Below are 121896 nucleotides of genomic sequence, written 5' to 3' on the forward strand. Positions count from 1 at the left end.
ATGGCAACCATTTAGATCAGAAAAAAATGGGGGAATGAGGAGAGAGAGAAAGCATTCTGTTAGAATATTTGCAGCCCATCTTTGACTATTTCTTTTTTAAACAACAACAAAGTTTGTTTGAACTCCAACGAAGAAAAATGTGCTTTGACATCTAGAACCATAGGACTCTCTCCACAGTCTGGCTCACAAAGGCAGACTGTCCAATCTGAGTGTTTAATTTGGAAGCCCACAGCCAAGCTATCTTATGGGCTCAGAGGAAAGACTCCAATTGGCATGCTTGCGGTTCACATGACAGTCAGAGTATCTCATCTGGCCCTGCATGCTTTATTTATTTTTTACTTGGAAACAGCATCTGAGGGAAGGGCAGGGGAAGGGGAGAAGGATGACCAGGATCAAGTCCACAGAAAGGAGGAGGAGTAATTTCACCTCTGTGATGAAATCCTGGCAACGCCCTTCCCCAAAAAAGTTGAAATTTTTGTTGGAATAGAAACTCTCATTGACGTCAACATCACACAAATAATTGGTCAATTTATCAAGCATGTCACTTGGCAAACTGGTAAAAAAACAGGCATTCAAGCTAGGCTGATCTAAGAGATTCTGGTGCTCAAGGTAGAAAAACCAAATGGTACCATTCTCCTGCAACTAAGATGGACATAAGTATATCCCAGCTGAACCAGGCCAAAGGCTATCTAGTCTAGCATCTTACATTCCACACTGGCCAGCCTAATGTCTTCAGGAAGCCCACAAGCAAGCCATGAATGCAGTAGCCTCCTCTTGCTGTTCTTCCTCAGAGATTGGTTTTCAGAAGCATCCAGGGGCAGAGGCAGCTGGTGCCCCTTGGAAAGGCAGGGACACCAACAATTGGTGGCACTGAAGCCAATGATAGGCAGATAAATCCTCTTAAAACTAAAAGGCAACTCTGAGAACCACCCCATGAACCTGAATGCAGTGGAAGCTGAATCTCCACTAACAGAAGGTAAATCTCGACCTGCTGGTAGATTCTTGGTGATTGGCGACAGATCCGGAAGAGTTTTTGAAGGTGAATGTTGGAAGAGTCAGAATAAAACAAAGCCCTGCATAGATTAACAGTGGACCTTCCTCCCAAAGGAGGCAGCGATGGCCACCAACTTGGATGGCTTTAAGAGAGGATTAGAGAAATCCACGGTGAAGGAGCAGGCTATTGAGGGCAACTAGCCACAAGGACTATGTTCTGCTTCCGTGGTCAGAGGCAATAATACTTCTGAATACCAGCTGGAGGAAACCACAGGCAAAAGCTTGTGGAGAACTAAAAGAATGGAATCATCTGTTGAAAGGTCTCTGTGCTCAGTTCTAATACTGAAAACAAATTCTTGGGCTGAGCATGCGTCCAAAAACACGCTGAGCACTAAGTTTGTCTGTCCCCCATTGCCTGGAGTCACTATGTTGCTCCTGTTGGTGGCTCTCAGAATTTCTACTGAAAACAAAGTCAATTCCACAAGCCTGAAGTAATGCTAACACTAAAGATCAATGTGGAGCGTGATCCCATGTGTGTTATCCTGCCAAGATTCATTGAAATAAACAGGAGCGACCCAAGATTCATTTCACTGGGGCATTCATTTTAGTAGAGGTTTCAATGCAATGCCTTTGCTATCTTGGAGGAAGCCTCTTGGGTCGGCACTAGTGTCATTGTGATGTCGGGTGATTGACATCCACCCACCTGCCGAAGTTGACCCATGATGGGTAGGGCTGACACAGATCTAGCCCACTGGCAGTCAGGGTGGGGGGAAGTTTGCTACCCCTGTTCTGCACTGAGTAGGGTCTGCACTGTACATTTACAGCAGTGCCATTCCTCTTTAAAAAAAACAAAACCCATTGCTCCCCACAGATAATCCTGGGAACTGTAGTATATTTAAGGTGCTGAACATTCTTAGGAGACCTCCTATTCCCCTCACAGAGCTACAGTTCCCAGAGTCCCCTAGAAAGAAGGATTGATTGTTAACATAATCTGGGAATTGTAGCTCTGCGGAGGGAACAGAAGTCTCCTAATCAAATATTACGTTAAATAGATTATTCATAATCCTGTTTGGAGGAATGTAATCTGAATCCTGAAATACTGTTCATCGGGGAGGAGGTTAATTTGTATTTATATTTTAATCAATATTACTTTCGCAATACAGTTTGGTGTTGGAAAAATAAAAATCAGTAAAATTTGAAAGGGTTGAAGGGATAACAGTATTAGAAACATAAGAAACTCCTTACTGGAATAAGTTGATGGTCTATCTAAGCCTGTTTCCCACACTGGCCAATCGGATGCTTCCAGGAAAGGTAGTATGATGTAGTGGTTAGAGTGCTAGGACTGGAACTGGGAGGCCTGGTTTAAAATCCCCATTTGGCCATATAGCTCACTGGGGGCCCTCAGGCCAATCACTCACCCTCAGCCCAACAGCCTACCTCACAGGGGTGTTGTGAGGATAAAATCAGGAGAAGTATTTGTGCCGCCTTGCACTCCTTGGAGGAAAGGTAGGAAATATATATGTCATAAATAAATAATGAAGGGTGCAAAGTTGCCAGGCCTTTCGTGCTGGGTGTGTTTTAGGACAGTGGAGGAATTCAAATTGGTTTGCATTTTTTAAAAAATAGTAACTAGCTTTCCAGATAGAAATGCAAACCAAAACACAGATATCTATCAAGATTTGTACTTCTCTGAATTTTGCAGTGCTGTTTTCCAACAAAACAAAAGGTACAGAAACAAATTTGCTACAGGAAAATGTGGATTAGAATGCCTATATTGGTGAGTTTAATGGTATTAAGAGCAGTATAATAGAGAAAATTGCTTGCACAGATGTGCATGTTACTCGAAACAGCACCTGAATGTGTTTATTAGAATAAATTTGTACTAAAACATTTCACAAAGATTTTATTTTATTTTGAAAACATTTGCAAATTGCTTCAGAAATGTGGAGATCTGAGAGAAACTGAAACTGACAGTTTTGCCCTTTCCTTATGGCAAGCTACACCTCCCGAAATCTCCCCTGTACAACCATAGGAAGGGCTATAGCAGCTGCCTTAAACTGAAATCAGACCTCTGGTCGGTCTAGCTCAACACGGTCTACAACAAGAGGGCACTACCCCCCCACACACACACAGGTGCTGCTACTGAGCAAAAGGGTATCAAAGATCCAGGCGCACAGGGTTCCTCCCAACTTGTGGGTGCCTGGCACGTGTGCATGATGTCACACAGCAAGAGGAGGCCTGACAGGGCCCACTGCACCCTCCAAAAGGCCCAAAGGGGCCTGCCACAGCTGTGAGGGGCTCCGTCAGGTCATCCTGCAGCAGCAACAGGCTCCATAGGGCCTTTCGGGGGACACAAAGGGTCCCTTTGGCCCTGCTCCCACCATGTGGGCTGCAGAATATTGAGGGGGGCTGACCCCCTTATAGAAAATTGGTGGGGCTTGTCCCCCACAGCCCCACAGAGATGGTGTCCCTTAATAAGAGAGCAAGGATGGAACCCATGCTGTAGAAGACCTTAATATACTGTGAATGAAAGCTAGGGATCACATTATAGCAGGCAAAGCTCTATGCAGTAATGTCTACATTGGGAGAACTGTGCAGTAAGATGTTGGTTAATTTTCATAAGTGCTTAACATTTGCAAAGTGATCTGGAAACTTGGAGAACCGAACTTAAAAATGGAAAAGTGAGAAACAGAGAGAAACTGAAATGGACATATTCACTCGTTCCTCCTCAGAGGTCCCCTGTAAGGGGGTGAACAAAAATATAGGGAGGGCAAAACTGTTGCCTTCATACAAGCAATGCTAGAAGCAAAATTTAGGCAGAATCAATTGCAAGCTTCAAAAAATTGTGCAGAGTTACTGACTGGAAAGCTTGGCAGAATATTTGAATTCAAGGATAGCAACAACCGCAGCAATCTTAGTTGCCTTAACCCATTATTATTTTTAATATACTGTTACTTTAGCTATACTTCATTTCAAGTGCATTGATTCACCAAAGAGAAAAAAACAAGAATGCAAATATCACTATTAAACAGAAGTGCAAACTTTTTCTTTACTGGTAAGGCAAGCATTGAATAATCGCCCTCTTGTCACTTTTCAGAATATTATTGCCATAATCTCTAAAGTCTGCCTTTTTATTTTTAATGGTCCAAGCTTATTTACTAATCTTCAAAGGACCTTTATTTTACCTAGCGTAGCAATGCAATCCATTAGAGGTCGCAACCCCACAGGAAATATGGGTTGCCACGGTAACACAAAATGGCCGCTCCAAAGCGGAAAGTCTGTCATTCTCTCCTACTGAGTAATGAAAACAACAACAACAGGAGATCCTATATTTTGTAAACAATTTTGTGCTTGCTATTTGAAGCCCCCATATTGATCTGGTTTTGTAGAAAAGAATATTACATCAAGGTGGAGTTTGGGGGGGGTTGGAGGGAGGGCATTTCTTAGATCATAAAAGCAGGATTAAAAAACATTGCCAGACATTTCACAAGTCTCTTCATATCACCAAACAGTAAACATTTCAAGACTCCCAGAATGTTACATTTCCAAAACCAGCATCCAAAGAACCGTGTGATTAGTTCTGCACATTCAACAGAGTTTTTGAAGTCTTGGACAGGAGTTCCATGTGGGGTCATGGTAGACCCTCACAGCTAAATCCAGCCTATGGTCACTTCTGAAAAAACTTGCTTATTGCACATTCATCTTGAATTGTTTGCACCAGGGGCCCCAACCTGCACTATTCATTTAAAGCCATATCATACCACTTTAAACACTCATGGCTCTTATTTAGATCAATTCTGATCTTGGCTGGTTAAGACTCGATACATCAAATTTAAAGAGCGGCTGGCTGAAACTGTAAATCAACTCACTTCCTTTTGTTGAAAGCAGGCAGTTAGCAGCTCACTCATGAAGAAAACTACATGTATCTTTAGATGGGGCTGATTCAGCTACTCTGAGGGCTGTTTCAAATCTTAAACTATAAAATTAACTCTCGCAAGGTGTTGTGATGGCTTCCAACTTGGCTGGCTTTAAAAGAGGACTAAACAAATTCCTGGAGGAAGATAAGGCTACCAGTAGCTACTAGTCACGATGACTGCGTTCTACCTTCACCATTGGAGGCTGTGAATACCAGCCCAGGGGAACACAGGTTGGGAGAACATTGCAGTTGGGCTCAGGTTCTGCTTGTTGACAGGGTATTACCACATTCTCACCACAACTCAGACACCTTAGGAAATGGGGACAGGGAAGTCACGATACTCTCCTCGCCAATATCCAGAGATGTGATTTGCTCTCTTCTCTAGCCAGGGCCAACCCAAGATAAATGGCAACTCCAAGCAAAACTGGAAGTGCCACCCCCTTGCTACTGCCAGGCAAAATGCAGTCCCTCCAACAGCCAGGAGGGGTGGTGCCATTCCCTGCCCGCTGCTCACTGCCAGGCACAATGCACCAAGCCTCCGCACACATGCCAGTACCTCCTCCTCCACAGTACCCTCCCTTCTAGCTGTCTGGAGGCTGCCACCCTGAGGCCACTGCCTCACCACGGACGGGCAGTCCCTGACTGTAGCTGAAACTGCCATATGGGACACTTTTTAAGGAGGGTGCACACCAAATGGTTTTTGTAAGTCCTTCCTAAGTAAGACAGTTCCAGGATGATGGTGAAAGGAAAGTATGAGCATTACTGCCTTAAGTCCAACCATTGGCACACTCCAAGATTTCTGACAGGAGTATCTCCCAGTTTTGTCTGGAGATATTGGGGACTGAAGGTCCAGCCTTCTGCACTGCACAGCATGTGCCTTCCCATGACACTACAGCTTGGCAAACCCTTTACATTCAAACACAAGTATGTATTCTAAATACCAGTTGCAGGAAATGTCAGGAGTGCAGGAAACGCTCAGGGTTTCTCAGAAGCATCCAGTTGGCCACTGTGAGAACAGGATGCTGAACCAGATGGGTCATTGGCCTGATCCTGCAGTGCTCTTCTTACATTCTTAAGTGCATACAAACCATGAAAATGTTCCAAAATGTACACTCCAATTTCTTTCCAAGAAACAAACAAGAAAGAGGGATTTATAGCAAGGGATGGATCCCAGAAAATAGGAATTGATAAAGAAGTACAGGTTACTGTATTTTTTGCTCTATGAGATGCACCAGACCATAAGACGCACCTAGTTTTTGGAGGAGGAAAACAAGAAGAAAAAAAATCTGAATCTCAGAAGCCAGAACAACAAGAGGGACTGCTGCGCAGTGAAAGCAGTGGTCCCTCTTGCTGTTCTGGCTTCTGGGATACCTGCACAGCCTGCATTCACTCCATAATACGCACACACATTCCCCCTTACTTTTTAGGAGGGAAAAAGTGAGTCTTATAGAGCAAAAAATACGGTAAGTTGCTGAATGTGTAAGAACTGCAGTCATTTCTCTGTAAAGTGCCCAGAGTGTGCCCAGATTCCATGATTATGGAAGCTAAGCAGGTTTGCTTCTGGTCCATCCCTGAATTGCAGACCATCTCAGGACCTGCATGTCCACTCCCTTAGTGCCCATTAGGGAAGTAAGATAGAATGTGCATGTAAAAAAAGAAATAAAGGCACATAAGAAGCACAATATGCCCCATTGCATTTCCAAAATCGCATTTAAAAAAGAAACAGCTGTGCTACCGTCCATTCATGAACAAGCCGTTGCCTCAGAAACCAGGACAGGGCAGGTTGTTGGAGGGGAAAATCAGTGCAGTATAAAAGATAAAGAAGGAGACGGGCTGTAGCTCAATGGCAGAGCATCTGTTTTGCATGCAGAATGTCCCCAGTCCCTGGTATCTCCAGATATGGCTGCCTGGCTGAAACCCTAGAAGGCCACTGCCAGTCGGTGTAGACATTACTGAGCTAGATGGAACAATGGTCTTGCTTAGTATAAGTCAGCTTCCTGCGTCCCGAAGGCAGGGAGCAACCCAGTCAATTATCCTTGGTGGGGCTATAGAGGTATCCCCCCCCCACAACCATACTACAGTGTCTCTATTTTCACCTATGATGTGTTGCAGGGTGTGGCCGTGTTGTAACAATCAGAGAGGCTTGGACACTGCTCCTTGGGGATAAGGATGGAGGGGCCAGAAGGTTGTCCGAGTGTTTTATCTGCAAAATGTTGGTGGTTCTGCATTTGTCAATGGATGAACTGAGTTTGCACACCATAAAATAGTTCTAAATCTTATTTTTGACACTTTTGTGTGAGGTTGCTCTCTGGTGATGTATAGGTTTTGATTCTTGAAAAAAAAAGCCGGCAGGGGAAGGGTGTGTGGAAATGTGGTTTTAATTTATTGGCAGAGGTGCCACCTTTTAAGAAGGGTGTTTTTAAATGTAAGGTGAGTGTTTCGTCATACTGAGCTTTGAAGACAGAAAGACAGAAAGACAGAAAGGCAGAAAGGCAGAAAGGCAGAAAGAAAGAAAGAAAGAAAGAAAGAAAGAAAGAAAGAAAGAAAGAAAGAAAGAAAGAAAGAGGAATCTGATTTAAATTGTAGATCCTGGCATGAAGATACATCAAGCTCATGTATCAAATCAATTCTTCAAGTTGAAAAAGAAGGGCAATTTTTGTGTCAAAATGTGGCGAGTGCAACAATATTTGGGTATATTGGAGTGTTGGTTCTTCTTCTGCAAAGTAAAGGAATTCTTATGATTTGACTGATGGGTGCTGTGAGTCAGTAAAAGGTGAGAGATTTGTTCGATCTGAAGACAAACCAGAATATGAGGATACTGCAAATTAGGTCTAGTTTACATGCTGCCCTTTCGTCTAGATTTTGTGAATCACTCTGAGGTTGCAATCAAGCAGTATATAAATTTTACAAAATAAATAGACAAATTTTAATGCTATAAAGGAAAAAGTTGCAGGAAACTCCATATTGCCTGTCTTATTTTAATGCAAGTGAATGCAAGCCTAGAGCAACCCATTTCCTGTCCCTTTTTTGGGTGGGGGAAGAATTCCCATTTGTCTCCATTGTAAATTATCTCCTTTTGGTGTTCTTTTTAGAGTAGGGAAAAGGAATCACTCTGCAGTTTGATAGCTAAATCAAGACCATAAAATGACAACTATTGTAAAAGACAACTGAAAGTGGTTTCTAAGCAGCCTCCAGAATGTTCATTAAAGAAAATAATAACCTTTGTGGAACGTAAATATAAAGATCTGTTTTGGCTATCTGAGAAACCAGAAAATATTCTCTCTCCTGTATGACTAGGTGGTGTATTTTTCCCACCCTAACTCTGCTGCAATTTCCCTCTGCTGTTTGCGGCTTGATAAAAATTCATAGGGTAAGGTAAATATCTTTTGCTATGGCTAGCAGGGTCACAGAATCACCTGTAAAGAATTAGGTCACAAGAAGGATCAGGAAATGCGACTTGCTGGACTTAATTAGAGGCTGCAACTGAAAACCCTTAAAAACAAAAACAAAAAAAGCTTCTGTTCTGATTCAAAACTGCAAACTCCATGTTCTGTCATTTTTGGGGTATTAAAAAACAAATGCATTGGTTCATTTTTATCTTTCCCCCCAACAAATTGTTACTTAGAAAACCAGCAATTTGTGTCAGGATCTATATAATGTATTTCATGGTATCAATGCAAAGATATCACAGGTCCAATCCTGCCCTAGATGACGGATGTGTTGAAGCTAACTTCTAACTTCATTAATGTGGGGCCAAACCATTCTGTGCATTATTTCAAATTGCACATGATGGATGAATGAGTTTTCTTTCCTTTTCCTCACCGACCCACTCACGCCCTGCCATATATGCACATTAAACACCAAACAACTGAAAACAACATGCAAAGTTAACAGTGTTTCCGCAGATTGTTATCCCCTTTAAGGGAGAATAAAATGACATTATTTATTTACTATTATCATTGTGCAAATATTTTTAAACATCTCTGCAGAGGCCCCCAATGGTTATTCATTAGAGGCCATAATCATTTTTAGCAACTCCCTGGGAGCACTAATATCCATATTAAATTAGGAAGTGTTCAGCATCCTGAAGATACAGGAAGTATTTGATCCTCCATTTATGTCAAACTGCATTAAACCTCTCCCCCTAAAATAGTTTATACATATTCCCCCACAATAGCTGTTTAGGTTTTTCTCTTTTAAAATGAAGACTTTCACTTCTAGCAGCATTGCCGGTAGATGATGGAATATCTGCATTTTATTACTACAGTTTATTTACAAACCCAAGGCCTGCCAAAGTGCTGATCTGCACATTAAAACAAAATATACAGTAAGGTACAATAAAATGCCATGAATCAATCATTAAAAAAAGAAAACACCACAGGACATCAAAATCACAACACAGAAGGAGAAAGCCTTTCCAAACAAGTGGCTTAAAGCATGCTCTCACCTGCCCTACTACCCCCCACAAATGTAAGGGACAGAACCCCAAACAAAGAGAAATACTTTTTTTAAAAAAGGCTTACCCCTACTAGAAGAATCAAGGGTGCTCTGAGTATAATTTACTGTTACACATATCTGCGTTTCTGTACATCTTAGCCCCCAATTTTAAGTCTCCTCAAACAATATATGCACATAAGCTTTAGAAAAAGAAAGAGAGAGATTTAGTTAAGTGATCATGCATCTAATCAGACTTTTTAACAGCAAGGCGCTCACGGCGGAGACCAATGTGGTGCTTTTTAGCTGGGCAAGGCATCAACTGCAAGCATAGCAGCCCGTTCCAAATTTCTGGCCTTTAACTCAGAGCCATATTGCATTTCAGAAACAGCAGCGGGATCACTTCCAGGTTTCTCCTCTGCTGCCTGCACTCGCATTTGAGAAGGACACAATGTGTAACCAGATATATTTACAGCCAGAATTGTGAGAGAATTCTTTAAACCCTGATCATAAACACATTGGTCAGAGGAGGATTTCCCAGTGTTTTGTGATCTCAACCACTGAGGGAGTCCGACTTTGAAGCAGAATGTTTAAGGGTAAGGTGCCAGCAAGTGGGGACTTTGCCCTAAATTACGGAAAATGTAAAAGTGCAAAAGTGGTGCGGATGAGAAAAGAGCACTGCTGGATCTCACCACGAAAGGTCCATTTCACTCAGTGTCGTGCTTCCCACAGAGGTCAATCCTGTAGGAAGTTCTCCCCCAAGCGAAGCAAATGGGGGCAGTCTTCTTGCATCTTTCCCTATCAGTGGGGCTGCAGAAGGAGAACTTCCCCCTGGATAGTCTCAAAATCCATTTGTGAAGGATGTTTAGAAAGGGAGGGGGAAAGAAAGAAAATGCACCAGCTGTACATAATATTTTCAAAATAGTCTCAGGAAAGCAAAACATGTCCCTGTTTTTCCCCACCACAGAGAATCTGGGAAATGTGAATCCTTGCTTTGCTACACCTGAGGCTAAGCAGTGCATAAGGGGTCTCTTCTCACTGTGGCTGAACACAGCAGCCAAGCAGCAACATCAGGTGTCACAACCAGCACGAAAAACGATCAAGGAGCCTTACACAATGCAGAGGTTTTATATTCTCTTGTTAAGCCCAAGTGCAAAAGGATCTTGACTTGAAATTAAAATCTTATTTAGAGTTCTTCTTGAGTTATTTTAGTTTGTTTCTATTACTTTGCTATCCTTTGGGGCTAAGCAAAATCAAGCTGGCTCCATGTATCTGTCCCGAACTCTCAAACCTGGACAGTATACCAGTTCTTATTCAAGGAACTAGCCCAGAAAGGTTAACCAGTCAATGCAAGCCCCATAAGAGCTGTGCAAGAACACTTTTTGTATATTTTATTGTGGCTCGTGAGAAGAGGAACTACTGGCATATCATGCCCCAAAGCAGAATTGCTATCCTATATGATAATGGCATGGGTCAGAGTGTGGAATTTTGCCCAATAACTGTTGTGATCTAGCTGCTACAAATTTCAGAGGTGTTTGTACTGAGCAGTGAATACTGCCCAAAATGAACAAATAAATATGTAACACAGAGGCAGGAAGGTGGAAACTCATCCTTAAAATGCATCGTGAATATACAGTAGGTTCTGATTTTTATTAACCAGCAGTATATGTAACTGATAGAGGGAAAGGGATTTAGACAAATTGGGTTGGATTTAAATTGCAGGTTGCACCCAACACAACATCCATTAATTTCAAGCAGTTTTTCAAGAGGGATACAGTTCAGGATGCAAAGTGTAGGAAGCAGAATCAGCACAAACCTGTAGACTATCCCAAAATGAAAAGAATTTAAAAAAAATATCCTTAGCCTTTCTCTTATGAAATAAAGACAATTCAATATATTTCCACCTGACTCCCAAACCCCGCGCACACACACACTGAGGGGAAGAAATGTTCACAGAAAAGTATTTCCTTTTTTCACCTTTTTTAGGGAAGCTAGGCCAAATTTCACCCCAAATGTTTTTGATATGAAATGCCTTTGTATATTCTATGACTGGGGAGTTTTGCATTTGGGCAGCAAATGTTTAATGGCCTTTCCAGCACGTTATTTAATCTGAATTTTCATGCAATTGATTTCTGTGGCCTTTGTTGTCAATCCTTTTGTATCAAAAGGACCCGGAAGTACTTAACATGAAAGTATAAGTCGTGTTTTCCCGGGACTGGCAGATATTTTAGCTAATATTTAGAACAACAATTTATAATTGTTACTACAGAGGAAATTCATGTTGGTTCAGCTGATCAACAGTCAATACAATTACAAACCTAAAAGTAATTTGAATAAACCTCAAATTGACAATTTAGGACCTAAGAGGCAATCTGCTTATGAAAGAAAACACAGAATAATCTGTCTTTTTACCAGCTGCACTGTGGTCTGAAAGAAATCAGGAAATATCCCTGTGCTCATTATAAGTGTACTATATCCATTTCATAAACTTGATATAGTTGACTCAGCGAAAGAACAAAGCTAATCATTTTACAAATGTAGCAACATGTTCATTTTTTAAAAAACACCTAAATAAAACTTATTTATTGGCTTTATATTTTGATAACAAATCAAAATTCATTCTATGTAATCATCCCTCACCGATAATAACCACATCTTAAACACTACATTGCTGATGAATTATATGCATTTGGAATAATCAGAATTTTAGGTTTCAGAAACCAGTTTCTCCAATTTAAACAAAGAAATTAGCTATATTAATTTCAATTGTTAATGTAAAGCTGTTTAGCCTTTCTTCATATATTAAAATAGGTAAGGATGTAATGGGGGGGGCAGGAAATACAAGAAATAAGCATTGGCTTAGGATGCAATATTAAATGGTAACATTTAAATGAGAACCGCTTTATGTATCTCAGGTCATCAAACACATTTCAGAACTCAAAATGCAGGGTTCTTGTTCTCCCCCCAACATACAACCACATATGCATACCTATGTAAAAGATACTGAGAGTAATGAAATTTTTATCATTTTAGCTTCATCTGGCATAATGAAAAGTGAAAATACAGGGGCACATTTTAAAAGATTCCTATTTCGACTAAATAGAACAAGCAAGAACAAAGTATTGCCTCTATGAAGGAAGATAGATCCCAGTACCAAACCTTGGAGATTTCCTATTAATTCACACAAAGACAATGTTATAACAAAAAACCTTAAGTGTAGCTACTCAGAATGGAGGCAGGGTACAAAATGGTTGCTGTGTTCGACTGTTAACTAGGAATAACACACTTTCAACTTTGGATTGTCACAACTGTTCAGTTCTAATTAGCACAATTTAAAAAGTAAAAAAGAGAAAGAAAGAGATTTTCCTCATAGTCAGTATGATTTCCTTTCAAATGTTCCACAGTAAATCATTCCCGTTTGAGACATCATCACATTGATAATGACATCTGCCACTACACTGAAGAAGCAGTTAACACATATTTGAAACAGAAAGAACAAGAACATATTAAGACAGAGAGAAAATGGGTCCCAACTCTAAGCAATTAATTGCAAGCTAATGAAACTTTATTTTAAAGTGCCTTTAAAACAACAGCCCATTCTCATGTTCATTTCCCCCTCTGAAGCAAAACACACTCAGACTTTGCTGTTTATAAACTTGTAACAACTTAATAAGATAACTTAATAAAACACTTACTTAAGCATACAGCTGCTTTGAATAAAAGAGTTGTTCCCCATATAAAAAACAACAAACCTTTAGAGACTTGTCTCAACTTTTACTGTGATTTCACACACCCACACACCCAAACAATAGCTAGAGAAAATGAGAAGTCAAGTCAAATATTAAACTTTAATTTAATGGCTCAAAGCAACACAACTTTTGCTCTTTTTTTCCTTCAATATTCTGGTGCCCCCTTTTGGCCTAAACTGCTCAAGACATTTTCTATTTTAAAAATTAATAATATACAGTAGTGTTTAACTTGTGAAGTCTTAATTTAGACTATTATTGACTCATCCGTCCATTGTTCTCCAGTCCTATTAGAAGCGACTTATCGACCATACATTAAAACAAAATTCTCCATTTGAAGTTCAAAGGCAATTCTGCCTTCTCTGATTAGGGGGAGGAGGAGGAGGAGAAAGCCTCAATATAGCTTTAAGAGCAACATTCCTTTTTTCCTTGATAGAGTTTACAGCAAACCACATAAAGGACACAAAATTGCCAGTCTTTACCTTGGCTACAGTGCATTCAGGAAGATAAACTGATTCCATGTTGCCAGGTGTTTGGGTTCTACATATACAAAGCGGGAGGAGGAAAAAAAGACTTTTGAAAAGGTGTAAGAAATTCCTAGTGGTTAGATCCGGAGCTTCCCATGAACTCTGACATATTTGCCAAGTGAGCCTTAAAAGAACTATTCATTTAAAAAAATATATATTAAAAAGTCAAGTTTAGAGAGTTAAGGAAAAACAAAACAAAGCCCTAAAAAAAGGTGGGGTGTTGTTGTTGTTTAAAAAAAGAGAATCTCCCATAAACTTGAGGCTGGTTTCTTAAGAGGCAGTAATTATGTTGAAGAAGAGTAACAAGGTCTTTCCACGTTCAACACTGCTGTTCAGAGAGACAGACTCATTTCCTGCCGGGATATTGAGTTCCACTATCTGAAGGCCCAATCAAGTGTGAAGTACAGTATAGTTTTAGGCCAGACTGAAAGGGAAAGGGTTGGCTACTAGCTTAGAGCATGACAACTTTCATGGATTAGTTCAGACCCTATTCTGTTCCTTGAAAGGGTATCACAGCATGAAGAAAGTTCTCAATGCACTACACTTTAATAGCGGAGTAGCTGACCAAAAGCTTCCTTTCGGTATCTATAGAAACAGCCCAGCCAAAATTTGAGGCAAAGTGAAGAATCTTGAGCTCGGGTGCTCTGTTTACTCTTCATTCATAAAGAGATTCCATCTTTGATTTTGGAGAGGAAGGAATTGGGGAGTGAGGATATTGGAGTTACTCCACACACACACCTCACACGCATACATAGACATCCAAAAAATCCTTATTTTGTTGTTTGTTGCCTGCTTCCACAGCTGACTTAACACATGCAAAGTCTGAGCAAATTTATTTATTTATTGTTTTTTTAAAAGAGAGAGCTCGATGTGTACTTGGTGTTTTACCCAAAGTCCTGGCACAAGACCGCAAGTATGGGTGGAGGGGGTGGAGGAAGAATGAGGGGGATGGAATTAATCCTGGGAGAGAAAGAAAAGAATAGAAAAGAAAGAAGAGGGATTTCCTGAGTTTGTCCTTTTTTCTCCTCCAAAACCAGCATCAAAAGAGAACAACGCTCTATCCTGAAAGATTGCAAAACATTCAGTATAGGCAGCATTCACCATCTGACTCTGTAAGCACAGTTATTATAGAGTTCATGGGCTGTACCCAACTACATTGTACTCAGAGTAGAACCCACTGATATTAATGGGTGATGTTCATTCGTTTCAGTGGGTCTACTCTGAGTAGCAACAGCATTGCTTACAACCCCAGGGCTATAACATCCAGTCTAGTTATTATACACCCCCTAACTTGTACTGTATAACATCTTGTCCGGTGAAGAGTTCTGTAGAACTGGAAAGCTGGCCACATTTCTGTGACCATTTTTGGCTGGTCCTAATAAAGGCATTGCTCAGCTATGGACTTTACAGGTGTAATTCTTCCTACTGCCCCCCACTGCCTCCACCTTACAAAAACCCTTTGAAAGTTTCTGTGCTAAAAGGCAAATGGCTGTTTTTGTTTGTATGTTTGTTTTTCTTTTACATTATCTTCCCCTCTCTAAGCATCTAATAGTTAGCCATTAGTTACTAAGAGCACTTCCAGATTGTCGCTATTTTGGGACAGGATTCTGCAACAAAAATGCTCTTCCCTCCGACTTAAAAAAACAGAGCTTTTGCAAAAAGCAAAAGGATGGGGCAATGCTCTGGAAAAGGTAGGATAAGATTTATTTGATGCAACATTATCTAACCTCCTCACAAACAAATTGGAATGGATGTTCAATAAATAGCCGGTGTTGTCTAACCTCCCCATGAGCTTTGTGCAAACAGGACGAACACTCAAAAAACAGGTCATCTGGAAAAAAACTTAAAACTCTCCAACATTTTTCTAAGGGAATCTTTGGGTAGACCTTTGTTTCCATACAGGAGCCGTTTATCATGTCCTGATGCAGAAGCAGTGGCGTAGCGTGGGTTGTCAGCACCCGGGGCAAGGCAAGTAATTTGCGCCCCCTAACCCGTGGATTTGCGCCCCCTAACCCTAACCCCCAGATGTTGCGCCCGGTGCGGCCGGCCCCCCCTGCACCCCCCACGCTACGCCACTGTGCAGAAGGGAAGCATTTATGGATGCTTAATCTGCAAACAGGTTGTTAGCAACAGCGCTGCTGTTGTTTTTCAGCTTATCAGTATCCCACCCCCACATGTATGCACCAGGAAGGGTAAATCCTGAAAAACTGAGGAGGGAAAATAGAGGCTGTCATTTTAAAGTTAGTGATATCATGTAGATTATATATATATATATGCATATATATATATATATATATATATATATATATATATATATATATATATATGCATGCATAAGCAACACCAATCCCACAATAAATCCCCACCTAAAACCATTTGAAGACATCACATCTTTGTCCCCCTTGGCATCCTATGTTCAAAGCGGTATCATATCATTTTAAACAGTCATGGATTTCCCCAAATATTCCAGCTGAGATTGGGAGATCCTTATTCCCCAAAGAAAGCTACAGTTCCCTGGGAAGAGTGATTGGTTGTTAACCAGGGGTGTCCCACCCTGTATAATCCATCACACACCATCTGAATGGCAGTGTCCATCAACTTGTGGGGGGGGGTGCTCAAATATTTTATTGGGGAGACCGAAGGGACCTCAGCCTCTAGGCGCTGGCTCCTGTGTTTTTAACCCACTCTGAGAATTGCAGCTCTGGGAGGGGAATAGCAGCCCTCAGCCCCCTTAACAAGCTTCAGTTCCCATGATTCATTGGGGGAAGCCATGAGTATTTAAAGTGGTGTGATAGTGCTTTAAATGTATAGCATAGATGAGCCTTTGTCTTTGGGGACACCTTCTATACAGGCCCCACTGGAGGACAAAGAGGAAAATATTGTTCAATTATTCTCAGGCATCAGCTCAATAACGTCATAGAATACAGTTCTATGCAAGTACTCAGTTATAGTTGTGATGAGTATGATTGACAGGGCTGGCCCAAGGCATTTTGGTACCTGAGCCAAATCTCAAAATGATGTCTCCCTGCCTGCCAGGGAAGAAGGGGTGAATTAAGATCTACCTCACGAACAAGGGGAAAATAAAGATCTACATCAGAATCTGCTGCCCCTGTGGAACCTGCCACCTGAGACGGTCACCTCACCTTGCCTCATGAGTGTGCTGGCCCTTGTGATCAAGCATTCCTATTCCTTACAGCAGGTCCCCCCCCAAAAAAAAACCAACCCAAAAACAACACCACAGCTCCACCTCCTTTCAGTGCAGCTTGTCTGCACCTTCCCCTTTATAAGATTGCCAATTTATTTTGCTTGATTGCATATTGTTTCAGGGACTTGTGAATCATGTTCCCAACCTGTATCCAAAATGACATACAGAGCAGTTGGATTTGAAAAACTTTGTACTATTAAAATGTTCAGAACTCGAAAGCACCAACTCAATTTGCAGCAGCAATTAAATAAAAGAAACACAAGGGTTCGAAGCTCTGTAAAAAGCTTTGTTCAACTAAGGGCACTTCCAAGCTCACAATAATTTCAGGTGGGATTTGTATAGGGTTTTGATTTTGAGGTCTTTGCACAACAAACCCACTTGGCCTCCTCCAAATTGGACTTTTTTCTGCAAGGAAAGTGAAGGGGAAATGTCCCAGAAAGTGTGAGATAGCAATTGCTTGGCACAACATCCTCTAACCTCCCCCAAAACAAATAATATTGTCAAGAATAATAGACTCAATAAATAATAGCTGGCAGCATCACAACTGTCTACCAGCTTAGCACAAGCAAATCAGGATGAATTCTCTACAAGAACAATCCACATCTGGAAGCAGACCTTGTCCCGAGCCTTCGGCAGCAGGAAGCATTATCTTGATAAAGGATGCTCTCAGAACATGTTGGGAACCAAATCTATCAAGCAACTATCCTTTCTTGTTGATCTTGGATATCTCTCCCCTGCCATGTTCCATCTAGGGTGGCAGAAGACCCCAAACTATCTGTGGCTGCCTGCAGACTTGGGGCACTTTCAGACAGCCTGTTCATCAAGCATTCCTTCTGATTTGTTTGTGAGAAGGTTTGATGATGATGCTTTCAAGCAAGTATTGCCCCACACTTTCCATTGCATTTCCCCCTTCACGTTCCTTATGTCAAAAAGTCTTATCTATAGGAGAAGAAGCAGGTTTGTTGCACAAGACCTCCAGGTCAACAATAATTGCACAACCTGAGTTTGCCATTACAGTACAGGGATTGAATGCTACCTGAAGGTAGCAGCAGTCTGGAAGTGGCCTTAAAGTCCTCCTGGGAAAGTACAGCAAGAGCTCTGCTGCAGGTTTGCAATGGGTTTGTGTGCCCAAATGCGAGAGGCACACTCACAGGCTCACCACACTGGCATAAAGCCATATGAAATATGAAATTGCTGCAGGCGAGGGGCACAACAGTGACATGCAGTCATTGGACTAAGGCAGGGGTCGGCAAACTACAGCCCTCGGGCTGGATCAGGCCCACCTGGGTCCTAAATCTGGCCCACGCTGTGAAGCCAGAACCCGCCACGAAGCCAAGATTCCTGGCAATGGCAACGGGAGGAAGAGGGTGAGTGGTGCGCCAATCAAATGCCACACCTGGTTTACCTCAGTGGCATTTGATTGGTCTGAGGTCAACCAGATGTGGCGTTAGATTGGCAGAGCCGCCATCGCTTGGCCTCTTCCTCCCATCGCTGTTGCCGCCACCCTGGTGCTCCTGTGGGCCAGAGAGCGGAGCAGACAAGCTCCCTCTGCCTACCTGCTTCACCAGAAGCATCAGCATCAGCGGCGGTGGTGGCAGTGGCAGCCCCTGGGAAGGTAAGTGCAGCACCTTCTTTCTCTAGGTGGGGAGGAAGCCTGTTTTGCGCCACCACCGCCAGCCCTTCGGTGAATGAGGAAGGCAGCAAACCAAGAAGGGGGCTGGGGTGGGGGGTGAGGAGGAGGACTATTTGCCCCCCTTGCAGTATACATAGGAATTTGTTTTTAAAAAATATATCGTCCGGCCCTCCACAAGGTCCGGGGGACAGTGGCCCCCTGTGGAAAATGTTTGCTGACCCCTGGACTAAGGGGACTAAGCTAGTCCCTTCAATGTTCCCCTGGTTCCTCCTTCCCATGGCCCGGGAAGCTTCTGCCCGGCTTAGGGACGGAGGCACAACATCACAACGTCACATGCCCCTTGCACCTCTGGCCCCAACTGTTCCCCTATTAAAAATTCCGCCTCATGCCACTGGGGCAGTCAGGGCTGGCCCACCCATTAGGCTTGGTGAGGCAGTCGCCTCAGGCTGCAAAGGGTGGAAGATTTGGGCCCCTGAGGTGCACAATGCTCACCACCTCTTGAGCTTGTTATCCAAAGAAACCATCTGAGAAGAGCAGGGCTGCTGCTGCCACCACCTGTTCCTCTCCATATTTTCTTCTCCCCACCATATTTAGCACACTGAGGGTTTCCCCGGACCATCTCCAGTCACTTCAAATGGCAGCAGCAGAGGAAGAGGCGTGGAGAGGGAGGAGGAGGCTGCAGGAGACAAGGATGGCAGGTGCCATTTTATGTTTTGCCTCAAGTGGCAAAATGTATTGGGGACATTTCAGTGCTTAGAGCACTGGCCTAGAACTGGGGACTTGGTTTCAAATTCTGGCTAAGTCAAGAAGCCTGCTGGATGACTTTGGACCAGTGACTATCTCTCAGTCAAGTCTACCCTGCAGTGTGGCCATGAGGAGAAAAATGAGCCACATAACCCTCCATTAGTTTTTTTAAAGGGTAGTGGGATATTTTTTATTATTATTTGTTGCATTTATATACCCAGCCTTCATTAACTCAGTCCTCGGGGAAGTTCACTAGACACAGATTCATATCTGGTTCTGTTGGGTATTCAGGGTTACATCCCACCAAATCCTTACTCATGTCCATTAATTTCAATTAAATTTTATTCTAAGTGGCATAGCGGATTCAGCAGCCAATTCTCCCCTGCCTCCCTTTTTTTTGGGGGGGGGGATATTGAGTGTGTTTGCCTTGGGGGTTGGGGGGTTGGGGAGGCATTCCCAGGAGACTGCAGGCATTTAGATTTCAATTTGTTGTTTCTGCATGTCTCTTTTATTTGTCAAGCTAAACGGGGGCCAGAATCTCCCACTCTTGCATAGGGGCATATTTAGTGTGGTGGTTCCCCCTCTCCCCCCACTAAAACCAAGCCTTGCACTTTTTATTTTTTTCCCCTTCTGCACACAATCTCTATTCAAAGGGAATATTACACCTGCCTCCTTGCAGCCAGGAGGGTTTTTCTTCTCCTTGCCTTCCCTCCACTGCAACTGCGGGTATCTGGGCTTGGACACAGAGGCCTTTTTCTCCTCTTCATCTGCAGAGATCAGTAGATGCCTCCCACAGCGAGCAGCTCAAGGTCTAGATTGCCCCACAATGCTCTCCTCTGGCCTTTGTAGAAAGCACTAATCCTGAGTCGACTCAGACCCAGAAATTCTTCACAGAGAGAATTGGGAGGGGGTGTATTTCTTCCCCCCTCCCCCTCCCAAACTTAATCCAGCTTGCAGGCATTGATGCCCTTTAATCACAACCCTAGCTAAGATATCTGGGATCAACGATCATAAACTCCTCCAGGAAGGGACTCAGCTCAGTCCAGACCCCCAAACGCCCAGTCCTCGGACAGTAAAGCAGACGCTGACCAGGCCACATGGTAGGACTCCCGGCCCTTATCCTGATGGTGAACCTACTTGATTCACGCTTTCCGAAACAATACTGATCCAATGCACAGCTTGCTTTTGAAATCTGCACTTCCTTGGGGTTTGCATTGCAGTTCTACAGCTGCAGGATGAGGGGAGAAATCAGAGAATCAAAGAATCACAGAGTTGGAAGGACCATCCCCTGCAATGTGGAAATCTTTTGCCCAGCGTGGGGCTCGAACCCACAACTCTGAGATTAAGAGTCTCCTGCTCTACCAGCTGAGCTACATGTCCTAAAGTAAAGTGTGTGTAAAGATGCACCTATTACTGAAAGAAGCGCGCGCGCACACACACACACACACACACGCATTATACTAGTGTGTGGTGGGGAGATTGCTTTGCACACAATTCAAGGCCTCGGCTGCTCTCTCTCCTTTTCTTCTTTTCTTTCTTCATGTGAAATAGTATTACTCTGAGAAAAAGAATGCTAAAAACAAACAAAAAGGTACCTAAGAGTGGCACAAATCACCAGGTGTTCCAGAAAGAATGGCGTAAATTTGTAACATATTTAGAGACTTATTGTGTACATATAAAATCACTAGCAGGACTGAGATAAAACTCACCACGTGAAGGAAATTAACATTCTAATAGGGACCGAAGTGAAAAGTTATGGAGGATGTGAAAAGGATGGAGATGTTATAAATGTGCAAAATAAGTTTAAAACAGAAAGAAGCCAGAAGAGGGATGGAGGAAAGTCGAAGCTCGGCAGAGCAAATGTTATAATGGTGGTTATGTAATGGTAATATATAATGGTTGTATACTTTTGGAAAATCAATAAAAATTATATGGCACAAACCACATATCATGTGTAATGGCAAAAGAAATTTAACTCCAGAGTTCCAGGTCTTGCGGGAAGTCCATGTAAGCTGTTGTAAGTGGTGTTTATTCATGCACAAAACAGAAATTCTGCAAAACAGCACATCATGTGTCTGGTGTAGCTGTGACTTTCAGTATTAGGAGGTGGGGTGTATTTTCCCAATATAGCCTCGGGTTAAGAACTTAATTTGTTCCAGAGGTCCGTTCTTAACCTGAAACTTTTCTTAACCTGAGGTACCACTTTAGCCAATGGGGCCTCCTGCTGCCGCAGCGCCGCCACTGCGCAATTTCTGTTCTCATCCTGGGGCAAAGTTCTTAACCCGAGGTACTATTTCTGGGTTAGCGGAGTCTGTAACCTGAAGCGTCTGTAACCCATGTACCACTGTGTTCCAAAGGTTCTCATCCCAAAGCATAAGGTCCAAGTCCCATAATGTTTAATGTTTTCCATTTCTGTATGATGGGGAAGCATGCAGTGGCCAATATAGAGGTTACTAGATCATTTACTATAGATCTCATGGGCCAGCCAGCACTGGCTGTAACTTACTGGTGAAGCACATGCTTTGCATACAGAAGGCTCCAGGCTCAATCCCAGCATCTCTAGGTAGGCCTGGGCATGTCCCCTGCCAGAAACCCTGGACAGCTGCTACCAGTCAGTGTAGACAATGCTGAACTAGACGGACCAAAGGTCTGTCTCCATATAAGGCAGCTTCCTATGTAGTCAGCTAGATCAGATCAAATATTTATCTAATCCAGCAAAGTGACCTCTCCAGACAGCAGAACAACTCTTCTTATCTCTGCGGTTGCAATCTCCTGGGTGACATGGATGCTGTTGAATGTGCATGTGTACATCCGTTTCCCTCCCACCCACCCTCCCATCTGCACAGCCCCGGGCACTGGCAACAGATGCTACACCACTGCTTGCAGGGACCAAGTGCCAGTGGTGGTCAGGGCTGCAGGCAAAACTGGGCCAAGCAACCAATATAGATTTTACCTTTGCACAGTATGCTAGTTTCCACACACACTCATGCAACCTTCTCTACTCTCCATCTTGTTAAAGATATAAGCTCAATATGCATAAAATGTAATATTTTTATGCATTGAAGTTTGATTTTTATTTTTTTTTGCAAAGGTCTGAAAAATGGGGGTTCACTCTGGCAAAGGCACCAGAAAAGTTTGGATGCTTCAGTTTTAGTATTCAAGCTAACTGATTACTTGTTGCTGAAAAACCACACAGAGTTATATCTCACAGCAGGAAGGTGAAACCTGAGAACTGAGCGTTTGGCCAGCGCTGGAGCCAGTAACAGTAGTAGCTAAGCTCTGTGATATTGAACAAGCAAGTTGCTAAGGATCTTTCTCTGGGACCAGAGAAAGGAAAGTTCATTGAAGTGTATTAAGGACCTAAAGGAAGATGGGACTGCCCTGCTAGTTTGTTAAAGAGCAATGTGTTACTTTGTATCATGTAATGTTTATTTGTAACTATTTCAAGGCTGTTTCCAGCAAAGTTTTGAAACTTGTTTTGTGGTGCAGAGCATCCATTTCTACTCTGCACAAGTCCAGATTAGGGATTCCATTACAGCAACCCTTAACACATCCAGACAAGCAAGAAGCATATCAAAGTTCAAGAAAAAAAGAGTGCCAACTTTAAGAAGATATAGTGTGGGTGCCCAGGTAAGCCCCATAACTGTTCACATGACACAGTGTGCACGCACCATTTGAATGGCAACGTCCATAAACTTTGTGAGGGCCCAGCCCCCTCAAATATTTTATTGTGGGGGCCAAAGCCCCCACAGTACCAGGGAGTTGGCTCATATGCAAGGAAACATTCCCCAGCCAGACAAAAAATAATAAAAGAGAGTAAGAAAGAGGGGTGGTGAGTGCTATGACCTGGTAAGCTGAGGAGGGGGCCAGGCCTGGGGGAGCCAAGGGCTTGGAGGGGCACATGTGGATCCTGTGCCTGAGATTTCCCCCCCATTCCTGCTTTAGGATCAAGGCTTTAAGTAACTGCTGGGTATGGTCTGAAACACAACACAGAGTAGCTAGCACCCAGCACTACATTTCCTCAGCGCTGCCTGCAGGGCTTCCTTGCACATAAAGTCACACCTCGTGCTGTGTTTGCTTCGTGATACGTTTTTTCAGGTTGTGTCCCGCGGCGATCCGGAAGTACTGGAAAGGGTTACTTCCGGGTTTTGCCGCTTGCGCATGCACAGATGCTCAAAATGATGTCACGCGCATGCGCAGACGCAGCAAATCACAACCCATGCACACACAGATGTGGGTTGCGTTCTGCTCATGTTGCGAATGGGACTCCGGAACAGATCCCATTCGCAACCAGAGGTACCACTGTACCTAAGATACACAGAAACAAACAGAATGCAAAAACTGGCTCAAAGGCCGTCTTCAGAGGCAGCAGATGCCTCTGAATACCACTTGCTGAGAATCACAAGAGGGAAGAGAGGGCTGCTGTGCTGCAGTCTTGCCAGCAGGCTTCCCATTAGAGGCGTAGCTGAGCAGTAGAGCAGTTGCTTTGCATGCAGAAGGTCCCAGTTTCAATCCTTGGCATCTCCAGGCAGGGCTGGGAGAGACGCCTGCCTGAAACCCTGGAAAAGCACTGCCAGTCGGTGCAGACAATGCTGAGCTAAGTGGACCAGTGGATTTGACTCAGTATAGAGCAGGTTCCTATCTCCAAGGGCACCTGCTTGGCCACTGTGAAAGCAGGATGCTAGACTAGATGGGCAGGGCTCTTTCTGCATTAATGTTGTCTTGAAACAAACTTTCTGTTGCAGGGTTGTTGTTGTTTTCTACTTCAAGGGCCATGGGTTTCTTAATGAAATCCTTTTTATGCTTTGCATCTGAAATGTCAAATTGAGGCTTTTCAACATTTTGTTCTTCTGGCTTCAGCCATAAAGATACCATCAATCAAAATGTCACAGTTTTGAAAGAGATCTTTTTAAAAACAACAACAACAACAACCCATTCAAAGCCAGTGATCATCCTATTTTGTTTCATTCTGGAGACAAGGAAAGGCGTGTTGCTGTTTTGTTTTGCTTAAGTCACTGTATCTTTAGATCTTTCCCTATATTTTAGGGAAGTCCAGACACGAAATGCTGAATGCTTTTGGGTTGTGGGGGAAGGAAGAAGACTTCTCATTTATAGTACAGAGGGAATTCTTCAAGACCAAGATGAGATGAGATTGTTTTCAAAGCTGCCCAACTCAGTGTTGGTGATAGAGCTTGAAATTAGTTTCACAGGGTTTTTAGTCTCACACAGAGTTGGTGCGGCAGGTACCAGTGCCATTAGGCGCCTCATCACACACACAATCACATAATTCGTTCTCACCATGTGCTGCATCAATGCTTCTTTCTGGCTGAACCTCCCTTCCACTGCAGCTCCAGGGTTTCTGAGAACCCAGAGCTCACTCTCCTGTGGGCACAGCATGGGTTGATACAAGAGGCTGGGACAATGCCAGTGAGAGCTTTTTACTGCCTTGGTGCCACCTGCTTTCCTTCTCAACTCTATCGATCCAAAACCCAGAGCACCATGGTGGCATAGAGACTCCAAAACACAAAAAGGGGTGGGAAAAACCCCACAGGTTGATAATGGACAGGCCCCGGGGGTTCCTCTTTGTTCTCTACCTAGGATGCACATGGTGAAAAGATTCTGTTCACTATTGGAGACAAATATAGGAGCATTCCCATTCTTAGAGGTACCAAGAGATGGTGTCTTCCTAATGACAGTGGAGGAAGGAGATCCTGTTTTCCACCTGTCCCCAAAGCACATTAGTTTCCTCCCTGCTAAAGTTTCACAGGGAGATGTGGCAATTAAGGATATATGCTAATCTGAAAGTTCTTCCTTGGTGTGTTGTGCGACAAGCACACAGAGTGCAATGAGATAGAGTGTTTGTGGGGGGGGGGGAAGGCTCGGTTAATTTCATTGTACACAGGTTGTACATGGACAATAAATGTTGTTGTTGTTGTTGTTGCCGTGGAACTGGGGTGTTCATACCCAGTTTGCCAGCAAACTGTTTAAGGGAAGGCTGTCTCAGGTATGCAGACTGTCAATATTTTGAAGGATGGATTCAAGTACATACTGAGAATTTAGGTTTGTGGAGTTGAAGTGGATTGAAGTACTCTTGTCGCCCTAGCACAACAAATCCACCTTTTCTTTTCTTTAAAAAAGGCTTTTGTGATTTGGAAAAGTCGCAGGGAAATGCACTGAAAAATGTGGGAGAAAGGAATGGATGCAAATCAGGATGAATGCAATAGGATGCTTATTGTCAAATAACCACCCCATAAACTAATGAGAACAAATGCTCAATAGAGAGTGGGTGTAATCTAACCTCAGCATAAGCTTTGTGCTTGCAAATCGATATGAATGCTGAACAAAGGTTGTCTGGGGGAGCCCCATGCAAGCCTACGCATCTACGGTGATACCCAGTGTAGAATTTGGATCCATGACAACAGGTGTAGGGCAGATAGAGACACCGCAGGCAGCAAATCCCCCACCCAAAAAGCAGGGTTGAAATCACTACTCATCAGCTGATGGGCAGAGAGCTCAGCTCTGCTGCACCAGAGCTGTGCCATCCATAGCCAGGTGCAAATGTTGGCTCAGGGGGTGGAGCCAAATATCAGCTGAGCTCCATAATTCACCCCTGGTAAAAACCAGCATAAGTGAGAACAAATCTACAAACTGTGAATTAGAAATCTGAACACTAAACAAAAACCCTCCCGCATAACTGCCCAAAGATCTGGTCAAAGGCACCCAATTGAGAAAATTATTATTTTAAAGGAGATCCTCACAAGGGCAGCCATGGCAGAGAATTTTTCTTCTTCTATTTTTTTTAACCTTGTGTTTTTTTTATTACTCTCGTTAAATTGCTGGGATCCGGAAACCCTTTCTGATCTACTGCAAATCAGCTGGTAGATCCTGGTAGACCTTGAAGCCAGCCCTGCATTACAGTCAACCTGTCAAGATGTTGCAGGCTAAAAAGGGGGGGGGGCTCAATTACTCTAAATGCACCCATTATACCATCACAGTGACCATCTCTGCAGATCAGTCTCATCAACTGCCATTCCAGAGCCTTAGCTCTGTTGACCGTTAGTCCTCCATAGCCAATGAACAACCGGCTGGGAGGATGTAAAGAGTGGCATGGTCCCTTTTTCAAAATATTTTGCAAATAAATAGTGAGCGGTAGGTACTCCTTTAGAACACACATTCCACTTTCTCTCTCTCTCTCACACACACACACACACAGGAAGGAACGCTTCTTATTTCTAAGGTGGCATTCAGCATGCATGCGCTGTTGCAAAACTAACTGAAGGATATTGATTTGAAGTGTAATTTTTGCACGTATGCAAATGTTAATTAATTGATTGATTTGCCCAATTCACACATGAGGATTTATTTATTTGGGTGACAACTTTAGTTGAAGTGCTCCCCCTTCTTTTTTTCTTTCTTTTTTTACTTTCTCTATTCCACGTGTTGATTGAAAACAGGGCAAAGAAAAGAAACAAACCTGATTGCTTTGCATCTGATTCAGCAGAGACAATTAAAAAAAAAAAAGACATTCACACAGAAGTGCTTGAAACACCCCCTTGTAACAAAGTGAGCCCCCATTTGTTTGAATGCAGGACAAATTCACAACAGTTTCCTCCAGCCAAAGCCATGAAGATATTTATATATAATTTATCTTTCCAAGTTGTCATCCTGGCAAAAGACCTCATGCTGTGCAGCAAGATTCTCTTGCTACTTAAGAGAGAATTACGTGATTAAATTGAGACCTGAAAAGTATTGAACAAGTGCGGGGGAAGAAAAGGTTCCCTCTTAAGGCCTTAATGAAGTGGGCTCCGGGCTCCTCCAACATCAACTTAGCCTTGTGTACTTTGTTTTCATTCTGGTTAATCACCGGCCAAAGCTGCAGTGCGGACCACCAGTTCCCAATAAACCATAAAAGGCAGATCAGAAGGCATTGTTCTTTTCTGCAGAGCTTAGCAGACAGCCGCTGAATTAAACCTGTTCAAAGTCAGAACACTCAAGGAGAGGAAAGAGGGGCCATTGACGGCTGTAGGGATGGGGGCGGGGGGGCGGGGGGGAGGTGGGATCTGAAAAGTACATTAATGTCTTAGGACATAATTGATGGTGCCCCGTACAAAAGCACCAAGCTGAAGCCTCATGCCGTCGTCAAAAATTAAAATATTGGACGGCAACCACAATTTGGGAAATCAAGGCAATAGCAGCTAGCCAGCAAACTGTTGCATGAACGTTGCTCAGAGAGGCTGCAATGTGGTTGTTTTGTTTTTGTTTTTTCTGTAGGGCAACAAGACACATCACTCTTTATAAAGAAACAAAGGTGTGTATCGCTTACTCCCCCAAAAAAGATTGAGGAAAGCACATGCTAATCTTGCCAAACACAAGTTTTAAAACCTTTAAAACAGGAGTACAGGAGAAGATGTAACTGAATGAGAGAATCAGCAGGTGGATGAAGGGACTCTAAGCTGCTCCCCTCCTCCCACAACTGGGCTGGTTTTGGATTCCAGTCCACCCTGGGGGGAGTGTTAAAACAACTGGGAAATGGGCATGTGCAGAAAGAATCTGTGTGACAGAAGAATTAAGATGTGCTTCCTACATGCCATGTCTCCCCTCCGAGCGCCCTTACTGCCCCCTGCAAATGTCCTTGCTTTGGAAAGAGATAACTGCTCTTTCAGAATGCAAGATCTATTGCTGCTCATGACACTCGTTCTTTTCTCTGCCCACTACAATCAGTCCCAAATAGTTTGTGCGTGTTCTTTGTAGTGCCACAAACCCTGCAAAATTTTAAGGGGTAGTAACACCAATGGGATAAAAGTGCATGACTGGACAGTCACTGTATGGAGGTGAATGGGGCGAGAGGGTCAAGCCCTCTCTCTTACCATTACAGTCTCAATGCAGGGGCGTAGGAAGGGGGGCAGTGGGGGTGGTCTGCCCTGGGTGTCATCTCAGAGGGGGTGACAAAATGCCCCCTGGGCGGATCACCGCCACACCGATCGCTGCCCCCACCAGGTGGACCGCCGCCACGCTGATCGCCCCCGTGGGTGGATCACCCTGCCCCAGGTGCACAGTATGTGCGCCACTCCAGGTGCCCGAGCGGCTAGCTCCGCTGCTATCTCAATCCAGTCCAGATCTCCAGTGTCTTGTTTCATTTGGCCCAACCCCAGGTTAGAAACAGGAAAGAAATTTAGTTCAGCCCACGTTTTAATGCAACCTGACCTAATTTGCACTCCCCAAAATATGCAAACCAAAGTCCAACTGCTCCTTGAAATTTGTGCTTCCCCAAATTTTGTGAGGCAGTTCTCCAACCAAAAATTGTAGCAATAGCAAAGCCACACAACAGTAGCTTCCTGGCCATGGAGTCACTGCTGCTTACTCAAATGGGAGAGGTGGTGGCCCATTCGGGGCTGTGCTGGCATACTGGCAAAGCCAGTCTGGCACTCCCACCGGTGTCCATGCAGCCCCAACCTTACCACCGCCTCATTCTTCCCAGTACGTGCCAGCAACTCCACAGCCAGGAAGCTGCTGTGACTCCGATCCAGCAAGTGAGCCATTCCTGCTTTGCACTGGGGCTCCCTAAGGGAGCTGTAGCTTCAGCAGTGAGCAGCTCAGTCTGACTCTGGGTGCTTATATGAGAGTGGAAGGCTCCACCCCTTCTGGCTCTCAGCCAGCCCTTGATCCATACAGGTGCTCCTCCTGGGCAGCCTCTTGGGCAGCTGGCCAGGCTCTGAGCTGACATTCAGGCTCTGAGCTGACAGTCTGGTTTACCTGTGGTCCTCAGGGTACTGAGGGGAGCCTGAGGTTTGACCACTCCAGTCTGGGAGTGTCAGGAGCAAGACAGCATTAAATAATGCCATGCAGGTTGCAGCTAACTCTTTATTAGCAAAAACACATTCCCCAAGACCTAATGAGCTCAGCAACCCATCTCCAAGAAGTCTTGCCCCCATGAAGCAGTTGCTGAGGCTGAAGGTCCCCACCTCCCCACAGCTGTTTAAGTCCCTTCCTCGCCAGGGCTTTTCCCAACCAATCAGAAACTGTGTCTACTTGTCATCAATCTCTCCTCTGCCCTTTTCACTTCTGGTTCTGGGACACAAGTGGGGAGGAGATCTTGTTGCAGCAGGAGGGGGAGACACCTGTGGCTCTTCTCCAGTCAGACTCATCTCTGCCTCTTGGTCTTCCTCCTCTCCTGCTTCCAATTCTGAATTTGATGATGGACTCCTCTCTGCCACTGACTCTCCCAGCTCACTAAGCCCTGTTACCTGTTCAGCTTCTGACACCTCCTCCTCCCGATCTTCTCCCTCTGACTACTCATCATCGTCTCACCACCAATTCCCCAGCTCTGAGATATCTTCCCCTGGGAGCCCCCCACCATTCATCTGCGTCCAACCAGTCTATGACATGGACTGGGAAAGGGCACATCCCTTTTCACTACCTGAGGCAAAAGGGGAAGGCACCACCCTGCACTGCTGCAAAAGCCTAGCTTGCCAGGGTCATGCAGCTGCCCCTTGGATTCCTCTGCCTGAGGCAGCTGCCTCAGTCTGCCTTATGGACAGGCTGGCCCTGGGCCTTGGTTCAGTGGTAAAGCACCTGCTTTGCATGTAAATGTCCCAGATTCAATCCCCAGTATCTCCAATAAGACTGGGGAAAACATTGGAAAGCTGCTGCCAGTCAGTGTAGGTAATCCTGAGCTAGAAGGACCAATAAACAGCTTCCTATGTTTTGGATCAAAGGGCTCCTCACAGTTGCTGCCGATGTGGAGGAGAGCCCAGGTTCCAAGTCTGGGCAGGGCTGAACCTGGAAAAAAGAATGTGACCCTTAATTAATCAGGGATGCCTTTTCAGTTGATCAAAAAGCTTTGAATCTAACCGATGCATTGACTAACTGAATCCTGGGAGTAAGCCCCATTGAAATCAATAGGAGTTACTTCTGGACAGACACAGCCAGGGTTGTGCAGTAAGGCTGAGATCCATCTAAGCCAGCAGTTCTCAACCTGTGGGTCCCCAGTTGTTGTTGGACTACAACTCCCATCATCCCTGAACTCTGGCCTTGCTAGCTAGGGGTGATGGGAGTTGTAGTTCAACAACATCTGGGGACCCACAGGTTGAGAAAGGCTGATCTAAGCCATAAGCATGGTAAGCCCATTGACATTTACAGGCATTCTCCATGTATAGCTAACCCTGAATATCATCCTATGCGCCCGTGGTCCTAATTGCTATCAAACCCTTTGTGAAAAGAAGCAAACTCACTTCTCCTTTCTCCTTGAAGTCCCAAATCGGTGCCCTTCCCCATTCCATCTGCCATTCCCACTGGATGTGCTGCCACCTACAGGGCAAGGGTGGATCAACAGCCCAAGCTGACTCCCATCTCCAGAGCTGGCAGGTGTCTCTTCCACGTCCTAAAACAAAACCTGTCCAACACTGGCAAGCAACCGAAGCCATAACATGATTGCATGTCAAGAGCAATTGGACCTGCATCAATGGAGGCTTTGCATCAATGCAGCAATCCCCAGTAGGTGGAGTTGTGAAAGGCCAAAATGCTTCATGAGCAGGCTCACTGCTCTCTGTACGGATTGCCCTTTATAAAGCTGGGGGTTTAAACAGCGCGATAAAACAGGAGTGGGCAGTCTTGGGCCTGGGAACCACATAGGGCCATACACTCTCTTCAGGCACACCAGCCCTGCTTCATACCATCCTTGAGTGTTTTTGCCTGGCTGAACTGTGCCCTTGAACTCTGATCATGCCTCTGAGATCAGAGGGGGTGGGTGGGTGGAAGTTTAGAAACTAGCATCAACAGGCTGCATCAACAAAAGTCTAATGTCCAGATCAAGGGAAGTAATAGTCCCACTCTGTTCTGTCTTAGTCAGGCCACACCTTGAATACTATGTCCAGCTCTGGGCACCACAATTTAGCAAGGATGTTGGCAAGCTGGAAGGTGTGCAGAGGAGGGCAACCAAGATGATCAAGAATCTAGAAACCAAGCTTTATGAGGAACACTTGAAGGAGCTGGGTATGTTTAGCCTGGAAGAGAGGCGACTGAGAGGAGATATGATAGCCATCTTCAAATATCTCAAGGACCGTTACATGGAAGATGGAGCAAGCTTCTTTTCTGGGGGTAGGACTCAAGGCAATGGCTTCAAGTTGCAAGAAAGGAGTTTCCTACTACCGTATTTTTCGCTCTATAACACGCACCCGACCATAACACGCACATAGTTTTTAGAGGAGGAATATCCGTAGGCATGCCACCCGTAGGCATTTCCTCCATAATAAACACAGACATTTCCCCTTACTTTCTAGGAGGAAAAAAGTGAGTGTTATGATGCAAAAAATACGGTAAATATCAGGGAGAACTTTCTGACAGTAAGAGTTGTTCGACAGTGGAATCGTCTCCCTCAAAAGGTGGTGGACTCTCCTTCCTTGGAGGTTTTTAAGCAGAGGTTGGGTGGTCATCTGTCATGGATACTTGATTTGAGATTCCTGCATTGCAGGAGGTTAGACAATTCTATGATTCTATGATTCTATGATTGGCAGCAGCTCTCCGGGATCTCAGTGGGGTCTTTTGCAGGCCTACCTGGGCAGCCAGGGACTGAACCTGAGACCTTTTAGACACAAGGCAGATGCTTTCCCCCTGAGCTGTGGCTCTTTCCCAAGGTCCTCCTTAGCAGAGAAGCTGCTCACAATAATTCCAGCATGGAATGTGCCAAACTCTCCTTGGGGATGTTTTTATGGCTAAAGCTTGAATGCTGCAAAGTCTTAATTTTCTCACTTTCAGAGAGAGAGTTCCCTCTGCCAATCCCCTCATATTATTACAATTAAGAAGACATCTTTTCAAAGGCACCAACACCTCATGTTGAGCAGCCAATATATGCTACACAAAGCACATGGCTTCTCACAAAGAATCCTAGGAACTGTAGTTTGTGCAGGGTGCTGAGAATTATAGCTCAGCAACAGCTCTCTGGATTCCTGGGGCAGGGAGATCTACATGCTTCCCATGTATGTTAACTGTGCTTTAAATGTATGCTGTGGGTTTGACCACTGTTTAAGAATTTTTGCCAGACAGCAAAGTTCAGATTTGTTCGCCCTGTGCCAAAACTATGAGAGCACCGTATGAGATATTCACTCTCCCAGGTCTTTTTGATGCTGCACATATTAAACAAAACCAGCCACTTCCAAACAAAAGGAAGCTAAAGACCGCAGCAGATCACTCCTGCCTACCTTCTGCCATCATATCAGGAGGAACATCGATGGCTGAGTTGAGGGGAACTACAAAAATTCAACAGACCAGCTAAGCTGTGTGGCCATTAAAAAAAAACCCATCTAGCTTCCTTTTAACAAGTTCTTTTCTCTTTAATTGAAGATTATTCCCATCATTTATTCCTCTCTTTCTCGCTCACTCTCTCACCTGCACTGCATCTCCATGGGATGGAGGGGGGGGAGGTCAGGATGGGGGGGTTAAAAAACAAAACAGCACCTCTCCTTGATTACTTTTAACTCTAACATTTGGAGTGGAACTCTTTCACCAAACTCTGCTGGCTGTGCGACTCAAAACGAAGCTTCTCTCTTTTCACTCCGCTCTACCCTTCTCCCCCCCCCCCCAACTTCTTTTTTCCTTTTTTCTTCCCCACCCCCTTTTTTTTTTTTTTTTTTTTTTGTTCTCACAAGAAAATCAATTCCCTTGAAGAGCTCCTTAATCCCACTTTTGCAATCAACAATTGCCACTTGTATATCGCTCTAATAGATTAAGAAGTGGGATGATGCGGTTGTCTGGTCTAATTCAACCCTATTCAGGTAACCGCCAGCCCAAGGCACTTTGTACTGGCCGGCTCAGAACACTACAGGAAGACTTTTGCTATCATAATTTCCTGTGGCGCTCGGCGCTGCCCCTACTGAGTGTCCTGAATTACTTTGAATTAGGCCCGACAACCACAGAGACCAGAAATACAACGAGCGACAATAACCAAGTCTTTGAGCTTGACTCGCGCAGCTTAGAGGGGTTCTTTTTTCCCCTTCCTCTTCTTCTCCTCCTTCTCCTCCTTCTTCATTCGCCCTTCTTCTTTTTGCGTTAGGGGCAGAAAGGAGGGTTTTTAAGACGCACATCTATTTAGAGCGACAGCAACCTGCCATAAATCAAGGGGGGGAGTAGGGGAACCACAATAGAGAAAACAGTTTAAGTGCGTGAGAGAGAAAGTTGAAGTGGAAGGAGAAAAATTAATCAAAACAGTTCAGGGGGTGATTCCCCCCCCCAAAAAAAAAAAACTTCATAGTTAAGGGCCTGTGAAAAATTTCAGGCCTGTAGCTTCACCATGGCAACAAGGGAGCAAGCACATACAAGTGCGGGGCAGGGTGGGGGCCTGTTGATTGCAGCTGAGGAAAAATGCCAAAATCATAAAAGATTTGGGGGGTGGGTTTGCTTTTGTTTTTTAGATGAAAGAAACATGTGGATGGGCATAATTTTGTATTCATATGTGAAAGGTTGACCAGTATCAAGGAGACACAGACTCTATCCAGAGACAGACTCCTCCTGCATTTATTAATTTATAAGAATCCGTTATTGGTTAGAAGTTGCTCTGAAACTGCGAAGCAAAATCGAAATATTCTGACTTGGGAGCATCTTCTTAAACAAACAACTTGATGTCTTGAGGCACACACAGAAATAGGTCTGAGTCATAAAAGAACCACTACAAAGAAGCTACGGAGTCAAAAACCCACACAAAATATTGGCAGGGCTTGTGTCATTTACCTCCCTTCAGAAATCCGCTGATGTGTTTGTTTGTTTGTTTGTTTGTTTGTTTTAAACTGCATATACTCTCTCATGGACTATAAAGTTTTTTAAGTTGATGCAAACTCACCCCCTTCTTCTTCTTCTTCTTCTTCTCCTCCTCCTCCTCCTCTCAATCTCTTTTCTTTTATAATTGCCATGGCCCCTTCATAATTACCAACATGGCAAAAATGAATGAAATCTAAATAACTATCGAAGGTTACTCTTCTTAAGAGTTTCAATCGCTGTTCCTATTCTTTTACCTTTTCTGTGTTCCAAAAATAAAGGGAACAAAGGGGGAGCCCCTGCCGATTCAAAACCAGCAGAACAGAGAAACAAGAGGGGCGCAACTGCTCCCTCATGCATGACTGGGATTAGGATAAAAGCAGCAAAGACTTCTGAGAAAAAGAGAACAACAAAAGAGACAGGAGTACTGACAAAACTACGACTTTCTCCCCCCACCCCCTTGCTTTCCATGGAGAAAAAGTGAGGGGCAGAGAAAGGAAAGGCTTGCAAATTATCATCATCATCGTGATCGTCATTATCCTTGATTCGGATGCTGATGATGAAGAATAACTGGTGCAATAATTATAATTTTTGTAATAATTAGTGGAGCCTAGGGAGATGCTTTATACTGAGTCAGGCTGCCGGTCTGCCTAGCTCAGTACTGTCTACTCTGATTGGCAGCAGGGTTTCAGGCAGGAGATATTCCCAGCTCTACCTGGAGATGTTGGGAATTGACCCCGAGACCTTCTGCATGCAAGGCAGTTACCCTACCACAGAGCTAAGTCCCTTTCCCTTGTCCCTGACTTATTCTTAAGGCATATTGTTTTCCCCTCCAATATCCTGTCATGCATTGAACTTTGTTCTTTCCTATTTTTTAAAAAAATGAATATTCTAGGTTTTGTGATTCTAACGAAAGGGAATGTAAGAAGCTTCCCTAGGTTGAGTCAGATTCTTGATCCATAGAATTGTAGCGTTGGAAGCAGCTACAAGGGTCATCTAAGGAATCCAAACCCCTTGTTATGGAAGAAATATTTTGCCCAAAATGGGGCTCATGCCCACAGCCCTAGTTTAAGAGTCTCATGCTCTCCTGACTGAGCTATCCCAGGGAGAGATCTTGTAGCTCAGTATTGTCTACACTGTGAGAGGCTCTCCAATGTTTCAGGAAGGGGACAATTCACAACTCTACCTGAAGATGCGAAGGATCAGACTTGTGACCTTCTGCACACCCAGCAAATGCTCTGCCACTAAATTACAGAACTGTGGATTAGGAAGTCACAACTCACCTCTGCCATGAATTTACTCAATACCATTAAACAAGGTCTCAGCCCTCCCCATCTGCAATATGGAGGGTGTTAATATTGGGTTGTCATAAAAGTTACAACTACATCAGTTTTCCTTAATCTCAGGTCCCTAGATTAGGGATGGTGCCATCAAGTCCAGCATCCTGTTTTGGACCAGTGGCCAACTAGATGGCAAAAGGGAAGCCTCAAAGCAGTATTGTTTAGATTGGCTGGCAGAGTCTCTCCATGAATTCAGGCAGGAAGCCTCTCCCATCCCTGTCTGGAGATGCTAGGGATTGAACCTGGGACCTTCTGCATGCAAAGCAGATGCTCTACCACCAAGCTACAGCATTTTCCCAACGATGACAGGGATGCACAGTGGTTAGAGTTTCAGGCTAGGACCTTGGAGACCAGATATCAAACGCTCTCTTAGCCATGAAACTCACTGAGTGGCTTTGGGCCATTCTCCTTCTCAAACCTGGCCTAGCTCATAGTGTTGTTGTGAGGGAGAGGGTGGACCGCGTATGCCACCTCAGGCACTTTAGAGAAAAAATGGGAGAGAAATGTAACAGCAACAGTCATCATCTGGGGTTGTTCCTTCCAGGTAAGGTTCCTTTAAGGTTACAGCAGGAATTTATTGAAAGCCATACCATTTATTGTATTTCCGCACCCATCTGCAAAAATGTGTCGTGGGCTTGTTGTGTACTTGGCACTGTCCCTCTGGTTGCCAAATCCTCTGCAGATAAAACTCTCTAGAATCTCATAACGGATCGGCAGCCAGAAAGTCAATATTTCAGCAGCTTCAGGAGATCACTGAAGTCCAGAGAGACTAGGCCAAGAGGAAGCACATTGATTTTCCTTTCGAGGGGAAATTGACCGGCAAAGAAAAGCTTCGTCCCTGCCCATTTAAATCGGGACGGTCTTGGTTTCCTACCAACCTGCAACTCCCAAAGGCTGTTCCTGATGAAAACAACAAAGAGTCCTTATGGCACCTTAAAGACCCACAGATTCATTGTTGCATAAAGCTTTTGTGGGCTGCAGCCCACTTTGTCAGATACATGAAGCTGTTGCCCTCAATTGGCAAAATACAAACATACCCAAAGGGGAGGGGCGGCGGTGTAAAGAGCGGAGTTAAATGGTCATGAATTGCAAGAGACATAATCAGGGACAGTCCTAGCCACAGTTCAGTTGTGTACTGGAGAGATGCAGTCACTATAATAAAACCACTTCCATGTAGACACGGCATAGCATCTGATTTCAAAAACTGCCTAAAGTATTGAGCTAGGACCGGGAAGATCCAGGCACAAATCTTCACCTCGTTCTTTAAGATCAGGGGTGGGGACCTTGTGGGCTCCACAAATAGCTTTTGGACACCAGCTCCCATCAGCCCCTGCCAGCACAGCCAATGGCCAGGGGACACAGGAGTTGTGGGTCCTAGAACATCTAGGGAGCCACATCTCCCACACCTTGACTTCAGTCTCACCAGGTGACCTTGGGCCAGCTGGCCTGTTTCTACTCCTCAGCCTAATCCACCGTGCAGGGCCACTGTGAGGACAAAATTGCTGCACTGAGCAGATCCATGAATGGCACACACAGAGGTTGCTGAACTATAACTCCCGTCATCCAAGAATATTGATAAGGTAGCTGTGGGTGATGGGAGTTGTAGTTCAGCAACCTCTGGAGGCCCAAGGTTGGAGAACACTGCAATAGGTTGCTCCAGGTATCATAAAACATGGAAATTCCTCACTCCTGTGAGACAGTCGTACACTCATAGAAATAAATTGTTCATTGAACTAAAAGGACAAAGATAAGAGAATCTGGTAGCATTTATTTATTTATTTACCGTATTTATTTTTTTAATATAGTAAAGGTAAAGGCAAAGCGACTCCTGACCGTTAGGTCCAGTCACGAACAACTCTGGAGTTGCAGTGCTCATTTCACTTTACTGGCCAAGGGAGCCGGCATTTGTCCGCAGACAGCTTCCGGGTCATGTGGCCAGCATGACTAAGCCGCTTCTGGCGAACCAGAGCAGCGCATGGAAATGCCGTTTACCTTCCCGCCAGAGCAGTACCTATTTATCTACTTGCACTTTGACGTGCTTTCGAACTGCTAGGTTGGCAGGAGCTGGGACCGAACAACGGGAGCTCACTCCATCACGGGGATTCAAACCGCTGACCTTCTGATCAGCAAGCCGAAGGCTCCAGTGGTTTAGACCACAGCGCCACCCGTGTCCCATTCAATATAGTAAGTACAGGCAATGCACACCTTACACTTCACTTATGCAATTGCAGCTTTGCATGGATGGGGGGGGGGGTAAATAAATAAATGGAGGTGGGAGAAACCCACTGTTCCCTGCTCTCCAGTTATTTATTTTCCTATCCCACCTGCACACCCAGCGGGTTTCCTTCCTTGCCAGGCTCTGGAAATATCATAGGAGGGTCCTGCAAAGCCGCCAAAGAATCTTGTGCCTACATATATTCCTGAAGAACATACGCAAAAATGTGTTACATCATGGGACATTGCTTTGCAAAAAATCTGCATTACATTGGGCAAAAAGATGTAAGACAAAATCGCATTAAGAATGTGCATCTTTGGCAAAACTCACACAAAATGCTGGTGAATTTTCATGAGGGTGTTTTTGTTTGTTTTTTTGTTTTTTTGTTTGTTTGTTTGTTTGTTTGTTTAAAAAATACAAACTAATGTGAGGAACTGAACTTCAAATTGGAAAAAGCGAGGAAAATGGGAGTCACTGCAGTTGACAGATTCACCCACCCCACTTCCAGGGGTAAGTATAAGCCTCAGCAAACAGAACCGGTCAGCTGACTGGTGTCTGTAAGCAATGAATATGTATGGCCTGAAACATGGGAATGCACAGCTGTCCCTCACAGAACCTCTCAGCTTTACCAGAGAAAAAGACCAGGGATCCTATGTGAGCCTCGCATCATTTTCCTGCGTGTTTGAAACTGAGTGTGCATTTTAAGTGGCAAGTTCACCTATATTTAAAGAGAGCACTCTTGTTAATTCAACACCCATGTCAAAGAGCGGATGTTATAGGCTCAATACAGGATCTTTTTTTTAAGATCCTCGCTTGCACATCCCTCAGTCTCCTGTGTGTTGCTCAGGAAAGCATCACCTGACCAAGAAGTGATACAGTTGAATGTTTCCAAGACTCTCTCAAGGTTTCTCGCATTACGTCATGTGGAAAACACAGTCTGGAGGGGGGGGGGATATCATGGTATCTTGAACCCCCCGAAGGCAGCTTACTGCATGTTTAATGGTTGGTAAACTGACAGTTTTTTACACACTGTGATTCTGATGTGATTTGAAATTCACAAAATTGTTGATTACAAATCAAGGCCAGCGAAAGGTCAACGGATGCCCCAGATGGCTCCAGAGTGTACCAGCGCCTGCCTCTCTGCTCCAGTGCTTTGAAATAGGCACAGAGGAAAAAGTCAATTGTCCATTTGAATCAAATCCCCACCTGGATTTGCGATGTGGCGTGCGGAGGTCTTGCAGAGTCGGGAGTGCTAAGAAATGGAGTCTTGTCGAGGTCCAAATGTGCCTTCGTGCAAACAAATTTGTGGGGGGCGGGGGGGACACCCACGCAGCAGTGTGTAAGGGGAGCGCTGTGCTGGCAGCGAAGGCCCACGGGTGTGGCAGGGATCCAAGATGGCCAATTTTCTTCTCGCCAAAGGCACAGAGAGCGCATCGCATTTCATCCGGCACACAACTGAACCATGCAAACAGAGGGAGTGACTGACAAGAGAAGGTCGCCAAAAAGTCATACGTGCCATGAGATTCTTGCACCAGGTGGAGGGTACAGCATGGGCAAGTGGTACAGCGGCCACAAACCCAGCTGTGCTCCACATGCCTGCAGAAGACACTTGTCAGAGGCTGTAAGGGGTGACCAGGGGCACTGGCTTTGCTTTCCTTTTATAACAACTGGACAAACTCAGGGAGAAGTAAGTTCATCGCTGGTAGGAATCTGGGGAGAAATTGGTTCATCAGGCAATTTTATGCAGACCCTGCCTCATTTGCATTTCCCAGAACAGTGTGCAAACTGAAGTACACCTGTCCTTCCAAATTCCCAATTCTCCGAATTTGGCAGTGCAGATATCCAGCCAAAAGATGTGTCTAAAAAATGCGTATGTTAGAGGAAAGTTCACATAATAATGCATATTTTATTGAAAATAGCACACTGGATGAATATTGCTTACATGTGGGGGGGGGGCAAAATGTCATACAAATGTGTATGCTAGAAGAAATGTGTACATTTTCATGAGGCTATATTATTATTATTATTATTATTATTATTATTATTATTATTATTCATCAAACTGATGCAAGAAGGTGTCAAACTGCACTCAAGACTGGGGAAATTCAGAAAAGGAAATTGATGTATTTCTTCAGCCTTGTTCACTGTTTCATAGCTTTGTTTCATAGCAACCTTCGCTTACCCTCTAGATGGCTTGGACTACAACTCCTATGGTCCCCAGGCTGCATAGCTAATGGGGAAAGATGATGGGAGCATTGAGATGGGATCTCTGCTGCCGTGTACCAGAGAGTAACGCCCAGATGAAGCAGGCCATACTGGGCATTATTATTATTATTATTATTATTATTATTATTATTATTATATCTCCCCAGATGTCATGGGATCCACAGCTCCCATCAAACCAGATCATTGGCTGTTCTGGCTGGAGCTGATGGGAGCTGGCATCCAATAATAGTATCTGGAGGTTGGGGGAGGCTGGCATACATGACATGAAACTGCCTTGAAGGCCTATCTGTTCCAGGTGGCATCCTGACTCCCAGCCTTTTTCCATCCATGGTTGGCACCTCTGCTTATGAACAGCTCCATCCGGCAGTGACACTGCTAAGATGCCAAATATCTTGGCCTATCATCCCTATTGTGGAAGCCTAGTTTTGGGGCGGTGGAGGTGAGCACTGGTTACATGGTGGCGACTGAAAGGGGTCCTCACCTCATGTTCAGAAACCCTCTTTATTATCACAACTGGCTCCCTGTTCATTTCCGAGCCCAATTCAAGGTGCTCACACTAGTGTCTGAAGCCCTAAGAAATGTCTGAATGACTGCCTACTTTCCTCCAGGCCTTCATGGGTGTTAAGATCAGCAGAGAGAAACCTCTTGCTAGCTCCACCACCCTCAGAAGCTCAGGAGAGGACAACCTCTGCGGCAGCGTCTAAGCTGCAGAATTCCCTCCCCACAGAGGTCTCTGAAAACTTCACTATACAGCTTTCAGCAAATGCTAAGGACACACCCTAGCTCTTGACACTTGAGGTGTATGGGGTTTGGTTTTTTAGCTCCCAACTTATTTTTATGATTCTGAGTTGTTTTGACTGCTTCTAATTTTGAATTTAAAATTGTTGTAACCCACATGCTGGTGACGGTTTGGTATTAAATTTAATAGTTAGTCACAGTAATAATAGTATTTCATTATTGTTATTTCATGTTGTCTTTTAAAGGCAAGTCCCTTTCAGAGATGATATTGGAAGCCGCCTGGAGTGGCTGGGGCAACCTAGTCAGATGGGGGGGTAATTATTATTATTATTATTATTATTATTATTATTATTATTATTATTATTATTAATGAATTGCTTCCCATGAAGCATCTCAAACGGATTTCACAGTGCAATAAAAACTTATGGGATACAATCACTTATTCATTCCCCTCCCCAATATTAGTACTTTGGCTTTTCTTCAAGGGGTTCAGGGCCAGTTGCCTCATGACAGACCTGCAAGGTAGGCTAGGCACAAAGTCATCTGGGGAGCTGTAAGTTCAGAAGGGATTTGAACCCAGCTCCTCCTTCTTTCCCAAGTCCAAGTCTCCATCCACCATGGCAGCTCTCCCCCAGTTTGGCACACAGCACCTGTTTCCCAGTCAGCTGATAAAATGAGATAATGGGTGAAAGATTAACATAATTAGCTGGAAAGATAAAGGTTTTCTCTTTAATAGTGTTTCATTGCCATTTATCTGTCTGAACAATATTCCAAATTAAAATACAAAAAAGAAGCCTACTAAGCGAGCGAGCAATGAAGCTTTCTTCCTGGGAGAAGCTGTCAGAGTTTATGGGTATTCATTAAAATCCTGCCTTAATTGCTCCCTCATCAGCTATGAATTTTAAGAAGCTTAGCTACTAAGTGTTTAAATTCCGTTTATTGACAGAAAATAGAATATTCGCTAATGACTACTGGGTGATGAGTCAGTATTATCGTGCATAGTGCTTGCTTTACATACCCGTACAAAGGATGCTGGTTTCAAGATTTCACCCTTCCTGATGAAAGCCATCGCTGTGGGTAGTCAGTCTGGAGAGCAAAGCGCCCAGACAATTTGAGCTGACTGGAGGAGGCCTCCTGCCTGTTTGCAGAAACTGAAGCGCCCTCAAAATGAAACAGGATGGAATGAAAAAAATGCTGAGTGAGTCCTAGAGAAGGGGCCTCTTCACCTGTTACACAAGCAGGTGTGTGCCTGAGACTTTTTGAGTGTACACCTAAGTGTGACGGTTACAAATTGTGTGCTTGCTATGACGGATGGCTGCTCGGTTAAAGGAATCTGAGCCGACCACTGGGTTAATTAAGAACATAAGAAGAACCTACTGGAGCAGGTCAATGGCCCATCTAGTCCGGCATCCTGTTCTTACAGTGGTCAGCCAGAGGCCTGTGGGAAACCCGAGAGCAGGATCTGAGCACAAACTCTTCCCTCCTGTGGTTTCCAGCAACTGGCATTCAGAATCATTGCTCCAGCTATGGTGGCAGAGCATAGCCATCACGACTGGTAGTCATTGGGAGCCTTCTCTTCCATGAACTTGTCTAATCCTCTTTTCAGGCCATCCACATTGGTGGCCATTACTGCCTCCTGTGGATGTGAGTTCCATAGATCATCTATGCACTGCATTAAGAAGGACTTTTTTTCTTTTTTTTAAGATGATCTTTTTTTAAATGCTGGAAGAAGGAAGGAGGGAAGTCAGCTCTTGAGAGCAAGAATAAATGTAAAATGTAATATAATATGTGTATGTACAGTATAGTATGGAATTATAAGAAGGACTTTCTTTTAGCTTCACTGGATTTCCACAGGTTCTAGTGTTATGAGACTGGGGGGATCTCAATTGAGCCATGCATAATTTTATAAACTTCTATCGTGTTGATTCAGTTTGCATCCAAGTAAAACAATTGTTCTGAAACAAGCTGAATATGATTACTTTCTTTGACCTTAGTTGCTTAGGAAGTTGCCTCATACTATTGCCAGACTCATGCAGAGCTGGCCTGACCATCATAGGTGCCAACTCCAGTGGGAGCCTGGGCGCCCGAGCACCCACAAAATTCCACCTTAAAGGGTCTGGGCACCCACAAATTTCAGTGCCAGGGCCATGTACACTGCATGGCACCCATAGCCCCAGGCACCCACAGTCATGGGGCCAAGTTGGCACTCCTGCGGACCATTGTTCAAAGGGAGGCAGCTGCCAGGTTGCATGGGGAAGCAGTAGCTCCCTCAGTCACCATTCACTCATTCACAGGCTAGGTCCCCATGTTTCTCAACACTTGTGTTAAAGCCAGAGTTCATGAAGATGACGCAGTGTTTGAGAGATGGGGAGGGAGTTGTACTGGTTTAAGCCTGGCTGCAATCCTTTGTTATATGGGTTGTTGATGTTGTTGTGCAAGTGTGGTTTATGTATGAGTAGCTGGTTGATTGTTCAAACCGTCTTTATAAATGACTTGGATGAAGGAATTGAGGGGATGCTCATCCAATTTGCAGGTGACACCAAACTGGGAGGGGGAGCTAATGGCGCAGAAGACAGAATCAGAATTCAAAACGATCTTAACGGATCAGAGAACTGGGCACGAGCTAACAAATTAACTTCAGTAGGGACAAAAGTCAGGTTCTGCGCTTAGGCAGGAAGAACTAACTGAAGAAATTTAAGATGAGGACACCTGGCTGCCAGTAGTACATGTGAAAAGGATTTAGTGGTCTTAATCGACCACAAGCTTCACATGAGTCAACAGTGTGAAGCAGCAGCAAAAAAGGGGGCGGAGCTAATGCTATTCTAGGCTGCATCCACAGAAGCAGATCAAGGGAAGTGGACTCTCCTTCCTTAGAAGCTTTTCAACAAAGGTTGGGTGGCCATCTGTCCTCAATGCTTTAGCTGAGATCCCTGCATTGCAGGGGGTTGGGCTGGATGACCCTTGGAGTCCCTTCCAACCCTAAAATTCTATGATTCCATGAGTGGAGCAGCCTTTTAGTTGATTAAATCTTTATAAGCCAAATCCAATTAATCTGTTAAACCCGAGTTTGGAGAGGCCACTATAATAATATTATTATTACTATTATTACTATTATTACTATTATTACTATTATTATTACTACTACTACTACTACTACTACTACTACTACAAAATGACCTATAATAAATAAATAATGACCTTATCCGAAGAAGAAGAAGAAGAAGAAGAAGAAGAAGAAGAAGAAGAAGAAGAAGAGGTGATACTCTTGCCTTAACTGTTCTATTGCAAAATATATTTAAGTTTGAAAGGGGAGGGGATTTCTAAAAGAAAAGGGGGGAAGCCTTGCTACATTTGTTCACTGTTGTGGGACAAACTTTCTCAGGTTACTTGATGTATTTATGGTCCTCTGACTTCTGAAAATATGACCAGCAACAGGTCATAATTCTCCGGTGTGTGACCCTCCATTTTTCATTAGTGACCCAAACATATGAGCTATTGTGAAGAATTGTGTTGCGGGGGTGGGTTCCCTACCAAGTTCTCCTTTGAGACATATTTATTGAAACATTTTTATGACCTCTCAACGATGGTGTGTAATTTAAAGCTGTGGTTAGGAACTTGACTTTTAAGCAACAGGCATTGATCACTCTGACAGGGTTCCATTGTGAAGGAATCACATTTTCTCAAATGAGTCATCCTCTGACAATATCTTACAAAATCCCCCCAAAAAAAATCTCTCAGAAAAGGGGAGGAAGGGAGCAACCACCAATTTGCAAAGGAAAGGGGGGCGGGGAGCAAGGAGGGTTTTCAATTTAAAGGCTTAGTTTGAAGGTGAATCCAAAGCTTTAACTTTTGCCTTGGGAGCCGTTAGCAAAAAAAGGTAACCACTTCAGATGGGAAAAATGTGTGAATTTAATTAATGTTTTCTAAACAAGAGAAACAGTTTTAAAAGAGGGGGTTCTTTAAGCCATATGAGACCAATGTGTTGACTTATCAATGCAAATTTAATTAGCCCAATGCCAAATGCCCGTCTTCATCTAATTATCACATTTATACAAAGCTATTTTCACATCACTCTGAGCCTCGAAATGTTTTGTCATACAATCCAGCCCATTATTCGGGTGCAAAAGTCCACTTATAATAAGCCCAACATGCTCCTTTACTGGAGCAACTTTCAGGCACCGAAACTTTTTTAATTGAATGCAGGAGAAGTGATTAAATGAAATCTTTTCAGAAGGTCGTTCTGCCGTCATCAGAGCCTCCCAGCGCAAGCGATGTTAACCAAGGCTGAGCTCAAGTTACAAGTGATCAAGGGTCCTGGAATTCTTTTTAAAAACACACACATACACACGCACACCATTTGGAGTTGTCAAAGGCTCAGGATACAAAGTATTTTGGAGAACAGGAGCACCTTCACACACACATACATGTGGAAGTGGGACATAATAGAAATTTATAAAGTTATGCATCATCCAGAAAGCGGATAAAGAAATGTTTTCCTCCCTCTCTTATTACACTAAAATTCTTGCAGAGAATTCCAAGAGATGAGAGTGTTGTTGCACTTGGGTTCTGCTTTTGTATAACCTGTGGGCATCTGGTGAACCACTCTGAGAGCAAGATGCTGGATTAGACGACCCCTTAGCCTGATACAGCAGAATGATGCTCATTGCATCTCCTCTTGATGCCAAAATTCATTGAGGTCATCACCTGAGAGATTTTAAGCAAGTGCTGTGGGTGCCAATCACAAAGTGGCTGCAGAAAGAGCAAGAAAAAAGAAAGTACCACGAAACAGTAAAAGCAGACTCCTCTCTCATCAATGGAACAACGACAACTGCATCGGCCAATGCTGCAGTTGCTCTTTGCCTCTCTCTTCTGTTCAGAACAGAATGGGTGGTGAGTGTTAGGTCCTGTCATCCAATGAAATGTGGGCATGTTTAAAAAAGTGCATCCAACACAGAAGAGGTCTAGCAAGTGTAAAAACAAACCAAGAGCAAGTTCCTCATGTGCCTGGAAATTTTTGATGGGATATTTGCTGAGACCTTTTGTGGGCACCATAAGTAGGTATTGGCAGGCACCCAGGCACCCCTGGCCTGCTGCTGGGGTGGGGTATGGGGAAATGACTTGGAGAGGCTGACCCAGAAGCAAACTTTGAAGTAGAGGGGAAATCTCCAGGTGACAGTACAGCAACCCTCTTCACTGAGGAGGGATTTGAACCCAAGACTCTCCACACAACATTAACCACTGAATCACATGGAAATATCAAGCAAAATGCTAAAGGAGAAAGAGGGTGGATCAGGGATGTACATAAGCCACAAATCTGCTATCTTGTATTAAAAGCTCCAATTTGTCTTGCTTGTTTCCCATTCTGTGCATTCGTGCAGAGACAACTGAAAGAAACCATGAGTCATTCCCTCCAGCAATGGCTTTCTTGTAGTTTCTTGCCCTTTAGTAGGTTTCCAGAGCACCACCTCAGTTTCCTGTGCATCAATGAAGCTATTATCCCCATTTGCAGCTGTTCCCCTGTTGTCTGTAATATTGTCTCCCTTCCCCTCAGAATTTAGTTTAAAGCTTTCCTGATCAGGTTTGCAAAGACTTTTAGCAAACACATTCTTGCCCACCCCCATGAGGTGCAACCCTTCTCACCAGGAGTTCTTCCTCAAGAAAGTGGAGACCATGGTCCAGGAAGCCACACCCTTCCATACAACATCACCTGTGCTGCCAGTGGTTTACTTCCAGTATTATCCTCTCTCTTCCTGGGTCACAACCTTCAACAGGGTGATGGGGGCAGGGAACCCACCAGTGCCCCAAGGTACAAGCTTCCTACCCACTCTCCATTTTTTGGACTCAGAGGGTTGTAGCTGCTGAGTTTTACTCTGAGTAGACCCACTGAAACTGATGAGCATGACTAACTTTGATCTATTAATTTCAATGGATCTACTTTGAATAGAACTTAATTGGTAGGAACCCAGAATTTGGAATACCTGGGTAAAGTGGAATTTGTTTTTATTTTATGTTACTAAGTATGGTGTGTGCATACTACAAAAATAAAGGGCTCTTGCCAGGCCTCTCATGTTTACCCTTATTTAAAGTGGAACATCACTTTTCTGGGTGATTTTTATTTTTGTTACTTTGTATCACCTTTCCTCCATGGAGCAGGAGCTGGAAAAAACACTTCTCTTCATTTTATCCATAATCCTGCGAGGCTGGTTAAGCTGAGAGGCAGTGGCTGGACCCCCAAGGTCACATCCAGTGAGTTTCATGGCCATGTGGCGATTTGAACTCTGCTCTCCCAGGTCTTAGTCCAACACTGTATCATAGTAATACTGTTCATTTCCAAACCTTTTGATTTGCAACATGAAGCCTCCAACTTTCCCTTGGTTTGATATTGTGATCAAGCAAGCCTAACCCTAAGCAAGAAATGTGGAACAGACTGTGACAAAAATGAGGAGGCTATAATATTTTTTAAAAAACAAACAAACAAAACCTGGATTCCCTTTCAGCAAATGGTTGGACAAGGCTTCAAGTTTAAACACAAGGCTTTTCGAAGCAGTTTCGGCTTTAATTACAGAGGAGCGCCCTCTGCTGGGAGAAACAGCCCATCATTTGAGCGCTCTCGCTGTCACAAAAGTCAAGCCTTTCTGCGGGACTCAGGACTCTCATCCTAGATATTTCATATATAATTAGCTAAAGCAAACACTTCTAAGGCAGCGCTTTATTGGTTTGTAAGCTGCAAAGATGGGCCTGCATGAGAAAGGAAACGAAAGTTAGCAGAGGGAGGATGAGGAGACGGCATTCGCCTCATAGCTCCTGTTCCACATCTGCCATTCGGTGTGAAGCTGTGTGGCTGTGGGGACTGTGGAAGGAGCACGACTTGTGTGCACACGCTGTACCTTGAAATCACATTTTAAAGCACATTATTTCCTTCAGAGGATTCTGGGCACTGTAGTTTGTGAAGGGTTGTTGAATTGCAACTCGGTGTGGGTCAACTACAGTTAACGACAGCAATCATTTTTGAACCCTGCAACAACGACTATGTCTGCTTCTGCTAACAGAAATTAAAGAATGTAAAGACTGGAGTCCTTTCTCTCCCCCCCCCACCCGCCCCCAATTCATTTTTACATGTAAAAAAAGGGAGGTATTCATTTCTCCTTAGCCCAGAGAGTTGTAAGGCAATCTGGCCATTTCCCCTAGTTTGCAAATGATTCCAAAAAGCAAACAGGGCTGCAGCTTGGCCTTCCGTGCATCTGCCCCACACAGGCTGAGCTGGAGGCACCAGAGTAGAACACTGGTCTCCCTGGCATTTTCTTCTTCCGTCTGTTAGTTCCAGCTGATGAAGCCACTCCATGAACCAGTCACCTGAAGGATACAGCCCCACCCCTCACCACCTGATCCCATCCCTGTAACTTTGCTTCCTGCAGGGAGGGCACCGCCAGAAGGCCCTCGGAGCTGGACCTCAGTGTCCAGGCAGAACAATGGGGGTGGAGATGCTCCTTCAGGTATTGGGCCCAGAAAAAAGATGTAGGACCACAAAAGGAAGAGAACGTGTCCCCCACCCCATGTAGTGCATTCAGGGTTGGACAGCATGAGGCCATGCAAAGAAGAGCTGACCAGGAAGAATGAACAGTCTCTCAAGTGTTCTGGATTTTTTTAGGGGATATCTTCTGAAATGCCATAGGAGGCCCTGGTCAGCACACCACTGCCCAAGAGCACTGCCTTGGTGGCCTCTGTTTTAAATACTGTTATTAGATTAGCACCCACCATGTCTGTTAAATGGTGGATCTCAGAATGGAGCCAAAATGAGCCCTACTGTTGTGCTCTGCTGAAGGATTTGCAGGTAGGGTTTTTGAAATATACTCGGAGTCGAGAGTGGATTTCATGCTCTTTATTCAGCTCATAGTGGAGAGGAGGAATGGAAGTCCCCTCAAAGTATCTGCTTTATATACATTATTTACACAATGGGCTGCACGTGCTTGGCTAATTCCAGAATTCACCTGTAGGCCAATCAGGTTGTGGATTCACTTGAATCTGGAGCCGGATTGGGTGGCTCCTGCAGACCAATCAGACTGCTGCATTGTTCTAGGACCAATCAGACTGCTGCATTCTGAATCCTATTGTTCTAGGACCAATCAGACTGCTGCATTTTGGATCCTATTCAACTCAGTACATAACAGTTTTTTACTTAAAGAATAACTGGTTCTAGTGCATTGCAGTATCGTGTCTGGGAAGACCCAGGTTCAAATTTCCACTCAGTTGTGAAACTCACATACTTAAGGCGGTCAGTGTTCTCAGCTTTACCTTCCTCACTGGCCTGTTGGGAAGATAAAATGTGGGTGGCAGGAACAGGGAATCAGAAGTCCTGAGCTTCTTGGATGAACAGTAGGGCAGGAATACAAATAAATAAATCTGGCAGGACAGCAGAAGAAGCAAGAAGAATGTGGCAGGTCAGAGGAACCACAGGAGAAGGAACGCAGGTCAGTGGCAAAGCACATGGTTTGCATGCAGACAGTCCCGGGTTCAATCCCCAGCATTGACAGTTGAAAGCATTCTGGGTAGCAGGCCATGGGAAAGATAATCTGCCATGTTCCTGGAGGGCTGCTGTGACTCAGGGAGGACAATGCTGAGCTAGATAGGCAAACAGGCTGCCCTGGTGTAACACAACTTCTTGCATTGCAGACTGGAAGTGGCATGATCCGACCATTGCCAAAAACCCTGTTTGTGCTGCCTCTTTGCAGACAGCCATCTTAGCTATCCGATGGGACAGTTTTTAACATTTGTGGACTGTTAAAATAGTAAGCAATTGGCAAACATATTCATTGCCCTATCAGCTCCTTTGCACAAAGGCACAGTCTTCTCTTTGCCTAACCTTTAGCTCTCCCAAAGTGCAACCTCCTGTGTAAGCAAAAGCAAACGCATGCGCACAGAGAAAGAGAGACTAACCACTTCCACCTTCTTTAATAAGCTGCACCCCACAATATGCCACTTTGAGTGACATACACACTGGTGGAGCTTGCACAGGGCCCTTCATGGCTGAAGGTCAGCTTGCTGCCAAGAGCTCAGGATCATTGTGATTAGGTGGTGATTCTGGGTAATCTTCTTACAGGACCACTCCACCCTATCAAGCTTGCCTGGATTTCTAAGCCACTAATTTCCACAAGGCATCTTACTTCCATATGTGCACCTTCTTAATATCTTCATTTGCCATTTGATACTCCCCAGAAACAGGCTTGGCCTGGCCAAACTTTGAGAGGCCTCTTTCTGTCAGTTCAAAGGAATCTTGGGGCAGATGTTCCAGCAGCACCAGACCCTCCTGACCAGAAAATGTAATTGAAAGAAAACCAGGACCAAATATGCTTGCAACCCATCCTCCCTCTGTGGTTCCTGCATTAGTGCCTGTGCAGTTGACTCCTCTTCCACTGAACTCCCTGCTCTGATGGCACGATTGCTTAATGCCAGGTTGGTTAAGAGCAAGACTTCACTCATTCACAATTGGATCAGGAATTAGGGTGCCAACCTGGCATCCATTGCCAAGATCCCTGTAAGCCAAATCTCGCTCAGATTTCTCTGCCTGAGTAGTCAGTGCAAGGCTAACCAGATTGGGGTCAGGGAGGTGTTGCTGTAGCTCACAGGACATCCATCTTCAACATCAGGAAATGATTCTGCCCTGGAACTGGACTTGAGGGTCTGAATCTGGCAACTGGCCATAGAGACAGACTGACTGGGGGTGCTGCTAGTATAATACTTACCTGACTGAGGTGGAGTAGGAGGAACCCAGGATGGTTGTTTGGGGCAACTTCAAGATTTCCACTGAGGTTGCCTGTTGGTCAGCTCAGGACCTTGTGGCTTCCATGACGAGCATGGAACTGTCTCTGGTTGTCGTCAGCCCAACACACAGATGGGTTGTTGCCCCTAGAGGCACACAACTGGATCCCAAACAATGTGAACTAGGCTACCTCTGGAAATGCCTATCCTTGTCTTTGTGGGGTGTATCCAGCCTCATATAACCAACATGCTTAATTGTGATTAATGCGTGGAAGGGTTAAGACCATAGAGTAAGCTGTCCTGCCAGGCTTAGCTAGGTCACACACCTTGGCAGGAAGGTTACCAACCCTCCCAGAAAGGAGGGGGGCTTCCCCCAAAGGATCCTGGGAACTGAAGTCTGTTAATGGTGCTGAGAGTTGTTAAGAGACCCCAGTTCCATTCACAGAGCAGAGTTTCCAGGGAAGAGGGATTGATGGTTAGACCACTCTGGGAATTGTAGCTTCATGAGAGGGGAATGGGGGTCTCCTAACAACTCTCAGTGCTGTTAGCAAATTACATTTTCAGGGGTTCTTTGGGGAAAGCCATAATGGCTGAAAATGATAGGCTACAGCTTCAAATGTATGATTTGGATGCAGTACTTAATAGTTGGCTCTCCCCATCATTGACTCTGGTTCCACCTGTGCTTGTCCTCAGCCCCAGCCACCTTCTGCCCTCAGCCCCAGCCACCACTGAGAAACTCACACCAAAATAACTCAGAAGCGGGACTTTAGATGGCCGACCCTGTTCTGTGGAGCAGAATCCCCTGTTGAGACACAGCAAGCACCCACTATTTGTCATTTCCAGAGTGAAATGAAAACATTCTTGTTTCAACGAGCTTCTCCAGCCTTATGGATTGTTGTTGTTGTTGTTGTTGTTGTTGTTGTTGTTGTTCTTGTTCTTGTTCTTGTTGTTGTTGTTGTTCTTGTTGTTGTTGTTGTTGCTGCTGCTGCTGCTGCTTTGAAATCTATCTTGGTTGCTTTTGCAGTTGGCCACAGCATCTGGAGACAATCAGTCAGATACCATATCCAGAGCAGTGACCAGAGGAGAAATGACTGCTGGGAGGGGCACAGGAAGAAGAAACGCCACAGTGTACCTACATCAGCACAACCCGGCACCTGCATCTGCCCCAACTGCAACAACACATGTCTCTCCCATATTGGTCTCAACAGCCACAGCAGGAGCAGCAGGAACAACAACAACGTATATTGGATTTGTTTTATGGATATAAACTTAGAGGTATTTTGTTGTTCATTGCTGTGTATTTTTTCCTTAATGATGCAGTATAGACATTTTTGCAAACAAAACAACTAAACGGAACCACCTCACACTGCAGCATTTTGTGCAGGTTTCACAAGATACTGATTGGCTCCTACCTCCCAGTATTCTGGCCAATGAGTTCAAAGGCCCTGGACTTACTAACAGGTACACTGAATTATTATTTCTCCTAATGTTAGTACTTTCATACACATTTGTTGCATCACCAACTTCAGAGAAGTGCTGATTTAAAAATAAATAGCTGTGTTTCAGTTTGCATATTGCATTGGGGAGGGCAAATTAGGTAGATTCATATTCAAATGCAAACCAAACTGAACTCTCCCCCCCCCACCCCATTCTTAATAAATATCTGTTATTTGTGGCTTTCGCTGCGCCGTTTTTCTTGGGGAGGGGCTGTAGCTCTGTACCTAGGTCCCAGGTACAAACTGAGAGCCAGTTTGGTGTAGTGGTTAAGAGCAGTAGTCTTGTAATCTGGGGAACCGGGTTCGAGTCTCCGCTCCTCCACATGCAGCTGCTGGGTGACCTTGGGCCAGTCACACTTCTTTGAAGTCTCTCAGCCCCACTCACCTCACAGAGTGTTTGTTGTGGGGGAGGAAGGGAAAGGAGAATGTGAGCCGCTTTGAGACTCCTTAAAGGGAGTGAAAGGCGGGATATCAAATCCAAACTCTTCTTCTTCTTCTTCTTCTTCTCTGTGGCAGAGCATCTGCTTTGCATACAGAAGGTCCCAGTTTCAATCTCCAGCATCTCAAAGAAGGATTGGGAAAAGATTCCTTGTCCCCATAGGAAACAACCTGGAACCCTGGGGAGCCACTGCCAGTCAGTGTGGGCAATACTGAACTAATGGTCTGACCCAGTGTAATTCATCTTCCTATGTTTCTGCAGATGTGTTGCACCAGAAGTAGCACACATGACCTGCGTTCTGAAGGTCCCAGGTACAATCTCCAGAATCCTCAGGTTCGGGGGGGGGGCGATATCCCCTTGTCTGAACCCCCAGGAAGTTGCTGCCAGTCTGTGTGCACAACACTGAGCTAAATGAACCAATGGCCTGGTTCAGTATCAGGCAGCTTCAGCTCAGTTTGCAGACCCTCTTAATCTCAGGGGTTCAAGCCCCATGTTGGGTGAAAGTTCCCTGCGTTGCAAGGTCTTGGGACTAGAAGATCTTTGTGGCCCCTTCCAACTCTGCAATTCTAGGATTCTCTATTTTTAACTGCCTACTGTGATTTGTGAGCTGCCTTAGAAGACGACGTACTAAAGGCTAAGAGATTCATTTACTAAGGCTGTGTGCACACTTTGCCTTTAATGCACATTCAAAGCACATTCTTCCCCTCAGAGAATTCTGGGCACTGCAGGTGACCCCTTAAAGAGCAAACAGTTCCTGACAACAAACTACAGTGCCCAGAATTCTTTGAGGGGAAAGCTGTGCTTTGAATGTGCGTTAAAGGCAAAGCATGTACATATCCTATAAGAGTAAGGTCAAAACTTGGCTCCCACGACATGAACAAGGCTTCACCCTTCATCAATTCCAGGGTGTGAAAAAAACTAGATGCATTAAACCCCATCTTCATTAAAAGCCAAGCAGGAGTGATTGAGCAGGGAATATGGGCTCGGCGGCTCGCTCCTCGCGTGACGACTTTGCTCTGTCTCCGCCAGCGACCAAATGGCACCTTCTTGGCAAGCAGCCACTTAAATCCAGGAGACCATCTGCCTGCTGCTGAATCACACTGATCCACCCCCCTCCCCACCTCAACCCCACACGCTGCCCTTCCCAGGGTAAACACATGCAGGCAAGATGGTTTGGGAATGGTGTTTTTAACAGAAGCAATTAGTTTAATCCTGGATTAAACTGTTTAAATGCCAGCTTGTTTGGAGCAAATAAATAAATAATGCCCCCTTGCACGCTGCTGCTGCACACACACGCCCCTCTCTCTAACCCTTCCAGCTTTCCTCTGAGCACACTCCACAGAGCAGGCCCATCCAACAAATACTATGACTTCTATGGCTTCTGAGCTTAATAGCAGCAAGTACCACGCAGGCCCCACAGCCAGCATATAGGTTTATGGGGGGGTTGTGATTTGGGGGAGGGGTTGTCTTCTGTGGAAAGAGGGGACAATTGCAGAAAAACCAGAACTCATACACAGATAGCAGCACCATGTTTTGTTTTGTTTTAAAAATTACTGCATTGCATTTGCTTTTCAGCAAACAATTCGGTTAAAGACGCCCTGTCTGTTTTCTCCTCGAGTAAAAGATCTGCTCCCATATATTTAAAGCAAATTAATCCCACCCACCCCTTGCAAAAGAACTCTGGGAACTGTAATTTGTTAATAGACAGTGTGAGGTAATGGTTAGAGTGCTGGGTGAGGGTCTGGGAGACCAGGGTTCGGATTCCCACTCAGCTGTGAAGCTCTCTGTGTGATGCTGGGTCACTTGCTCTCAGCCTAACCTACACCACAGGGCTGTTGTGGTGATAAAATGCAGTGCGGGGGAAGAAGTTGAGCTCTCTGGAGGAAAAGCATATGTGGGAACTATAGCTCAATGAGGGGTGAACTATAGTTCCCAGGATTCTTTGGAGAGTGCTTTAAATGCATGGTGTGTATACAAACATAAAAACTGAATGCCCTGCATTTCCTTCCAATTTGCCAGTCATATTCAAATATCCACGTTCAGCATTTAAGCCTGCGTATGTTTACTTGGGAGTAAGTCTCCCTGTGTTTCATGAGGGGGGGGGTGCCCCTAGCAAGTATGTTTAGGACTGCAGCTATAACTACTGAGCCGTACAGCCACAGGTTATATTTTAGGTAGAAACCCATCCTTGGCTTCCACATGTCCTCTCCAACTAACCAGATCTTGAACTTAAAGGCTCCTCCCTCTCCCCTCCCCCCAATACCTTTCGTACATGTTTTTAAAAAGAGCAGAGTGGGGGGGTGCTAATAAGATTCACCTCAGTGGAAATTCTGCAAAGGGTAATCCATTAATATCCTGGAAGCACTTTAAGAGATTTTATAGGAAAGAGGAACTGAGTTAGCGTACATTAACAATACTAGCTGGTTATTACTTTGATCCCTGCTCCACAAATTATGTTTATTCCCTTGGAGTGTGTGTGTTTAAAGAAATGTTTTATTTCTGCCTCTCCCTCTCTCCAATATTACTTCTAAAGCTTTTACATGGGGGGGGGATGCAGGAGAGTATATGAGAGAGAAAGCTGGATGGGATGCTTATTCACAAATAAAAGAAATTGCCTGTAATTTGTGGTGTTCCTTTTGCTATTACTGGAAAATTTGCATTTGAATAGGGGCTCTTTTTCCTCTGCAATCCAGCTTCACCTTGATCCTGCACTATAATCGCCCTCCCTCGTTTATGAAATCACAGCAGGCCGCCGTAGAAATTATGTCACACATTCAGCTTTATAGATTCTGCTGCAGGTGAAAAAGGGATGCTAAATTGTGCAGGGCGGAGTTGGGGGGGGGGCTTCCCTTTGTCATTCCTATATGAGAATTAACGATTTTTAACAAGCCCCGTTTTAAATATATATTTTTCAGCTTCTTTGTAAAGGCATTGTAAAAGTGGAGATCATCTTCCACCCCTAGGGATTACGCTGTTACACGTCCTAAATATCAGAACAATACTCATTTCTGTAAAATAGGGTTGGGAGGGGGAATGCAGTAAGCTCAGCCGTTCTCTATGCTCTGAATGCGGTCCCATGTGCGCTATCCATTCAAAGCAGGAACATGCTGCTTTAAACAGTCATAGCCCCCTCCCCTGACCCAAAAGAACCCCAAAGCTGTAATTTGCTGCGAGCTGCAAGGAGACCCCCTATTCCCATCACTTGGCTGCAATCCCCAGAGTCTCCTGGGATTGTTGAACCGCTTTAGGCAGCGGGATCTGCAACAAAATATTGCAGTGCGGAGTGTTCCTGTCTGCCAACCGTTCCATTTTCTGCAAGACCTCATTTCATTCCCACTCCTACCAGCACCAGATTTAGGGCAGTGCAAGCGGTTCGCCCACACAGCCAAGGGGGCTAAATAACAACAACAACAACAACAACAATCCTATATTTATACAGGTAGTTACTGAGAAGATCCATAATAGAGCAACTGTACACAATTTTGAAATAAGAAATATTTTGCAGGAACCAAATTTTATCCTTGCTCTGGGTGCCAAAGTCTTCCCCAGTATTCCCCTTCTCCCCTAACCATCTGTCAGGGGAAGCTGCCTTATACAGTGGTACCTCGGGTTACATACGCTTCAGGTTACATGCGCTTCAGGTTACAGACTCCGCTAACCCAGAAATAGTACCTCGAGTTAAGAACTTTGCTTCAGGATGAGAACAGAAATCGGGCTCCGGCGGCACGGCGGCAGCAGGAGGCCCTATTAGCTAAAGTGGTGCTTCAGGTTAAGAACAGTTTCAGGTTAAGAACAGACCTCCGGAACGAATTAAGTACTTAACCCGAGGTACCACTGTACTGAGTCACGTCACTGGTCCATCTGGATCTGTACTGTCTACACTGACCAGCAGCAACCGTCTGGGGTTTCAGGCAGTGGTATCTCGCAGTTCTGCCTGAAGATGCGGGGGATTGAACCTGGGACCGATGCTCTACCACTGACCCATAGGGCTTCCTTCCCTATGGTCAGTGAGCACACACTGTCATTTCTGGGCTGTTTTGGGGGCTCCCTTGTTAGAGCTCCTCCCCACCACCACCCCAGAAAAAAACCCTGTACTTCTGCAAACCTCCAAGATCCTCCATGTCTGTTGATTCCTCCCTCTTCCTGACAGATGACGCCATTTTATTTATATTGACTTCATACACATGGGCACTCAAGCTTGAGACATCAGAAACAGAGGGAATTGCATATATAACAGAGGGAGTCACTGTGGTGTAGTGGTTAGGGCGTTGGACTTAGGACCTGGCAGACCAGGTTTCAAACCTCCACTTGGCCAGGAAGTTCACGGGGTGGCCTTGGGACAGTCATTGTCTCTGGGCTCTAACCAGTCTTGTAGAGTTGTTGCATGAATAAATGAAGGAAGGAAAGAACCATGGGTGTAGCCAGGACTTTTGTTAGTGGGGAGGCCTTTCGTTGTGGGGAGGACAGAACCTCAGTTAGCTATGTATTTCTATTGATTTTTATTGATTGGGGTGGCAACTGCCCAACCCTGTCCCCCCAAGGTACACCCATGGAAAGAACAGTGTATGTCACCTTGAGTTCCCTGCAGAAAAAGTGGGATATAAGTGTAATAAAGTATAACTGTCTATTGTAGCAACTTAAAAGAACTTTCAGAAGGCTGATGATTTGCATTCTGAATGTCTTTTGATCCAAGTTCTGAAGTTACCCACTGCCATGAGATAACTCATTAACAGGGAGAGCAAAGGAAAGCACAAAGTATATGGGGCAGTGGATAAAAAAAGGCCAGCGCTACAGAACCCTAGAAGCAAAAGTCAGAAGCGGGTACTAATTGGTAAGGGACAGTTTTGTTCTCCAAATGGAATTCACATTTCTGAAGCTTAGCCATTGCTGATCCAAACAGATGAACACTTTAATGACGCCGCACACTGGAAGTGAACATGTTCATAGCAATGCAGTCATCTATGAATGGATGCGATCCCCTGGGACTGGTTTTTGGGGAAGCATGCCATCTAATCTAACGGGTGGCGCAGAGTAAGGGAATGCTGAACATTAATTCTACTGCGCTTTCAAATAACACAGAACAAATGAGCCCAGGACTGCAGTCATCAGGTGGTAACTGCAACATCCAGTGAGGATATGACTGTCAACAATTAAATTATATCCAGGTTAAACCCATTTAAATTAATGGACATAAGTTAGTTATGTCTAGTAATTTCAATAGGTCTACTCTCAGTAGGATGAACATTTGGGCAACACCCATGGGACCAGTGATTTCCAAATGTTTACCTCCAGGACACTCTTTTCTCAATAACTTAAGAGAGTTGTGGGGCATCCATCTTTCTGGACAAAGTGGGCACATTTGGAATTTTGAGAAAGTGCCATGGGCTCCAGCCACAAAATGGCAACCCCAGAGATACAGGAGCAAAACAGGCTGCCCCCAACTGCTCCATCAACTTCTCAGCAATGGGAAAGCCATTACTCACAGGGAGTAAGTACTATGCACCTTCCTTGAACAGAAGGAACAGGGATGTCCAGCCATAGCATTCAAGGTAGGTATGATTTGGGGGGGGGGGGTTAACACAGAAATGCTAGGCCAGTGCAAACATAAACTGAGGGCTTTTACTGCAGCCTTTCATGGGTGCCAGATACTGGCAGGTAGGATGGTATCAATGGGTGCTGTGCTGCCGACTCCCTGCTTTATACCCAGTCAGACCACTGATCCATATGGTTCTGTATTGCCTGTGTTGGGGAACCTGTGGGACTCTAGATGTTGTTGGACCCCCAAATCCCAGCAGCCCCAGCCAGTATGACCAAAGGGCAGTGTTGGCGGAAGCAGGAGCCAAGCAATGCCTGGAGGACCACTGGCTCTCCAGCTCTGGTTTAAGGAATGCCTTCTCTTTTATGCAAGTTCCTCTGTTGACTGCTTTCATTGTGTCCCAAAGGAGGGGGGTTGTTGTATTGTCTATATCATTTTCTTTGAAGTAGTTTTGGAGTTTTTGTGAGACTTTCTCTAATTATTTTATTTGTGGTTAGGATGGGACTGAAGGACCATGATGGGGTGGTTCATGTTTCTTCTCCTATTTTAAGGTAGCTTCTACCGGGGCGTGGTCTATGATTTTAATGCTATCTATGTTCATTGATTCAATGCGGGTGGCGCTGTGGTCTACACCACAGAGCCTAGGGCTTGCTGATCAGAAGGTTGGTGGTTCGAATCCCCATGACAGGGTGAGCTCCCATTGCTCAGTCCCTGCTCCTGCCAACCTAGCAGTTCAAAAGCACGTTAAAGTGCAAGTAGATAAATAGGTACCACTCCGGCGGGAAGGTAAACGCCGTTTCCGTGCGCTGCTCTGGTTCGCCAGAAGCAGCTTAGTCATGCTGGCCACATGACCCAGAAGCTGTCTGCGGACAAATGCCAGCTCCCTCAGCTCAAGGCTCAGTGGTTTAGACGACAGCATCACCCGCGTCCCCTTTCCCGTGGGTAGGTAAAAGGTAAAGGGACCCCTGACCATTAGGTCCAGTCGTGACCGACTCTGGGGTTGCGGTGCTCATCTCGCTTTATTGGCCGAGGGAGCCAGCGTACAGCTTCCGGGTCATGTGGCCAGCATGACTAAGCCGCTTCTGGAGAACCAGATCAGCGCACGGAAACGCTGTTTACCTTCCCGCCGGAGCGGTACCTATTTATCTACTTGCACTTTGATGTGCTTTTGAACTGCTAGCTGGGCAGGAGCAGGGACCGAGCAACGGGAGCTCACCCCGTCGCAGGGATTCGAACCGCCGACCCTCTGATTGGCAAGCCCTAGGCTCTGTGGTTTAACCCACAGCACCACCCGTGGGTATAAGGCAGTAAAAAAATTCAATATTTGACATCTAAAAATGTGAATTTGTATAAAGACAACTATGAAAAATGCTGGTCGGAAATTAAAAAAGATCTAGAAATATGGTCAAATCTGAAATTGTCAATGTTAGGCCGAATTGCTGTGATCAAAATGAATGTATTGCCTAGAATGTTATTTTTGTTCCAGACCTTGCAGATCCTGGATAAGATGGAATGTTTTAAGAGGTGGCAGAAAGATATCTCGAAATTTGTCTGGCAGGGCAAAAAGCCCAGAATTAAATTTAAAATATTGACAGATGCTAAAGAAAGAGGGGGTTTTGCCCTGCCGGACTTGAAATTGTACTATGAGGCAGCAGCATTTTGCTGGCTGAAAGAATGGATGCTCCTCGAAAATACAGACATCTTAGATCTGGAAGGTTTTAACAATGCTTTTGGTTGGCATGCATATCTATGGTATGACAAAATTAATAGTGTCTTTAAGAATCACATTGTTAGAAAAGCACTGTTTAATGTTTGGAGAAGATATAAAGATCTGTTGGAAAACAAAACCCCTAGATGGGTCTCACCAGTGGAGGCCAAGGCAGTGAAGAAACTCAATATGGAGGTCGGATGGCCGAAGTATTGGGAAATTTTGGAACAGGATGGAGATAAGTTGAAATTGCAAAGTTATGAGAAACTGAAGCATAAGGTACAAAATTGGTTTCAATACCATCATATAGTGGAATTTTTCAAACAGGACAGGAAAATTGGCTTCCAGATGGAAAAATCAAAACTAGAAACTGAATTGTTAGAACCTAGTACTAAGAATTTATCTAGAATGTATAACTTGTTGCTGAAATGGAATACACAGGAGGAAACAGTCAAATCAGCCATGATTAAGTGGGCACAAGATGTTGGTCATAACATCATGTCAGATGACTGGGAATGGTTATGGAACACCGGTATCAAATTTACGGCATGTAATGCCTTAAAGGAAAACATTATGAAAATGGTATACAGGTGGTACATGACCCCAGTCAAGGTGGCAAAAATTTATCATCTGCCCGATAACAAATGTTGGAAATGCAAAGAGACTGAAGGTACCTTCTACCACCTTTGGTGGACATGCCCGAAGATAAAGGCTTTCTGGGAAATGATCTATAATGAAATGAAAAAGGTACTTAAATGTACCTTTCCTAAAAAACCCGAGGCCTTTCTCTTGGGCATTGTCGGCCAATTGGTGTCAAAGAAGGATAGAGCTTTTTTCATGTACGCTACAACAGCAGCAAGAATACTCATTGCAAAGCATTGGAAGACACAAGATCTACCCACTCTGGAAGAATGGCAGATGAAAGTGATGGACTATATGACATTGGCTGAGATGACAGGCAGAATCCGTGACCAAGGAAAAGAGACAGCGGAAGAAGAATGGAGAAAATTCAAAAGTTACCTTAAGGACTATTATAAACTCAATGAATGTTAGAGTGTTTTGGTTCTTAGGAACAAAGGGATACAGGGACATAAGGTTAGAATATAGAGATGACTAAGATGACTGAGGTTGGAAAGTAACAACTGGGAGTTGCTATAAAATTATAGACATTGGGATGCAGAAAGGGGGGGTATGGGGAAGTCCCAGAAAAGAGGTTTATGAAAATATGTTATGAATTTATACGTGTATGTTTGTTTTCTTAAGTGTTTGTCTGTTTTTTAAAATTTGTAAAACCAATAAAAATCTTTTTTTAAAAAATAAAAAATTCAATATTTATTTATTTTTTAAAAAAATCCACCTTGATACCTACTTGGGACCTTCTGTCCACAACAAATTATCTCTACCACTGAACTGCAGGCCCTCAATCATCTTTCTGTTGACAGATTAGTGTGAGTTGCAGAGGATGCTGGGGGCCTGTTACTGAACAGACATTTGCACTTATATGGAACAGTGGGGGTTTCTGGTTCCAAAACTGTCACTGATCCAGGTTCTGAGCAGACTCAAACCTACTTAGCTTCAGCAAGCTGGTGCCTTTAAGTCATGCACTCAGCCTGGGTAGGCCTCTTGGCTGACCCACATAAAGTGGGACCATGGCTAAACCATGCATTATATGGCAAGGTATCTTTGCAAGGAAACTTATTCTTCATGGCAGGTCTTCTCACTAATAGGGTATCCTAAAAAGCTTTCCAAACCACTAAAACCCAGGCAAGGGCTGTGTGGCTCAGTGGTAGAGCATCTGCTTTGCATACAATAAGTCCCAGGTTCAAACCCTGGCTACTTTGGATAGAAGTGGAAATAGCCATGGTCTGAAATCCATTGTAGAGCTGCTACCAGCTAGTAGACAACACTGAACTACACCAATGGTCTGACTCTATATAAGGCAGCTTCCTGTGTTCACAGGAAATATCTGTCACAGAGCAACTTCCAGAGGGACAACCATTTTAGCATGCTGAAAGAAAAAGAGTCACTTGATGCCTTAAAGACCAACATTAATCGTAGCTGATTCTATAGTAAATCTGTTCATCTTCAAGGGACTGCAAGACGCCACCATCAGAGAACAAGGTACTACAACAAGTGTTTCTATATTCAAATAATACCTTCAGTGAAGTTGGCGGTTCACACATTTGGCTTGAAAGGAAAAGTTGAGCCAGAGAAAGATATATACCTATGTGTAAATTGTTCTAAAAGTTGCATGGTTGCATCAGGACTACCACAAAATCCACCATCCGTGACAAGGTGTTGCTGCCACCACCAGGAGCCCTGAAATTAGGGCTGTTACACGTTCAGAAAAGAAATCACAGCACAATGAGACACACTGGATTATACCCAAATGCAGCCTGAAATTTAACGCAATGTATATTAAGTAGTTGCTGCAAAAATGTAGAATGATTAGATATACTGCGTTTTAGGAGTCGATTACATATGCTATGATTGTAGTAATAGTGCATTCAAACATTTATACATGTTGCATACAATTATACATTTCTCACCAATCCAGACTAAAATTCTAGACATTTCCTTCTTCAAAATAAATGAATACTGTGTTGTTGAGGGTGGGCCTTGTGGACATGCATATATGATGGTGCATTCTACGTTATAAGTGGAAGGGATGGTATGATAGTGATTGGAGGGTATACTACATGTACTGATGAAATTACGACAAACTTGATAGAACAAAGGAAGAAGTACTGATTGCAGAGAAACTTTTAAATGCAAGACTCCAGCCTTCTCCCTACCACCTGTAACACACAGCTCAGAGTTACTGTGTGTTGTTATGGGGAAGAAAAAACCCCGATCCTTAATCTTCGTGGAACCAAATTACTCAAGAGTTCGACCGCCAGCTTTCTTCTTTTTCCTCTTCTTCTTCTTTAGCCCTTTCCAAAGGTAAATTTTCCCTATTTTCCTCCTCTGCAATTGGCACCAAAGGCAGAGTAAGGCGTGTGTTTTACCCATTTGTGCGGGTGCCCTCGAGTGATAACGACACAAATGTTTTCTGAAAAGCAACATTACTAGTAAACTACCAGTTTGGTTCCAGTACTGTCATTTTCTCACAATTTTACGGTTAAGGTGTGCTTCTTCTCCCCTTCACCCCCCCCCCACACTCCCCCAAACCTTCTGGTAAAAGTTGCAATTTCAATGGGAGCCTTGATTCCGTACACGGTTATTTGCCCATTATTCTGTGCCTGAAAAGGAGAATTCCCTGGAGATGTTTTTTTAAAAAAAGGAATATATACAATCTCCAGGCCATATAGTCTAAGGCATTTTGACAACGGCTCCATGGCCTTTCAATATATTAAGATGCCTGTCAACAAACAGCACAGGAGGGGGAAGTAAAGCAAAACACAAAAATATGGCCAACGTGCACAACTGATTAATCTGGCTCTTTATGGAACAACCCAGGGGCGCCCTCTGCTTTGCTGTTGCAATAAATCTGTGTTTTCAATGCAGCGAGTCAGACGTCCAAGTGTTTTTCCTCCAGTTGAAAACAGACAATAAATCACATTGGCTACTACAGATGCTTATGTCAACTATAAATCCCTGGCTCCATCACTGCAGAAGGGCGGACCTTCCTAGCAAGCCAAAACAAAAGGAGGGGAACAGAGGAGAGGGTTGTAGACCTTTGCATGTAAAAGGTTCTGGGGTTTGATTGCTGGTATCTCTAGGTAGGTGTGGAACCAGGGGTGGAGAACCTATGGCCCGTCAGATGTTATTATTTATTATTTGGTTATTAAATTTATATACCGCTCTTCATCAAGAGACCACAGGGTGGTTTACAACATGGAACACATAATAAAAAGGACACCACCACCCACTTTAAAAGGCCATAGGTTGATTAACAGCCAAAGGCCTGGTTGAAGAAGAATGCTTTTGTCTGGCACCTAAAGATATGTTAGAAAGGCGTCTGGCAAGCCTCCCTGCAGAGAGTATTCCACAACAGGGAGCCAACACAGAAAAGGCCCATTCTCATGCTGCCACCCTCCAGAACTCTCATGGAGGAGAAACACAAAGAAGGGACTCAGGTGATGATCTCAGGGTCTGGGTCAATTTCCATGTGAAGAGGTGGTCCTTGAGATATTGGGGTCCTGAGCCATTTAAGGGTTTATAGGTGAGCACCAGCACTTTGAATTGGGCCTGGAAACTAACTGGTAACCAATGCAGCTGGGCCAGGGTTGACATTACTGTATATGCTCAACCCGCCAAGACCACCGGCCATGCTTTTTGGGGCTGATGGGAGCCATAGTTCAGCAACATCTGGAGGGCCAAAGGTTTCCCACGCCTCATGTAGGTAAACACTGCATTAGATGGACGAAGGATCTAACTAGGATAAGGCTGCTCCCTATGCTCCTTTTATTACAATATACAGTATAAACAAATGGTTTTGGGACTTCAGCAAACTAACTAGCTCAAGGTAACTGATGAAGCAGCCACACACAGGTCTGTTGGAACTGTGCAGCTTTATTCAAAACGAAGACAGTGTGGTGTTTCTCCTCCTGCCAAGAGATCTGCACTTGACACTAAATGCTTGTACATTTGTATAAGGTGACCAGCTAACCTGCAAAGGAGATGCAGACTATTATGTACAGTTGTACTTAAATGTTAAGTTTTTAAAAGTCACATTTTTTTTACATAGGATTCTACCGGACGGTCCTATACTGTGAACAGAATAATCAAATAACTGTGTAAAAAGAGAAGTAGCAAAGTCACAAGAAACCCCAGCTTGGGAGAAGCAAAGTGCGCAACACACACGTTGTTAAACTGGATTCGTTCTTTCAGCTGCAAACAATAATAATAATAGTAATAATAAACAACTTGGGATGCAGCACTTGTAAAAAGTGATAGAAGTCAAGTTCTCTGGGATTGTCCAACATTCCTTGGGTCCCGTTCTGCTTTTTGGTGCCAAGATACCAACTCTGCATGTCTATTTTAAAGGTGTCATGTTTATCCCAGTACATGGTTAATATATATATCCATTGACTTGCTGGATATGTTCAAGAGAAACGTGGAAGATCTTCAGTCTACTTTCACAACGCTGTAAATCTTACTAACGAACCAGAAGCACGCAAAAAATCCAATCGTTCCTAAAAAAGAAGAAGAGAAGTTGAGATGTTTACATGCTCCTGGAATGCAAAAGGCACCCTTCCTGAACAGGGTGAAATGTTAGGTAGTTCTTGCTACACCACCTAGCACTTGCTTAGGTTACTTTCTCTTTTCTCAGAGAATGGTAGGCTAGAGGGAGTGTTGGTTTGAGTTTGCAAGGCACATCTTACCTTCTTAAGCAAAACCGCATGCTCAGGATCACTTAACATGCACATCAATTACGCGAAAATTGTTAAAGTGATCCTGAGTGTGAAAAGTTGCCTTGAAAACTTAAGTCACATGCAGGATTTATCTATTTAAAATCATAATAGACCACGTAAGGCTGTAGTTAACTATCCTTGCTCAAGAAGAAACAAAACTCCTGTTAACCTAGCAGCCAAATCCAAGCTGAATGTCCACTGTATTGTTCACCCAACATTTTCTCAGTGGCAATGCCATTGGCCTAACCCTGTGACTCACTACCCAGAGTCACTTCTGGGACGAATGTACAGTACACCACTATGAGAATGGAGACAGAAGGACTCAAGTCAATCATTCTGGACTCATAGTGTTCTGTGAGCCTTTAGAACAGCCCTGCTGGATCAGGCCAGTGGTCCGTGTAATGCAGCATCCTGTTCTCACACTGGTGAACCAGGGGCTTCTGGGAAGCCTCCAAGCAGAGCCTGAGTGCAAAAGCAACTCTCTCCTCCTGCATTTTCACGCAACTGCAATAAAGCGGCTCCCAGAGTCCTGGAAGGCACATGGAATTGCCTGCCTCTTTGTGCACTGACTCTATGTTACAAACGTGCCTGCAAACGTGACATGAAGGCTTGCAACATGAATCCTGCTGTGTGGAAATTCCTTGCAGATGGTCGCAGTGCCTAGAGAGAAAAGAAACGCCATGGTGCATCTGCAGCAACAGAACCAGGCCCCTTCATGTGCCCCACCTGCAACAACACATGTCTCTCTCCTGCGTCAGTCTCTACAGGCGCAGCAGGAGCTATAACTCTCCAACAGTTTGACTTTACCCCTGAAGGTGCACTCTTCCATTGTCTCCCAAGACAAATGGATGCCAATAACAGTATGTGCACTGAGGTCTACCATGGCTGAGCATAAAGCCAGAATTCCAATACTACAAATAACTACAAAGCAATGCTCATGTCATGTGTTCCCTCCAGGTATACACCAAACATGAAGAGGGAGTGGAGACGTGCCCTACTGGACACACCTGAGCTTGATTAGTTATGCCTGCCAAGAGGTGCTTATGTGTGTGCAACAGTCTTCATGCATGCATCTTCCATATGATCAAGGGCTCAAGCACAGCTAGGTGCACACAGGTGTCCCTCTGCAGGTATTCAGCTTAGTACGAATCCATTGGAAAGAGGAGCACAACGACGGAGGTGAGAGGACACCAGACTGGGTCTCAACTCCCTTGCCACCCTGTAAGAGGTGGGTGGCTCTTTGCACCATATGTGGACATGGCAAGAACACAACAACCTACCCCACATTCTTTTCAGGGAAAGGACATAGCTCAAGTGGTGGATGGAGCATCTGTTTTGCACACCAAAGTATCTGGGTTCAACCCCCAACATCTCCTGACAGGGCTGGGAGAGACCAGTAACTGCGATCCTAGAGAGTCACTGCCTGGGTAGACAATACTGAGCTAGGCATGCCAACATTCTGATTCCTGCTACTTAAAATTTACTAATTAAATTTTGCGTCTGTGTCCACTCTTCTGAGCTGCCTTGTTTTTAGGGGTGGGGAAGGGGGGTGTTACTGGTTGGGGGGGGGAAGAAGCATTAAGAAATAAACTCTGGTTGCTGCCTGTTTCCAAGACATTCACATTTCCCACAGAACTCTCTCTATCGCAAATGCATCGCATACGCCCTTCTAGATAGCAAACCATGAGAGAAGCACAATGGCTTTGCGAGCACCTCCTTATGAACTGCATGCAGATTATGCAGGTCAGTAGCTGCTGCTAACCAAAAGAAGGCACCCTTACAAAGGAAAAATAAAAGGGTTCACCCCGACCCTCTCCCCCTGCAAGCACTGCTGCCCTCTTCCCCACCACCACAACACACCTGGCTTGATATTCTAGTCCCCTCATATTGCCACTTCTCTCTTTTCCCCCAGTTAAAGCCTTTTTCCCCACAGCCTGCTATTATGTTCTGCAGATTACCCTCTTCCGCAGGGTTTGCAGCTATCATCCTTTCAAACAGTGGGGGGACGGCAGATTTACTGCGCTTGATAGGAGATCATACACCAGCCACAAAAGGATATTTAATTCCTTTATGGGCTTGACATCTCAAAGTCTTTCCAGTCTGCAGTCGATTCTCACTCCTCCCCACTGTGTGAGGCACTCCTATCTGGCGCTAGTGTGACCTCTGTGGCCTCCCAGATCTCACATTTAAAATTTTTGTTTTCTAGGGATCCTCAGATGGATAGATGGAGAGTTAGACAGACAGAGGGCACATAAACACACACACACACTCCCCATGCACATATAAGCATCTAGGGGTTCAAAAAAAGGATTTCCAGTTACTAGATGTTCCGACAGGCTTTACACATATTGCACTGGTGGTGAAAGATCTCCACTGGCTACCTATTAGCTACAGAGCCAAATTCAAGGTTTTATTGTTGATATTTAAAGTCCTAAACAACTGGGGGAGGGCAGCATAAGAGCATAAGCAGAGCCCTGCTGGATGAGGCCAGTTCCCCCTCAAGTCCAGCATCCTGTTCTCACAGTGACCAACCAGCTGCCAATGGGATGGATATCTAGCACAGCTTTCTTCTAAAATGATAAAATAAATGTATCTTTTTATTTTAGGAAGTAATGGGTGCATTATAACCTTCTGAGCTAAGAACACTCACTGAATCTGGGAGGGGTAGATTCGGGGTGGGAAGTAACCTCTCCTCTCGCCCCTGGTAGTTCCTTGAAGAGCTTTAGATGGAACCCCAGAACTACAGTTCCTCGCAATGAGACAGTTCTAGCCTCCCTTAGGACCAAGGCTCTCCAAACTCCCTTGGGATCCTACCATCTCAAGCAGAATAAAACACAGCCAAGAGCCTATTGGTGTTCCAGTATAAACTCAAGCAGGCATAGGGTGGAGAGAGTGGATAAGAGAAAAGTTTTACTCCTTATAGAATACTGGGAACTCAGTAAAGCTGAGTGCTGCAAGACTCAGAGCAGGCAAAAGAAAGTGCCCCCCCCCCAAACAATACAAGTTAAACTATGAAACTTGCTTCCACAAGAGATAATGATGGCCACCAAAAGAGGATTTGACAAATGCATGGAGGATAACACTATCAACAGCCACTAGTCACGACGGCTACCTGCTCCCTACACTTGGAATATCCGCTGCCGGGAACTGCGGGTGGAGCAAGTGCTCTGGCACTCAGGTTCTGCTTGTGCGCCCCCACAGGCATTTATCTGGGTTGCCACTGTGAGATCAGGATGCTGGACTAGATGGGCCATTGGCTTGATCCGGTAGAATGCGTCTTATGTCATAAACATATTGCATTCCCAACAAAAAAGCTGAAGATTTAGACAAGTTCGAGCAACCAGAGAGCCTTAATACATGAATAATAAAATGGGCATTCCCATATTAATTATTTGGACTCAAAGTCAAAGTGTGGCTTCCAAAGGCTCCATCAAGGTAAAGAGCAAAGGTCAGAATTCCACTACTGCAGAATTACTGCAAACCAAGATCTCCTTTAGCAAAACCACAACGCCAGCGATCAAGCGATACGGTAGTGACTGGAAGGAAACTCAATAAAGCTGTTCAGCTATCCAAGTTCAGCCGTCCTTGCCAACACCAAAACCTGTGATCAATTAGTGCAAGCAAAAGAAATAATTGGAAACACAGGTCAAGAACAAAGCTGCATTCCCCACTCCCCGTGTTTTTGCAAACAGAGACCCTTCAACACACCTCTCTCACTACAGAGGTAGCTGTCCAAATCCAACCTCCCTATAACATCCAACTTAAAAGTGCCTGGCTGACAAGGCTGTTTTGCATTATCAGTAGCTTTCACCAAGCGAAACAGGATGTTTTCCTAAATAAAAGCATTTTATGGAACATAAAATACAATTCTGATAGCTCATAGTAAACTGTCAGAAGGGTTCCTATCTTAAAGGTTACAGAATGATGTGAAGAACAAGGAGGCTACTCTGTGCAGCTTGTCAGGCAACATGAAGGGGGGGGGAGAGGAGATCCATTAAGTTGCTCATGTCCTTCCCCCCCCCCAAAAAAAAATAAGCCTGAAAAAAAGGCCTTATCAGGAGAACACCTATTAAAGGCAGAACACCACATATCTCTTATATGGCATTTTATGGAACACTAGATAGTAGGATTTATCAGAGGTGAATAAACTAGAATAAATGAACCACTTGCTCTCACCAGTAAGGGAATTCTTGTTCTTTATCTGAAGAAAATATGGAATTCCTGAAGATGGAATTTAAGTTTCATGAAGCAACTAAGTCCCCCTCCAGTGGTTGATATCTATTTATTATAATTGTGCATTGCCTTTCAGCAAAAACAAATACAAAATTCATAATGATAAAAACAAACCAGGAAATCCCCCAGGGCTATCTGGGAAACCATTAGATCCATCAAACTCTGAGAGCCGACCATCCTCATAGGTCCCTCACCACTGGGGGGGGGGGGTGCTGAGAGCCTAAATCTCATCAGGAAGTGGTGTGACCATGACAAGGGACTGATGGCAAGAGGTGCAAAAATGCCTGCTTCCTCGAGAGGAGGGGGAATTCCAGTGGCTGTGGAGGTGGGCCAGATGAACAGCTCTCTCCTCCATTGTTGATCTCTGGCTGCTACCCCTGAGAGTGAAGTGTCTTGGGACTAAAATGGCAGAAGGCTGAGAGGCTAACCATGGGTGGGGAAAGAGCCAAGGGCAGTTGGTGCCAGCTATTTCTGGTTTTGTCCCCATCCTCCTCCCTGCTAAATTCCACAAGGAGAAACCTGAGGCTAAGGAAGACAAAACTGACAGCCACACAGACCACCCACACTGCTTGTTGGTGGAGGCTGGTAAAAAGGCAGAAGTTGGTGGGGCAGCGTCCCATTTGCCCTAATGGTCTAGGCTGCACTTCCGCCCTCTGCAAATCTACAGAGGACACTTTTTTCAATGGAACATTAGCTAAACTAGAGGATTCACTGTACCACACTGAACAAGGGGTTCGTGAAATACTCTGGTGATGTGGACGGCAATGCCTTCTAGTTACAGGCCTGAGCGGAGGGAACTGGCTATTTCCAAACCATGTATTTACAGGGACCACTTCTCTAATTAAAACACAACATTGAAAGACAAGCACACATCTGGTAGCAGATTCTCTTCCTCATAATCTTGTCTGGATTAGACCCCTCCCCCTTTATTGCATTATAGACATCACTCTAATAAATGTCTGAAGCAGCCTGTTTGTCCAAAGTGTCCTTTCTTCTAGAAAGGGCACAGCATTCACGTATCTCTTGCCGCAAAATTTTGCAAGCCAGAGCCTCCGTCACTAGCTCTGGAAGCTCTGAGTGCATGAAAAATGCAAAGGGCATGACATTGCACACAAAAACGGAGAGGCTCACCGGGCAGGATGCATCCCTATGAGGTTTGGCTGGAAATCTCATGTGTATGCATACGAATTGTGAATGTCTGCACAGTGTTTATAGCCAAGCTACGAGGTCAGTCAATTCCCTTTTCCGTTACATCTCGGTGTTGTGTGCTCACACATGAGATTATGGGTTGTATCCAGTACAGCAGTAAGTTAAAGTCATCTGGTGGTATACCTGTTTCATCGGAGAAATGCTTTGCGCTAATGAAATGCTGCTGCGCAAGAGAACGGACAAGCTGGTTGCTGGTAACTCTGTTGCACAATATACTGCACAACGAGTTTCCGCTAGCAAAAGAGTTGCATTTTATTCCTCTGTTGCACAACTTTGCAACTCACCCATATGCTAGTGCAAGAGCCTTGGTGGTAGTACGCAGATAGCACTGGATACAGCCCCAAATACACACACACACACACACACACACACGTAGATATGTTAGAACCAGGTGCCTCCCGGGAACCAAGAAAGCACAATGACCCTTTATCCAGAGGTGCCATACAGCTACCATGACTAATAAACCTTGACAGAGCTCTCCTCCTCCACGGAATGATAGGCATGTAGGCCTGTATGGTGGTGTGGTTCGAGAGTAGGAAGAAGACCTGGGAGACAAGGGTTCAAAACCCCACTCAGTCCCAAAGTTCACGACCTCTTAGCCTAGTCCATCACACAGAGTTGTTTCAAGGATGAAATGGGGGGGGGGGACCATGTACCCCACCTTGAGCTTCCTGGAGGAAAGGTGGGACATAAGTGTTAATAATAAAACAAGTAATTCCTTTTTAGAGCTATTCAAGATGGTGGTCATTGCCATAGTCTTGTGGCAGAAAATCCCACAAGTTAACTATATGTGTTTTACTGCCGGTCACTCTGCATTCCCCAATTTTATATACAGATGGAGGAACAGCCTTGCTCACTGAAGTGCTGCCCTGCCATAAAAGTGTTAGATGGGATGTTTCAAACCACCCCCACCCCCACCCAAGCCTAAGCATCCTCTCTAGTCAACATGGAGGCTCATTTTATTATGCTCAGACTAACATCCCAACCTCTTCTCTTTGTTCTTTTGTTCTCCCCCTCCTCTAAACACCATATGTCAGGAATGCAACAGATCAGGAACTACTTCCAGCCTGCATGTGCTCTATAGAAGTACTCTATGCTGACATGGAGAAAAGCTGCATTTTTATATTTAGTGTGTTTCTTGGTTCCCCACCACCAATGACCATAACTCAGTGGTGAAGCAAAGGATCCTAGGTTTCATCCCCAGCATCTCCAGCTACAACTGGGAAAGACTTCCTGTCTGAATTCCTGGAGAGTCACTGCCTGTCAGTGTATACAATACTAAGCTAGAGGAACCAATGGTTCATAAGGCAGCTTGCTATGTTCCTAGGTAATGTCACAATACTTGAAATGAGTCTGTCTATACTATATTGCACCTGACTCTTTGCAAACGTGCATTTAATGGAGAGAGAGAGAGAGAAGAACTCAAAGCTCTGGCCAACTGCAAGAAAGCAAAAAAACAGAATATACCTTGCACTCTGGCAACGTGTGTGTGTGTGTGTTTGTGTGTGTACGCACATTGGTTTTCTGCAACCAAGAACACTCTACATCATACTGCTTTCAATCGCCACACAGTGGGGGCTGCTTTCGGAATCTGGAATTCTAAACACAATTTACCCAGGAGATCAAAACTCAATTTTGAAAATGGCATGAACTCACAAGTGAAAATGATGATCACAAAACAGAGGGTGTAGAGTAGCCACCTGCTTCCAACTAAATGCAGCATTTTCTTCTGTGTCCAAGCACGTAAGAAGGACAGTAATCATAAAGCTATCCCTGCACAAAATATACCCATTCACTTACCATATTATTATCCAGAGAATCATACTGAAAATTGCTAGCTACAAATTTAGAAGAACAGAAATAATAATTGCAAGAAGCAGCATGGTATTAGGCCAGCACAATGAGGTCCTGTGTTACCCTCATGGGCTATTGAGGGAGCCCCGAAAACGCCCAAGCTAGGGGCCCAGGAGGGGTGGGAAAGGGGTGAAGAGTCAGACACACAAATCCAGGCACTGCCATCTCACCCATAAAACCACTTGTCTTCCGTGGAAGGGTAGAGCACCACCCAGCCACATTCTCCTTCAGTGCTCTGGCCCCTGTTGCCTGGGCATGGGAACCCAGTTAGGATCACTGACTGGCAGCAAGGAAAAGACCTATTGCACAACATGACACAGGGCTCTGCTCTTTTGAAGGTCCCAGGTCAAATCCTGGCAGCCACAGAGCTGTAGAAGCCCCTCCCCTGACACTTCAAAGAGATGCTAAGACCAGACCAACGACACAATGCTGGATGAAAGACACCTTAGCAAAGGCAGTTTCATATAATGTAGGGGTGGGGGACCTTTTTCACCCAGAAGGCCACATACCCTAAAGGGGAATCTGCCTTGCCCCACCCTCCAGCCCAAGGAACCTTAAGGAGGGTGTTGCTGCTGGAGGAACAGCTGTGAGGGGTGAGAGACTCAGTGTTGGCCAGCAGGTAAAGGCTTTCCCCACCTGCCTTGCTCCGCCCTCCAGCCCTAGGAGCCTTCATAAGGGAGCTGTTTCCAGAGGAAGAACTGAGGGGTTAGAGACTGTCTGCCAACAGGGGGTGGTTGGTTTCACCTGTGCCGCTGCACCTCCAGTCTGACAAACCTTTGGAAGGGGAGTCTCTGAAGTATGTGTGCATGAACTTAGCAGTGCTTAGTTTATTTTTTGGCTGCTATTTTGTTAAGGTTGTTTTATAGACTACAAATGCTGTATTGTTTTGCTCATCATATAATATGACCTTTGCTTTAATTGTGATGTTTAGCCCATTTTTTAAGTTGCTGCTTTGTTAACAGTGTTTTATGGATTGTAATTGTTCCACCGATTATTTGTTGATTATTGTATACGACTTATGCTGTACGTGGGATGTTCTATAATGTTATTGTATTGCTATTTATTGTTTTTAAACTGCTTTGGGATGCATTGGAATGAAAAGCAGAATAGAAATATAATAAATCAGCTTTCTGGGAGCCACATAGCAATGCTGGGTTGGACCTGATGAAAAAGTGGGCAGAACAATGGACATAACTTACTGAAGTTCAGTAAGTTATTTTCCACTCATGCAAGCCACAGGTCTACACACACACACACACACACACACTTCATTCCCCCTCTTACAGGCACGCAAGAGACATCATTATCATTCACGGACACAGGCCAACCAGGCAAAAGCACTCAAAGGGGGGGGGGGATGTTCTGGGGAGAGATCAGAAGGCAAAACAGAGAGGTCTGGATATCATGGTTGCTTTGTATTTTCCATGGCACTTGTTTGGTAAGACTGCAACTCTTCGGTGAGTACAAACCTCCAACCCAAAGTCTGAAGGATAAGGAACACACCCATCTTCCTTCTCACAAGCTGATTACCTCCTCTTTTTCATGGTTTGCCAATGGTGCAAACCAGGAATTGCCTTCAAGCCATGATTCAAAAAGGTGGTTTGAAAGTGGGTTTGCAAGCCACAGTTTGGAGACAATAATCAGCACTCAGAGGGCTAGAACAAGCAAGCAAAGTGATATGTTCCTAAGCCTCCAAACTGTGATTGGCACATGACGTCTAAATCAGACCTTAACGCGAGAACACACAGGTGTAAACTTTGCCACGGCACATTTAAGCCTCACTGCCCTTCGTATCAAGGAGATCAGGGCCGACATATCTGACTATTTTAATCCCTTTCAGCAGCAGCTGTGACAATTTCAATTATCATTTCCTATATGAAAAGGATATTTCTGATTCTAGCAATTTATATCACACAAGCGAAACTGAAATTGGCAGCTAACCCAAGCTAAACCCAGACAGGCATTAGCATACTGCTTTAGTTCAGAATTAAAACATTTTTTTGTTTTAATGCTAGAATATATTTGGGTAAATTATAGGGGGGCCATCTGGAACTTGCCTGCAGAGCTGTGGACTTAAAGAAGGGTTTAGCTAGGAACACCAATTCCCATATTTACTTACTAATAATTTTAAATTGGTGAGATTAAATACTACTCTCTTTCTACTTCCATCCGACTGAAGACAGCTAAAGAAGAAATCCTTCTGCAAGGCCACAAGCAAGGATGAGAAAACCCTTTAATAAAAGCTTCCAGGAGAGCAGCCATGTTTGCTTTTTTATGCAAAGGAGAGTAGGAACACAGGGAGCTGCCTTATACAGATTCAGACTACAGTATTGGGTCCATTTAGTTCAGTAATACCTATACTGACTGGCAGCAACTCTCCAGGGTTTTTCCAGACAAAAGGCTTTTCCCACCAGCCCCACCTGGAGTTGCCAGGGATTGAACCTGGGAACCTTCTGCATGGAAGGCAAATGCTCTGCCATAGAGCTAAAGCCCCCACTCTACCCCTGCCTTCAGCCAAAAGCCTTTAGGGAGTCTTGTGCCACCTTAAAGACTCAAAATATCATAATAAACACTTGATAATTTTATTTGTCTTTAAGGTGTCATGAATAGCAAGAGAAACATGATTCTAGCAGAATTTGGGGAATTATTATTTTTTCACTTTTATCATGTTATGCTCCCTGAATACTCTATCCATTTGTAAGCTCAATCCACCCTTCAAATGCACATTGTCCTGGTTCACATGTACAGTAAGAAATCAGCATATGTGCGCATTTGATTACCGGCAGGTGAATGTTAGAAAACACCTTTCAGTGCTGAATGCGCCCTTTATATGACGGAAGAGCATTCACAGCCTCATAGTAATACTCTGAAAGAAAGCACCCAGAATAAAATGGCCCAGGAATGCATGAATTAATGATGGCCACATTCAAACCCAACATTTAAAGCAGTATCACACCACTTTAAACAACCATGGTGTCAGGGGCTCAGGAGCAGAGGTACAGGGGAGAGAGGAAATGGAAAGCGAAGGGGAAGAATCTGAGGGCAGCGTAGGGGAATACGACAGTGACCCGAGAGATTCCATGAGCTTCTCCAGCGAATCAGAAGATTCCCAGAAGGAGGCGCCCATGGTCAGGGCAAGGGGGGTCCCGGGGGGGACACACCAGAAACAAGGGACCAGCGGGGACTCCCAAAGCAGCAGCTGGAAATCAGGACCAGCTTCCCCACCAGAGGGTAGTGGGGGGGGGGGGAAGAGTCCCATGGGGCAGGGCCAGCGTCTCCTCCAGCAGGGAGAGAAGATGAGTCAGGGCTGACCACGCCTCCATCGGAGAGTGAGGGAACGGAAGGGAGGTCGGGTCCAGCTAGCCCCCCCGAAGGGGGAAGCAGTGACAGGAGCAGTGTAATGGTCAGGAGGAAGGTTGCAGGCTGGGCGCGCGTGCCAAGTTCAAATGTACAGGCGCGCGGGACAGCAGAAAACCCAGGTCCTAAAGCCCGCCGGAGGCAAGGAGAAGAATCAGGGGATTCAGTGTCAGAAGAGTCTAGGAAGGGCGAGACCCCAGCTGACAGGCGGAGCCAGAGGCGGAAAGAGCAGCGGAAAAGGTGGAGCAAGGCTAGAGTCTTAAACTGGTGTATGGGGGGAGGGGATTCAGACGGAGCTTCGGCGGTCTAGAGTTTCAGACGTAGAGCTGCACGCTGCTGATGTGAAAGACAAACTGAACTTCAATAAAGGCTTTTGTATATAACAACGAAGTGGCGTTGGTCCTTGGTGAGCTGGGACCTTGGGCAGCTCTGACACATGGCTTCCCCCAAAGAATCCTGGGAACTGCAGCTAAGGGTGCTGAGAGTTGTTAGGAGACACCCCACCCCATTCCCCTCACAGAGCTACAATTACCAGAGTTCCCTAGGAAGGATTGGTTGCTGAACCATTCTGGTACCTGTAGCTCTGTGAGGGGAATAGGCGTCTCCTGAGAACTCTCAGCACCTTTAACAGACTGATTTCCATAACTCTTTGGTGGAAGCCCTGTGCTTTAAATATGTCGGGAAGGTGGTTGATGTCTTTGTGCTCTGAGTGGGTCCCATGTGTCACATACTAATCCCACCCATACTCCTATGTTGTGCCCTCCAGATGTTTTAGACTACAACTCCAAACATCGCTGACCATTGGCCTTTTGTAGTCCAGATCATATGGCAGCCACCCAGATAGGGAAGGCTGTTTAAGCCCATATTCTGCCATACTGGGACTTTAAGATACAGGGGTGGGGGAGAAAGGAAGAGCTTGTAGCTGAGTAGTAGAGTATGAACCCTGCAAGCAGAAGGCCTCACCTTCAGTCCATAGCACCTCCTGTTCAAAGGATCACAGGCAGGACAACTCACCTAAGGCAGAGGGCAGACAATCCTGACTTGCATGGAACCAAAGTCTAGCTTGGTACAAGGTGCCTTCGCATATGCTCCTACAGTAGTACCTCGCAAGACGAAAAACTCGCAAGACGAAAGAGTTTTTCGTTTTTTGAGTTGCTTCGCAAGATGAATTTCCCTATGGGCTTGCTTCGCAAGACAAAAACGTCTTGCAAGTTTGTTTCCTTTTCCTTAAAACCGTTAATACATGCATTCCTATGGGAAACCGTGCTTCGCAAGACGAAAAATTCGCAAGACGAAAAAACTCGCAGAACGAATTAATTTCGTCTTGCGAGGCACCACTGTATACGAAAGACATATCTCCCAAGTCTGAGACGCTCAAAGACATGAGAAATTGACTCACCAGTGAAAAGGAAGAAAATCAAGACCATGATCATTGTATATCCGAAGTATAAAATGGTGCTGGCAGTTCCTGTGATCTGAAGTTTTGAGAAGAAATAATGGACTGCGTAGATGAAGAGATAGACGGCGGTGAAGCTGCTGGTTAAGAATGACCTCCACCACCAATGATAATCCTAGAGGCAAATCAAAAGAGGTTGAGAGTCAAGGAAAGCATGAAAGACCCCCCAAAATGCTTCCCATGTTTATTTAGTGGACCAGCTTTAAGCTGTCCTTGCACCTGTCCACACTTACAAGTCTGAACTATGCTTTATTAGATTTGTTTCCCAGAATTCTATTTCACAAATTCCTGCAGGACAAATCTGGCCTACCAAGCCGCTTCCATGGCCTGCCAGCCCCTGCAAAATCAGATGCTTCTTGGGTTTCCCCTTCTCTTCCTCCTCCTGACACTGTCCTGTTGCTGCATCTTACCAGCCAAGAAAACTCACATCAACACTGACATGAGAGCAAATGCTGCAAAGGAGAGGTGAGATGAACAGTCTGTGCCTACATGTTTTTCTCTGTGGGAATGTGTCTGCATGTAAGTTTGGGTGGGTGGGTGAAAAAGAGAGATGTGTGCCTGCGCATTTTAGAGACAGAGAAAAAGCTGATCACCCCCAGCCTAGTGCCATTTGACCAAAGAGCTGTTCTTCTTCACAGCCCAGGTGCACAACAAATGGTTCAGAACCCAGTTTGTGGCTCACCCATGTTATCTAGAAAACTGAAACTAATTCCTACACTTAAGAGCTTATTTGCATGGCAGGCCTCAGGATCTTTACTCAAATGCAGCTGGTTCCACAAGGCATCTGTTTGCAGCTTGCCTAAACCCCCAAAATCTGTCTACCACAAGTATGAGAATGGAGTGTTATAGACTGTCCACATAACGAAGCAACATCTCTGTGACTCCGCCACTAATATCAGCACCAAGATAAAACACCACCACTTTTATATTACAAAATCTGCATATATTTGCATGACCTTTTTTCTGCTGCTCCTGCAGGTCATGGGGAGGAGTTTAGTGCAATCCACCAAAGCTTTAACCAGTCCACCCCTTTGGCTTTCAAAATCATCACGAAGCCTATACACTTTCAGAACTAATGTCACATTACACCCTCTTCCCTTTAGTTAGTGGCAAGATCCCAAAGGCATCTGCAACCAGACTTGCAATTCTTTCTTCGACTAGCTAAACTACGGCTTCCATGGAGCCCTAGATAAAAAGTAATTTTCAGGATGGAGCTACTCAGCAAGGGAACGGGACACAAAGATGGCAAATGTAACAAGGGGACAACCTATGCTTTTTTGTTTTTTTCATTCCAGCTGGTATGCAGATGCAATCGCATCTTGATGATACATTACAAAGACTGATTTGGCATGAAAGCTGCAGCAGTCTGTTACGTTGGCAACAGCAAATAGGAAGGGAGGGGAGCCTCAGTTTCACTCCCCACCCCTTGGCATCTTGGCCTACTGCCACCATGCAGAAGTGTTATCCTCTGCCGCTACTCCTAAACAGTTGCCCTCACAGCCAAGCTGCTTATTCCACAGAAAGGAATCCAGGTTTCCCAAGCACAGCATCACCCACTTTCCCTTCCTACCAGCAGGTCTACTACGCACAGCTGGCAGCCACAACATGCATAAATCTTTCCAACACAATGGGGCACTGATGCACCAGCAAGCTGCAGGTGTTGGCTCAGCCTCCCTGATGCTGCCAGCTGGTGGCTGATTCCCGTCCAGCAACATACTAAGCTTGGCAACGGAAGTGGCAGGTCAGTTTTACCTCGGCACATAGATGAAAATAGCACAGCAAGACCGTTGCTTCTGAGCATGTAATCAGGAGGATGATAAAGACTAAGAACAAGAAGCCAAACATGTAGTACATCTGGTGAGACCTGGAATGAGAGAAGTCACTGGGTCAACCTTCGCCCAAGATCTCTGCACCCACCCTCCTTTCTCAAGGTTCAGCATCATGAAGGCCTAACAAGGACTGCAGGTGGCATTGTCACAGCAGCAAGAGTTCCAGCCCACCACCTGCCCCAGTTGGTTAAAGACTACAGTTCATGATATGTTTAATGCCTGGCAATTAGGCTGTGGTTTTTGAGAATCCAAAGCCTCAAATTCTCAGCCAAACAAGTTTCCCTCTGTCAGGTTCCCACCTCTCACCTACATGAACTCAGAAGCCAACTTATGCACCTGTGCTTCTGAATAAGTTGCTATTCTGTACATAGATTACAAACTGGAAGGCAATGGGTCCAGAACAGTGACTCAAACAAACACACAACAGCTTCAGGGTGTGATTCAATTTTAGAACCACTTTCTAAGTATGCAAGATCCTCTCTGGCTCCTTTTGTGGCTCAACTGAAATTCTATATAAAACATTCTATGGGACTTTATAAATAAACTTCCAGAATTGGATAACATCAACTACTGAATGATATATTTGTTAGTTTGGATGTTGCTTCATTGTAAAATATATACTTTTTTCCTGCGATTTTTGTTCCTTCCCCAAGTTTTTTTGATGTCCCTCCCCTTTTGGGGGCATTTGGGAGCTGTATTTCAGCAACATCTGTATTTCACTGCACTCTCTTCCCTTCAGTTAGGGGCAAGATCTTTAAGGGATCTGCACCCAGACAAGCGCCTGCTGTTTTGAAGAACAAATGAATGACCAAACCCCAGCAGGAGGCAATGGGAAGGAGACAAACCCAGAGCAGTAAACCATGCAGAGAGCCAGCAGGCAACCTCTTCTATAGATGGGTGCTTTGGGCCCACACAGCAGCCTTTCTTCATTTAATCATTTCTCACAAAGAAACAGCAGTGTGCCTGGCATGTAGCTTGGTAATTTCGAATTCAGGAAAGGGGGAGATACTCACCAAATGCTGTTTAAAATGAAGAAGAGCTGGATGAAGATACACCCAAAGGGGAGGATGCCTCCCATGACGATGCCCGGAAGAGGCTTGGTGAAAAAGGACTGCTCCGGGATTTGACGAGGAATCTGGTTTGTACGCACCGGGTGCTCAATGGGCTAGGGGAAGTTAAAAAAAAAAACACAATTAACATGGCAGACACATCTAAGGAAACAGCAAAGCCACATTTAAAAGGTGCAACAATTTCAATATGTAAAAATATGATTATTCCCACAACAGGGAATAATTATGGCTAATGCACCCATGTACCTGGAGGGCCATTTCTGATCTGAGTGAAAGACCACTGTGTAAGAAAAGCAGTCCCAAATCCAGAGATGTTCCTCTCTTTGCAGAAGACCCCCTCAAAATCTTTCCATGGGCTGCTGTAGTCGAAATGCTACAGCCCGGATCTTCTTTAATTCGTGCTGCAACACAACATAGTGGTGCTATACTGCAAGAAGTCTTCGGGCAGTGATTGTGCAAAGGTTGCCAAACAACATGAATATATTGTCTCCTTCTGCTCGTCATCCTTTAGACCCAGGTCCATAGGTTCAGGAAAGGGTATATATATAATAAACTCTACTGAATTTCTAACCCACCTTCTCCTTGAATCCAAAGTATGCACCGACAAAGGTTAATGGGACAGATATTCCAAACCACATGGCCAAGATAGCAACCAGAGTGCCAAAGGGAATAGCAGCTGAGGATCCTTTCACCCAAAGAATAAGGTTCATTATGAAGAAGTCAGCAAAGACAATTCTGAGGGAACAGAAGATGACCAGATTCAGTGTTGGCATGGCGTTCCTAATCTAAGAACCTAACAAGAACCCAGATGGATCAGGACAAAGGCCCATCCAGTCCAGTAGCCTGCTTTCACAGTGACTAACCAGGTGGCCCAACAGGAAGCCCGCAACCAGAACCTGAGAGAGCAACAGCAACTCTCCCTTCCTAGTATTCACAAGCATTACTGCTTCAGACTGTGGAGGCAGAACCCTGAGGTTCCCCAGCCCTTTCCTAACCAACAGGTGCATGTAAGGGCCCTTCAAGGGAAGGAATTCATTTCTTTATCCTACAAGCAGTATCTATGCCTGCACCAATATACTGCGTCCCACAAAAGCCATAGTTTCACTGTAGCACATCAGCAGCCGCTGAAACCACTACCGTGTAACGAACAGAAGGGAGTGTCAGTTGAACATCAGCTGGCTTCAGGCAAGGATGTTGCCACACTCTGCAGCCTGGGACTCATTGCAAAAGCATTCTTAGAGCCAAAGGTACAATGTTCCATGCACTGCCATATTGGACCAAAAGCAAAGAGGAAGCCAATTCTAATTAATTCATACAAAAATTATATCTTTCTTTTTTAGCCTGGAATATTTAGGGGGCAAATGTCATCTAATCTCCTGCAAGATGGATATCCTTGCAAACCTATCACTGTTGTGTATAAAGGCAGGTTGTTGTTGTTGTTGTTGTTGTTGTTGTTGTTGTTGTTGTTGTTGTTGTTGTTGTTAAGCTCTGCCTAAGCAAAGCAAAGCAAATCTCTCCTTCACTCCTCCAAAGGGAGAAGGGGGTTGGGAGCGGGGAATCCTGCTAGTCTACAAATTCTCAAAATCAATCCAGTGTACGTAACTGCCTCGGGCTGTTTATGGCATTATGCAAATTTTCTGAACTAGCACAGCATAATCAAGACATCTGTTCTTATTTTGTGCTCTCCCCACCACCCCAGGCAATTATTCAACTTCTATGAAATGGAATTTGCACACTGGAATTTAAACTATCAGCATGGTATTTTGCCATTTTGGACTTTGCCAAGATAGTCATCTAGATGACAGCCAGGATGTACATTTCTGGTTGGGACTTCTGGTATCAGGCTATTTCACACCCTGCTGCCAAACAGTCTAATTTCTAGTCCACTGTCTATTGATATTTTTTAATTTTGAAATGAAAGAGTTAACACAACCATGCTTCCTAAGACCGCCAAGTCCCACATGTCACCTTGCAAGCAGAAACACTGGCAACACTGCCCTAACCATAGTTTGCTCAATGCAGAAGTGACCCTTAACCATCTCAGCATTGCTGATGTGGTCCAAACAAAAGCAGAGCAATGTGTTTAGCAATGGCTGGGCTGAAGGAGTTGCTGGAAGGAAGCGTAAAAAGGTGCCACCCAACCGCATCAGGGACTCCCACTCCATATTTAGGTAGAGTTTACTCCTTAGCCTTTTCTCCTCCCAAAGATGTCCCACAAGGCAGCGGAGGTTTTGAATCAGATACTCTTGAATTATTAGCACCACTAATAATAGACTAAAAGCCAATGCATGACACCATAGCATTAAGAGTTTGCAAACCACAGTTAAGTTTTGCTTCAATACTAAGCAAACCACAGTTAAGGCACTCAAGACTTTCCAAAGATAGTTAAAAAAAGGAGAGGGATTTTAAAAACAAAGTGAAACAGGAATATCAATGCACTGACTTCCGGGGTGGCGCCATCGGTAATGGCGGACTCCCTCTGATCTGGAGGGACTGGCTCTACAGAAATCGGGTCTGTTCCGCTACGGCGAAGCGGGGACCCTTTAAAAAATCACAGGCGGGTGAAGCCTGTGACTGTGGGACTCGGCGGGCACCTTTCGCGCGCCCCCCCCCCAATTTGTAAAGGAACCCAATTACGGGCTCCGGAGCGAAGCAGGGCAAGTGGCGCGGTGCTGAGAGTCAACTGCTTCTTCCGTGGAGCGAAGCCGCACAGCCGTTACCGGAGAGTGCTACCTTTTTCCTGTGACAATCTGGCTACAAAAACAACTACCTGTGAGTAGGTTAAATTTGGACAATTGGACTCTAAACAACGACCCGTGAGTAGAACGGAAAATTGGACTAAGAAATTCTCTTAATTTGGCACTGAAGCGGGAAGGTCTAAACAGGAATTCAGCCTACCGCTTTTTGTAGAAAGATTAAAGCAAAGACATGGCAAGCTAGAGTTTAGTAAATCGTTTGTAAAGGATCAACTTTCATCATCTAAAATTACTGAACCCCCTTTGGAAGCAGGAGAAGAGGGGGGGATTTTTTTCTGGACTGTTTAAACCTGCAGAAGAGTGTGTAAAGAAAAGTAATTTTCCACCGTCTTGAACCTGGGAGCGGGGTGTCAGGACAGACGTTTTTGGAGTTCATTGACTATAGATAAACGTTTTTGACAGACAGTTAAAAGAAGAAGGTCTAAACTTTGAAGTTAAATCCTTCGAAGACAGAGGTCCTCTGGCTGGGGCGGGACGATATGGGATCGAGGGGGCAACTCCCATCTCTTGCGAGGGTGCAATTAGTGCCAGCACCGTCCGTTAAGAGTTTGGGTGTAATCTTCGATACCTCCCTCTCTATGGAGGCGCAGATTACAGCTATAACAAAGGCGGCATTTTTCCATCTCCGCCAAGCTAAGCAGTTGGCCCCTTATCTCTCTCGCCCTGACCTAGCCACTGTGATCCATGCGACGGTCACCTCCAGACTGGATTATTGTAACTCGCTCTACGTGGGGCTGCCCTTGAGACTGACCCAGAAACTCCAGCGGGTGCAGAATGCCGCGGCGAGACTCCTTATGGGGTCTTCGCTGCGAGATCACATTCATCCGGTACTATACCAGCTGCACTGGCTCCCGGTGGAGTACAGGATCAGGTTTAAGGTGCTGGTTTTAACCTTTAAAGCCCTATACGGCCTAGGACCCTCGTACCTACGGGACCGCCTCTCCTGGTATGCCCCACAGAGAAACCTACGGTCTGCAAACAATAACACCCTCAAGGTCCCAGGCCTCAGAGAGGTTAGGCTGGCCTCAACTAGAGCCAGGGCCTTCTCGGCTGCGGCTCCATCCTGGTGGAACGCTCTGTCACAAGAGACTAGGGCCCTGCGGGACCTGACATCCTTCCGCAGGGCCTGCAAGACAGAGTTGTTCCACCAGGCCTTTGGTCAGGGCGCAGCCTGACTCCCTCCGCTGGCAACCTGCACAGAATTTTGTTTAATCGGTTGCCATCAATTTGATTTTAACTAATTTTTATAATGAAATATTTTTAGAATGTGTTATTATTTGATTGTTTATTTGATTGTTGTTAGCCGCCCTGAGCCCGGCTTGGCTGGGGAGGGCGGGATATAAATAAAATTTATTATTATTATTATTATTAAGAGAAACATAGTGATTCCATTGTTCTCCTTCGCAGTTAAAAGGAATAAAATATTGACAAAATATCTGAAAAAGGAAACTTTGTTGTTAGATCTGCTTTAAAAAAGAGAGAGAGATGGATACAAATAGAAGTTCTTCCCCTAGCGGGAACTTGTGAAACTGTTATTAAATCTGAACTGGGGAGCTTTGCAGCTGCAATAGATTAAAATCGTGGGATCAGACTTTGACCTTGCACAACAATGTATTCGAAGGCTCTGGTGCGTGCTTTCTGCAAGACAAGTGCTTTATTGGAACAGTTACATGAGAAGACGGATTTGATGACTGTTGCGCTCAGAAATTTTGGACAGGTAGTGGGTATCTATATAGAACCCACTCAGGAATCAATTCAGGAGTGTGCTCTGACAGATCAGATGAGGGAGGAGGCTGAGGCAGAGATGGAGGGAACTGTGGCTCAGCAGGAACATGAGTTGTTGGATCTGATGAATGAACCTGGAAAAAGCCAGATTTGGAGAGATAGAGTCTTGTTTGGCTTGGAGATGGGGGGCTGGATAGACCCCCCTATGCAGGGATGTTTTGACTTTTCAAGTCTGGCGTTGGGCCAGGAGGAGTTTGGAGTTGTGGGGGTCCTCAACTCTGGAGGGACCTTGAAACATGCTTTTAAATACCACATGGAGTTCAGTGTGGACTATGGAAAAGGGGCTGATCTGTCGAGAAGGGACAAAAATATTGTCAAGCTGGAGTCTCCACGAGTGAAAGGAGCAGAAGACAAAGTAAAGTACAGGTATAAATATGAAGAAGATCTGCGGAAGGGACATGGAAGAGACTTAAGGGCCTCGGACATAAGGTTACCAGGTTAATGAACTAGATGGATGGGATAGAAAGGACTGACAAAACCCGAGACCAGGAGGAAGAGACGTTGGATGAAGATTGGAAGAAAGTTTTTAAAAATTCTATTTAGGAATGTTTTCTAAAATTAATGAGTATTAGAAAAATGTTGGAACGAAATTATTTGGCTTTAGCAGAAATGTTAAAAAGAACTATGTAAGAATATGCTATGGTTATGAGAAATGGGTATAAATAAGATTTAAGTTTTAGGGTTTTTTTATGGTAAGATAAGGTTAAAATAGATTAAGGCAATTTAATGACAGAATATTATGAAAAATGGAAAGGATTTGCTGTGACAATCAACAATTAGAATACAAGAAAGGGAGGTGCGAGGAGGTCGATGAAATAAGGTAATGACAGTTAAGGATTTGGGAATATTGGATCTGTTTTTAAATCTTTGTGGTTTATTTTTGCTTTCTGATTTTGATGTGCTATGTGTTTTGTTTTTGCTTTTTGATTTTGATCGATTTGTATTGTTTAATTGTTATTTGTTTTTTCTTGTTTTCCCCCCTCTTTTTTTGTTTTTTTTGTAATTTTAAAATTCTCAATAAACACCATTTTTTTAAAAAAAGGAATATCAATGCACTTACAAACATGGAGATCTGGTTCATAGCTACATGCACTCAAGAACATGGAAATGAAGAGGAGCTGCATGCGTACAACTGGATTAGATTACAACTGGAGTAACTGAATATACACACTTCTTCAGATACACTGAAACAGAAGTCACCAGACCCTTATATATAGTGGGAGGGTGGGGTGGGGTTTTTCTCAGGAGGGTAGTAGAAAACGGATGATTGACTCAATGGGTATGGTAAACCTGCTGACGTCTGGTGTCTTCTGTTTCAGTGTATCTGAAGAAGTGTGCATGCACACGAAAGCTTATACCAAGAACAAACTTAGTTGGTCTCTAAGGTGCTACTGGACAATTTTTTAATTTTTTTATATATTTCGACTGCGTCAGACCAGCACCTACCTGAATCAAGAACTGGAGTAACTGTCAGCCATGTGAGTAAGAAGCATAGGCCTTTGTGCATATTAACCAATTTGCAATGCAGAAAATGAGTTTTATAAAAAGAAAGGTGTGAGGAATACTAACCCTGGACACAACAGAGCTGTCAGCAACACATTTGTCTTCCATTTTTCACCTCTAAATGCTGAGAAGAGGAGAAAAAAAGTAATCACTACATTTAACACATTTGAAGTAGCTGGAAGAAATTTATTTATTTTTAAGTCTCAATAATTTTAACACTAGATTGCTTACCATAGTACTATGAACTGCTTTGAATCTTCCCTGCTTATAGAATCTGAACCCCAAGGAGTGCTGATAACGATCCTCTGCCATAATTCAAACCGGCTCAATATCCTGTTCATAATTGACAGCCAGGATCCAGGAAAGCTTTTCAGGTTCTCTCCCCACCCTATGTACTTGTGTTACATTTCAAGCAAACCTCCCCATGTTTCACAACCAATTTGCAAAGGGTCATGAGAAAGAGAGAGGGAACTGCAGTTCAGAAAAGGAGTGGGGAAGTAAACACTGCTAAGAACACCATTTTCTTATTTTGTTACCTCATGGTCTTTCCTGTCCCTGCTAAACCAGTGAAAAATCAAGGGCAGTTCCCATTATGCAAATGCAGAAGAAAGGCTAAGAGATTTGACCTAGGACAGCCAATCAAGGGCTGGGCAAGAACCACCCTTGGCTTTCCACTTCCAAGTATGATCAGTGGAGGTGAATGGGGGCACTGCCCCCCCTCGCCCCCAGCCAGTCCACACTTGCCTGCCTTCCACATATAACCAACCTAGGGGGTGGTGCTGTCTGTTGGCTTCCTTACATGATTGCAAAACTAGATTCAGCAGGCTCTACCAGTCATTGGCTCTAACTCTGCCTATCACTGTCCGCCTACTGTTCCCCACCCCACCCCACCTTCCGCCCTACCAGTCTCAATTGGGTACCACCGGCCGCTGAGCACAATCTCTGTGGTTTCAACAGCCTGGCAACATTCCATTACACAAGGCTTGCACTTACTTTTGTACATCCGAGCAGATACGTAGCCTGCTGGGGTCCCCAGCAAGACCCACAGCACGACGGCACAGGTCATCAAGGCCCCCCTGTTGGCTGGCGAAAGGAATCCAAGGCAGGCAAGGACTGAAAGTGTCAACACAGAGAACAAAAGTGTGTTACAGAAGAGGTTCCCTGGTGTAAATTGGTGCAATGTTCCAAAAATGCAAATGGGCCCCCAGGGTTGAAACTTTCAAAACACAGGGTGAAGACATTTCCTATTTGTCCAGGCATTTAGATCTTGAAGTATATGATTTTCCAAGATATTTACCAACTGCTGGTTTTACTGTATTTCAACTGCAATATTGTGGCTTTTAGTGGTGGGATTTTTTTCAATCTGGTTGCTTTATTGACCTGCTATTAGCTGCCCTGTGCTCTATAAGGGAATAAGGGCTGGATATAAATTAAAAATCATAAATGCGCCCACCCAAAATCGGAATGTAAGGAGTTGCCTTATGCTAGTTCAGACCATTGGGTCCATCTAGCTCAATACAGGTATCTCCCCACTAACATAACAGTCAACGTTCCTGGGTACCGTGCATATACATGAAATCGCATTTAGTGGGGAAAACCCATCTAAGAAGCCAAACTCCGCCAAACTCTACCACAATCTCTCCCTCCTGACTTCCTTTCTCAAACTCCAACTCTCCACAGGCCTCAAAGGTCGATGCAAAGGCTCATGGGGTCAAAGCTGTAAAGGCCTATGAGATTGCTACCCATTTCCCCACTCTTCTCATGCCATATTTGCAGTTTTCCTGCTCTTTTCAGGCTGTTTCTGCCCCTTTCCAGCCATTTGTCAAAGAGAAGAACAACTACCAGACTTTTAGAAGACATCTGAAGGCAGCCCTGTTTAGGAAAGCTTTTAATGTTTAACAGACCACTGTATTTTAATATTTTGTTGGTAGCCGCCCAGAGTGGCTGGGGAAACTCAGCCAGATGTGCAGGGTATAAATAATAAATAAATAAATTATTATTATTATTATTATTATTATTATTATTATTATTATTATTATTCAGTTTAAAACAAGTTATTTAATTATTTCCTGTGCCATACTTGTACACAGTTGTGGGGAGATAGCAGCTCTCCAAGATTTCAGGCTGGGGGCGGGGGGAGTCTTGCAGCCCTGCTTAGAGACATAAGGGGGGCTTTTGCATGCAAAGCAGGTGCTCTACCATTGAAATAAGGCCCTCCCCTCACCCACCAAGCTTTTGAAAGGGGTGAGGAACCTGTGGGTCTCCAACTATCATTGGACTGCAACCTGTGTCAGCCCTGACCAATGGCCACAGCAGCTGGGGCTAATGGGAGTTAGGAGCCCAGCAAGCTTTTGGAAGGCCAGAGGTTCCCCACCCCAGTTTTAGAACAGCTTTATGTCCTGTGAGGAATCCTTTCCCCATGAGAATCACCTGACAAGGAAGACCCACCGCAGGACCCCAGTACTCTGCAGAGGCTTCTGGGACATGTTCGCAGGCAAATGCATGGGAGCACTAGGCAGCCTCACTGAACTGCTGGGATGGCTCGGTTGGCGGAGCACAGAACTGCAAATCTCCAGGTTGCGGGTTCGAGCCCTACTCTGGGCAAAAAAGATTCCTGCATTGCAGGGACTAGATGACCCTTGGGGTCCCTTCCAACTCTACCATTCTGCGGTTTGAACTGTATCAGTATTGATAGCATGGCTTCTTCTGAAAGGGAAAGCCTGCTTGTCAGTACTGATCCTCCCAACCAAAGAACCCTTGGCAAGCTCCCAATGAAAAGAACCATGGAATTGTAGAATTGGAAAGGACCCTGGCAGCCATCTAAGTCCAACCCCCTGCAATGAAGGAATCTCAGCTAAAGCTCGGAGTTTCCTGAAACAACAAACAACGAAATACTCTGCCTTAGAAAACTGCACCATTCCTGTCTTTCTTTCTTTTGTGTGTGTGAGGGAAGGGTTGCAGCTAAGCAATACACAGCATTTGCTTTGCACAAAGAAAGCCCCAGGTTCAACCCTGCTGCATCTTCAAGTAGGACTGGGGATGCCTCCACCTTAAGCCCTGGTCAGTGTAGACAATGAAGCTAGATGAAACAATGGTCTGACTTGGAATAAGGCATCCTCCTAGGTTACTAGTCCTCAAGATCTCAGTTGGTTTTGTGACTACTCAGCTCCACTATGCATAACTGTAGGGTGACGAGCTTACACATTTTTTAAAAAACAAATCTTTTCTCCTGATGGCTACTGCTGCTGCCTCAAAGTATCTGTCTTCCCAGTGGCCAGCTGTCCCCAGGTTTACACGGGGTGGAATTGCATATGCAAAACAGGCAGCACAAGAACACACAGGAAGCTGCCTTATTCAGAGTCGGACCACTGGCCCATATAGCTCAGTTCAGTGAACACTGACTGGCAGCCACCGCTGAGAATCCTTGTAGACAATGCTGAGCTAAGTGGACCCAAGGTCTGACTTGGCATAAGGCGGGTAAATATTAATAATATTGGTAATAACATAAACACACAGAAAGCCAGTATTGCATAAATAACGATGATGATTTCAGCCAACCTCCTGCTACTTACATAAGGTAATAAATGTCATTATGAAAATCTGCGTCCCTTGCCCCAGGAAGACAGAGAGCAGCATGCCCTTCCTGGGAGGCCTAAACACATCTCCATGGACCAGCTTCCACCCAAACTCCTCCTGGGCGTCCTCCTGTAATAACATCTCTTTATTAGGCATACATCATGCAACAGTGAATTAGTACAAGCCAGACATGAAATTCACTTTCCTAGCCTGATTATCTTCCAGGTTTTGTTTCTGAAGGGGACTAATTGCATCAGCGTTGTTACTCACTGGTTTTACAACTCCCTAATGGACTGCTGGTTGGGGGTAGGGGACTTGCGTGAGCAGAGGATGTAGATATATTAAGAAACGCTTATCTTGAGGAGGAGAAACAAACATTAACATGCTTAGCTAGAGTGCCGCAATGTTAATTGATATTAAACAAAAGATCATGTTCAATTTAAGTGGTATCACGAGCACTCGACGCATTTATCCATCTTTGTCTTCTGTTGCCTAACAAGCCAGTTTCAAATCTGACATGAAAGGAAAGGAAATACCATGCCACAAAACCAAGGCCTAGGTTCTATCAGGTGTCAACTCCTGTGGTTTCCACAAACTATAGGCTGGCAACAAGGCAGCGGAATAAAACATGAAATCAAAAACACTGTTCCAAATCAAAGATGCTGTTCTGCACCCCCAACACTGCTGAAGCATTCGATTCCCTCTTTTTCATCTGGGGTTAGTTACTGCACCAATGTGACCAAATGTTAGCTTAAGTTCTCTAAACAGATCTTCGTGGCAGAATACTCCTTCCCCAAAACAAGTCACCCCTCTTTTCAGTCCATATGGTCAACATCCTTAACTTTTCTTCTTGTTCCCAGTGGCAGAGAACAACACCTTCATGGCAAAGGTTTAGTGGCAAACTCCCTTTTCCAACCTCAAAATTTCCTTTCAAATCAGACATTGTGTAATGTATCTCAAAGCACTCGGCAATGGGCATCTCCATTTCTGTCCAGTTAACAAAAGCCAGTCTAGAAAAAGGAGGTGCCAACACTCACTTAAGAAATACTTGAGCACATATTTTGCTGAGCCTCCATGATGAGATAGCTCAGGGGAAATTATTTTTAATATTTTTAAAGGGTTGTTCTGATACTGTTAAAAAAATGTGTTTCTAAGATGCCCCAATGAAGGCAATTAATCTTTCCAAAATGCACTGGGAGAAATAAAACACATTGGCAGTTTGTAAACATGTTTTTATTTCTCTGTGTTTCCACCTGTAGCAATGCATACATGTGATACACCACATATGTTCATGGTGTATGCTATCTTTTTTTAATGGTGTATGCTATCTAAAGGCAAGGGAACCATGCTTGTTTCCCTTCAAAACGACAGTTCCAGTCAAAAACAAGTACATCAGAATTTCAATCAAATAAAATTCAGTTTCTTAATCAACTGAGATGCATTCAGTCAGATGAGAACCCCACGTCAAAATACCAGGAGTCCTCTACGCGCCAAAACAGAGGGTATTACCTATCTGGTGGAATTAAAGAAAGTGAGGTGAACATTTTGGACTCATCCACACAACTTGCTTACTGAGCATCTGTCCACATTTGCTGATCAGCAACTGGTTTGACTGGAGGCCTTTCTGGGAAGTGTGTGTTAGTCAACAGGCCACACAGCTATTCTGAGAGTAACTCCTCTTTCTCTAACAAATTTGCAGTTGGGGAAAACAATGAAATAGAAGTTCAGTAACTTTTCTTCACTTCCCTATCATTACCAATGCAAGCTACATTCCTTATTGAAACGTGGCCTGGGAATTGTTTCTTGCCCTCTGCAATCTTGTTCCTGCACTAAACAAAGACACTTTAGGTAGGGAAAACTTTAAGAAGGATGTTGACAAGCTGGAAGGTGTGCAGAGGAGGGTGACCAAGATGATCCAGAGTCTGAAAGCCAAGCTTTATGAGGAGCGCTTGAAGGAGCTGGGTATGTTTAGCCTGGAAAAGAGAAGACTGAGAGGAGATACGACAGCCATCTTCAAATATCTCAAAGGCTGTCACATGGAAGAGGGAGCAAGCTTGTTTTCTCCTGCTTTGGAGGGTAGGACTCAAACCAATGGCTTCAAGTTACAAGAAAGGAGATTCTGACTAAACATCAGGAAGAACTTTCTGACGGTAAGAGCTGTTTGACAGTAGAACGGACTCCCTTGAGAGGTTGTGGACTATCCTTCCTTGGAGGTTTTTAAGCAGAGGTTGGGTGGTCATCTGTCATGGATGCTTGAGCTGAGATTCCTGCATTGCAGGGGGTTGAACTAGATGACCCTTGGGTTCCCTTCCAACTCTAAGATTCTATGATTCTAGGTACAGTGGTACTTCGCAAGACAAATGCCTCGCAAGACGAAAAACTCGCTAGACGAAAGAGTTTTCCGTTTTTTGAGTCGTTCCGCAAGACGAATTTCCCTATGGGCTTGCTTCGCAAGACGAAACGTCTTGCGAGTTCTTGCGAGTTTGTTTCCTTTTTCTTAAAGCCGCTAAGCCGTTAATAGCTGCTAAGCCGCTAACAGCCGTGCTTCGCAAGACGAAAAAACCGCAAGACGAAGAGACTCGCGGAACGGATTAATTTCGTCTTGCGAGGCACCACTGTACTCAGGCACCCAGTAATTCTTCCACCCTCCAAAGGTGGGCACTTTCCACAGAAGGGTGTGGCGGGACACATTCTATTCTATGTAACCTTGGTTGGAATCTTGGGAGCCAAATACCTAGGAAGCTGAAAGGAAAAGCTTCTATGGGGTTGGTTAAGAATATAAGTTTAAGGTTCCCCAGCATACGAGATTTAGGTGTCTAAATCACTGCTCATGCAGCGTATCTGGGAAAGTTAAGCCATGATTAAACTCCCCCTGCAAAGAGACAATGCAGCAAAAAATATTTTCCCTAGAAACCTGAGACATAGAAAGTTCTTGCCGCACCAACACTGCTGCCTTTAAAGCTTGATAGTGTATTGCCAGAGAAGAAATCAAATTACCTAAGCAAAGCATGAGAGCTGAGCCCCTGATTTGTTTCATATGAAGCAAGGCACTCCTCACCTTGGGAAAGCAGGATTTTTGTAAGGCTGTTCATTACTTCCAAATGACAGCTGATGGAAAGTCTGTATTTTGCAGACTTTTGTTTTAATTAGCTAAGTAAATACGGCCTATTTGCTTAAAGTTTTAAGAGCTCTTCACTGAGGCGGCCACAGGAGCCCCTTCCCAAGCAGACCACCTGTAGCTTTCTAGTGAGCCGCTGGGAAAATGGAAAGACAAAGGAAAGCAAGAAATGCCTGGCCTTTAGGAATATGGCTCCCAAGGAAGGCAACAAATGGTTGCTGCAGAAGGGGCAAGAGTTCCTCTGTCACCTCCTTCTCAGCTCTGCATCATCTGTTCTCCTTCTCCCACAAGACTAGAACTTGGGGTCTTCCAGTTAAGCTAAATGTTGGAAGAGTCAGGGCAGGCAAAAGGATGTACTTTTTTCACGGTGCAACTATGGAATTTGCTCTCCCTAGGGGTAGCCATGGTCACCACCTTGTATGTCTCTAAAAGATTAGAGAAATCAGTGTAGGTCAAGCAATGAATGGATGGTAGCCATACTGCCTAGGTTCCACCTCCACTGTGGAAGGCAGAATGCCTCTGAATACCAACTGCTGGGGATCAAAATTGGTGAGAATTGATGTTGCACTCATGTCCTGCGTGTGGGTGTCCCAGAGGAATCTTTCTGATCACTGTGAGAAGAACAGGGTGGTGGACTAGGTGGGCCTTGGGCCTGGCCCAGCAGAGCTCTTCTTATGTTCTTCTGTTAAGGTAGGGAGGAAAGTGCCCATCTTTTCTTTCCAGTGTTGCAAAAGTTACAGCGGCACATCTTGCCCTCAACCGTGAAAGGGGACTGCTATGCTAGCCTCCAGACTTCACAAACCTACTCAGAATCCCCCTTGCTCCAAGGGGCCTTGCAGCACCAGCACATTAGTACAGCTCTGCCCCACCCCTCCATTTCAGAACTTAAAAAGGCACCCCATTTTACTTACCGAGGAGTCAATCTGGTTGTATCTTGCAATATCTTTATGCAAAGTCCTCAGAAGGATCATGGCAACCATTCCAGACAAGAAGAGCACAATTACAAGGGAATTCATTATGCTGCAAGTGAAAAGCAAACTCAAGAGATAGTAAACCGATCCCATGTGGCATCAGACACAATTCTTAAGTCTATGATGTGGCACTCAACACTCAAGTCCAGGGCATGCAATCATTGACAAAACTAGCAGCATTGCAAAAGTGATTAGAAACTTTAAATAGGATCAAATAGTCAAATAGTCAAAACTGAACAAGGGACGGTGCTATGATGAACTGCTTGATGAAAAGTATTTTACGTTGGGTTTTAGGTTTTAGGTGTTGCCCTGAAATCTCCGGGCAGGACTGGGAAAGACTCATGACTGAAACCCTGCAGACCTGCTTTATGACAGGCTCTTATAATATTTGACCTATGCCTTATAACACTACACTAAGCATTTCATGATTAAAATTTATGTATCAGAAGCACACATGCATATGAACTTCATGCCCCTTTGAACTCCAACACAAACCATGATTTGCACTAAACCGAGTTTACATTCTAACCCATGAAGTGGGTTTCCAAGTACAGACAAGCCACAGTTTGGTCATTTCGCCTCCAGCTGCACATTGCAGATAGTATATCAAACACCAGACACCAAGGGCAGAGCAACTTCCCAAACCATAGTTTGTTGGTTTGGATGTGAACAGCAAGCTACAGTTTTTCTTCAGCTGTGGTTTTCAAACATAGTATCAGATCCTAGTTTGTGGCCATTTACAAAGTATGGTATGTCAGGTGATATTTGTTCAGATGTAACAAACCACAGTCTGGTTTTTCAAAACGTAGTTTAATGGTTGATACATGCTTACTTTGCACTGTGTGCCTCAAGACTGAGAAGAGGTTTCCTCTTTATCATCATAATTTTTTTTAAAGGTGATCGGGGGACTCAATCCATATTCACTGTGAGCTTTTTTCCTTAACAGTAAATACTAACTTCAGAGATAAAACTCCAAAGCAAATCACATGACAGCATTAAAAGAATGTGATCAACTGTAACATCTCAGAAATTCTCTGAAATGAGAAGATAAAAGTAAAATGTGCCGATTGCTTTTCTTCAGGATACAGAAGGCACATTCTTTGCATGAAACACAATACTTCGAGCAGCTCCCAAGAGGGCCAGTCCTGAGGAAAGTAAGTCCACAAATGAAAACATGAGACGTTGGCTGGCTTGAATGCTAGCTGCCTTCTTTCTAACCACAAGTTCCAATTCCCAAAAAATAAAGCAAGGTTCAGATCTTCCAAGTTTTGCTGCAAGCTATTTCTTTCAGAACTTTCAACATCTCTTACCTAAACCACTGGATGTTGGTATGGGGCATGGATTCCAAGATGTAGTCCCATCTCGAAGCCCACTTAATATTGTTGTTCTCCTGCATGGAAAAAGTATGAGATGAACAATGGAGCACTTCTCAGAAAACAAGTCTTCATGCATTTAATTATCACTGGCTAAACTAATCCACTGGGTAAGCTAACCTGGGAGTAGGTGCAACTGTGTCTGTTAGCACCAGAAAACACACCACTAGTTGTAACCAAAAGCTAAAAGGAGGTCTCAGTCCATGTGCTCAAGAACTGTCCTTTTCTATAGCGAGGAATGTGCAATGGTGCTGCATAGAGAAATCTCTGATTGATAGAAGGGGGGGGGGCAGTACCTGCATATACTGAGTTCAGTATGGACACTACAGCTACTGGTGCAAGGTGATTTACCTGTAAAAGCTGATACTCCCATAGGGCACAACACATCTTGTGCTTTTTAATGAAGTGAACGTTACATACCCAAGTTAAATTAAAGTCTTCTTAAAAAGCCAAATATTGACAGGCAGTTCATTCATGTTGTCAAATTAAGAGGACCGAGTGGCTCAATGGAATGGTAACAGGATACAGAAGCTTGCACTTCAAGGTCATGGGTTCAAGTCACATTCCATTTGGAAGGAAAAATGAAAGTTGTTAGCCCATGACGGCCATTTGGCTGCCTGGACTAAAGCTAGCTAATGGTCTCCACCGACTTCCTTGCAATACAGGTGTCTTGCATCACAAAAACCTAACTTTAATTGCCACCCTTTGGGGTTAGTCTCAACACAGCTATTGGGATTGGAGCGGATATGGAAATCAAGCTACTAAGCCCTCTCTGCAGTTGACCATGCTGTGTCATATTCAATCAGGACTCTCCTCTAAGCAGACTGTCAATCAGTCGTTCAGTGCCAACACCAACTTTTCATTAAGAGATTAAAGCAGAGTCATTCCTTCCACCCCAATTTGGATCAGCAACTAAATGCGTGCTCAATATAGGCTAAGCAACTAGAAAAGAAGGATTTGTTCCTTTGTGACGAAAAGGCTCCCAATCTCCCTTAGAAAAAAGTCCAAGATTATTCTTGGATAGCCCATGGTATATATTAATCATAATCATGAAAAACAAGATCTATTTGGAGAAATATCAATCCACTATTTATGTCATTTGTAACTGAGTGCAGTGTATATTCACGTGTTCAACTGTGGGATGTTTGTACGATTACTTATACTTCGAAAATAAATGAACTACATTAAACAACTTATAGGGGTTTCAGGCTAAATAGACAGCTAACTCTGAATTTAAAGTAAGTACCCAGGTTGCTCCCCCCCTGCCTATAAAAACTGATAATCTGAACCATTTTAAGAAATTATAGCTGCAAAACATCTCTCTTGTACTTACTTCAAATTTCACAGAGTAACTGTAAATCAGATTCAGCTTGCTGTTAAACTCTGCAGAGATTTCCATGGGGGGGCCTTCACAAGACAAATTGTTTATATCCGTTTGTTTATAACTACAAAGATAAAATATAGTTTTATCACACATGATGATGCAAGAACCTTCGTTGCAATTTTTACAGATTCACTGGCATAGTGTTAAATGTTTTCGTTTTTCTGAATCAATTTGCCTGAAGTGCCAAGTGTTCTTCAGAGTCCAGAGACATTTTGTGAATTAAACGCACATTGCAAAAACTTCCCCATGAACAAAAACAATGAATATGGCTTCTGAGCACAAAAACAAGTCTGAATGTAAACTCCAGTGTTGTTTGGGGGCTTATTCCTTCAAACCACAAGCTAGCTTTATATGCACCAGCCCCAAAACCCAGAGTCATAACACATGCTACTCCCCCCCCTCCAAAAAAAAGTTTATTAATATTAGCATTAGATACACTGCATGTAAGTGTCCAAGAACCAGGCATTCCAGCATACATACTAGGTATAATACAATCATTTCACAATTGTCCCCCACACTATGTTGACTAATTCAAGATGGGTAACCATACGCAACCTGAAGAAAGTGAGATCCAAAAGGATCCGCAGAATCAAGAGCAGCATTATAAGGTTAAGGGCCACTTTGCAAGTTACCAACTATCAATTTTTCCTTAAGAATATGGACATTGCTATGTTATAAAGTACAAGCATCCCCTCCCACCCAGCACAACCCAAGAATACATAAGACAGCTATTGCACAACTGAGGAACCTTGAGCACCCCAGATGTTGTGGGACTAGAATTCCCAACATCCCATACCATGCTGACTATAAGCATAGGAACATAATGGCCCATCCAGTCCAGTATCCTGTTCTCAGACTGGCTAGCCAGATGCCCATGGGAAGCCCAAAACAAAAACTGAAGCACAAGAGCATTTCCCCCTCCTGCATTTTCCAGCAACTGATATTCAGAAGCATACAGCCTCTGGCTGTGGAGGCAAAGGGTGGATGCAACTGGAGGGCCACAAGTTCCCCATCCCTGATGTATCAGCTGCTTTGTTGTGATAATTGCAGTGGAAAAGACACTTGAGCCATTTTTTATGTTTGACAATTGAAAGCAGCCTGCGGAATTTACTTGTGAAAGAAGACTGGGAACAGACCCCAAAGCAAAGGAATATAACTTGCAATTCATTCATTCATTCATTCATTCATTTAGAAGAATCTGCAGCAAACAAAGCAATGGGGAGACATTTAAGTTACCCTGCAGCTATGAATTCAAAGGGCAGCTTTTAAAATTATTATTTCAAGTCCAGGTGAGTTTTGTAATAACTTTCATGTTGTGTGAACCTAACAATTTGCAATGTGAGAAAAAAGAGGTCTGGACACCCTGAATAACCTGCAACTGACTCATTGTGCCCCAGCTACAATACCTGCCCGTGAATTAGGGGGTCCTAAACATGAAGGTATGCCCACTGAAGAGGTAAATGGGATTGAAATCTTAGGATTCCCTGACAAATAAGAGAAGTACCCACATATTAATTTCATGCAAACAACTCAGCTTAAGGTTGTTAGATTTACCATGAACAGAGCTCATGTACTTCTAAAGAGCAATACAGCTGGGAAAGGGTTCGTAAGATGCAACTTTCACCATCCCTGCAGACCTGCAGAAAAAGCAACACCTGTGGAGATGCTTCTGACATCAGAGAGTTGTCAGAAGGGAAGGGAAATGACCATGGTAGAATCTGGACCACGTGGCTCCTAATGCGCATTACCCATCCCGATCTGGTATGTAGTTCACACCCCTTCCCCATTATTCTGGCAAGGAGCTTCAAGACACAGGAAGCAGACCAACTAGAGGGGCAGGGAGAACAGAGCAGAGTTTAACCTAAGGAGGCTACTCTTGAGGCTGAGCCCTAGAAACAACGCTCTTTCAACAGTCCTCCAGGAGTTGTGGGTCAGCACCGACAGCCTGGGAACAGCTACTATAAGAGCTCTTTTGGACCCATTATACATTTAGAGATTTCAACCCTCTCAGTTAATGTTTTGCTGCCAGTTATTTCCTTGAAATAGCTGTAAAACAAGGCTGGCCAATTTTAGTTTTATTTTTAGCCAAGCAGCACATGAAAGCGGAGGGTGTGACCACTCCACAATCTTGCACGCACATTCTCATGACACACGTACAGCCCACCCTCCTCAGCTGACACATGCAAATTGGCTGGGGGGCGGGAGGTATTGCCCCCACCACCATTTTTGATCTGATGATTGGGGTATCTGCATTCCCACCAGGGCACAGAGCTTTGCCCAACCAGCATTGCATCTAATTTATTTTTGATGCTGCTTCCAAAACTGGGGAGCCAGAACATGGCATAAGGCAGCTTTTCGTGCTCCTGGTTCAGCTCGCTCAGGATTGTCCACAATGACTGGCAAATGGTATTCCAGAATTTCGGACAGGGAGCATCCCCAGCTCAACCTGGAGACACCAGGGACTGAACATGACACCTTCTGCTTGCAAAGCACTGTCACTGAGCCATGGCCCTTTCCCAGTTTGCTGGGGTGTTGGATCAAACAATTGAATACCTCCCCACTGCTGTTTAATGCTAAGTTTCCAGAATGCAGAGCTTAAAAAAAAAAAAGCAATCTTCATTGTGATTTGAGAAGCCTTACAAGATGCAACTCCATCCACATTTTGCCAGCAGTGCCCTCCTGCTACTTGCAGAGCAGGTTCAATGCCACTGACAGCAACACAGGAGAAACACAGGCCAGGTCAAGCTCAACTCCAAAGGAAAGGGCTAACTTTTTCACTCTAACCCATCTCCTTCCCTTGAAGCAAAGTAGATCAGTACTCTTACAAGGAACTATAGGACCACCTAATGGAGGGAGAAAAGATTGCAGGCATTGCAGGTGAAGCAACCCGTATTTTCAAGCACCTCGAACCATTCTCTTACAATATATCTTCAGACTACACGTGGCAGCAAACATCAGTTTTGTGATGATAGATAGATAAATAAATAGATAGATAGATATTGTAGATACACACAGAGAGAATGTGTTTCAACCTCTTTTTGAGCACAAAATCTCACAGTGCTTCCCATAAAGACAAACACTAGAGAATGAGAGATGGGTAGAAACAAGGCAGTGAAAGAAAACTTAACTATGCCCCCTTGTGGAATGCATTACCCCAAAACAATTATCGCAAGCCATTCAGGAGGGCAGTGGTTCCCAAACCGTTTTTTCCCCACCTGAAAATTGCTGAGACTCTTGGTGGATCACTTAATGATTTTTCTGCCTTGTTGTAGCAATCATAATGAGCTGTGCTAAAGGCTGTGTGGTTTTTAATTGCATTTTCGCAGCTTCTCTTCCTTCTTATATAATGCATTTGGATGCATTCCATAGATTTCAGATTGCAATACAACAAGAGAAATAAAATAAACAATCGAAAATACCATTAAAAACCAATACGTGTATTTGGTGCAACATGCTGGTTGACTGACCAAACCCAAAGAGCGCTCGCTATTGGTTCCTCATCATCCTGGAAAGAAGGGAGAAGTGGAGCGGCACAGGATTCTATGTCTTTATAAACAACTTGAACAAAGGAATTGAGGGGATGCTCATAAAACTTGCAGATAATAATAATAATAATAATAATTATTATTATTATTATTATTATTATTATTATTATTATTATTATTTATTATTTATACCCCGCCCATCTGGCTGAGTTTCCCCAGCCACTCTGGGTGGCAGATGACACCCAACTGGGAGAAGTAGCTAATGCCACAGATGAATCCCAGATTGGAGATTGGAGAAATGGGCCAAAACTAATAAAAATGAATTTCAATAATGATAAATGAGGTTCTGCACTCAGATAGTAGGAACCAGCGACACAAATATAAGATAGGGCACACCTGGATTGCCAGTAGTACAAGTGAAATGGATCTAGGGGTTTTAGTAGACCACAAGTTTCACATGAGCCAACTGTGTGATAAAGCAGCAAGACCACCCCCATCGTTCAGCCCGGACACTGAGATCCAGCACCGAGGGCCTTCTGGCGGTTCTCTCATTGCGAGAAGTGAGGTTACAGGGAACCAGACAGAGGGCCTTATTGGTAGTGGCACCCACCCTGTGGAATGCCTTCCCTTCAGATGTGAAGGAAATAAGCAGCTATCTTATCTTTAAAAGACATCTGAAGGCAGCCCTGTTCAGGGAAGTTTTTAATATTTAATGCTGTACTGTTTTTAACACTTGATTGGGAGCCACCCAGAGTGCTGGGGAAACTCAGCCAGATGGGTGGGGTATAAATAATAAACTATTATTATTATTAAAAAATCAAAAGCTTCTGGAACACAATGTATGATGAGCTTAAAAAAAGTTTAACCTTATGAAAAATACAGAAGCTTTTCTACTAGGGATAACAGACACAGACATAGCAAGAGAAGATCTGAAAATATTCCTCTATGCCACAGGAGCGGCAAGGATCCTAACTGCTAAAAACTGGAAAAAAGAAACTGGGCCAGCAAAAAAGGAATAAACTGTTAGAGTATATTGAACTGGCTAGATTAACAGAGACCACACTAGAGATCACACTAGACAAGAGTTTCAAAAAACAAGGGGAAAATGCAGAGAACACTTCACAAAACAGTGCCCTAAAATACATACCTAGATTTGTTTTGATTAATGTCTGCAGGAGACTTTGTGCATATTTATTCATAAAGGACACAGTTTATAAGAAGTAAATAAGGAGGCCAGATACAGGATAAAATAAGTCTTCTATTTGGTTGTTTGTATTGTTGTATGTTGTGTTCACTGTATGTTATGTTCACTTTTAATGTGTATTGGGGGGGTGAAGGGTTGTGTTATGTTGTAAATAAAATTCCAGTTTTTTTAAAAAAAAGCAGCAAGAAAAGCAAATGCTCTTCTAGGCTGCATCAACACAAGTACAGCATCCAAGTATAGAATACTGCTCTATTCTGCATTGGTTAGACCACACCTGGAGTGCTGTATCCTGTTCTGGGCACTTCAGTTTACGGATATTGACAAGCTGGGCAAACAAGATGATTGAGGGTCTGGAAACCAAGCCTTATGTATGAGAAACGGTTGAGGGAATTTGGTATGTTTAGCCTGGATAAGAGAATACTAAGAAGAGATATGATTACCATCTTCCAACATCTAAAGGGCTGTCACACGGAAAACAGAGCAAGCTTGGAGGGTGGGACATAATCCAAAGGCTTCAAGCTACAAGTAAGAAGATTGCAACTAAACATCCTGGAAGAATTTTCTGACAGCAACAGCTGTTGGACAGCAGCACGGTCTCCCTTGGGAGAATGTGGACTTTCCTTCTTTGGAAGTTTTTAAGCAGAGGTTGGATGGCCAGCTGTCATGGATGCTTTAGCGGAGATTGCAAGGGGTTGGCGTAGATGAACCTTGGGATCCCTTCCAGCTCTACAATTCCACAATTCTCTAATGAATGTGCTGTCTCCCACCTTCAACCACAAATCCACAGCACAGACCACCTGAACGACATTGAGGGTCCAACAGTGGTCCAGAGATCACAGTTTTAAGAACCACCACTGTATGGTAAATTCAAATCGTACATCCATTGAGCAGATGTGAACAGGACGAAGAGTGTTTCGAGTCTGCACTTCCTTAAGGACAGATTTTAACAGATTCAGTATCCAGCATAAACGGGAAAGCGAACATATATATGGGTAAAGAACAATGCAGGAACAGAAATAGTGGAATGCTCCCAGGGACCTCTCGCTGCCTCCTTAAAGCCTGAGTAGACTCTCTGAATGCAAAGGGTTGAAGGAAAAATAAATAAATGAAAAGCAGGGAACTGTGGGCTTCCCCTACTCTCCATTTCTTTATTATTCCCCACCTGCGAAAGGTCGGGACTGCATAAGAAAGCAGGTCCATGTTGCAGGCTTCTTGTACTGCTTAGCACCCCAACACCAAATAGAGCAGGTAACCAAAACAGAACTCAGTACGAATAGTATCTGCCTGTGAACTGACACGCTGTAAATTGTCAAGTGCCCAGCAGTTACCTTTTGGGTTCCAGGCGAGCCGTAACCAGGCGAGCTCCGAGCCAGTTCTCATTCTGCGCACTGTGGTACGTGATCGTAATATCAACGTGGTTGAAAAGATAGTAGGTATTCTTCTTGTTGAACTCAGACTGGGGGTGTGGGGGAGAGAAATAGAGCCATTAAATGCCTAAAAGGATTTATTATTATTTTCAGTATTATTTATTCATTTTTTTTAATACAATAATACAATTTTTTTTAATACAATAAGCCCAATAATGCACACTGTTAATTTCCAATGCAATATATAAAGCAGCCCTTTGTTTCTGGCATATAAAGGGTGGGCTTTGGAATAGTGGCTGCAGTGCCTCTATGAGAACAAAGGTCTTTTCCAGGCTAATGCAATAAAGCTAATGACTCTGGGAAGTCTGCTGTAGAATCTTTGGGAAGAGAAATGACAATTTCAGTTCTTAACCTGAAACTGTTCTTAACCTCAAGCACCACTTTAGCTAATGGGGCCTCCCGCTGCAGCGCGATTTCTGTTCCCACCCTGAAGCAAAGTTCTTAACCCGAGGTACTATTTCTGGGTTAGCGGAGTCCGTAACTTGAAGCATATGTAACCTGAAGCATATGTAACCCGAGGTACCACTGTACATCATTATTATTATTATTATTATTACTATTATTATTATTATTATTATTATTATTATTATTATTATTATTTTAAAAACCGACTTTGGAGAATGAGTCTCTCAATCTCTGAAAACCTACCGACAAATATATTTAATTACACTCTCACTACTTGACGCTGGTTATCTACTGTTTACTTTTCATGGATGCAGCTCCAAAGCAAAGGAAATAAAAATGCACTCAACTATCCTTGCAAATTAAACTTTTAGTATACATCCGCATCAATGTGTTCCCCTGTGACCGTCATTGATTGTTTTCTTGGTCCTATGCCTTGTTAATAATAATAATAATAATAATAATAATAATATGCAATAATATCTTTATAGCCAATGAAATTTGCCACTGTACAAAGAGACATTAAGAAGCCCTTCCTTCCTGTAGATATTCCAATGCCCAGCAATACCTACTGAGAATTCTCCTGCAAGACCTGAACCATCACCGCCTAATTCTCACATTACTTCTGGGCACGTAATGCATACTCTGGGATGGGCAGAACAACACACAGGAGCAAACAACACAGCATCTGAGCTAGCCATGGAATCAAAACTGCTTTTCTATTTTCCGGCCAAACTGTTCCCAAGTGAAAGTGCTGGGAAAATGAAATGTAGCTCTGCTCAGATATTTTAGGTCAACCAGAGACACTCTGGCTGTTTTAGACAGATGTTTTAGGCATCAGTCATGTTGGCTGCAGCTGATGCCAATATCCAGAGGGCACCAGACTAGCAAAGGGTGATTTTGGTTCCATGACGGAGCGAGCTTTGAACACGTAACAGATCATCTCATTCCATATAGACCCCAACCAAACTCTGTGTTGCAGGAGAGGGAATCCTGCAGCTACCATCTTATCAGGAGGTCTGTTCTGTACCATATTGTTAATTGACCTATTATGTGGTGACGCCTACCCTTTGGGCCTTTTTCCCATTGCATATGAGACAGGTGCTGTCTCTGTTGTCTTTGAGGTGCTTGTTGAGGACTTACCTCTTTCACCAAGCCTTCTAAGTGGAGTTTTGTTATCTCAGTTGGCATCTCTGTCAGATTTGAAACTGATTTTACATTATTGTTTAACTGTATTATATGCAAAAAAAAAAATTATATATGTAATTGTTTTACATGATTTTACAGTACAGTGGGGAAACTTTTTCAGTCTGAGGGCCACATGCTATCATGGGCAATATTCCAAGGGCCACATGCCAGTGGTGGGGAGGCAAACCGGATTAGTGTGGCATGCACGAGGAGGAAAGAGCCGCTGTGAAGCTTGGGTGCATACACTCCCCCTCCTACTCCACCCATGACAAGGAAGGTGATTTTTGCAGTGTGTAGTTTCGGTTTCCTAAATCTTGGTTATCATGTAATGTAACCAAGTAACTGCAGTTTATTCCCAACTATGGTCAATGTCAAAGACAAGCCACCCATCTTGATAAACCATGATTTAGTGTGACACAAAAACACAGCCAATGCCAAGCCACAAGAATTCAAGAGCAGCTCTGCTAGATAAGACGAAAGGCCCATCTGGTCCAACATCCTGTTCTCACCAGATGTCTATGGGAAATTTGCAAGCAGGACGTGAGCACAACAGCATCCTCTCCATATGTGCTCCCCAGCAGCTGGCATTCTGAGCATACTCTGGAGGTGCTATGCAGTCGTTGTGAGTAGAAGCCACTGACAGTTTTATAATCCATTAATTTAGCTAATCCCTTTTAAAAGCCATCCAAATTGGTGACCATTACAGTGGTACCTCGGGCTACAGACGCTTCAGGTTACAGACTCTTCAGGTAACAGACTCCGCTAACCCAGAAATAGTGCTTCAGGTTAGGAACTTTGCTTCAGGATGAGAACAGAAATCGGGCTCCGGCAGCGTGGCAGCATGAGGAGGTCCATTAGCTAAAGTGGTGCTTCAGGTTAAGAACAGTTTCAGGTTAAGAACAGACCTCCAGAACGAATTAAGTACTTAACCTGAGGTTCCACTGTATTACATTTCGTGGTAGAGACTGCCTTTTGCTAAGCATAGTTTAGACTTCATGCCATGGTTTGTGTTCAAAAAGTGCAAGCATGCTAAAGAGTCATACTGTTTTGCTTTCCCCTGAGAATTCCCAGATGCTATCCCACACAATAGCCACTGAGGGCAGAGCAACATCCCAATCACTGTTTTCCTGTTCAGTTTTAATGCCAAGCCACTTTGCTCAAGCTCTGCTCTGCAAGCCAGCTTCATCCAATGGTTTCAAGTGGTTATTTGGTGGCCGCTTCTAGACCATGGTTTGAAGGACACTGTGAGTTCAGACACTGCTCCAAGGTTTGGTGCTGCATCTGAACCTTCATGGGATTCTAAAAAATGCCAGAGGTCTATATCTAATACCTTATCAGAAAACATTAAGGAAATGCACCCTGACCACCTACATTTATAGTGCAGGAATCTTTAGCTCTGCCATCTGAAGCCACGAAGCATCCAACTGGAAATCCTGGATTACAGAATTTATGTAATTCTCCAAAATCGTAACACCAAGTCACTGGCATGTTATCGATAATCCTACACAAGAAAAATTGCAAGCAGATAATTCTGTTAAGAGTCAGAAACGCCCTCGAGTTTATTGGCACATTTGCTTTTAAAATGCACTTTAGAATTGCGTGTGAATTACTTCGCTCTCTTTTATGAAGTCAGTATTGGACAAAATTTGGGGGCATCTTTCAAATCTCGATAGACAATTTCCATTCCTTCCTTCCATAGACTGTTGATTTCACAGAATGTATGGACTCACCAGTGATGCTGGTAATTCAACCGCATTCCTTTCTTCAAGAATTCCAGCTTGTTTTTGTCATTTGTATTCTCCGGGTCATAAGACTTCATACAAGCCACTTGGCATTGTTGGTTTTTCTTAAATGTAAACTGATATAAGCACAGAAGTGTTTTAATATTTTTACTCCATGCAGCTGGAAATGACACATTTTCTTTCATTCAAAATTACACTTTTGTAATCATCATAAGCCCAACACTTAACTTGAAAGCCGCCATTTAACATCTAAACACCTTTATGAATTCTGTGCAGTTTTATTTTCTCTTCAGTGCTCCCAAATTGAAATCTCTTCCCTCCTCCTGCTCCCCCAAACACACCCCTATGCAAATTCCAGGTGCAATGCATGCAACCATATAGGTATTTTCAGAGAATCCTTGCTTTCCCTTTCAAAAGCAAGTTTTCAATCCCTAAGCTAAAAAAGGAAAACACAAAATTAACTGATTTTTTTTTAATACAAATGGAAGGCCATTGAAGTTACCCCATAACAAAAAATTCTCTGGGGAGGATACAAATACCGTAATTTACGCCCTATAGGACGCACTTTTCCCCCTCCAAAAATGAAGGGGAAATGTGTGTGCGTCCTATGGGGTGAATGCAGGCTTTCGCTGAAGCCTGGAGAGCGAGAGGGGTCGGTGCGCACCGACCCCTCTCGCTCTCCAGGCTTCAGGAGAGCCCCAGCGCCAGCACTGCAAGCTTGGGGGACAGCGGGGAGGCGCAGCGCGTCTTCCCGCTGTCCCCGGACCTGGTCTGAAGGCTGGCGGCAGGGAGAAGAGCGCTTCTCCCCGCTGCCGGCCCCGCAAGCTCCGGGGACAGCAGGGAGGCGCAGCGCGCCTTCCCGCTGTCCCCGGACCTGGTCTGAAGGCTGGCGGCGGGGAGAAGAGTGCTTCTCCCCACTGCTGGCCCCGCAAGCTCCGGGGACAGCAGGGAGGCGCAGCACGTCTTCCCACTGTCCCCGGACCTGGTCTGAAGGCTGGTGGCGGGGAGAAGAGCGCTTCTCCCCGCTGCCGGCCCCGCAAGCTCTGGGGAGAGCTGGGAGGCGCAGCGCACCTTCCCGCTGTCCCTGGACCTGGTCTGAAGGCTGGAGGTGGGGAGAAGAGCGCTTCTCCCCGCTGCCGGCCCCACAAGCACCTGGGGGGGAAATAAAAAAAAAAATCTTTATTTTCTCACAAAAAAACCTTGGTGCGTCTTATGGGCCGGTGCGTCCTATGGGGCGAAAAATACGGTAAGTACGTTTTAAAAAAGTTTTAAACACAAAATGAGGGGCATAAAGCCACATCTAAAGCTACTCAAAGTACAAGTAAAATTATTATTATTATTATTATTATTATTATTATTATTATTATTATTATTATTATTTATGTGAACCCCGCCCATCTTGCTAGGTTTTCCCCAGCCACTCTGTGTGGCTTCCAACAAAGATCAAAAATACACTAAAATGTCACACATTAAAAGCTTCCCTAAACAGGGCTGCCTTCAGATGTCTTCTGAATGTCAAGTAGTTGTTTATCTCTTTGACATCTGATGGGAGGGCATTCCACAGGGCAGGTGCCACTACCGACAAGGCCCTCTGCCTGGTTCCCTGTAGCTTTGCTTCTCGCAATGAGGGAACTGCCAGAAGGCCCTCGGCTTCAAGAAAACGGCTTCAGGAAAAAATGGGGGGTGGGGAACTGGTTTTTTCCCCATTTTTCTGGGTCTTTTCCAGGCCTTCCCATCTCTACTACAGACCAAAACAAACAAACCTTCAGCATTTAGCCACACACACACACCACACACACAGAGTCATCCAAATCATACTGAAAAGTTGCATGAACCTTGTAGGGCGATGATGCTATTCGCTCTCCAAACAAGACTTGTCCAAGATTTTCTGAAGGCCTTTTTTCTTCTGCATCTTGACAAAAGTCAAAACTATGAACAAACAAAGAAGAAGAAGGTTGTTTCCGCTTTGCATTACAAGAGTTGCACTTATAACTAGGTTCTAATCTAAATCAAGCATGTGGTGTTCTGTTCTTTGACTACACCTCTCATCATCCCAGACCACTGGCTATGCTGGCTGGGAAAGATGGCAATTGGAGGCTTCAGGTTCCATGTCCTTGCTCTAAGCATTTTTCAACTGGTAGATTATGTTGTAGATACAACACAAAACATGGTTTTCATTCATTATAGTTCTAATGCCAAACCATGATGTATATTCTTAATGTACAGGCACATCATGATTTCTGTACTAACTCTCTTCACCAACCTTCACTGAGAATCCCTTCCCAAGCAGTAGGCTCTGACAGGGAGTAACATCCCAAACCACAGTTGGTTGGTTTGGATGCAAAGTTAAACCACAGTTTGCTAAAACCATAGTTTCAAATCACGGTTTCTGGTCACTCATAAACCACTGTTTGTCAGATGGTGTTGGCTAGACCCCTAAATCATCTCAAAGCCAATTCTGCCTCTATCATTTACCTGTGCAAACTATTCCAAAGAAGTTTTACCATTCAGTTAGCAATCATCTGAACACTCTGAAAATTAGATGACACTTTGCTTAAACAAACATTTTAATGGGGAAATGCAAACATTTGCTTAATGGTATCTGGGTATACTTACGCATCATATTCATATGGTAGAACTGATTCAACCGAGTCCAGTCTGTTCACAAACAGCTCTATTTTTGACTAGAAGAACAGAAAAGCTGATTTAGACACTTCGAGTTGAATGTAATAATCCAAGACAGAATTTTTAAAAAGTTATTAAAGAACATTAAAGCATTCTCCACACTTAACAGTTCTAAAGAAGTTATCCCAACACTGTAATCCTAAGCATGTTTACTCAGAAGTAAATCCCACTGAGTTCAATGACTCCTACTCACTAATAAGTGTACTCAGGATTTCTGCACAATGCTGTTATTCTAAGCAGGTTTAATAGGAAGCAAATCCTATTGGAATCAGTGGATTTTCTGCCCAATAAATACAGTTAGATCAGACAGTAAATTTAATTACTTCTGTGTGCAATCACAATGAGACATCCTGCAGATAGCATCCTTTCAGGAGGGCTATTCTGTGCAATGTTAGTCAGGCCTTTAGTGTGGTGGCACCTCCACTTTTGGAACTCGCTCCCATTACATCTCAGACAGGCACTTTCTCTATTGCTTTTTCGGCACCTACCTGCCTCTTCAAACAAGCCTTCCAAGTGGAGGCTGTTATCCCAGTCAGTGCCTATACTGAATCTGAAATAGTTTTTATATAATGCAACTGCTTTATATATTGCTGCAAAAGTTGGATGCCACCACCCCTCACTCTCAGCTGAGTGGTAGCAAGATTCCAGGAGTTTCCAAGAACTCACACAGGATCTGTGTTCCTTTGAGAATCAAGACACAGCACAGGCTGTCTTGGCTTTAAGAAATATGACTTATTCACATATTTACACCCAAGTTTAGTTGGAGGGAGTCCAGACCTTACAGTTTCTTCTTTTACTTCTTTGGCAATCACTCCTTAGCCAAGTAAGATTGTCTTCCATGAATACAATCTTAACAGTGAGCCCATAACTGACTGTGGAGGCCAATTCTGGATACACACGTCCTTCCACAGTGGGGACATAGGTTTCCAGGCAGGAGTTGATCACGGTGATGATTTGCCAAACATGCCTTCCTCTAAGCACGTTTCTCCCTTTCATCCTGAGTTCGAGCGTCTTCAAAGTCCATGACATCTTTGGTAAAAGCTGTTCTCCAGCTGGAGCACTTGTAGGCCAGTGTTTCCCAATTTTCAGTATTTATATTACATTTTTTTAGATTTCCGTTGAGAGAGTCTTTAAACCTCTTTTGTTGACCACCAGCATTGTGCTTTCCATTTTTAAGTTTGGAATAGAGTACTGTAGTTGCTTTGGAAGATGATAATCAGGCATCCAAACAACATGACCAGTCCAACAAAAAAGCAATGTTGAAAAATCATTGCTTCAACACTGGTGATCTTTGCTTCTTCCAGTACACTGATATTCGTTCGCCTGTCTTCCCAAGTGATGTGTAAAAATTTTCAGACACCCCGTTGATGGAATCTTTTTGAGGCGTTGGAGATGGCATTTATAAGTGGTCCATTTTTCACAAGCATACAGTAGTACAATAGCTTTGTAAACAAGCATTTTGGTTTCCCTGCAAATGTCCTGATCATCAAACACTCTGCACTTCAATCAGGAGAAAGCTGTGCTTGGCTTATCCCCAGCTAGCTGGGCTTGTGATCCTAAAATGCTTGACTTTTTAATTAACCAAACCTTGCTTCCTTTATGAACTTATGAGTTTGCTCAAATTCTAGCTCTTTACTGCATCTAGAGCAGGGGTCAGCAAACTATCAGCAGGGGGCCAGTGCACTGTCCCTGAGACCGTGTGGGAGTCAAGACTATATGTTGGGGGGAAAATGAATGAATTCCTATGCCCCACAAACAACCCAGAGATGCATTTTAAATAAAAGCACATTCTACTCATGTAAAAACACCAGGCAGGCCCCACAAATAACCCAGAGATGCATTTTAAATAAATGGACACATTCTACTCATGTAAAACACGCTGATTCCCAGACCACCCACGGGCCAGATCCGGCCCCCGGGTCTTAGTTTGCCTACCCATGATCTATTCTAGAGGTTATGGCAAGTCTCCCCCTCAACCAAACTCATAGCAACGTGTTCTTACCACATTGTGAAACCACTTTGAGATGTTTCACAGGAAGCAACTGATAAATAAAATAACAATAGCAATAATAACAACAGAGCTGTGTGAGGTAAATTAGGTTCAGAAAAGGGCAACCAAGAGCAATTCCCCTATGAAGAGAAGGTGACTTTTGCGACTTTTTAGCTTAGAGAAAAGGCAAGAGCTGACATGATCGACGTGTATAAAATTATGAATGGCATAGAGCAGTGATGTCCAACTTGTCAGCCGCAATCGACAGGTAGATCCCCGGGTGATAGCAGGATCCTTTTTGATTGCGGGATTGAAAGCAATGTATAATGAATGTTTCCATCCCCGTCCCGTCCCCCACCCCCCCGCTCTGTGCCTACGTCGTGTCATAAGTGTGATCCTTTTTAGTCTTCTTCCAACGTTAGTTGGCTTTATTGTTTTGTGCAGTTGTTTGTGTCGTAGTTAATGGTTAACCTTCCCCCCCCCCTTTAAAAAAGCTCAACAACTTTTGCTTCTCTCAGTTTTTTTTATACTGGGAGTAGATCGCAGTCTCTCGGGAGCTGGATGTGCCTGGCATAGAAGACGTAGCTAGACTTTCTTCCTCTCTCATAACACTGAAAGTCGGAAGATTCAGGAAAGAAAAAATGCTTCTTCACGCAGCACGGAGTTAAACTATGGAACTCGGCAGCGATGGCCACCAACTTGGAAGGCAATAAAAGAGGATTGGACAAATTCGGGATAAGTCTATCAGTTGCTGCACCCCCACAGCTGGAGGTAATAATTAATTATTCCAGATTCCAGTTGCTAGAAACCACAAGGGGGGAGACTGCTCTTGTACTCAGGTCCTGCTTCAGAGCTTCCCACAGGCATCTGGATGCAGGACTAGATAGGACATTAGCAGGCTGTTCTTATTTTATGCAATCCCAACAATTAGGTGCACCAACTGGGAGAGGTTAGGTCCTACCTGCTTCCCACGCCTGGATGAGATATACAGTGGTACCTCGGGCTAAGTACTTAATTCATTCCAGAGGTCCGTTCTTAACCTGAAACTGTTCTTAACCTGAAGCACCACTTTAGCTAATGGGGCCTCCCACTGCCGCCACACCGCCAGAGCACGATTTCTGTTCTCATCCTGAAGCAAAGTTCTTAACCCAAGGTAAAATTTCTGGGTTAGCGGAGTCTGAAACCTGAAGCGTCTGAAACCTGACGCGTATGTAACCCGAGGTACCACTGTATAGCCAACTGAATGTCAAAAGCGGGTAGGGCAGTATATCTAGGTGGAGTGGCAATTAAATTTGAATACATACTTTTTTTCTCAGAGCAAGACCGAGGAATAGGGCTGTACAGAGGGGATGGGAGATGCCCTGTTTGGTTGGAATAGAGCTTCCCTAAGCCTGAACTACTGTGGGTGTGACATAACATAGATCTATTCAAGGTCAGTGGGTGGATCAGGGGAAGACAGGAAGTGAGTCATTGTGGCGCAATAAATTTGAACGTTGAAGTAGGAAAACAGGGTTTACACAGGGGTAAAGCCTTAAGCAGATACCACCGTCTTAATTATTTGCCTCAGCACTATTCCACCTTGTAACTCTCACTTATAGATCTGAAGGTTGCAACAGCAACCTGACACACAACCAACACGAGTGAACGATAGCAGGAAAACAAATTCCCTGTTGTGGAGATAAAAGAAATGAGGGAATTTCCCTTGCTCTATTACTAATTGCTAGGCCAGAGACGATGAACCTTTTCAACCAAAGAGCCTCCCAGGAGTCAAAGACAAGTGGAAACAGAACTAAGAGGGGGCAGAATAATGCATGCAAATTTTACCTTCCATCCAGGCAAGCAAGATACCCTAGGCAGGCAAAAACACTCAAAAGAAGGAAGCACGGCTACTGGGGAGTGTGGCCTGGAGGGTCTCAAGGGCCAGGTGCACAGGCCTGGAGGGCCACATTTGGTATCTAGGTCTGGTGTTCCCACTTACTCCACGCTAGGCCACTGAAGGTGCAAAAGGAGTCACAGAAGCAAGTGGTAGCTCTAAGGGCCTTAGGACAGTCTAAATCATTTAGCCTGACCCATTTCATGGAGTTGTTTCAAGGACACATTATATGCATATATCTTATATTTATATACTTAGAAAAAATCATGTCAAACTTCTTCTCAGAGTATAAAGGAAACACCACATACAAGTGGCAGCCAATGATTTCATTTACCATAGATTCCGGCATATTAGGCAACTGGGCGTATAAAACGACCGTCCAAACTGGCAGCTGCCAATTTGGGGGGGGGGGTGCCTTATACGCTTTGGCAGCTTCACTGGGCAGCAGCAGTGGTCGGCGGGCTCTGCACCAGGATGAAGCTGCCCGGTGAAGCTGCCTAGCGATGCTAGGCCGGCTTCGCTGGGCGGCTGCCTCCCGGCGCGGAGCAGAGCCCGCCGCCCACTGCTGCTGCCCAGTGAAGCTGCTGCCGCCGCAGCAGCAGTGGGTGGCAGGCTCCGTGCCGGGAGGAAGCCACCCAGCGAAGCCAGCTTAGCATCGCTGGGCAGCTTTGCCGGGCAGCTTCATCTCGGCGCGGATCCCACCACTCACTGCAGCCATACCCGGCGTATAAGACAACCCCCGACTTTTTAACCTCTTTTCCGGGGTTAAAAGGTCGTCTTATACGTCGGAATCTACAGTAAATTCCATATTCTGAAGAATATTTTGGAACACAAAACTATGTCCACTCTGCCACTACATTGTACAGAAAATATTGGGACAGTGTACAACGTTAAAACATAGAACACAATCTTTTTTAAAAAAGCAGATAACCATTTGAGGAAACTGGCTAATAAAAAAATAAAAACTGAAGAGCTGCAAAGGCCTGCTGGCTCTATACGTACTGGTACATACATACATACATACATATCTGGTTTCAAACTTGGGGGGGAAATGGTTAAATAAAGCATCAGGGTGGATTTGATTTAAATTCAAATCACAATTTAAATCACTAGTCAGTAAGACTTGGTTTAAATAATTTTTTTTACAGAAAGACTCATTCTTGCTGGTATAATCTTAATACTTACAACCAGATGAAGGTTTCATTTTTAAAATAATAAATTTTCAGAGTAGTTTTTACAGTTATATCAAAAATTTGATTTGGTTATACTATTAGAAATACATAGACAGATAGTTATGAAATTATTGTGAGGCTTAAAATGTTAACTGTTTATATTTGGACAACTTTTCTGCTGTACTTTATTGGAAGGAAAAAATAATAATTTTCTTAATAATAATTTAAACTATTTATTTAAGTAACACAATAACATTACAGCATACGTATCCATGTTTGATAACTGATGTGGTTAAACAATTTTTTTATTTAAAAAAAACCTCGGGCTGAGTTTTAGCACACATGAAAAACTTAAAACAAATCCGTATTTCCTGATGAATAGCCTTTGATCTATAATGTAACTTAAATAGAAAACTATCTATAGAAATATTTTTCCTCCAAAAGCATTTTATTTTAAAAATCTGATTTAAATTTTAAAAAATCCAATTTAAATTAAAAAAAACCATTTAAATCAAAAAAATCCAATTTAAAATTTAAAAATCTGATTTTAAAAAAGAATAATTGATTTTTATCCACCCTGTAAAGCATTGTGCACACCTATGTACGCTGAATACATTTTTATTTATTAAATTTGTATACTGCCCTTCATCCAAAGATCACAGCCTGGCTCACAACACAAATATACAAAATGAGAACACAAAATACATAAGAAAACAAGCACAACAAACCAATAACCCCCCTCCCACAAGCACATTTAATAGTCCATAGAATGTTAATCAGCCAAAGGCCTGGTTATAAAGAAGTGTTTTCACCAGGTGCCTAAAAATACGTAATTAAGGCGCCCGGTGAGCCTCCCTGAGGAGAGCATTCCTCAAACAGGGAGCCACTGCAGAAAAGGCCCATTGTTGTATTGCCACCCTCCTGACCTCTCACGGAGGAGGCACATGAGAGGGGCCTCAGAATGATCAAAGGGTCCCAGTTGGTTAATATGCCATGGGAAGAGGTGAATTGGGCCCAGAAACTAATTGGCAGCCGGTGCAGCTGGACCAGAATTCATGTAATATGCTCGAAGTGTTTTGCCCCAGTGAGTAACCTGGCCAATGAATTCTGCACCAGCTGAAGTTTCTGAACAGTCTTCAGGGGCAGCAATAATAATAATAATAATAATAATAATAATAATAATAATGCATTGCAGTAATCCAGCCTAGAGGTTTGCAGAGGACAATGGAAGTTAAGCTGTCCTTGTACAGACAGGGGCACAGCTGCTGGTTTTTAACTGGACAAGCGGGGCAAGCGCCCAGAGCACAAGCGGTCGCCTTGACCGACCCAAGCACCTTGCCCATGGCTGGCCAACTGAAACTCATCCAACACAGCAGGACTGGGTGGTGCTCCGGACACCCCTTGAGATTCATCTGCTCTAACAGCCAAGTCAAAGTTCCCCGGGGATGCAAAAGCGATTTCACCCTTCAAAATGCTTTGCAAACTCCTCAGGAGAGAACGCTACTACCATTCTTCCTGCCACCTCCTTCAGACCAGTCTGGGTAAAAAAAGGTGTCCCGCACTACCCGGAAAAGCTCTGCCAGTCAAGTTCCCACTGTGTGCGTGTGTATTTAAATGCTCGTTCTATCGGTATTTAATGATTTTTTTTTAACAAAAAAAACCCATCGTTTCCTCCTAGGTCCTCATCTGTTTCTGCATTTATCCGTAAGATGCCTTGAGCCCCTTGTCAGGGAAAATGAATATATTATAGAGGAACATATATACACATGAATTAACTACTACTACTAGGTATAAATTATTTAAAGAGCATGATAAGCTTGGCAGTGGGGGGGGGGTCTTCCCACCCAGGAGAAAAGCTTAAGAGGGGGGTGTTTAGAACAAGGGGGGTACACCTGGGGGAAAGGGGAGGGGCTGGGTGTGTGCCCCCTCCCCCACCCCGAGGAAGGGGCTCCTCCTCTCGACCCCCCTCCCTCTCTCCTACACACCTTGCATCCGGCTTTCTCGCCTCCCTCGTCGCAGAAGCTGACAGGAGCCAAGCCCGGCAGGTAGAAGGCGCTGCACAGGGACGCCCAGCCCCCCAGGAGCAGAACAACCAGAGGCGGCGGCGGCGGCGCTCTGCTCCTCATCGTGGCGGCTCCGGCTGATTCCCGCGGCCCGGCCGGCGACCACCGCTCTTTTGCCAGGCACTGAGGGGAAAGGGAAGCCCAGCCGGGTTGGAGAGAGCGCACGCGCAGGAGGAGGGGGGGAGTAAGCGCTGGGGCGGGGCGGGCCTTCTTCGGCGGCCTCGTCACAATCGCCTTGCGCTCGAGGAGGAGGAGGAGCGGGAAGGGGTGGGTCTGACCACGTGAACAGAACACAACGCCGCCGACGCCATCTTGGGTGAGGGCATCTTGCCCCGCCCCCTTGCCTTGTCCAAAACCTTTGTAGCGAGAGAAGGGTGGAAGGGGGGGGGCTTTCTTCCTCCCACACCGCTTACGTTTGCTTTCTTTTTTTGCACAGACTGGTATAATTTTATACAAGATATAAATATAGATGTGTGTGTGTATTGCATAATTATTTAAAATTACGTATAATTATTTACATAAATATTAAAATGCTAATACTTATGTGTCAAAATATAGTATATAATATATAATAATACATGTAGGAGAACCATGCATTCTCTCCTAAATTTATTGGAGCATGTATAAATAAATGTGATAGATATCTAGAAATAGGCACATTTAAATTGTACATATTTAAGCATTTGTTTGTAGTCTTTGCTTTGTTTAAGTGCATACCGCCCCAAAAAGTGGACCCATTTATTGTTTGTTGTTCTCTCCCAATTTGTTGAGGCAAGATGTCTGCCATCTCTCTCTCATCTCCACTCATCCTGCAAATAGTTCCTCCGTGAATAAATCCTTTGAATTCCAGAGTAAGCAATCTTTTCAATCCAATTCACCCAACCTGCAAGATCTGCTAACGCTGATGCCCACCCAGCAGCAGGCATTCAGAGGCATACTGCTTCCAGCAATGGAGGCAGAGCATAGCCTTCATGGCTGGTAGAAATTGATAGCCTTATCCTTTGTGAGTACAGACCTAAGGATTCACAGGACTGGGCTATATGAAATTAAGAATTAGGAACCAGCTTGAGGCATCTGGTGATGTGGATGTTATTAAGATGCTAAAATGAATGTGAGGCACTGCAATCCTAATCATGTCTACTAATCCCATTCAGTTTAGGCTTACTTCTTAGTAAATGGATATCAGACCACAGCTTTAGTCTGGACAGTGATTCTCAATATCAGTTGCTGGTAACTACTGGACAGGATAGTACTTTGTGCTCAGATCCTGCTTGCAGGTTTCTCACTACATGCCACATGTACTTATACAGTGGTACCTCGGGTTACATATGCTTCAGGTTACATACGCTTCAGGTTACAGACTCCACTAACTCAGAAATAGTACCTCGGGATAAGAACTTTGCTTCAGGATGAGAACAGAAATTGTGCTCCGGCGGCAGCAGGAGGCCCCATTAGCTAAAGTGGTGCTTCAGGTTAAGAACAGTTTCAGGTTAAGTACAGACCTCCGGAACAAATTAAGTACTTAACCTCAGGTACCACTGTATATGCAAACATCTAGTTGGACTAGATGATCAGGGGTCGGCAACGTGCGGCCCATGGGCCGGATGTGGCCCACGAAGACCGTTTTACCGGCCCCCAAACTGCCCTGAACCGAGCCACCCACTTGGCGAGTCCCCTGCATGCTGCGCTAAACCAGTGCAGCGCAGTGCGGGGACTCACCGAGCGGCGCAGGAAATCGCATCTGCGCACACGTAGATACCGTAAATCGCGTCTGCGCATGTCCAGGCACTGAAAATCACTTCTGCACATACGCGATTTCCGGCGTCTCACTGCGCCAGTCCGACCCACAGACAATCTCCGTGGCAGTGACCTGGCCCATGGCCGGTAAACCTTTCCGACCCCTGAACCAAATGGCCTCTTCTAACTCTACAATTCTATTCGGGGGTGGGGGGGGATGATACTAATATATACCTGCCAGCCAGTGAAGACTAGTCCATTAAGGAAAATGGGGCAACTCCCCATTAATTTCAATCTGGCCTCAGCTAGTCCCCATCATCCTGTCGTCTTACATAGGGGAGAGGAGTTTCAGCTTCCTCCTCCATACAAAACTATGGTGTAACTCAGTGGTTTTCAACCAGTGTGCTGTGGCACCCTGGGGTGCCTTGAAGGATGGTCAGGGGTGCTATGGGCAACACTAGTCTTTGTCCCTCTTTCCTTCGCTCCCTCCTCTGATGCCCTCTCACATCTCTGCTTCCCAAAGGCTTGCACAGCTGTTTGTTGCAGCAGCCCTGGCTACAAGTTCTGCAGGTGAATGGTGCCTCTGGGGCTGGCCAGGGGTGCTGGTTGCCAGGAGGTGGCCTTGGAGTAAGCAAGCAAGCAGGCGAGGGAGCCAAGCCAGCTAGTCCACCAGCCCTTGCTATTGGGAATGGACAGACAAGTCCCAGATCGCTGGGGATACCTCTCTTGGGGGAGGGGGGCAGCTCAGAGACCGCGGTGGCAGCAGCAGCTGCCCAGAGGACTCCCAAGAGGAGGGGAGAGGAGACAAGGCTCCACAAGAGAGGGTGTTCGATAAAGGGTGAGAGGCTGCCAGCTCTGCAGGCAAGGGGTGACAGAACTGGGCTCCTGAGCCCCACAGGGGTGCTGCAAAAAGAATGTAGTTGGTCAAGGGAGCTTTGGACTCAAAGAAGGTAGAAAACCTCTGGTGAACTGCATAGTTCTGCACAGAACTGTTATAGTTCTGGTTGCCTCACCTCAAAAAGGATATTGTAGAGCTGGAAAAGGCTCAGAAAAGGGCAACGCAAATGATCAAGGGGATGGATTCCTTCCAGTAGCACCTTAGAGGCCAACTAAGTTTGTTATTGGTATGAGCTTTTGTGTGCATGCACACTTCTTCAGATACACTGAAACAGAAGTCACCAGACCCTTATGTATAGTGAGTGGGTGGGGAGGGGTATTATTCAGAAGGGTGGTGGGAATGGGTGATTGGCTGATAGGTGTGGCAAACCTGTTGACGACTGTTAACGTCTGCAATTGGTCTTACAGGAAAAAGCAAGGGGTGAGATGGCTAAAAATAGCTTTATATATGTATAATGTATATGTATACATGTATAAAGGTAAAGATAAAGGTACCCCTGCCCATACGGGCCAGTCTTGACAGACTCTAGGGTTGTGCGCTCATCTCAATCAAGAGGCCGAGGGCCAGTGCTGTCCGGAGACACTTCCGGGTCACGTGGCCAGCGTGACAAAGCTGCATCTGGCAAGCCAGCGCAGCACATGGAAACGCCGTTGTGCTGGTCCCGGGGGTAAGGTACCGTGAGTGTAGCAGAGTCCACACGAAGCGGGGCGAGGTCCGATGCAGAGAGACGGGCGGGGAACAGGAACGCTGGAACAGAAGGCTGAGCAGGTAACAGGAACACCGGATGGTCGGGAACAGGAGGCCGAGCAGGGAACAGGAGTACCGGTTAGTCAGGAACAGGAGGCCGAGCAAGGATCAGGATCACAGGAAGGTCCGAAGCCAACAACGACGTTGCTCCCGCAACCTGGGGCCGGGATGAGTGGGCTTTTATCCTCTTCTAAGGTCAGGGGCGGTCCCGACCCCCAGGAGCCCCGCCTACTCTGGCCTTAAGGCGAGCACTCCTCCTGGGGGCAACCAGTTCCCTTCGCCTCTCTGCCCTAAGCCTCTGCAGATCAGGAGAGGCCGAAGGGTTACTGGGCCCTGGAGGAGGCTCACCTGTGGCCACTGAGTAATCAGGCCCCTCTGGGGCCAGGAGGACTTCACCTGGGGCCAGCTCCTGCTGCACTGCCACAGGTGCAGGCTCTTCAGCCTCTAGGCCTTGCCCCAGTTCAGCTGGCCCTGGAGGCGGGGACTCCTGTGCAGGCTGGGATTCCTCTGTTTCATCCTCCGAATCGGAATCCCAGGCCATCACAGCCGTTTACCTTCCTGCCAGAAAGCGGTCCCTATTTATCTACTTGCACCCGGGGGTGCTTTCGAACTGCTAGGTTGGCAGGCGCTGGGACCGAGCAACGGAAGCGCACCCCGCTGCGGGGATTCGAACCGCCGACCTTTTGATCGGCAAGCCCTAGGTGCTGAGGCTTTTACCCACAGCGCCACCCGCGTCCCTCATATACATGTATAATGAGATAAGAATCCAATGTCTCTATTCAGACCAGGTCTCTCCATGGTTTTAAGTTTGGTAATAAGTTGCAATTCAGCAACTTCTCTTTCCAGTCTATTCCTGAATATTTTTTTTTTGTAATAAGACAGCTACTTTGAGATCTTGTATAGAATATCCTGGGAGACTGAAGTGTTCTCCTACTGGTTTCTCTGTCTTGTGATTCCTGATGCCAGATTTATGTCCATTTATCCTTTGGCATAGGGTTTGTCCTGTTTGTCCAATATAGAGAGCTGAAGGGCACTGCTGGCATTTGATGGCATACACAATGTTAGAAGATGAGCAATTAAATAGTCCTGAGATGGTATGCACATATTCAAGGAAGGTGGCTGCGGTCGGGGAACGGAAGTAAGCTCTAAAGGGTAAGGCACTACAACCAGGGTGTTGGGCAGTACAGCACAAGAGAGCGCAACATGGATTTAGACCAGGCAAAGGCAAACTCAGCCCTCCAGATGTTTTCGGACTACAACTCCCATCATCCCTAGCTAACAGGACCAGTGGTCAGGGATGATGGGAATTGTAGTCTCAAAACATCTGGAGGGCCGAGTTTGCCTATGCCTGATTTAGGCAGTGTGCAGCACAGCAAAACAGCAATATACATAGTACAACCACAACTACACTAAATAAGATCCATTTAAGAAGTTGCCTGAGCCAATCCCATAAATTATAGTCCATCAACCCTTCATGTTTTATGTTCGTTAGTTTACCCGCTCATTCATGTATGACATTTAAATATCCCATAATGTTCAGGGATTGGTCCGTCACATAGGGACAGCATTCTGAACCAATTAAGGCACATGTCCAGCCCCAATCCGCAAGCAAAAAATGAAGAGCAAGCCTGTTTTGTAAGCTGAGCTGTCTTACCTCTAAGAGTTCCGTCACCAGAGATTCTGTGATTTGGTCGCTTTCCTGAATAAATTTCTTTCTTTCTTTAATATAATCTTTATTAGTTTTACATACTTCATACTTTAAATACATATATTACATTGTACATTTATAGTTTGCTCCTGCAAGCTGACTTCCCTCCTTCCTTCTTCTGGCTTCTTTATGTCACTTCTAATTTTTCGCATTGTATTTATCCATTCTAAAAGTTATTATTCTGATTACTCAATTGTCTGTGAATTGTCTATGAGTATATAAACCCTTTTATACATACAAATTTTTTTTTCATATTGTGGTTGTCTATCCGTATACTATTTGTAAATACATTTGGTTATATTGATTACATTGTACTTTTTGTGTTCCAATAAAAATATTTGTGTTACACATTATGAGGTTTATTTCTATTCTGCTGGTTTTTCTATTTCATACAAATCTTTCCTATGTACACCATAAATTTCTTCCATTCTTTTTGAAAAGTTTCATCGCCCTGTTGTCGAATTTCCCCAGTTAATTACCGTATTTTTCGCCCTATAGGACACACTTTTCCCCCTCCAAAAATGAAGAGGAAATGTGTGTGCGTCCTATGGGGCGAAGGCAGGCTTTCGCTGAAGCCTGGAGAGCCCTGCGGGAACTCCCGCCGGGCTCTCCAGGCTTGTGGATAGCAGCCTGCACCCCGAAGCCTGGGGCGCGCTGAGCAGCACGCCCCGGGCTTCGGGAAGATATCCGCAAGTCTGGAGAGCCCAGCGGGAGTTCCCGCCGGGCTCCCAAGGCTTGCGGATAGCAGCCTGTTCTGGGGGCTGGGGTCAGGGGAAGCCCAGCCCCGTACCTGGGGGGGAAATAATTTTTTTTCTTTATTCTTCCCCCCCAAAAACCCTAGGTGCGCCCTATAGGGCGAAAAATACGGTAACTGTTTCTGTGGACTCCATTACCTTCTGTTGCAAATCTTCCACTGTTGGCAATTGCTGTTGTTTCCAAACCTGTGCTAGCAATAATCTCGCTGTTGTTGTTGTGTATAATAACAATTTCTGATCACTCTTTGCAATATCTTCTCCAACCATACCTAACAAGAATGCTTCCAGTTTTTTTCTGAAACGTGTATCTGAAGATCTTCTTTAATTCGTTATATATGTTATCTCAGTACGTTTTCACCTTGTCGCATAACCACCACATGTGAAAAAAAACCCGCCTTCTTTCACCCCACATTACCAACAATTTTTACTTCCTTTTTTATACATCCTTGTTAGTTTGGTTGGAGTGAGGTACCACCTGTACATCATTTTTAACAGATTTTCTTTTAATGGTGTACATGCTGTGAATTTTAACCCTGTATTCCATAATTTTGATCATTTTTCATATTCAGTATTATGTCCTATATCCATTGCA

General features: G+C 44.4%; 1 protein-coding gene across 1 annotated transcript; it reads right to left on the reverse strand.

The window, feature by feature from the left end:
* Positions 1-63892: 63892 nt before the first annotated feature.
* Positions 63893-115609, reverse strand: LOC308578548 (transmembrane 9 superfamily member 2-like). The gene is made up of 17 exons (XM_081179019.1): positions 115382-115609; positions 108293-108360; positions 107512-107605; positions 105665-105792; positions 105306-105435; positions 102246-102373; positions 96178-96289; positions 94782-94861; positions 93412-93520; positions 89379-89511; positions 86800-86919; positions 85873-85930; positions 80338-80497; positions 79706-79857; positions 78616-78727; positions 76807-76978; positions 63893-64535 (listed from the first exon to the last, which is right to left on the reverse strand). Exons 1-17 carry the CDS (start codon positions 115520-115522, stop codon positions 64468-64470), a joined length of 1965 nt encoding a protein of 654 aa, XP_081035145.1. The 5' UTR covers positions 115523-115609; the 3' UTR covers positions 63893-64467.
* Positions 115610-121896: the final 6287 nt, after the last annotated feature.

The sequence above is a fragment of the Podarcis bocagei genome (genome assembly GCF_964188305.1).
Source record: "Podarcis bocagei genome assembly, chromosome: Z".
Classification (NCBI taxonomy): Eukaryota; Metazoa; Chordata; class Lepidosauria; order Squamata; family Lacertidae; genus Podarcis; species Podarcis bocagei.

Coding starts and splice junctions, on each gene's coding strand:
- LOC308578548 (XM_081179019.1), bottom strand. CDS start 115,522: ATGAGGAGCAGAGCGCCGCCGCCGCCGCCTCTGGTTGTTCTGCTCCTG. Junction 94,862..96,177: donor GTTACTCTGTGAAATTTGAA/GTAAGTACAAGA, acceptor TTTTCCATGCAG/GAGAACAACAATATTAAGTG. Junction 93,521..94,781: donor ACCAACATCCAGTGGTTTAG/GTAAGAGATGTT, acceptor TTTCACTTGCAG/CATAATGAATTCCCTTGTAA.